The 144,179-nt window shown below is 32.1% G+C and overlaps 6 protein-coding genes across 11 annotated transcripts in view; 3 read left to right on the top strand and 3 right to left on the bottom strand.

Annotated features, from left to right (window-relative positions):
* Positions 1–6,781, top strand: part of LOC143081591 (trypsin-like) — a 12,686-nt gene extending 5,905 nt beyond the window's left edge. The window contains exons 6-8 of the mRNA XM_076257384.1: positions 75–249; positions 1,534–1,673; positions 6,489–6,781. Coding sequence (XP_076113499.1) covers positions 75–249; positions 1,534–1,673; positions 6,489–6,716 — 543 coding nt within the window. The 3' untranslated portion in view covers positions 6,717–6,781. The remainder of the gene's footprint in view (positions 1–74; positions 250–1,533; positions 1,674–6,488) is intronic.
* A 17,169-nt stretch (positions 6,782–23,950) lies between these two features.
* Positions 23,951–36,472, bottom strand: LOC143082632 (vitelline envelope sperm lysin receptor-like). Of its 2 annotated transcripts, none has more exons than XM_076258418.1 (9): positions 36,381–36,472; positions 35,472–35,522; positions 35,161–35,194; positions 30,693–30,877; positions 29,423–29,583; positions 27,953–28,101; positions 26,237–26,324; positions 25,539–25,698; positions 23,951–24,022 (listed from the first exon to the last, which is right to left on the bottom strand). In XM_076258418.1, the coding sequence occupies exons 1-9, from the start codon at positions 36,381–36,383 to the stop codon at positions 23,993–23,995; spliced, it is 861 nt and encodes a 286-aa protein (XP_076114533.1). In that variant the 5' UTR covers positions 36,384–36,472; the 3' UTR covers positions 23,951–23,992. The 2 variants fall into 2 exon arrangements, with proteins under 2 accessions (XP_076114533.1, XP_076114532.1); XM_076258417.1 differs by lacking the exon at positions 36,381–36,472 and adding an exon at positions 36,343–36,376.
* A 7,386-nt stretch (positions 36,473–43,858) lies between these two features.
* LOC143082631 (uncharacterized) lies at positions 43,859–47,829 on the top strand. Its single transcript, XM_076258416.1, has 2 exons — positions 43,859–46,082; positions 47,044–47,829. The coding sequence occupies exons 1-2, from the start codon at positions 44,397–44,399 to the stop codon at positions 47,254–47,256; spliced, it is 1,899 nt and encodes a 632-aa protein (XP_076114531.1). The 5' UTR covers positions 43,859–44,396; the 3' UTR covers positions 47,257–47,829.
* A 6,228-nt stretch (positions 47,830–54,057) lies between these two features.
* Positions 54,058–84,293, bottom strand: LOC143082630 (condensin-2 complex subunit H2-like). The gene is made up of 20 exons (XM_076258415.1): positions 84,213–84,293; positions 76,318–76,454; positions 75,870–75,971; positions 75,162–75,217; positions 74,448–74,523; positions 73,980–74,045; positions 73,656–73,735; positions 73,146–73,285; positions 70,560–70,640; positions 67,926–68,068; positions 67,499–67,585; positions 65,959–66,028; positions 65,610–65,723; positions 64,480–64,604; positions 61,254–61,326; positions 60,518–60,652; positions 59,011–59,078; positions 55,580–55,681; positions 54,974–55,120; positions 54,058–54,482 (listed from the first exon to the last, which is right to left on the bottom strand). The coding sequence occupies exons 2-20, from the start codon at positions 76,447–76,449 to the stop codon at positions 54,342–54,344; spliced, it is 1,938 nt and encodes a 645-aa protein (XP_076114530.1). The 5' UTR covers positions 76,450–76,454; positions 84,213–84,293; the 3' UTR covers positions 54,058–54,341.
* A 281-nt stretch (positions 84,294–84,574) lies between these two features.
* Positions 84,575–137,512, top strand: LOC143082636 (lipase maturation factor 2-like). 3 transcript variants are annotated; one of them, XM_076258424.1, is made up of 16 exons: positions 84,575–84,730; positions 85,526–85,576; positions 86,032–86,234; positions 87,393–87,421; positions 87,832–88,037; positions 90,436–90,461; positions 91,840–91,992; positions 111,329–111,437; positions 112,217–112,357; positions 113,196–113,301; positions 114,492–114,591; positions 115,865–115,983; positions 118,582–118,706; positions 119,960–120,173; positions 120,966–121,068; positions 131,648–137,512. In XM_076258424.1, the coding sequence occupies exons 1-16, from the start codon at positions 84,637–84,639 to the stop codon at positions 131,804–131,806; spliced, it is 1,938 nt and encodes a 645-aa protein (XP_076114539.1). In that variant the 5' UTR covers positions 84,575–84,636; the 3' UTR covers positions 131,807–137,512. The 3 variants fall into 3 exon arrangements, with proteins under 3 accessions (XP_076114539.1, XP_076114538.1, XP_076114537.1); XM_076258423.1 differs by lacking the exon at positions 115,865–115,983 and adding an exon at positions 115,359–115,477; XM_076258422.1 differs by lacking the exons at positions 84,575–84,730; positions 85,526–85,576; positions 86,032–86,234; ... (10 more) ...; positions 119,960–120,173; positions 120,966–121,068 and adding an exon at positions 123,689–125,774 and having other exon boundaries at positions 131,648–131,850.
* LOC143082634 (malignant fibrous histiocytoma-amplified sequence 1-like) lies at positions 95,129–108,032 on the bottom strand. Of its 3 annotated transcripts, none has more exons than XM_076258420.1 (3): positions 107,841–108,032; positions 99,002–99,431; positions 95,129–98,216 (listed from the first exon to the last, which is right to left on the bottom strand). In XM_076258420.1, the coding sequence occupies exons 1-3, from the start codon at positions 107,844–107,846 to the stop codon at positions 95,284–95,286; spliced, it is 3,369 nt and encodes a 1,122-aa protein (XP_076114535.1). In that variant the 5' UTR covers positions 107,847–108,032; the 3' UTR covers positions 95,129–95,283. The 3 variants fall into 3 exon arrangements, with proteins under 3 accessions (XP_076114535.1, XP_076114534.1, XP_076114536.1); XM_076258419.1 differs by lacking the exon at positions 107,841–108,032 and adding an exon at positions 103,200–103,513; XM_076258421.1 differs by lacking the exon at positions 107,841–108,032 and adding an exon at positions 102,629–102,695.
* Positions 137,513–144,179: the final 6,667 nt, after the last annotated feature.

The following is a 144,179-nucleotide window of genomic DNA, read 5'->3' as shown; positions in this document are numbered from 1 at the left end:
TTAATATATTGTAAACAGGTTAATTACATCGTTAATATATACTGATTAGTTGAATTGTATTCAATTACTTTTAGCACGAAAACTGGAATACATACACAGTTGAAAATGACATTATGTTACTACAGCTTCAGAAACCGCTTAAATTCGGGTCTACAATCAATAAAATCGACCTTGACACTGATATAGGCAAAAATTATACAGGAGACTTGTGCACAGTAACAGGATGGGGCGATACAGATTTATTCTACAGTATGTCTTATCAAACATTAAAACTTATTTCTATGTCATTCCCTCCTGCATTGCTAAGATATTGTTCTTCAAAATTCAACTTTAAAATAGTTGCAGTGATTAATCATTTGTAGCTGATTTGGTATTGCTACTCATTTATAGAAATTTATTGTTTTGAACTGTACGCAGGCCTAAACAATAGGACAACTTCTTACTACGAAAATGATCTACATTCATCACGCAATTAGGGAACATTAAATTCTACAATTCAATTGATCGAGAGCACTTGGCTATATTTTAAAAACTGTAAATGAAACAACCTCGCAACAAATAACAACTAAAGGTAATTTAAAATAATGCGTTTTTAAATTATTATGTACAGTAAGTTTAATTGTCGTTTTGAAATGTATTTATGAATAATTACTCAGAATTGGAGTATTTGCATGAAAGTTTAAAAATACAATTTTTGTTTTCTCTAATGCACTGCTGAATTTGTTTTCTAAAATTAATAAATTAATAAAGAGTAAAAGATTGCAAAAAAAAGGCAATTCCATGTTCACCCCTCCCAATGATAATCTTAACAACTGTAAATGGGCATTTCGTTGTGAAGGTTTTAGCCATTCGTCGCTCAAATTGTTGTCATACTATGTAATGCAAAATGACTTCTTCACAATTCTAAAGGGGAGTTAAAAAGAACGACACAAACCGGATTAGTCTATGCATGACAAAACTCTGTTTATACTAAATTTGAATAGATTCCAAACAGGCTATTTAGATTCTTAAAGAACCTCTGGCAGGCAATAACATTGAGAATGGAAATGGTGAATTTGTCAAAGAGACAACATCCCGACCATAGAAAAGACACCATTTATATCAAAAAAAGATGTGGTATGACTGCCAATGTGACAACAATCCACCGTTGTGAGGATGGCGTAAATTGGTCATCTTTTAAACTTAAATAATGAGAAAACAACAATACCTTATAGTCAGCTATAAAAGGCCCGACAGGAAAAATGTGACACAATTCAAACGAGAGAAAAAACCAACGGTATAATTCTTTAACAATTGGAAACAAATCCGACAGACATAAATCAACGACAACCACTGAATTACAGGCTTCTTGAAAGAGGCACATGAAGAATTGGCAAAGTTTCCCATGTATTTCAGCATTCAAATATCAGCTTATCTCGAACATGGGTCTTACAGAACAATCTCTAAATCATTCGTTCAAAAATAAGTAAATGTCACAACCTTTCATTTCTAGGTTATTCATAATTTTGACTATTAAACCTTATCTGGTTACAGGAGGCGATTATCCTGATCGTTTACAAGTTGTGTCTTTGTCTGCTGCCTCTAATGAACACTGTGGAATTAAATATAGTATTGCAAAGACATATTGGAACAACATACTGTGTTTGCAAGAAAAGGATAAGGATTCTTGTGAGGTAACTACATTTCATTTGGCTCATACCTTACACTCATTGTGACCAACGCAAATTTTCAAAATCTAATAATAGATAAATTTCAGGCGAAGAAAATATTTTGATTAATAACATAATCCGCTCATTGATATTTGCCAAAACTTTACTTTAATCTAGTTTAGCCACTTAGAAAATTGTACCCCAATAGAAGGTTTACATGGAGAGAAAAAAAATTCGTTTACACTTTTTTCTAATTTCTGAAAATATCTTTCAATTTGCTAGCATTGATATTAGTTACAGGTCTGATCATTCGCTACTGATCTTTTCTTTCAAGATTATTGAATTTATAATAGGCAGATGCCTTTGAAAATTTAATAATTAACAACTCTAAAAATGAATTTACCATAAATGACTAGTTATTTTATAAAACAAAAGAGGAAGTGTAAAAAAAGAAAATGAGATTATTTTTTAATTAAAACAGTTAGAAAAAAAATCTGGCAGAGATTGACCAGAAAAAGGCAGAACTAAAAATGTATAGACAACAGAAGGTTCAGGAACAATATATCAGGTCTAGAAACCAGTGGAATGAAGAAAAGGAAAACCTATCAATTTTTTTTAAATATAGAGACAAGAAATTACATTAATAAGACTATTTTAATTTTAGAAATTGGGGGTGTAGTGGAAGAAAAAAAAAAGAATTCTTAAGTCAGACAAAAGTGTTTTATGATAAACTTCATAAAAAACAAGATTGTTTGAAAAGGGTTGATTTAGCGCGGGACATTTTTATGATGGTATAACGAATCTGAGCGAGAATGAAAAGCAGTTATTGGAGGGAAATATAAGATTTTCTGAATTAACTGCTGCATTAAAGAGAATTAAAAATAACAAGAGCTCCAGGATCTGATGGTTACACTGCAGAATTTATAAAAAAAAGATTTTTGATTGATATTGGTAAATTTGTTCTTAGATCTATAAATTTGGGATATTTAAGGGTTAAATGTCAGTCACCTAGAGGCAAAGGGTGATTTCTTGTATTTCAAAAGAAGGTAAATTAAAACATTTTCTTAAAAATTGGTGACCTTTTACTCTTCTAAATTCTACATACAAATTGGCATAAAGCTGTATAGCAGAGAGAATAAAATCTGTTTTGTCAAAACTAATAAGTTCTGATCAAACCGGTTTTATTCCAGGTAGATAGGAAAAGCTGTCCATTGATATACGATATTCTTCATTTTACAGAAGAAAATAATAGTCTAGCAATTCTCTTGTTGATTGATTTTGAGAAGGAATTTGATTCCATATCTTGGTCCTTTCTTTTTTATACATTAAGATATTTTCATTTTGGCGATTCAGTTGTATCCAGAGTTTAGAATTTTTATAATAATATAACAGTTGAATTGACACAAAACAGTTTTCTATCAGAATTCTTCACTGTCGAGAGAGGCTGTAGACAAGGGGATACTTTATCCCCTCATATGTTCTTGCTATGTGCAGAAATATTAGGCATTTTAGTAAGAAATATTAAGGAGATAAAGGGCAAACTATAGGTAATAATTTTTTTTTTACTTTCTAAATATGCAGACGATACATCATTGATATTAGATGGCTCGCCAGAACCACTCGATGCATCTCTTCGTGTTCTCCAATTTTACGCTGAAATCTCGGGACTATATATTAATATAAATGTTATTTGGATAGGAAGCATTACACATAGCCAAGATCAAATTTGTGTTAAGTGGGGATTGAAATTGGGCTCCAGTACATTTAACCTCCTTGGAATGACCTTTACAGTTGACCTAGATAAAATGATTAATTTGAATTATAGGTCAGTGTTAAAAAATATAGACAACACTTTGAAAAAGTGGTCAAAACGATATCTCGCCCCTTAGGAAAGATAACCATTTAAAAACACTTTGGTCATATCTAAATGAAATCATCTGTTTCTATCTATCCCTAGTACAGATGACAATATGTTACGTAATTAAACAGATAAAAAGATGCTTTTATCTGGGATAAAAACCATATAAGGTCAAGCGAGATATTTTATGTCAAGATTATTATATTGGTCAATATTATTATATTGGTTGTTTAAACAGATAAGTCCCTATTGATCAAATTACTTTTATTGAACTAAGTCACATTGGTTATATGAAAAGGCCATCAAACTTTTGGAAAGAGGTTTTTGAATGATGCTTGGAAATCCTTAATCAAATTAGAAAACCAAGACGCATTGATGAAGTTCTGTCTGACCCATTAGAGGAAGACATTAAGATTGGTGGTTCAAGTATCTACTATAAAAACTGGACTAAAGCTGGAATTTGGACTGTACATGACTTATTAGATAATCAGGGCAAAATTAAGTCATTTCAAAATTTCCAAAAATAAGATCAATTCAGGCCAATTTTTTTACATTATAATGGAATAGCTCATTCGCTTAAACAGTGGTTAAATTCTATCAATATTGATGTAAAGAATAAACAATTCAAGCAATGCTCCCTTTTAATATAAGTATTTTCTTTGAATCAAAGAAAGGTTCAAAGGACATGTACAAAATATCGAATGAGAATTATATTACTTTTGCTGCAAAGGATAAATGGGAAAACCATCTAAATATGACTGGTCATAACTGGAAAAAAATTAACACTTCATGTACAAAATATATAAGAAGCACTAAGCTTTGCTGGTTCTAATATAGAATTATTCCTTGAATCTTGGAACCAATACACTACTTTGCAAGTTAAAATAAATAGTAGCAACATATGTGAATTTGGCAATAGAACATTTATTTTTGAGCTGTCATATGGTCTCCAGTCTTTGGTTTGAACTCATCTTCGCTAGCCAAGGGTTACGATCCACTTCCGTTCTCTTCACCCTTGGCGGATTGAGCTAACATTTCGGAGACACAAGGTAAGGATTTTTATTGGTTGCAGTAGAAGCTCGCTGCATCCAATCAAAAAGCGCCTATAACATGATCACGTGTAAATGTAGAAAGTGTTTGTAAACAATTGCCACGTGTTTATTGTGCAACAAGTCTTTACCGAACTAAACATAAGACTATATTTAGTGACAACTCGAATATTTTTAATCAACTAATAGCAGTTCCTGTGTATGTTTCATGCACAAATGCATGAATGTTGACGTATATTTTCGTTTCCGGCTTTACCAAGTGTGTAGAATCTAGACGTTACCGTGATTTTACCTCCAAATTGAAGAGTTCAAGTGCTACCATTGGTCAAGAATAATGTATTCGGAATGGGCGTGACTTTAATCTTCCGATAGATGGCGCAACATTGATATCACAAATGTTAGCTCAATCCGCCAAGGGTGAAGAGAACGGGAGTGGATCGTAACCCTTGGCTAGCGAAGATGGTTTGAACTAAACAACTGGATTTTTGAAATGACAAATATTGAAATTCCTTTGAAATGACAAATATTGAAATTCCTTTGAATATTAAAATTATTCTATTTGTTAACTACGAAAATATTAAATTGAACTTTGTTAAAAATAAGATTAATTTGTTAACAAAATACTATATTTACGGAACAAAATTACAAGAAGTACTGCCAAATTTAAATGCTTTAAAAGATTATTTAAAGGAACACATGAACTGAGAGAAATACATTTCTTTTAAAACCTCTCTGGAAAAGAATATAACAAATACCGGAGCCAATGGGTATCTTTTATTTATTAATTAATAAATCTCGAATTTTGGTTAATCAATTTTGATTTAAACACCACAAATAGATATTCCAAGAACGAATTAAGATTCCATTGCAATTAGATAATTATTTATGTTTAACCTTATGTTGCACCATTATATATTCAATTGTTGTTTTGATTTAAAACATCTTTGCTGTGAAAATACCATTATGTATACCTTTGTTTATAAATGTGCTAGTCTATTGTTTACAATAAAGCAAGATCATTATAAAAAATACCATTCTCCGGTTATATTCGCATTTAAAACATGTACAAATGATGCCAAAACTATCAAACGTTTTGTCGTAGAAGCCTGAATATTTATCACATATGTATATCTCAAAAACCTCAATTTTATCATAGCATTTCAATACTTCTCGTCGCATGTTTCCGTACATGAATGGATGTTATTTCAAAGTGATATATTAAAACTCATAAGATGAAACAAATGAAAACGCCATGACAAGAAACGTAACACAATGAAAACTCCATGGCTTCATCAGTAGAAGACCAAAGATAAACAACAGTTGCATAATGCTTCGTTATCTGGAATGGTAATCTACATGGAAATACACGAAATAAGCAATGCAAAATCATTGATCAATTGACACTGGGGATTTTTTAACAACTAATAAAATAATCACATTTCTCATAGCATAACTGGAAGTTTAATCAGGCACATTTTATAACCTATTTTACGCTTACAGGGTAAATCACAATATTAACGCAAACCAAGTTGCTAGTATACTTCTATGAAACAGTTACTAACAATAAAACAAAATTCATTATTACATAAATATTAGATTTGAAAAAAATGAAGAAAATGTGCCCTGTGTCACACTTTAGAATTCCGAAGTTTAGAAGAAAACGAGTGAGTGAGCCTTTTAAGATCTTTTATGAAAAATCCACTAAATTTCGTTAACAAATATGACAAAGATAACGATTAATAAGTTTCTCACCATATACTTAAAAAATGGATTAACATGAATAAACAGTGGTGTGCTCATAACAAATGTATTATATCTGTGCCAAATCATTTACGCAGAGTTTACTTAGAGTCATCGATAAAAGTTAGACTGACCAAATGAGCATAAATTTTTGATTGTGGCTATTATTTAAAGTTACTTTTATTCTTTTAGAATGATAGTGGTGGACCCGCGGTTTGCGGTAAAAAGCTTGTAGGAATAGTTTCATATGGATACATAGGCCCTTGTAATGGAGTTTTTCCAAGTGTGCATACAAGAATTTCTGCTTACCTAGACTGGATTAAAGATAAAATGAATACGAAGAATAAGAAAAATAAGAAAAAAAACAAAGATAAGAAAAAGAAGTCCAATACGAAAAGAAAGGGAAAGAAGAAAAACTAAAAAAATAACAGAAATTAAAATTGTTACTACAATAATGTTAAATAAAGAACGTACGTAATTCATAAGGTTGCTGTTAACTTGTTTATCGGATATTTTTGAATTTCTTTTAATGAGGTGAAAAACTAAAAAGCACTTAAACACAGACAGACACACAAATCAATGAATGTGTATGTAGAGAGATGTGTTTGTGTTCTCTTAAATTGTTCCTTTTAAAATTGTTATACGATGATGCCTGATGTACCCATATTTTGACTATTTTATTTATTGTGTCTGTTTAGTTAACGCATCAATGTAAATATAACGGAATTTGTCATCAAAGTGAGAGGGTTAGCGCTATAAAACCAGGTTTAATCCACCATTTTCTACAATTGAAAATGCCTGTACCAAGTCAGGAATATGACAGTTCTTGTCCATTCGTTTTTGATGCGTTTTGTTATTTGATTTTGCCATGTGATTATGGACTTTCCGAATTGATTTTTCCTCTAAGTTCAGTATTTTTGTGATTTTACTTTTTAAACAACAGAAACTACCCGACTACATTGTGAAGGATGTGCGAAGTTTTGAACATTTATATTATTCGCACCTTAAATATTTTCATATATGGATAAACCTTTAGTTTCTAAACAGATGATATGTTATAAGTAAAAGTCCGTAAACATTTTGGGTGGCTTTTTTATCAGTTTGATCTTTTTGTAAATGTGGGGACAAGTATGATACACATACCAAAGTAATTATACTTTTATATAAAAGAGGGACGAAAGATACCAAAGGGACCGTCAAACTCATAAATCGAAAACAAACCGACAACGACATGGCCTTAAATAAAAAGACAAACAGACAAAATATAGCACACATGACACAACAAAGAAAACTAAAGAATAAACAACACGAACCCCGCAAAAACTAGGGGTGGTTTCAGGTGCTCCGGAAGGGTAGGCAGATCATGCTCCACATGTGGCACCCGTCATGTTGCTTATGTGATAACAAATCCGGTAAATAGTCTAATTTGGTAGGTCACATTCATGAAAAGGATGGGAATTGTAGTTACAACGTAAGGAACATATCCGATATCATTTGTGAAACGGTTATTCCATAACGGTCAACCAACTCGTGATGGCGTCCGTAAAATTTACAAAAGGATGATTTCAACTTAACCATTTGGAACTCTTGGTTTAATAGCTTCCTTGTGAGCAGCAACCCTCTATCAAGAAAAGCATGATAGGAAATGCAAGCATGGGAATATCGTATCAATTGGGAGATATATACCCCGTATGCAGATGCTGCTAGAATGTTGCTACTTAGAAATGGAAAGTTCACAATTGGAAAGCTGAAATCATCTCTTTTGTCGTAAAGTTTTGTTTTCAACCGACCCTCATTGTCAATTTCTAGATGTAAGTCAAGATATGAGGCCGACTTAACTGTAACTGTAGTATCCTTTATCTCTAGTTCGATGGGATAGATGCGTTCCAGATAGTCACCAAATTTTGAATTATTTAGTAAAAGAACATCATCTATGTAGCGGAAAGTATAGTTAAAGGATATCGTTAACTTCTTATCATTCTTCCTGAGAAGTTCCTGCATGAAGTCAGCCTCATAATAAAAAAGAAACAAGTCGGCAAGTAGAGGGGCACAATTTGTTCCCATTGGAATGCCGACAGTCTGTTGAAAAACACGTCCTCCAAACGGAACAAATATGTTGTAACTATGTCTTCTATCAACATATTCATTTTTGTTCATAGTAAAGATCTCGAAATCACAATGTATTTAAAATGTCAGAAATGTTTGTTTACATCTACAACCTGTTAGATTATAAATTTATATTTGTGAATACTTATGGTCAAGATGGAACTTAAATCGTAAGGTAATTCAATATTTTTTATTTCATCAATTATCTTTATTTGTGATAAATACGCGTCTAATAGTTATCAAAGATACCAGGATTATAATTAAGTACGCCAGACGCGCGTTTCGTCTACAAAAGACTCACCAGTGACGCTGATATCAAAATATGTATAAAGCCAAACAAGTACAAAGTTAAAGAGCATTGAGGATCCAAAATTCCAAAAAGTTGTGCCAAATACGGCTAAGGTAATAAAATCTTTAGTTTTTCGAAAAATTCAAAGTTTTGTAACGGGAAATTTATTAAAATGACCCCATTATTGATATTCATGTCAACACCGAAGTTGTCAACACCGAAGTGTTGACTACTGGGCTGGTGATACTAAATAATTCTCTTTAATATACGGAATCAATCCGTGATCTAATTCCTTTGACAAAATTACCATTACAAATTTTATTGTAAGCAACGTTATTTAGTATTTAAAGAAAGGTTAATTATTATTTGGGGACTCTTTGGATATGCCAACAAGAGCACATGAGCTGCGATAAGATTTTCGAATTACTGATTCGTAATACTGTTTCATTTCATATTTTGACTCAACATACGAAAAGAATTTAGACTTTACCAATTCGTTTATTTTTCATTGATTGGACTGCGGACTTGGATGTGAATAAACTGTGATCTAGACTCCAATTCATTAACTAAACCCAATATATCATATTTGGTAACAAATCATCCTACCTGTTGTTACAATTGTTTGATCTTGTCGTATAATACCAGCCGACTACAGAAACAAAAGCTAGTTTCCCCAGCATCTACATCCCCACAGACGGAATCCCACTCAAAGCCGTTATCAAATTGTTTCTTCATATGAGAATTGAAGGGGCTAAACAAATACAATCTTCTTATATGAAACTGAAATGAAAAAGTAAAATCAAAAGCCAATTGAAAAAGTTATAGAAAACATATCCGGGACGTCATGTAAAAGAAAACCAATATCAACATCGTATAGTTAGCTCCAAATTTAGGTTACGCAAAAGTTAAACAATATTTTAATATACAAGGTTAGTAGGAGTGAAAACGAGGCCATCAATCTAATGGTTAATTGATGTCTTTCAAATCTTAAGGGGACAATTATGATATGCAAACTCAATGAGATTACATCTTGATATAAATATGCTGTGTTTCGTTTGATTTGCTTAGTCAGATTTTTGTTTTCATATTAAAATTATTGTTCTAGTTGTCTGAAACTGGTAGTATATTATCAACAACGATATAGGTCAAGGTTCGAACTTATTCTTGTAAGGCAAACACTATCTACACTTAGGATATCAAAGGGTTGATAAAGAGTTGGTCGTTCTTGCTTGCAATTTTGTAAAAATGAAATAATAAAAATACCAAAATCAGAGGTAAATTTATAATGAGGAGGTCAATAAAAACTTACAGAACTATATTAACTAACGATACGACTGCTAAAAAACTCTCTTACTTCTCTAGATACCACCATTTCTAATTTTAACGAATCAAAGTGCATTTGATTGATTATCTCTAGTATAAAATCATACGGCATTACAGTGTTCAGTTAATTGAGAACATCCTGTCCAAAGCCTACAAAATTATAGAAATGGTATTTGCTGTGCAAATGTAAAATAAGTACACATCTTTTTACTTATAAACATATTGAGTATGAAGTATAATTGCCAACGGAACATCTATCCAGCAAATGAAAGTTTAAATGAAATGGATGTTACATGTTAAGGTGGTCGTTATCATTATGAATAGTTTCCTTCTTTTTGGCATGTGTCTAATGTGTAGAGAAACAGAGGGGCATAGAAGCTTGTCTTACGATAAAGGTCAAGTACCGAACTTATTCCTGCAAGGTAAACATTCATACTTGTTGCCTCTTTCCAACTTCCAATCTTATTCAAGTAACTATGTTTTCCAACGTCTGTTTTCGGTTGACCGACTTTATTTGCATTTCGTCCTGAATATGCATGAAATATTTCACGGTGGGTATGGTTGTCCTGCGAGAGAACGTTCTGTGCTGGTGATTCGGTCCTGACGGGTGCTGGTGATCAATGAAAAAATGTAAACAAAGACGAAAATGATGATTTTTGACGTTTTCACTCATAAAAAATGGAAGAAAACAGTTGAGATTTTTCAATTTTGTTTCTTATGGGTTCATATGTAAACCATTAAAAAGTTGACCCTCTAAACTGTTTCAGTAAGCGTAACACAAAAATGCTCATTTTCAGAAAATCTAGAACTGAAAAAATAAAACAAAAATGCTCACAGAGTCCGCTTTTTATACCGCAATCCACACGACAAAACTATTTTGTGAAAAAACATTGCAATTTATTAAAATTTAGCATTTTCTCAATTTATTCATGTCCTGATACTGTGCTGGTGGGTCCTGTCATTGTGCTGGTGGGTTCTGATACGGTGCTGGTGATTTTGGATAAGAATTTGGTCATATTTGAAACAAATGTTACAAAATCAATAAAATTGGGCAGATAATTGTTGTCAATAGGATCTATGACTCCTATTTTAGCTCTTGTGCATCCATTTGGCTGTTAATATGTGTTTTCAAATGATCGTAACTTGTATTACATAATTACATAAAAGGGCAACATCTTTCGTCCAATATCAGATAACAATATATAGTATCTAAAATAAGAATAGTTTTATTAAGATATTAAATGCCCCTTACATTGATGCTTCAACAATTATCAAAGCCCATGCCGCATAGACATGTTTGTTAGCGCTCCGTATACCCCTCCCCACTTCCACCCAACCAATCCTCCTCATTTCCTCCTTCATTGTTACAGTGGTGTACCAACACAACAATTTATCACATAAAATAATAACACAAAGACATACATTATTGACTGACAACGAATGCTCGCAGGTACTGAAAGCTAGTTCAAAGCCGCATTTTCAACTAATAGATAAACCATGTTCTCATATACAAAAAATCCCAATGTGTCGATTAAAAAAGTCTCAAAACTTATGTTGAAAAACTCTTACAGATACAGCAAGTGATTCTTAATAGCTATAAGATACATTTTTCTTTTAAAATACAACTTTCAAATCTAACGGGAAACTATTCCAAGCTTAAAACTTTCTCTGTAACCTCGCTCTAACTTATCCCCCATCCCCCCCCCTCCAAAAAAAAAAGCCCAACAAAAACCAAACAAACAAACCCGCAATACTATTGTCATTCTTATAGTCAGCACTAAATTGTTCACAAACAAATGTGTTTTAGGCTGCTAAAGACATATGATTCAAACGCTCAGAAAGTCCTTTGTTCTATATTTTTGCTCTCCTTTTTTATGCAAAACCTTTTACATTTTTATTTTATGGGTTATTGTTGAAGGTCGTACGATGACGTATGGTTGTTGACACATACTTCCTTTGATTTCTTATGGAAATTTGTCCATTGACAACAAACATACCACATCATCTACTTTATATAGTATTGTATAAATTACTGTAACAACGTATTTTGGTGATCTTGCAAAATGATCGTAATCCCGAAAATCGTAAACATATTTTCTTATCTTAAAAGGGGGCAAGAAGGGTTCCATTAACAGGCCAATGAATCAATAAATAAGATTTCAGTTAATTTTAAAAAAAATAAAAAAAAATAGGGGTATTTTTCTCTCATAATAACAGTAAACAGATTCACAACAATGTCAATTTCAAGATAGCAGACAACAGTTAATTAGTCAATAACAGTACAGCATCAATGATCTTGAATATATGCCACTTTTAACTAAAATATAAAGGCACAGAACCAGGACATAGGAGCACAGAACCAGGACCGTTTTTCTTATCACCAGCACAGCGTCAGGACAATTCCGTTTAACGAACTTGCGCGACTTTTGCAATATAATATTGTTGTAATATACTTTGCATGGTACTTATGACGCATCAGAGAAAAATTAATCAACAAAACAGTCGTTTTATTGCCGTTCTGATACAATGTAAACAAACCCACCAGCACAGAATCAGGACCCACCAGCACAGAATCAGGACCCACCAGCACCTGACAGGACCAAATCACCAGCACAGAACGTTCTCTCGCAGGACAACCATACCCACCGTGTATTTGCAATTATTTGAATCAACTAGATTTCCACTTTTCAGATATTTGATTGGTGAATTTTTAAGCGAAAATTTAAGATGTATGACATGTCTGAGTTTCCTTTACATAGAGAGGTCTTCTATTTCTATTTGAACAATTTGTGTCAACTGTATCAAAATGATTGGCTACTTAACTTTCAGGTTAAGATAACATACAACTTTGTTTCGGATATTAAATTGTTCTTGTACTAAAATACAGCAACATATAATGGGACTTATTTCTTTGCAGGTGGTTGAGGCCTAGTAATGTGGATCATACATGTAATTAAATCGAAGCAGATGCAGACGTTCTATGCGTGAGCAATATAATCTCTTGATTAGAATACAACATGCCACCATAATTTGCATTATACTTTTTGTTACAACTTAAAACACTATTCGAATTTTGTTTATTAGTTCATATATTTCTATTAAAGAGATTATTGTCCTTTTTTGTAATTGTTTTTATGTGTCAATAACGCTTTGAAAGTTTAGTATGACAATTATCGCTTTCAACACTTTTAACATTCACGCAATCTCATCAAGCATTATTTTATTCATTTAGTTAATGGTCCTTCAAAAACTCTGATTGCAAATGTGCTTGCTGCAGATCTTATAAAGCCTTATTGTGTATTGAAAAAGAGGTATATAGTTGATATACTTATTGGAAATATGACGCGATGATTTGAGCTGTATATTTTTCTTTGACAACATCTGCATATGTTTATACACTATCACATTATTGAAAGGTTGTATGCATATCCATGGTCACCAATTGTGCCCCTTAAATAACAGATTTTGTCTTGTGTTGCTATTAGTATTAATCACAGTGTATGGCCAAACTCAGTAAAGATCTATGTAACTTAAATATAATTGATAAATTTTATAAAACACTTACCATTACCTTGAAAATATCATGCTATAAAAATAATAATCAAACGAACTTAGTGCTAAAATAGACAGCAATAATTGTCCTTTTCGAAATTTGTATTATATCAGTTTCAAACAAACTTACGAGGATGCAATTTGTTTGTGGCTGTACTTTTAGAGTTGTTGTTGAAATCGGGATATCACATTTTAATATTCACAATAAAGTTGTTTATAAAACCCGTAAATTCATTGATCATTCGAATTAAACACTGCAGTAAAATCTTTAATACATTATTGGTTTTTTTTAACACTTGAATATAAATTTATTGCACTAAAGCTATTAACAATGACCTTACTGCTACATCTTTAACTGTAAGGTACCCCTGAAATGGTTAGTCATATTAATACATTGTTTTATCGGTACTGATATTGAAAAAGTACATTTCTAACCCTATATTGCTGTTTTAGTAGGTAGGAGTGCTCATGATCATACACTCTGTCGATATAGCTACTTATAATTTGGTATTGTACAAGGTCATGTGTTTCTCGTTGATGTTTTTCGTTGTTGAAGGCCGTGCGGTAATATATAGTTACTGATCTCCACGTCATTTGAACTTTGGTGGATAATTGTCACCTTGACAATCGTATCACATCTCCTTATTTTTATATACTCAGATACACTATTCACTGTTGTCGTATCATTCCCCCCTATATTAGCTTTTTTACATTGAAATCAATATATTTAATTAGAATGAAGCTATGTACACAAAACCCACAGATCAGCTATTCAAAATAATAGAGTTGATAATATATATGATAGACCTCTTGATATGTACGTCTTTTCTATACTCGTGCCGACTAAATGATTGACCTTTTACACATCTCTTTAGTTAAATAACGTATGTTGACGCCCAGGTTTCTTTTTAAAATGTTGATCATTTGATTAATTATAAAGTTTGTCTTCTACAAATAAGTTTAACTATCTCTTTGGTATCTTTTGCATTTATTTTATATATGCTTACATTATATTTTGAACCATATCTTTTTGGGACAGTGTTCTTTACAATCGTTAAGAATTTATGCTATCAAATATTTTAACATCGATAATTATATAATACCTCTATTAACTATTTTCCGGTGCATTTAACTTTTCCTATTATTCTTTAATGTTGATAGCTTATTTTCATTGGCGTCCGTTAAATTCAGTTTTGCACTGGAGACTTATCATTTATTTCTACTCCGTCATATAATTTAACAAATCAATTATCCTATATGTTTTTTAATTGTAAAAGATACCGAGAGTGCAATCTTTAGTCAGAGCAGAAAAAACAATGACAAAGAATGATCCATAAAACATTTCATACATGTAGAAACTATGACAGAGCATTATAAAAAATACAATTCCAGGGGTGATCATATGCACTCCTTGATTTTAAAAGTCCCTGCTTCTCTTATCTCATTCGTCGTTGCTTATAAGAATTATTTCGGTTATGTCGTAAATAAAGAAAACAGTAGTATACTGTTGTTAAAAAATGGCGTTCATTATCACTGAACTAGTATATTTTTGTTTAGGCGCCAGCTGAAGGACGCATCCGGGTGCGGGAATTTCTCGCTACATTGAAGATCTGTTGGTGACCTTCTGCTGTTGTTTTTTCTGTGATCGGGTTGTTGTCTCTTTGACACACTCCCCATTTCCATTCTCAATTTTATTCCATTCTCAATTTTATATAAATTGATTGAGAGAAAACAAATCTGGGTTACAAACTCAACCCGAGGGAAACACATAAACTATAAGGGGAAAACAAAAGAAAATCAAAACAACTGAAGTGCGACAAAAAACAAACGCCAACATACATAGAAACGAAAAATTTGATAACAACTGCCATATTCCTGACTTGGTACAGGCCATTTTGACATGGTTTAATGGCTAGTCAAACCTCCCGCTTTAAATGACAATGGTTAAAATATCGCTACTATGATAACACATCACAGACACGCAAGAACAAAACAACGCACAAACAAATAATTTACTAGTCTACACAACATGCAAACTGCAGAACAACAACGAACATCTTCAATCAATGACAGACACCACAAAAAGTGACGCCCGTACTTACGTAACTAACATGCAATCTCGAGCGTTGTTCAATTATTTTGACAAAACCAGTCAAAACAATGTTCATGTCAAAGATGGGAATGAAAGGCAATTTTATAATTATTAGGACTATAAACGATAAGACATAACACGTTTTCCATCTGAAACCATAAAAGAAACATCGAAAACAAGTTGCTTTTTTTACCAAAAAAAAAAAAAAAGAAGTTAATACGTGAACCTTAGTCCTATTTTATACTAATTATTAATTCAATTGAATTAGAAATTATATCTCAGTGTTTTCATGACCATGCGTGTGAAGGATACCATTTACTTTTTATTGTAAATTGTGACAGTTTATGAATGTTGAGAGCGGTCTTCAATTTAAAGTGATGAGATAGACTATTGTAATTTCAATATTCATTTAAGGCTGGTGTAAGCTTTCATTATTTTTTCCCAGTGTGAAAGGTCAAACTGCTACTACGGATTTTATTGGAACAGTTAGTATATCACTAAGAATTCCTCGGTTATTTTATTTTATTTTATTTCCAAAAAAAATATATCAGACTAAATAAAATATTTTGTTTCATGTAATGTGGTCATTTAGTTTACTTTGCTAAGACTCCACGGCATTCAACGCCATACTGTGACTAAGATGCTTACATACTAGTGTATGACATTTGGCAAGTATACAAAATATCATATAATCATATCAGTTGCAGGATAATTCTGACTACTGGGCTGGTGATACCCTCGGGAACGAAACGTCAACCAGCAGTGTCATCGACCCAGTGGTGTAAATATTTATCAAAGGTACCAGGATTATAATTTAGTACGCCAGTCCATTTTTTGAATATAGTTGGTATAATATGATTTGAAAATGAGAATGTTATGATAGATGTTAAAACGTAAGAGAGAGTTTTCCCACCAAATTTTAAATGTTCACAGGTTACTCTAGAGGCATCAGGTGCCTTTCCATTCTTAAGTGAATTTATAATTTGTACCACCTCCTTTTCTGAGACTTGGGCCAAAGTATCACTATTCTCAGTATAAGTATCGGTCAAGGCTGATATGTCCTGTTCCAAAATATGTTTATATGTATTATCAAAGTCCGGGTTATCGACCGGAGTGGCTAACTTTTCATAATATGTATCTTAAATTTTAAATGTTCACAGGTTACTCTAGGTATCTAAAATTTCTTCCTTAGTATTCTTAATCTATAATTATCTGTATTTAAATTTAAATTGGCAATTGACACGTGATATTAGAACATTTATATTGAACTAACAATAAAAGGTGACTTATTGGTCCATTGGGCCGGGTGTATTATATATGTAATTATAGTTTGTACAAATTTATGCTGATTTACACATGTCACTATAATAAACAATTTACTTACTTACTTACTTATCAATTATTTTATTGTCATATTCTTAAATAGATGTTACAGAAGAGCGCAAGTTTCGCTGGTTGTTTATTAAAGTATAGAATTTTTTATCATTTCTGTCAGATAGCGACATGATATCTGTAAATTTAGACTGTCTCTTAGCAGATTCTATTTTTCTTTGTTCTGATCTAAGTTTCTTTTTAAGTACTCTCATTTGTTGATAATGAATGCTTAATTTATCTGATGTTCCCTCTTGTTTCCACATCCAAAAATGATATTTACTACGATTTAAAATTTCTGTCATATTAGGAGTCCAGTATTTACTATTTTCCCACGTTTTCTACTATTAGGAGGTTGATGCGAATCAGCAGTTTGAGTAATTATCTCACAGGCAGAGATCACAAATTCATCAAAGTTTTCAATTGATAGATTATCTATTTCAGTTATGTTTTACTGTAAATTTAATTCCATTAATCTCTGATATTCACATTTTTCAAGTTTATTCCAGTTAATACGCTGCAAATGTTTGCTTTTTGGAATAGCATTTGGTTTATCTGAAGTTTTTATTAAAACTGATACCATTATCGGATCATGAGTAGAAGTGTTAGCTGATTCACGGCTATTAGAACGGTATGTATTAATAATATCAAAATTCTAAATGAAATAGTCAATTTGTGACTATCATGATTGTTAAAATGATAAAATGTACTACACTCAACACAGTTGTCAGGTATACGTAGATTATTATTACGTAGAAAGTTTTTAAAATCATTATCTCTATGATGGTTCCTGAAAATTGAGGCATTCATATCACCACCAATTAAAATATTAGCGGAGTCTCTATATTTTGTGACAATTTCGATAAGTTCGTCTAATACGGGAAGATAGTCATCACGGCTATAATTATTACTACGAGAAGGTAAATATACAGAAATTATCACCAGAGGTACATCAAAGTTCAAACGTATTGCGGCAATTCTATTACTTCCATCAGACAGTTTCTCCAAATATGGACTATATTTGTCATTAACGCAAATTGCGACCCCAGCATGCGTGCGTTTTCTGTCAACTACATCATCGATAATTCAATCGTCAAAATAATTTATGTGACAGTTAAAATGGGTAAAATTATTACCACTACGCCAGAGAAATAATTTTGTCGTTCAAAGTATTTTCACATTTATAATAGAATAATAACATACTGGCAGGATCTTTAATTTAAAAGTAGAGTCACGTCATATGTACCAAAGAAACACAAAAAGTCACACGTACAAAACACACCAACAAAAAGGAAAAATAATACAAATACATTGACGGGATGTATAATAAGAACCGAGCCACGTCAAACAGATATCACAGAAAACCGAGTGAGCAGTAAAAGTAATATTGATGTGTTGTGCGGTTGTTTTTTTTTTTTTTTTTTTTTTTTTTTAAGCTGGTAATTTCAGTAATGATTTTGTCTGTACTTTGTCCTGACAAACTTCGTATTAACTCGAATTATCATTTTAAAATTATGAAAAAGTTTGATTGATACAGCGTAAGATCCGTTTAACCTATTACGAAAATTTTAAAGCAGTTGTTAATTAAGGTGGTACCTAACACTACAGGGAGATAACTCTGTAAAGTCAGCTAAACGTTTTAATTACGTTGTGTTGTAAAAGGAATATTAAGCTTCTCAATGATCAAAATTGGTGTTTGTCAAACTGCTATATAACCAGTGTAATTTTTCTGACAAAACGGTTGGTTCAAAATTTTTAAAACTTTTATATTTTTGTTAAAGTGTCAAATACTTTGACAAAATTTTATGAAAATTAAACGAGCCAAATTAATTTTAGTGAAAGTGTTGGGTACCACCTTAAGATAATTTTACTGATGATATAATGAAATTATACACGAATGCAGTGTAAGACTATGCTGTAAAGTCGAAAGTCAATAACACAACGTTTAAAGGAGGAGGCTTCTGAAGTTAGTTCTGCAACCCCACTGTTCTACTCATAAATAAACTCATCATAGATACCAGGACTAAAGGAGTATGTTCGATAAGGTCCTAAAATGGCCCCATTTTTTAGCGTAAATTTCAAACTCGGATTTATCGAACAATATCACGATAAATTATAGCTAATACATTGACTAGCTCGGATATAAACCATTTTGTTGAACATTTTACGTTTCTGCGCTTCATTATGACGTTACAAGTTGTACTCATGTTGATTTTACACGAAAAAATCAATGAAAATGGGAAAATTTCCATAGTTTATTGGACAGGAAACATAGAGCGCATGCGTCGACAACAAAGATATTTTAAAATAATGTTTGTGAAGACATTTCACATGTCTTATTTGAATCTTAAGCTTGTCGACGCCTGCGCTCTATGTTTCCTAGTCCTTTATTTGGTTGAAATCTAGCTGATTTTGTCAAATTTCACCAAAATCCCTTATTTTGACCTTTTATGGATGTAAAAATCAACGTGTTAGAGTTAAACTTTGCACAAAAACTGTTCTGTTTAACTTTCTAACATGTCTTAAAGGCAACTTAAAACATGTATTGTCTTGTAACTATGAACTTTATAATTGGGGCCAAATATGGCCCTTACCGAACTTACTCCTTTAGTATATACACCAGACGCGAGTTTTGTCTACAAGACTCATCAGTGACGCTTGAATCCCAAAAAGTTGAAAAAGCTCAAATAAAGTACGAAGTTGAAGAGCATTGAGGACCAAAATTCCCAGAATTTGTAAACAGTAAATTTATAAATATAACCATATCAATGACAAATCATGTCAGCACAAAAAGTGCTGACTACTGGGCTTATGATAATGAGAGAGGATTTAATCTTGAATCTCAAAAGATAATTGCGATGTCGCTGCTAGGTCATAATCATGTTGAAATCGATATTTTTTATAGCCTTATACATGACACAAATGCACAGGGCACAATTCATAATATAATAATGACGACTGCCATGCCTTCTTAACATCTTGGAGCGGTTATTCTTTGGTTTTTTAATTTTTTTTAATTTTTTTAATTTTAAAAGCTAAAAAAGGGATGGAGAGAAGGAAGATACCACACGGATGTTCAAATCATTCAACAACGCCTTGACAAAAAACGACAAATGTACAAAACACAACATCAAAAACTAAAGACTGCGTAAAACGAAACCAACAATATCCTGCTCAACAAGTGTCACATTTCGTTAAGCTTATAGTATAGTTTCCTTTATGAAGAAAAACTGTCTCGCCGTCGAATAATGCAAACCCTCTATCCTCCATAACTTCCGTTATTTGATTTATTGACAAATATCTAGGTGCAAGTTCTTTTATTAGAAACATACATTGACAACGTGAGTCAAAGGGAGGTATAAAAAAGGGACGAAAGATACCAAAGGGACAGTCAAACTCATAAATCTAAAACAAACTGACAACGCCATGGCTAAAAATGAAAAAGACAAACAGAAAAACAATAGCACACATGACACAACATAGAAAACTAAAGAATAAACAACACGAACCCCACCAAAAACTAGGGGTGATCTGAGGTGCTCCGGAAGGGTAAGCAGATCCTGCTCCACATGTGGCACCCGTCGTGTTGCTTATGTGATTACAAATCCGGTAAATAGTCTAATTCGGTAGGTCACATTCATAAAAGGGAAGTGGATTGTAGTTACGACGTAAGGAACATATCCGATATCATTTGTGAAACGGTTCTTCCATAACGGTCAACCAACTCGTGATGGAGTCCGTAAAATTTACGAAGGGATGATTTCAACTTCACCATTTGGAACTCTTGGTTTAATAGCTTCCTTGTGAGCAGTAACCCTCTATCAAGAAAATCATGATAGGAAATGCAAGCACGGGAATATCGTATCAATTGGGAGATATATACCCCGTATGCAGGTGCTGCTGGAATGTTGCTACTTAGAAATGGAAAGTTCACAATTGGAAAGCTGAAATCATCTCTTTTGTCGTAAAGTTTTGTTTTCAACCGACCCTCATTGTCAATTTCTAGATAAATTATAATTTATTAAATAAATTATTAATATGAATCAGTATTCCAAATTCTAAACAACATCGTTAACTTTATTTAACATTAAATATAAGTTCTGAGATTTAGTCCATTTCAAAAAGTTCTTTTAGATAAAAGCCTGTTCCCAAACGGAACCAGTATTCCATAAAAAGAAATTAGCGAGAGGATGATTCAACGTGCACTAATATCTTTGGTTTTGAATCGAAATCCATCTTTGTTAGAACACGTGTATTATAAAATAAAGAGGGTCCGTTTTTAAAGTCTATTATAAGCCATCTGTTACGCTTCAAAAGTTTTTACTGTTCTTCATTAAATGTCGTTTCTTCCCTCAAAAGCTTGTCCTGATATATTTTCCGGAATATTTACTCCAGCTGGCACAAGGACGATTGCTATCGATCATCTTCAGATTCCTTAGACTCGTCCAACCGTTCGTCAAGTTCACTGTACCTTGGTTTATTTAATTGAATTTGCAGATTGGCTTATCTTTTTTCCGTCAGGTCTGTTTAATAGTCCTTGGAGATCTAGTCGTACAAGATCTCCTTTCACTAATGTTCTCAGTCTACTGTTTTATCTATATAAGTTGGTGCTTTCTCTCCAATAATTTTCCAAGCTTTGACCGATTCTTTTTACTTGGCATTGACTATGACCGATGATGCTTCAAACCTTATTTCGTAAACCATAACTGTGCTTGATTTTGAACACATATAAAGGAAGTATTGTGAAACCTCGTCCTTCGTAATAACACATTTATCAAAATGCCCATATTTATATACTTTATATGCACTGTCATGTAGACGTTGTAATGGAAAAGGATCATCTAAACATCTAGAGTATCTCTGTGTAAAGTTATAATTATTTTTTGGTTGATGTAAATATAATAACTCGTTCATTTCTTGAAAATCAGCTGAACTCTATTGTCTTTATGTATACTTCTGAATAGTAAAATTACAAAAATACTGAACTCCGAGGAAAATTCAAAACGGAAAGTCCCTAATCAAATGGCAAAATCAAATGATAAAACACATCAAACGAATGAACAACTCCCATATTCGTAGGTACAGGCATTTCCAAATGTAGAAAAGGGTAGATTGAACCTGGTTGTATAGCGTTAAACTCATTATTGTATGACAGTCGCATCAAATTCCATTATATTTACAACGATGCATGAACAAAATTGACATAACAGATAAAATTGTCAAAATAGAGGTACTGCAGTCATCACCGTGTCACAATCTCAAATGACTTATGAAACTCTGCAAAAGGACTTTTGGTCCTCGATGGTATCACTTTCCCAGTAGCTAATACTAACATCCACATATGATTATTTGTTGAAATTTGCCACTTCTAACTTTTGAAAATAATTTAAATATACATACACTTCTCCATCACTAAGTTAACTACTGCATGCAATTGGACAGTTGGTAAGTTATTGCCTATAGATATGGAATGTTAACAATAGGTAAGCTTTATCGTCACGTTTTTCTTGAATTATTATGTCTGATGGATGTTTGATTGACTTTACAAAGAAGTACAACTGAATTATTTACCTAGAACTTGTTCGATTGTAAAACATGGCTTTAAAACATTAACAAAAATAGTCCAACGTTTCTGACGCCAGACGTTCTTTTCGAGGACGGATTGAAGCTTGGAGACTGTGTAGTACAGTTCATATAGAAAACGTGGAATGAACTTGAGGCACTCGTTTCCACACGCCAAGTAGTCAGGGTTTAAATGATACAGTATTTCTAAAATTGTGTTGATAGATTACGTAAAATTACTTGAAGCAAAAGTTGTGCTTCAATCGGCAATGTTAAGCTTAGACGTTTTTTTATGTTTTGGTATAGAATTTTTAATTCATCACACGCATACATTTTATACTTATTATATTTTTTTCCTCTAAACTTTCAAAATTGGTTGAACAGGAAATCAGGTACGTCTAATTTTATGACTTCTGGGTTGTTGGTACCATTAACAAAAGTTGCACTGATGTCTATGGATAACCAGTACCTGTCTGACATTACGTAAGAAAAACGTTTTGCCAACAAACTTTCAGTGAAAAGATTATGGATTTTAATTTTGAATTTAGTTTTATTCCCTTCCACTAAAAAATCTTTTAATATTTGTATCTAAGATGATAGTCCTTTAGATAGGGCAAACCCAACCCTTTATAGCAGATCATAAGACTGTATCCCCTCGGGAAAAGCATCTGTTTAAACCTTGACATATGGTTAATCCCTCAAGCAGAGTATAATATTTGTTCATGAACGTTGTCAATATAATATATTTGATGCAACTGTCATACAAGTGCAAGGGCTTAGCTGCCGACTTATGCGAGAGGTTGAGCTAGCTATAAAATCCGGTTAATCCACCATTTTCTACGTAAGAGAATGCTTGTCAGGAATATGACAGTTGTTATCCATTCGGTTGATGTGTTTGAGATTTTTTATTTTGCCATTTGATTAGGAACTTTCCGTTTTTAATTTTCCTGGGATTTCAGTATTTTTGTGATTTCAGTGTTTTCTAGTAATAAAGGTTATTCCTGAAACGTGTCATGTAAAGGGAAATCTGCAGTTAACCATTTCCTATTTTTCTGTCTTTTCCAAATTTATAGACAGTTTGAAAACTCTGGGTTGAAAGCTTTTAGGTACAGGAGTTGGTTATACGAACAGATACACACATTTTCGACATAATTTTTTTTTGGAATTGAAATGGGCATTATTGTAAACGGCAATCATAAAACATCTATTTATAAAAAAAAGACCTATGTATGTTAGTCTTACTCCCAATAAAAAATATTTTAAACAAAATAATACATTGATACCTTGCTTCGTATTCCCGGGTTCAATATACATATGGTATAACGGTGGACTAGCTGGACGATTAATATTAAGACAAAATAATTTTCATTACACTTTATTGTTTTCAATCCCATTCACCGATCATCTTTGAACGTCTTTATAGCAGGTACTCTGTAAAAAATAAAAGAAGAAAAAACTGTACATTCTCAAACATTATTTCAATATTCAAACAACCAAGAAGGTGTAATAAAAATATGTTTGTTCTTGTATATTAGATAACTATTTAGAGAAAATATTAAAAGCAGTTACATTGGTTTTTTTATTCTTATTTTGTATTCGAATTTGTAATTTGATTCATAGAAAAATACCTAGGCACAACATTGACCCAAAACATTTCTGTTTAGTTGTTATAATAATTGCAATATATTAAGCTTTCTTTCAAGTGCTTAAAGACGCGCTAGCTGTTCGTGTTCATCGATTCGACCTACGTTGTATCATGTCGTTTTTGTACCTTTAGGTCAAGCCAATTGCTACTGAATTTTTTACAGTTTGTTTTTGAGAGGGTTGATCGCTCATAAACATGTTTAACCCCGCAACATTATGTATGCGTCTGTATCAAATCAGGAGCCTGTAGATTGTATGGACTCTATGACATATTCACGATTTAATTATCTTTGTGTTTAGATTTGTCTGACAGACTTGATCACATTCAGGCGAGGTATTTACTGTTAACATTATAAACTATATACAAATTCGTCTGACAGACTTGATCACATTCAGGCGAGGTATTTACTGTTAACATTATAAACCATATACAAATTCGTCTGACAGACTTGATCACATTCAGGCGAGGTATTTACTGTTAACATTATAAACCATATACAAATTCGATTTCTCTGACAGACTTGATCACATTCAAGAGAGGTATTTACTGTTAACATTATAAACCATATACAAATTCGTCTGACAGACTTGATCACATTCAGGCGAGGTATTTACTGTTAACATTATAAACCATATAAAACTTCGTCTGACAGACTTGATCACATTCAGGCGAGGTATTTACTGTTAACATTATAAACCATATACAAATTCGTCTGACAGACTTGATCACATTCAGGCGAGGTATTTACTGTTAACTTTATAAACCATATACAAATTCGTCTGACAGACTTGATCACATTCAGGCAAGGTATTTACTGTTAACATTATAAACCATATACAAATTCGATTTCTCTGACAGACTTGATCACATTCAGGCGATGTATTTACTGTTAACATTATAAACCATATACAAATTCGATTTCTCTGACAGACTTGATCACATTCAGGCGAGGTATTTACTGTTAACATTATAAACCATATACAAATTCGTCTGACAGTCTTGATCCCATTCAGGCGAGGTATTTACTGTTAACATTATAAACCATATACAAATTCGTCTGACAGACTTGATCACATTCAGGCAAGGTATTTACTGTTAACATTATAAACCGTATACAAATTCGTCTGACAGACTTGATCACATTCAGGCGAGGTATTTACTGTAATCATTATAAACCATATACAAATTCGTCGTGTTTTATTGACTAAAGTATCATTCAGATTGCATTCATTCTAAATTTGCATTCAAATTTTAATTATAACATAAAAATCAGTGTCCCATTGGTTAATTAAGTCTACAAACCCCATTACATCCACCACCTTTCTGACAAGCAGTAAACTGACACTGGAATTTTATATACGGATTTCCTCGCATTCTAAAAGCTTTAAAAAATGGACTGAAAGTAACAGTTCCTGTTGTTGTAAAACCATGAGTTTTCTTGAAAATAAGCCCATCGCCGCATCTACAATTGTAATCAGTTCACAATGTGCATACCATGATTGTCACTGGACATCTACATTCTGTAACGGTTACACGCTATAAAGTTTTATAAAATAATGTGCTAGCTAGTTAAACCCGCACATTCATAGTTCTAGACTCTGGTAATATAGAATTGTCAAATGGGTATTGGATGATCTTGTATAAACAAACTTTTGTCTATGGCAAAAACCCCTCTAGATGGCTTATACTTGATGGCGTTTTTTTTTTTTTTTTTTGTTCAGTACGGTTGTCATGTTGTCCCATATTCGTATTTCAACATCGTGTAATTTTTAAATCATCATGTTATAGGGGATATTTTTGGTGGTGGTGTACCTTTAATTCATTTGTTTGTCAATCTGGTTAAACTTCTGAGCCATGTCAAATCGCGTGGTCGTACATATGTATATATAGATTAGAGTATAACGAAATCAGAGAACTATATTGTTATCAAATTGTTTATTTAACTATTTTGTACTGATTTTTTCCATAAAGGTCAAATGCATTCGTAAGATTTAACTCACCCGCCTATTAAAATGTCGAATGTCTCAATTCCATCGTATGATATAGCTTGGCAGCTGAAAGCTCTAAAGGAAGTCTCGTTACTTGTAGCTGAAATCAAAAATCAAACCAGAGTGTTATTTTAGGATTTAAGTACGAAAACATAGATCGTATAGCACGTACATTCTACTGATCTCAGAGGCGGATCCAGAACTTTTTATAATGGGGAGGGGTCTCTGATTACCATAAGAGGGGGTCCGCTAGTCATGCTTCAATGATTCCCTACATAATGAACAAAATTTCCAACACGAAAACCTATGGATCAAAATTTCCAATTTTAAGGTCGCCATCTCATCGATGGTATTGCCTCGGTGTAATTTTCTGTCCGTTTTTTATTACACAAGATAAAAAACGTAGCATCTTTTTCTTCTATTCAAGCTAAACAAAATGTGTTCAAACGTAAGTTAGCACTTGTGTTTTGGGGTTGATAGAAAACAAACTCCTAATAAGGCTCATATGGCTAAATGACAATGATAAACTAAATACATAAGTTAACAAGATTCGATTCGCCGTCTGTATTACATACCATCGACCCAAATGTATACAAAGCAAGAATGATAAAGAACATGATCTGGATCAATCTATATATAAGGCGATTTTTAGTCATTTGACTTTCTTGTCTCACTCAAACTAACAATCATCTCAATACGCCTAGGGTATCGTTCCTACTTCTAACGAATAGAAAGGAAGGAACTTATTCACCCGCAGATTGCCGAGTAACGAGCTTATTCACGAGCTTAATCATCCGCATATTGCCGATTAATGAGCTTATTCACCCGCAGATTGCAGATTTCCGAGCTTATTCACCCGCAGATTGCCGATTATCGAGCTTATTCACCCACAGATTGCCGATTGTCGAGCTCATTCACCCACAGATGGTCAATTGTCTATAAAAGAGCTTATTCATCCGCATATTGCCGATTAACGAGCTTATTCACCAACAGATTGCCGCTTGTCGAACTCATTCACCCACAGATGGTCAATTGTCTATAAAAGAGCTTATTCATCCGCATATTGCCGATTAACGAGCTTATTCACCAACAGATTGCCGCTTGTCGAGCTTGTTCATCCAAAAATTGTCGATAAATGAGCTTTTTCACCCGCAAATTGCCGACTGTTGAGCTTATTCACCCGCAGATTGCCAGTTGTCGAGCTTATTGACTCGCAGATTGCCGATAAACGAGCTTATTCACCCACAGATTGCCGATTGTCAAGCTCATTCACCCGCAGATTGCCGATTATTGAGCTTATTCACCCGCAGATTGCAGATTATTAAGCTTATTCACCCGCAGATTGCCGATTAACGATCTTATTCACCAACAGATTGTCGATTGTCGAGCAGCTAATTCACACGCAGATGACGGATTGTCGAGCTAATTCACACGCAGATTGGCGATTAACGAGCTTATTCACCCGCAGATTGCCAATTATTGAGCTTATTTACCCACAGATTGGCGATTAACAAGCTTATTCACCCGCAGATTGTCGATTGTTGAGCTTATTCACCCGCAGATTGTCAATTGTTGAGCTTATTATCCCGCAGATTGCCGATAAACGAGTTTATTCACCCGTAGATTGCCTATATACGAGTTTATTCACCCTCAGATTGCCGATAAACGAGTTTATCCACCCGCAGATTGCCGATTGTTAAAGTGATTATAAATATGTTATACACTGACCTAATATTTCAGCTTTTAGTCGGATATTTTTTCCGAGTGGTATCAATTTCCCTGTTAATGAAACTCCACCGTAGTCGACGACATCAAGCGTCAGATTAGTAGTAATGTTTCTAGATTTTATATCAGTTAAAGCTTTAGGAGGAAAGTGACTGAAAAAGAAGTTTGTATGAACTTTATATCATAGGTACATTGTATTGGTTTTGAATTTCTACTTGTGTGAACAATGTTTTGTAGTCAGGGCAAGTTGAAATTTGTCGAGAAAATTGATTGTAAGGATTGTGTGCACTTGTGTTGATTCAATGTTAAACATATGGAAATTTTATAGAAAATCCACAGCATTTCCCCTTGTTCTCTCAATTTTGACAATTCGGTGATTGATAGATAGAGGATAAGTGCATGCCGTGCTAGTAAGAATTTCCTTAAAACAAGTTTATAAACTTAAAATATTGGTTAAAACAAATATAAATATGGACCAAATCATGTACACCTTCTAGGGTGCGCTCGACTTAAAAGGGATTCAGCACAAGTTTTTTGGGAATTCAAATGTTGTTAAACACTTTTGTAAACAATAATGCTAGCACATCATAGAAAAACAAGTGAGTAATCTATATGTTTGAAATTTTATAACAACTAGATGTGTCAAAGCGACACGAATGGTCCCGTCTCAAAAAGTTGAAAAATCGAAACTTAAACTTGATCTGTAACTCATCATGGTAAACTCACAAATCAAAAATCAGCCCAATATCTGAAGGCGTTTAGATTGATTGATTGTTGGTTGCTATACGCCGCATTAGCACAAAAAGGTTATATCGCGGCGATAAGGCGTTTAGAAAAAAAGTTCTTATAACTGTGATTTTCAACAATTTATCAAAATCCAAAGCCCGTAATTTCGGCCAAAATTAGCAGAGCGGAACGAAACTTAAACTTGATCTTTAACTCATCATGGTTAACTCACATACAAAAAATCAGCCCAATATCTGAAGGTGTTTAGAAAAAAAAACTCCGGATAATGGTTTGTTGCGGAATGACGGAATTACGGAATTTCGGACAGGGGTTAAACTATATGGCACCGACAACTTCGTTGCGGGGCCATACAGATCTTTGTAGTAAAGTCTGGATTATCTACAAAAAATCTTGGTTTTTTTTGCCACATTATCGCCCTTTTCTGTTAAATGTAACAAAACAATACATAATAATGCTTTGCACGAAATTTTCCCTTGATATATGTACAAAATGGCCCATCTCTGTTATTCATTATCGTTGCTGTTTTGATACTATTGCAGTTTGAAAATTTTGCAATTCACATGGTTACCTGAGAAGGGCTCATAAACCTTAACTTCGTAGATGATCGGAGGAATACTTTTATGAAACAGTATTGATGACCGAAGAGAGTAGTTTCTGTTTTTGTTTTTGTTTAGATTAGTCATTAATTATATTTTTTTCTGGAGAAAATGTTTAGAAGTATGATACCTGTCATCGATTTTCCTTGCATCAGCATGTCCATCTATTTCATCTCCAAACGAACATGTTAAAGAATATACATCGTCAGCATTTTGTATGAGAGTACCATTTACGTTGTGAGCAACTTCAATGTTCACGCTATAGACATCTATTCCAGGTCCGTAAGTTCTCTAATAAAAAAAAATAGTGCGGTTACTATTGTATGTACAAGAAGAAAATTATTGCATCGATTTAATAACCATGTCAGGGTTGTTTTCAGCTGTGTTTTATTTTTCCAGCCATTTACACCCATATAAAAGAACAGCTTTCCACGTCCCTCGCGTTGCACATATTGATCTGCTGAAATTCAATAACTTAAAAAAACATGTTTTTACTTTTAATAAATGTCTTACAAGAAATGTAGGCATGAGATGGCTAACATTGTTATTTTAAATATATCTTTATTTTCAATGAGCAAATATAAACTTCTGTAATAATAGAAATTGAGGTGTGGGTTTGCATGCAATGCAATATAAAAATTACATTAAATTACATTTCAAAAAGACAAAACTCCTGTCAAAATAATAGCCAACGGTGATTTTTGAACTCGCACAAGACATGGCTGATTTATACTTCTGATCTAGATCCCATAACAATCTTACAAGTAATGTAGATGTGAGTGTGCTTAAAAATGCAATTATCTACATATATAAATTGGTATCTCAGGGGCATAACTCTTTTAAAAATTATCACTTATTTTCGAACATGTGAAAGCATTACTGGTATGCACTTATGATATAAATTTCATAACACTCTACAAATAATGAAGGCATAATCAATAAAATTTTATTTTCTATATAATTAATATTTCCAAGGGGCATAACCCCTTCAAAATAGTTAATCGGTATAGCAGTTTTTGAACATGCCCAATGCATTGCTAATTTTATTCTATTTACGTTTACATAAAAACCAAGTCGACTCAGTTTTAGGGTAACAGATACAGATATAAGATTAGCAAATTCTCCGTCAACCTAGCGGCATTTAGCATGTTTAAGATGTTGCAATTGTATCTGCGTATTGCTACTATATATGTGTCACTGAAGAAGCACGTCAAATAATTCTTCTTTCCGTGTCAGTGTGTTTCTTTAGAAGTTAATTTTGGAAGAAACTGATGAATGACGAACTTGCAACGACGATAAAAGCACACATGATCTTTTAAGTAAGGAGCATATTCAAATAAATTTACAGAGCCTTTTGTATGCCCACATCCCTAAAGATCACTCTGTAGTAAACAATTTACCAAAAATATACATCCGACATCTGATCCTCCTGGGTAGCTGGCATTGATTGTGGATCTAAAATCATCGATAGGGGTCAGTATTACTTCCGTCCCATTACATAAGGCGACAGGTGTAATGTAATCCACGTCGGTTAGAAAGGTAATGTTAGCTGTATCATTTGTGCTTTCTCCGCACTCTATATCAACTGCAATTAGATTATGCAGGAAATGTTATATATTTTCTTCATAACTACACAATCATTTATTATGGAGTAAAGACGATGGGTAACGAAAAATAAAATTTAATAAAAAAACTTGTAAAAATTATACGCTCGTCATGTTAAGTTGACAAAAGCAGAGACATATATAATACATACTATATGTCTCTGATAAAAAAAAAGGACAAGGTGAAATAAAAGCAAGTGGAGACAACCTTCAATATTGCACTGTAGTGGCCCCTTTTCACCAAGTTAGAATGGTTTATGGATAAAATTGGTCCTACAATTTTCAAAAAAGGGTTTTGGACAGACAAAAAAGAAAAAGACGTATCGTATAAGTATATAGTGTGTGATAACATTGTGTGAGGGAATTCGACGTTTGATGTACCACTGTTCACTCCAGTGCAATTTATGACAATACCACTGCATCAATCAGAATTATTTTTTTTGCAGTGTTTTAAGAAATGATTTTGCTTTGTTGTCACGTATTATTTGTGAAACATTCAATGTTTTAAAAAGGCGAATTTTCTTTATAAAGTCAATGATTATGTTGACTTTTGAAGGCCAAACTTTCTACAGCCTTAAATACGCTAATGAAAGATCCAAAAACTATACCTATACATAACGACATGTTTATGAAATTATAACAAATCTATTGGTTAACAAATTTTTACTCGTTATTGCAAAATAATGAACTTAATATATCTGACATTTTCTCCCTACCCAGTTTACCCCTATACATTTTTATGATATGGACTGGTCATTGTTATTGAATCGTAGGCGATTTGATTGGATTAAGTTGTTATTAGTTTACCTTCAAACTTGTTTATGCTTTTCATACATGACTATTGATTAAATAGAACGTGCATGAATTTGTACGGTAACTAAAATGACCTTCAAACTGGACACTGGACGAGTCAATATTATGTTTTATCAATGAAAGTTAAGGTATGAAAGGTAAGAATTGCCACTTATTCGATTTTCACAAAATTTTCGGAATATACAGTTGAAAGGTTATTTTCTAAAAGCCTATTGTGAAGAGGAAAGAGAAAGTTTACAAATAATACGTTTTGTTCCATTAAACAACTCATTTTCGTAAGAGAAATACCGAAATATATTTTACGCACGACTACGGCAGGTAAAATTATTATTTATCATAATAAAAAAAAAACATTTTCAGTCTCATTGGAATATATTGATTACAATTAATCCCAAACTTAAGAAGTAAGTAACTAAAGTCAAAATATGTCCGATCTGCCTATTTCTGCACATCAAAAGTCAATACGATCGTTTTAAAGTCAATTTCGTCTACCTCACAAAATCTTGTTAGGCACTATAGTAGGTTTTAGATTATTTCAGATTCAGATGAATACACAATATTGTCTTATAAATTTTGTCAACTAAAATGATGTGTGAGCTTTTCACTGTGACTTGTAGAAAGAACAGCAATGAAAGTCCTTTCCTTTTTGGTTGTCAAGTGCGTGTATAACTTATGTGCAAAAAATAAAAAATAGATTTTTTTTATAATAGAGTCCATTGTTTATCCCTGGACGATGGATCATTGTAAACACAGGGCCCATTGTGTATACTACCCTGGGTTATACAAGGTACATTATATTCAGGTGAGTTCCAATAAATGTATTTCAAGTCTTAAAAAAAGAAAAAGTGCGTGTAGGACATTGTGTAAGTCTAATGACTTTTAAATTTTCTATTGAAGACCTGTTGGTGACCTTCTGCTGTTGTCTGTTCTATGGTTTGGTTGTTGTCTCTTTGACATATTCCCCATTTCCATTCTCAATTTTATATCCCTCAGTTTGTTTAAAAATTTGCATTATTAAGGAACTTTACCACTAAAATAAACGATATTGTGAATTTTTTATATACAAACCAGACTCCCAACTATTAAAAAAAAACAGCTTTCAACCTTAAAAGGGTATACCACCGAATTGCAACCTATTTGATGCAAAACTGCGAACAAAAATTGTATCATCAGATGTGTAGCTTGCAACTGGTGACCACATGGTATAATTTTATTTTTTTCCAGATTTGTTTAACTTTCATGACTTTTGACCTATTCAGTCGGGAGCCTCTGGCCTTTGTTAGTCTTGTATTATTTTAATTTTAGTTTCTTGTGTACAATTTCGAAATTAGTATGGCGTTCATTATCACTGAACTAGTATATATTTGTTTAGGGGCCAGTTTGAAGGACGCCTCCGGGTGCGGGAATTTCTCGCTACATTGAAGACCTGTTGGTGACCTTCTGCTGTTGTTTTTTTCTATGGTCGGGTTGTTGTCTCTTTCGCACATTCCCCATTTCCATTCTCAATTTTATGAAATGATTTTTTTAAAAACTTGACAAACGTTAGGAGGGTCTTGTTTTTTCAAAAAATTTCTGACATCCGGAATCCTCTCGGTTTATCCACATGTGGTGTCATAAAAAAAATTGCCCGCTATTCCCCACTTATCCTTTCATGATTTTAATTGATAAAGCTTTCAACAAAACTGTTTTGAAAATCTAATAAAATGTTTGTTATTTATTCCTTGTTTTTGACAGAAAACTGAGAAGCCAATATTTACTGTATGGAAAATCTAGACAGAATCATTTCCTAAAAAATTCCAATGGTTTATATCTTTAGTTCCGTTATTTATCTCTATATACTAGCAATTTATCATAGTATTTTACAAAGCTTGTTGTTTAGACACAGAGCATCGATCCTCTTTAAATAAAGCTGGTTTAGTGCAAAACAGATACTACAAGCGAGGTTTTAACGTTTTTAAAAAAAGCGAAGAAGTACATACGGTATCTTCTTTATTCTCAATTGTTTTTCGGTTTCAAAGTTATACAATTTCCCATTTTCCAGAAAGCAGAGTTTTTGATACTTTCTCAAATATATTTGTTTAACTCTAGTATACCAGGCCGTCATTTTTCTCATTTGCCCTTTTCAAACAGTTGGAAAACGCAACTGGAACTTAATATTTGAAAACAGTTGGAAACACGATATTGACTTCCAGTAGATAAACAAAATTTACAGTGAAACCTGGCTAAACCGAATCCTGTATAAACAGAAAACCTGTATAAACCAAACATGTTCTTAAGCACCGTCATATCAGTCAATTTTAATGCGTTGTGAACCTGATAAAACCGAACATAGCCAATACTGAACATTTTTTTTAGTCCCGAAGAGGTTAGGTTTAAACAGGTTTAACTGTATAGGAATAATTGAATATCATGTTAGAAAATTTTGACATATCATAGCGCATAAACTTCCATCAAAAACATAAAGGTTCTTTCAAACATAGCCTGTACAGAGGTTGGTTAAAAGTTAATGCCATCTTATTCATTGAATTCTGAAAGTTTTGTATTGTTGTTATCAGTAAATGTGTTTGTTCATTGATAAATTGATTGTCGCTGATAGATCTTTTGAGTTATAAATACATGTAGACGGTTGTTTGATATTTAACGTATAGTCGATCATTAATTATGTATACTCGAGTTTGACATGTAAAAAGTAAAATAACAAAAATACCGAACTCCGAGGGAAATTCAAAACGGAAAGTCAGTAATCAAAAGGCAAAATCAAAAGCTCAGATACACCAAAACGAATGGATAACAACTGTCATATGCCTCACGTGGTACATGCATTTTCTTATGTAGAAAATGGTGGGTTGAACCTGGTAACGATTTCTATACTCGGCCGGGTCTGACATTTAAGCGATTGTCTACTCATGATACTAGGGTTTGACATTTAGAAATTTTCTATAGACGGGTTTGACATGTAGACGATTGTCTAAACGGGTTTCACATGTAGATGATTTTCTAAACAGATTTGACATGTAAATGATTTTCTAGACGGATTTGACATGTAGATGATTTTCTAAACGGGTTTGACATGTAGATGATTTTCTAGACGGATTTGACATGTAGATGAATTTCTAAACGGGTTTGACATGTAGATGATTTTCTAAACGGGTTTGACATGTAGATGATTTTCTAGACAATTTGACATATTCACGATTGTCAAGTTTGATTTGACATGCAGACGATTGTTTATACTTGGGTTTGACTTGTAGGCGATTGATTTTACTCGGGTTTTACATGGAGACGATTGTGTTTAGATGGGTTTGACATTTAATCGATTCTCTACACATTTGAATTTAACATTTAGCGATTTCGTATAGACGGGGTTAACATGTAAACGATTGTCTAAATGGGTTTGACATGAAAAAAATAGGGAGGTGAGAGGTAAATACATTTGATAAAATCAACTTACAATCGACCACAATGCCCTGGGGTAGACTTTCTATCTGCAATGAATAGAAGATAATTTTGAACAATAAGGAAGATTTGTTGCCGATACATATATAAAGGTTTTGTCTTGAACAATAGGAATAAGTCAGAACTACAATTCAAAATATCAAGATATTATTTAAAATTGATGAATTGTCACATGATTTGATTTCTACTTAACGTTCAGCAGCAAATAACAAATACCATGTATGTCATAAAGTAATATAAATAGGAACCTTTTATTCTGCTATATCCGACGCGATTTTCAACGTGCTTGTTCAGTATTCTACATACCTGTGACTTGATGAAGAAGACAAACAGGACACACATCAAAGTTGCGAAGGGCTGAAATTAAATAATAGAAAAATGTTCAGTTGTCCATTTATAGACCACAAGGGCTGAAATGCAAGATTAAAAAAATTGCCATTTGGTATTTGGTGTATAGGTGTATAATGTAATGCATCTTATATTATCTTAGAAAATTATAATTTAAAGTATAATCCTTTATCATGTTATTTCATGAATGACAACTTTTATCAAATCTATAAGAATCGTTCCATAGTTCTACTGGAGATGAACAACATTTTTACATGCAGTTGCTGTTGTGATTTCTGTGAGTATCTATAGATATAGGAAGATATGGTATGAGTTCCAATGAGACAAATCTCCATCCAAGTAACAGTTTATAAAAGTAAACCATTATAGGTCAAGATACAGCCTTCAACATGGGGCCTCGGCTCACACCGAACAGCAAGCTATAAATGGCCCCAAAAATTACTAGTGTAAAACCATTATCTATATATTTGATAACATTACATGTGGAATAATTATGGTTTTGGTGGGCGTGTTTATTTACGTTAAAGACAGTGCATTATAAATCCCTTTAAAAGTATTATTCTAGTGGTAAACTCGACTGATTTTGTTAGGATTTTCCAATAATCTACTGTTTGATAAATAGTCATTTTGGGGCATTTAATTTATTATAGCTTGCTGTTCAGTGGGAGCTAAGGCTACGTGTTGAAGTGGCATCTATGAATTTGTCGTGTAAGATGACTTGACATGTCCATTATTCATATTAAGTATTGACAAATAATTTCTGCTCATTTATTGACCATTTACAAAATATACAATTTGATTTTATGGTATTTGTAGTTGTAAATATTACACGCATTTATTACTTCATCATAAGCATGATGAACTTACCATCCTGTAACGTCCACCTGTATAATCAAGTACACCTTAGGTGTCAAATCACGTGATTACATGTATATGTGAGGCACTGACGTACAACGGGGAGCTATATTATGAGTGACTAAAGAAATAACTCGGTTGAATTGTATATTAGTAAACACTTAAGATGTTGAAAATTAACAAACTTATAAATTATGTCCACCATTTAGCAAATTTGTACTTAACATCATCTTGCACCAAGGGGCGACGAAAAATAATTATATTTTACTGGATAAAGGTCAATGTACAAGCAGTTATTGATACATTCAGACCAAAATTTTGACAAAAAGATATGTGGTTCACGGTAACTATAATTTATACGTTCCACTTTTACCAAATTTGATTGTAATGGTGATTGTGGTAAATGACTGAAAACATGGTGTTTAACGTCTAACGCCAAATTAAATGTATTTTCAGGACAAGAACATGTTAAGGCAACTAATTATTACTCTAATAATTACGAGACCGACAAACTGAGAAGGACTTGCTTGTTGACAAGGTAACAGTCCGGATGAAGACATGTCACCATACCAGGACAAATTGTGCACCAGTCTTTGCTCTTGCTCCTTAATGTCGTGTGCTTCGCAGAGAAGCAGTAAAGACAAATTTTAAAGTCTTTGGTTTGATCCAACCGAGATTCAAACCCATGACCCCTCACGCTTGGTGCGAACACGCTTTCACGAAACCACCGAATGGTATAATTAAATTCGGAAACGCTCCTTGGTAAGAACCCCCCCCCCTCTTTTGGTGTTGGTATCATTTAAAGTTCAAGGCTGACGTTGCAGTACCAAATAGTAGAATAGGCGCAGATATTTTGTTTTGGTCTTTTGAACCATATGTTTAACCTTCAGTAATCACCAAACACTTAGCTTTAGTGTGGCACTTGGAAGTAAGAGGTCTTATATATTCAAGTCAGTAGGTCAAAAGTCAAGAAATTACAAGTAGACTGAAACTTCAATTTTTCGCCACTTAGGTCAAAGGAAAATGTTACAGTAACAAGTCACCGCCTGAATTTTGGTCAAATCTTTTATTTCTCGCCATTTGAACATTAACTGTCGGTAGTCTTTACATCTTCTTATGTTTCCTCTACTACAAACCCGTTCTGGATCTCGTATTTCACCTCATGTAGGTTATACAGCGAATGGGTGAAAACCCCGAAATAAACATAGTTTGACATCCACTCAACCGGAAACAAATTGTCGTTAAGAAACTGTTTCAAACTTTTTAGAGCAACTATAGATTGGGAATTTACTATATATGGCAATAATATATCTGAAAAAATGTAAAAAGGCAACAAGATAATTAAAACGAATGGTCAAATATTTACAAAGGCTAGGTAGTTTAACAGCATATTATTAATTAATTCTACCGAATTCAGATATGGTCCAGTAATTTGGCACGACAGTAACGAAAAAAATGTTTTGAAATTTGAAAAAAAAATAAGAAAGAGCTCTTATATTCATCTAGGAAGATTAGGATAGTTTATACGAAAAACTGCTAGAAAAAAATCAGATATTTCTACTTTATAAATAAGAAGAATATAGAGCTATTGCAACAGAAACATTTGAAATAATTCATTGATAATTTCCAAGTTATTTTCATGATTTAATTGATATTTAAATTCATAAGTATAATTTTAGTTCACAAGAAACAACAGTACTCCCGAGAGTCATGACTACCAGGTTTGATTCGATGATGCTACACGTCTGGAATGAGCTGCCTTATATAGTATTGTCGCACGAAAACATCTTTTGACCAATTAAACAAATAGTACATAAATGGGATCCAAATAACAGCTCATGCCAATTCAGTGCATGTATATAGTGTTTTTGTTCTGTGGACTTTTATTTTTTGTTTTGTTTGACTACTTGCTTTGTTTAGGTTTTTTTTGTTACTATCATCTGATGTGATTGATATTCTTACTCGTGCAATGTTTTATGATATACTTTATTTTGCATGCAAATTTCAAAAACTTTTCTTTTAACTTTTATATTTCTTCCAAAACAAACATTTGCAAAATGCTGATACATATTATCGAGCGCATACATTGTATATTGTTTATTTTAAACTTTTATGATTTAGATATACGTTTTAGTATTTTATAAATCAAATATGAGATCTTGAGTCAAATCGATGAACATGAATTTGACAGCTAATGTCCCTTTAATAAATTATGTTTGGTGATTTATTACATTAAATTTTGAATTGATAGCTCCATTTTAGTACTTTGCATAATTATTTTATAATATATATAGGAAAAATACACATACAAGAAAGTGATGGAGTACGTTGTTGACTGCAATATTTTCGTATCAATGATTTTTTTTTTTTTATATAAACCTTTAAAGAATCGCGAAGAGCCAACAAATTATCAATATCAAATCATGGTCTTAAGAAATATAAAAGTGAGAAGATGTGGTATGATTGTCAATGGGACAGCAGTTACTTTCCACCAGAGTCCAAATGACGTAAGTGTAAATAATTATAGGGCATCGAATGTGCGGTCTTCTACAACTAGCAAAACCCATACAAAATGATAATCTTTAAAATATACGAAATGAAATAAAAAATTACAGAAGCCAACCAACAAATTGTCAATTATCACTAAACTGCAGATTCTTGTCTTGGAACATGCACATACAGGTTCACATATTTTATAATGTGGCAGGAGTTTTATTTATTTGTTCGGAGTTTAGTATGACGTCCATTATCACTTCAAAGTCTAACTAGTATACATATTTGCTTAGGGGTCAGCTGAAGACACCGCAGGTTGCGGGAGTTTCTCACTACATTGAAGACCTGTTGGTGACCTTATGATGTTGTCTGCTCTATGATCGGGTTGTTGTCTCTTTGACACATTCCCAATTTCCATTCTCAATTTTATTATTTATTTGTGAGTGTCAACACTCCCTTTAAACTGGGACAGTGGCGCAACATATCAACTGTAAAAAATATGTTGGAAATTGCTTAACTCAACAAACTGGTACGAAGAACAAAGAACAAAACTAAACAAAGATATAAAAAAGAGATAGGGTATGATTGCCAATGAGATAACTTTCCACAAGAGACCAAATGACAACTTGAGAAATTGACAGCTATATAGGTCATCGTACGGCCTTCAACAATGAGCAATTATCAGCTATAAAAAGCTCTTAAATCACAAATGCAAACGAGAAATCTAACGGCCAAATTAATACACATACAAATAAAATGAACGAAAACCAAATGTGTAAGACAGCAACAAACGACAACCACTGAATTACAGGCTCCTGACTTGGGACAGGCACATACATGCAGATAGTGGCGGGGTTAAACATGTTAGCGGGATCCCATTCCCTAACATGGGACAGTGGTGTATCAGTACAACATAAGAACGAACTATAAAAATCAGCTGAAAAAAAATCTTAACTCATCAGATGGATACAAACAGAAATACATATAACAAAAACAAAGCCTGTGGACGTGGACGTGTACTTGCTAACCCAACAACAAAAAGACACTAAGTACTGATCTGAGAGTACTCGCAGTTACTGACAGCTAGTTCAAAACCACTAACAACTAATTGAAAAACAAGAGTGCACGCGCTGAAATGTCTCGCCTTCTTTACAAACCGTTGATATTATGTTGATAGTACGGGGCGCCGAATGGGACTCTTGTGGTTTTGTACTCGATATTCAATTTTGTACGGACAAAAGTGAGTTTTGTTCAACAAAAATGAGTTCAGTTTAACAAAATTTGTAACATACTACAAATTTAAATTTTGTCATACAAAATTATCTTTCGGTGGACAAAAATTAGTTTTGTCATGACAAAATTCATTTTTTTGTAACACAGACTTTACTTTTGTTACCTAATTTGAAAATTGGGCGACAAAAGTCAATTTTGTATGCAAATTAGTTTAGTTTGGATTCTGTGAACTAATTACAAGTCTGAGATTTTGTCACAAAATTCAATTTTTTGTTTATTTTTGGGTAGACAAAATTGAGTTTTGTTAAACAGAAGTGAAAATTTAACACAAAAGTGAATTTTGTGTCACAAAATTCATTTTTGTTTCAAAAGTCAATTTTGTATGCAAACAAGTTTATATGAAAAAAAATGAAGTTCTCATAAAACATAGTTTTGTAAGACAAAAATGTACAAAGCCATGCACAAGAGTCCCATTTGGCGCCCCGATAGTGCTAAATATAAAGCTTCACTACAACTATCACATAAACTTAACATGATCCAAGAAAATGAAGTTACGGTCAAATTAACCAAACCAGAAATACATATACACCTTATAATATTTCAATATACTTAATATAGCTGACCTATTGCTTATAGTTTCTAAGATACAGACTTAACCAAGAAAACTATATATTGACCAATGAACTATGAAAATAAGTTCAAGGTCAGATGAACAATGTCAGGCAGACATCTTCACCTTACAATCAATCTTTATGCATTAAATATAGTTGACCTATTGCTTATAGTATCTAAGAAACAAACTTAACCATTAAAACTTCACATTGACCAATGAAACACCAAAATGAAGTCTTAACTTTTTTTCAAGTAGTCACTGAACCATAAAAAATGTGAGAGACGGAAACTTCGTAACATAAGGCATCTATATACAAAGTATACGAAGTATCCAGGTCTTCCACCTTCTAAAATATAAAGCTTTTAAATAGTTTGTTTACGACGTCGCCCCCGCCGCTGGATCACTATCCCTATGTCGAGCTTTCTTCAACAAAAGTCGCAGGCTCGACAAAAATCATGCATCCAAGACTAAATCACTGCGGCAGTCAGTTCACATCCAACATTCAATGGATTTATTGTAAAGACGTTATGGGTCATTATAAAAAAGCGCAAATTTCGACGAGGTAATATTTTGAAAAATGATGTCATTGTTTTAAAACATTTAAATGTGTCCCTGTGTTCTATAGTATGGTAGCAACGATATTCAGAAATGTGCATCATGCAATGGGAAAAACGAAGAATTCCTTCATTTTTAACATTTTTAGGTCATCATTTGATAGAATCGTGTCAATGGTGTTACCAATTCAAAACATACATTTAGGTACTAAATATTATTGTTAAACATCAAACAACTGTTCCAATTTGTTGTTTAGGTTTAAATTACGACTTATTGACATTATTCAAATAGCTGTGCATTCTATTCAAACATAAATTTCAGAATACATTGACGTAAAAAAAAATGGCTGTCCTAATTATGGCCGTTATTTATACCAATTAGGGCGTCCACCGTTTCAAATTCCTGGACCCACACCTGAAAATGTACCATTATTGAAGCCCCTTGGAGAGTCAAATATACAGCCCAATACTATGTATAACCACATTAAGAGCAGTAATCACAAAGTTGACAAATAGTTTCTGCTTCTTGTTCATTTATTTAGAGAATCAAGATGTGTCATAATAGGGTCAAACTTATTTTTCGACTTAAAGAATCCGTTATATCTCATGTTCGTCTTGTAGATCAAACACGTTAGCCATGCACTTGTTTCATAATATATTTAGTTTTTCAGAAAAATATTGTTTTCGTTTTGATTTGGTTTTGTAATTGAAGTGTTTATTATATTGCTATTATTTTGTTGTGTGTGATTCCTGTAGTATTATTTTCGTTTTTTTGTTACATATCTATTGTTTATATATGTATTGCATATGTTCTTGTTTATACTAATATTGTTTGTATCCCAGATAACAAACATGTGTTGGGCCAACGTTGGCATTCTGTTGGCAACATTGTTGGTCCAACGTCATTTTGCTCATGACGCATATTTTTCCAATAAAAAAGGGTATAGGTAGTTTTGAAAAAAAACAGCAATATCACTGATAATGACTACACAGATTTGAAAATATTAGATAAAGAAAATGAAGACCACATTTTTTGGTTCGCACTTTGGGATAATATTTAAAAAAAAAAAAAAAAAATCTGTGGTATAAAACGGAGAGATAAGTACTTAATACGTTGGCATATTGTTGGCATAATGTTGGCTTATATGTCAATATTGTCATGGAATATCAATGATATTTTTTTCATAAATACTGTTTTAAAAACTTTTGAATTATTCAAAATACTAAGAATTTTCTAGCTCTTGGCACAGACGGTTTAACATAGTCCTATTCGGTAAGACTTTATTATTTGATTTTTTACTAAGTCCTCATGCAATGCTCTTCAAACACAATCTATATTCTCTAGATAACCTAAGGATCATTCAAATAAAGTCAGTTTCAGTCAGAAGATCTAACACTGAACCAATGGATAACGGAAGTCGAATATCGTTTGGAAAAACCACTTAAATAACAGTTAGTAAGAAAATGTTGGGGCAACATTTGGCCAACAACACCAAAATGACAGTTGGTGGAAAGTTATTGGGCCAACAATGGGCCAATGGTGTCAAAATAACTGTTGGCTGAGTTTTGTTGGGCCAACGGTAGGTCTCTTGTTGTCCTGCCAACGACAACTATTTACCAACTGTGCCAATCAATCACCAACGTTGGCCCAACATTGGCAACAAAGTATTGTTATATGGGATGCTATATATATATGCCCTCCTGGGCCCGAATTTGGCGAATAGAAATATTCTATTCTATTCTGTTCTTGTCCGTTTCGCTCTTGAAACTGGTATCCGCTTTTTAGTCATCCTCCCCTATGTTTTATTCAAATATCGAAACCGAATAAAAATTTCAATTTCAAAATTAGCAAAACTGTACGTTAAGTTTAGATTTTCAGTTTAGTATTATGTAAGTTTGCGTTAATATCTGAACTATAATTTATTTTTAAACGGAGTCAATAACTCTAAAATTTGAAGGAAAAAAATGGAAATTTGATATTTAAAAACGCAGTTTGATCAAAAATCCAAAAATCTAAAATTTGACTGAAACTTTAACTTGAAATTTTGAATTGATAAGTGTTACACGTACGGACCTACACAGACCTTGGGTGATTTTGCAAATTTAGTGAATACACTATTCTGTTCTATTCTATTATCTTGCGTGCAGATATCTTTTTTAATGATTTAAAAAATAACAAAATATAACTCTTTTAAAGTTCTTTGGGTAGTACCTAGTCAAAATTTTATCCTCGCTTCGGAATACCTGTTTCTAATTATAGAATACATTTTATTAGTCAGAAAGTAAGCATGTGCTTATGACGTCAATTCATAGTGCGTCAATCGTCCCCATTTACTACCAGTCTAATTATAGCACAAAGAAAGATCGGAATCCCTTAATTATCGAATTTGTTTAGGCATTGTATGTCAATCCAGTCGTTTATTCAACAACACAATGTGCATTTTAATTATACTCGTTCAAAATATTACGATTAACGGGCATCTTCCCTTCTTAAGCGAAAGCTGATGCAATAAAGCACTGACCGTCACATTTTATGAATCTAAAAATAAATAATAAATTATTACGCTTTGGGAAAATTTGCTCTTTTGGAATATTTTTTTAATTCTTGCTACAAAAAAAAATGTAACTAGAAATATTTGAAATGATTTTAATCACATTTTAAATTTGTAGTTTGTTTGTTAATTGATATATGGAAATTTAATTTCATGCAAATCGGAGAACTATATTATGCGAACGAACCGGACTGTGGAAATTCTCGAACTTCCGGGAATTATCCATGTCGAAAAATATAAGACAACATGTTTACCGTTACACAGATCATTTTTAAAGCAACACACAAAGAAGATAATAATTAAATAGTTCAAAATGTATGGAACAGTTGAAAACAGTATTTGGAATATATATAAACAATACAATAGTGTGAATTGTGTTTCTGATAACCAAGAACAATCTGGCTGGATATTTTGCGGAGGAAGTCGTAATTTTGATCACAGCACACCAGAAATTGTAAGAAAAGTTATTGACAGTTCTTTACAAGAGTATTACTTTGCCAACAATCCTTTGTCAGACGGTTGTAACCATTATTCAACAAAGATTTCAAGAGAAGCCGCTGGATAAGTAGTTTCATTTAAAATTATGCCATATGGGAAACGAATTGACCCTAATCACGTAACACGGGTACCCTTCATGAGACTCGACAGTACGGGTGAAATTTCGTCAGAAAGTTCGTCCATTGAAACTATGATTGACCATAGTTCCAGGAAGAGTGGTAATAATAAACAATCATTCAATAGTAAAGGAGTTGATCTCAGGAACATGTTTAATAGAAAGTATAGGAACTTAGGTGGGTACAGAAATAATTTGACTGCTGATCATGAGAACAGCTATAATTCATGTAAAATATTGAAGGATATTGTAAACAAAACAATTATAGACGATTCTAAACCAATAATGACTGAATCAAAAGGAAAATCTTATTGTCCGCTCACATCCCAGAACAATATGTGGAACAACAAACCAATGGCAATGTTCCATCCTGCGGTAGTGGCTTCAACGATTGGCATAACAGCGCCATTGAATACAACATCGGAAAGATCATACATTCCAAAAATGACTTATTGTAATTGGAATCAGTGCTATCAAAATAAATTTAAGCAAAACTATTTAGCAAAGATTTCTTGCAAATCTGGTGGTGCTACAGGTAGTGTAAATCAGACAAAGCATTCCAATAATCCTTCCAGAAAAAACTGTGATAAAGACAGAATTTTAAATGATGTAAAAACTAATAATATAGAGTCGGTTTCAAATGCTGCTTCTAGTCTAGATACAGAAAGAGTGCAATCAAATCCAAAGCGTTGTGATGAAGAAAAATGTGAACTGAAAAATGGCAGCAAAAAAACACTTTCAGAGAATCCTAAAGAAAGGGTAAAAAGCAACCCATTGGAACAACAAAAAAAAGATAGTGAAGACAGTTGTGAAATACCTGACAACAGTGGAGAAGTTGTAAACAGTTGGTTAGATTTATGTACAGATGATGAATGTGATGAACTGAAGACTCAGGTTGTACCTGATTCCTCAAATTATGAAGTTGTGGAAGTAGAGCAAAGTGGCAAAAATATAACGGGTGAAGGGAAGTCCAATATTGACAAAATTGGAGGCAATGAAATGAATGACAATTGCAAGAGCTTCAGTTTCAGGAATTTAGATGGAAAATCTTCACAGTTTCAAATTCAAATTAATGCAACCAACTCTCAACAATCTCCTAGTAGCATAAGTAGTGAAACAGATAAAAACAGTGAAGAAAATACATTAGAAGATAAATCTTTTATACTTTATATAAGGAAAGAAAATAAAAAATGTAGACCCTCAGCTAAAAGGCGACGTAGATCCAAAGCTAAAAAGGAAGATGCTACAGAGGAGACAAGTCAATCAGACGATTCTTTCCAAAAGTGCCAAAATCCAGCCGTTGCTTTCATGTTAGGTTTTAGTCCAGACAGTAACACTAGTGAATCACAAAATCAACCTTCACATTCTTTTTTTATGACTTTTGAAGATGATGAAGACTTCAGCGATTGGTCAGATGATGAAGATGATGATGATGATGATCAAATTGATGGAAACTGTTTAGATTCAGATTTTCTTGACTCTGCATTTAGCATGCCTTTAAATTTGAATGTTATTTGCTCTGTGAAACAACCAGAAACAGATGAACATTCCAAAAATTTAAAAGACGTAAACCATGCGTGGGAAGTTCAAATTAGAAGACATCCTTCAACAGCCAAGATTGAGGATACAAAAAAATCTAAGAAAAAGGACAAAAAGGTATATATATTTCTAGATACATGTACAATCATGCATGTTAGATATTGTTGGAATGACAATTTACATGTACATAATAAGAAGTGAATATTATGAATACTTATAGTTAAAAAAAAACCTAACAACACTTAGTTAGGTTACATCAATCCATGTAAAAAACAGTCACCACTAATAAAAAACTGGTTGGTAAAGAAACACTCCCCAATTTTATTTTTTTTTAATTTTTTTTTAATATATATATTTCACACAATTTATCCTTAGGACTGTATGTCCCTTAACATACCCTATATTTATAAAAAGATGTAATACAAATGTATAATTGCCAATGAAACGAGTTTTCACAAGAGACCAAATGACATAGAAATTAACAACAATAGGTCACCTTCAACAATGAGCAATGGCTTTAAGCCCAGGGTTCTCACTAATACGAGTCCATGAGTCCTGGACTCACCATTTTCAAAACTGGTGAGTCCACAGATGCATCAAGATTGAAATATTTTGTATAAACTGAACACAGTTAAACACAAATATAATCATTTTAAAGCAAAAGTTTAAAAGTGATCTGAATTTGATTTGATTTCATTGCTCTGTTAGGAAATGGAGACTAAAATATTACTTTATATTGCAATAAAATATTTTCTTCTTGCTGTTGGACTCATCAAACATACCTAAAAATGAGGAGTCCCTGGACTCGCCTTCAAAAATCCTTAGCGAGAACCCTGACTTAGCCTATTCTGCATAGTCGGCTATAGCATGTAAAGTACTAAATATAATTTCATACATCTTAAACCTTTTGTCTTTGGTGAAATCATGTGACATCTCCTTATGTTTATGATGTTAGCAATTAAAAGACTGATAAGTTGGTGTTAACCAAAATTTACAAATTAATTTTGCTTCAATTTTATGTATTTATATAATTATTAATATGTATAATGTATATTTATGGTGTTTATATATATTCCAGGTACACTTTCCAGAGGATGCAAAGATTGCTAAAGTACACCACATGATTACATGGGCACATGCATATCAGGCAGCAAGAAAAGGCCAGTGGCGAGAAAATGCACTTGATCATGAACGTTTTCAAAGACGCATAGATGACACAGAAAAAATTCTTACTCCAGTATTATTAACAGAACATAGAAATAAAATGTACAAATTACTATCAGAATCTTAGATGTAAACTAAAAACAAATTTGTAACAGATATGTTAAAATAGGAGGTTAAAAAGCAAAATATGAAAAATGGTAAAAATACAGGTAGCCTGAAAATATGAATTCAATTTTTGTTACTAAATTACTTCACAGTCCCAATTATCCATTCTAAAATTTGAACTTTAAATGGTTTTAAAATTTTTTGTAGGCAATTAGTTTCAAATTATAGTTGTGATATTTTTTTCAAGATATTATACATGTATATGACTTGATATTATAATATTTTTTATGATTTATACAACATTTAGACTTGGCAATTGAAAGTGAGATACCTCAAGATTATAGAAATAATTTCAATATATATAACTGTTTACCTTCTTTCTTGAATGTCATGTGTTTTTTTTACAATTTTAGACTGGAATGAATATTCAGAGTATTATCCCCTTATAAAAATGATTTCTCTCACTTGTGCTGGGTATTCATACAGATAAAATAATAAATTGTTTTGAATTTGGTGATGGTTACTTCATCATGCTCATTACTTTTAATTGCAGAATTAAATTTACTATTAATGTTTCCAAACCTTTACTTTAAACTTAGAATGGAGAAAAATGCTAGACAGATTTTTCCAAATAATTAATGGAGAAAAGTCCAAAATATTATTTCAGTCCTCCAAGATAGGATTGTAAAAATATATATTTGATAATTTCTTTTTCTGCATGCATGTTAGATATAAACAGGGTATATTCAAAGTCACACTATGTATATCATTTATATGTAAATAAGTGGCGGCAAAAATCTGTGATAGTAAAGGCTGTGCTGAAATAGCAGTTGAAATTTGTTTTCTTTAACATGTTTAAGGAAGACATTTGTAAAAGTTTCTTCACTATTGAGCAATTTGGAAGTATATAACCAAATTTCTTAAATGTTTAGATACATTAGATATACATGCCTTAGTCCTGTTATGGTTTGAAAAGTGGTTCAGACTCCAGTCTCCAGAGTTATGCAATCATGACAATGTTGTTAGGCTATTTTATATTTTTACTTTCCATCACTATTGCTTCATTGTTTGTTAATGCAATTATCATGATTATGCCATATGCATTATATTTACCAAATTTTACATGTAATGTTTGGGATGAAACTTCACTGCTCATCTGGGTTTTTTTTACATGGAAGTTTTGTCATCATTGAAAAAAAAAATTACACTTACATTTTAAATTGGATAAGATTTGTATTGCATATGTTTGGTAAATTTGAAAATCTTTAAAAATGTCAATCCTTTATTGGATTTAACTTAAGCAGTAAATCAAAAAAAGATACATTTAGATATGCATGTATAGATCTAAAAAAAAAAATCTACCCAAATTCTTAAAATTATGTAAGATCAAAATATGTTTCAAGCCTATCAGCTGTGGCTAACTGCTAACTGTAATGTTCGTCCAATGATATTCATCTGACATCATGCTTATGGGAAAATGGCTTAGAACTTGTCAGTACTTTATATATCCTGTAATTTCTAGTATATATTTTATTTTATTTGTGCAATTGCTTATTTCATGTTAATTTTAGTCGAAACAAATTGTTGTTGCACTCTTACAATGTTTTCATTTATGAATGAATAGTGGTTGATATTTTATTGAAATCCTGTTGAGTGTTGTAGTAATGATTATTTCTGTCAGAAGATGTAATTGACTTTAGGAGCTATCTTGAACTTTAGTGTTGTGTGAGCCTTGTTCTTGAAAGGCTTCACTGTTGAATTTATAATGTATGAAAATTATTATAAATTTAAAAATGACAATTTTTATCAAAAGAAAATTTTTAATCTTTCTTGAATTTTTTATTTGATACTTGATTATGTACATTCTAGGTGAAACATGCTCAATTCAAACACTGAAAATATTACAATCTGTGCAAATTGTTGATTATTTTTAAACTATGAATGATTAAATATATATATATATAAAGATTATAGTGGTTTTATCTTTTAGCATATATTAAAATAATAAGATGTGGTTTGATTGGCAATGAGATTATAATGATCTACCAAAAACAAAGATCATAGATGTATTGTGTAAGCATCTATACGTTTAACTGTAAGACCTTCAAGCATGAGCAAAATCCATACTATAGAATAAGCTACCGTATAAAACCATAAAAATGACAAACCATGACACAAACAACGTTTGTCTTTATCTTGCTGTCAGAAGTGGACTTCAGTAGAATCAATAAACCTGGGTCCTTCTTAATAAAACTTTACTCAGTGCAAAATTTGTGCTCGAAACACCAAATCCAGTATTTGGCCTATAATTTAATTTCATCCATGTTCAAGAAATTTGAGAAACAATATGGAATGAATATGTATTGTTCTGTGTCCCCTAATACAAAGAGGGATTTATCTTTATTTTATATAGGGACTTTAAGTGCTGATACTATAATAAATTTCTGCAATACTAATAGATGTCAGCTGTGCAGTTGTTAGTTCAACATTTAGGCAAAATGATCACTTAAATGCTAAATATATGCATCTAACTGTAAGATAAAGGATCATCTAAACTTCTTGGATTTAATCGAGACACACAGTTCTCAGTTTAAAAGTCCATCAGTGAGAAGATGATTTTTGCTGCTGTATGGTTTATTATTTCAATCCCTATGACAAAAAAAAAGAGCATGGAATAACATTATTTTTATATTTTGTTTAATCATGTCATAAAATGATATTTGTGCTCATCTGATACTACATTTTACAATCTTGATGCATCTTTGGACTCGCCAGTTTTAAAAATGCTGATTGCATGACTCATGGACTTGCCTTATCAAAATCCCGGAGGCAATAGTAGGTGTTTTTTACCAACCTATATAATACTGAATTTGATTCAAGTTTAATGTACATATAAGTTAATTAATCTTGTGTACTTGGATAAACTGGATACAGTACACACAAAGTGATTCTGTTAAACATCCATCACTGTTGAGTGACGTGAAGATTTAGTTTCATTATACTGATTACAACCCTGTCATATGTATCTTATATGAACTTCCTCTTTTACTATTTTGTCATATTTTCTCTGCAGTGTAGGGTCTTCACTCGTAGATTAACATGATGTCAATGACAATCAATATATGCCAAACCAAATCTTCAGAACATGTATCCAGATTGTTTTAAAAATATAAAGCTTTATGCCAAGAGCCAACACAGCATGAAGTCAAAGACCGATGAACCCTGCTGGATGCATACAATGTATGTACACAATATTTCAAATCACTAAATGAAGTTGTTCTTATGTTGTACTGTTATATCGCTGTCTCGGGTTAGGAGGGTTGCCCCCTTCAAACTAGTTTTACCAAGTCGCATTCTGTACATGACTGTCCCAAGTCAGGAGCCTGTAATTCAGCAGTTGTTGTTTGATGCTGTGTAACATATTTGCTTTTCGTTCATTATAATTTTGTACATAAATTAGGCCTTTAGTATTATTGTTTGAATTGTTTTACATTTGTCATTTTGGGCCTTGTATATCCGACTTATTCAGAGTGTGCTTTTCTCGTTGTTGAAGGCTGTATAGTGACCTATAGTTGTTAATTTCTTTTTCAAATGGTCTCTTGTGAAGAGTTTGCAATCGTTCCTCATCTTTTTATATTTACACTGATTACAGTATCTGAGAAACCAACATAGTAACAAACAAGAATGTGTCCAAAGTACACAGATGCCCTATCCACACAATCATTTTCTATGTTCTATGGACCGTGGAAAAATCTCTAATTTGGCATTAAATAGAAAGATCATATCATAAGGAACATGTGTACTAAGTTTCAAGTAGATTGGACTTCAACTTCATCAAAAACTACCTTGCTCAAAAACTTTTAACCTGAAGCGGGAGACAGACAGACTAGAAAACACCATTCCCATAAATTGGGCATAAAAAAAATCACCTTTAATACTGATCCCCGAAAATAGTGTCATGGTCAAATCTCCAAGGTAGACATATTCATTTAACAGTCATTCTAAGACAAACATAATTGTCATTTTGATTATAGTATCTAAAAGAGAGGTGATCTATACCAAAGGAGCATTCAAACTCACAAATCAAAAATAAACTGACAACGCCACGGCAGAAATGGTTCTTATTGTTTACCAATGATCCATAAAAATGAGGTCAAGGACAACAGATATTTGCTAAACAAAATCTACAGAATAAACGGTATCTGTATATACAATATAAAGTATTTTCTTAAATATAACACTTTATGTAGAGAACTAACACTGCCAACAGATAAGTATCCCTATGTCTCTCATTCTGCAACATTTATAGAGACCAGTTAAAAATGTTGGCTGATTTTAAAGATTAAATTTTTGAATGAAAGAAACTATTATTTTTACTTCCTTAATGAAGCACTATTTTTTCACAGAAATTTAGCCTTGGGTTGTCTCTTTGACACATTCCCCATTTTCATTCTTGATTTTATTAGAATCTAATAATTTATAGAAGAAAAAAACCAACACATGCCCCAACACAAAATCAATTGACTAAGCCGGAAATATATATTTTCAACAAACAATGAAAGAAAACCATCCTAAACCTGTTACAGGGTGGATGCACCTAATGGTCACGATTTTGAAGTTTAAGATTATTACCCTGACGTCCAACTGCTGTTTTCATCAGACAAGCTTGGCAGTGGAAATCCCTGGCCCAGCTTGTCTTGTAAAACAGCCGTTGGACGTCAGAGTAATCTCAGACTACTTATTTTGTAGATTGGGCATGAAACAATAGTAACGCAAATTTAATATTTTTTATTTCTCATATATATAAAACTCTTGGCTTATTATTCTGAATTAATCTCAAAGATCTGCATCCATATATTTATATGGTGATAATATCTGACTCTTCATCTTTCTTATGATATATAAACAATCTAATTGAGTTTTCATTGAAAGTCTCATCTATATTGGAAAAAAATTATACAATTTCTCTCCATTAACAATATAATTGAGTTTCCTTTAAAGTCTCATCTCCATTGTAAAAAAAATATATGATTTCTCTACAAATATCTTTGCTGATGGCAGCTAACAATAGATGATCATTACCTTTGTCCATGATGTTGAAGTAACATTATTACAATTGTGACTTTAATAACATGACAAACATAACAATCTAATGTCAAATTGTGTAAGTATCAACTGAATGATGTATATTGTCCATAAAAATTTCACAAATTATTTATTCTTTCATTTTCTCCATTTTGTACATCAATACACCACACAGTAAAGGTTAAATGCTGACTGGGAGTTCATTTTTTAAAAAAAAGTAAAAAATCAAAAATACTTGTACTATTTGTTTCAGGCTTGAATTATTTGATAACTAGATTCTAACTCTAAAACAACCTTTTCAATATTATTCTTGTATCATTCCTTATTACAATGCAAAAGTGCACATAGTGAAATGAATATGTTTAAAAAATATTTTATTTAAAATAATTTGAATTGGATTTGGTCATTTGCCAAGCTTATGAAAGACCTCTCCAAAATATTAATGTTAAAATTCTTTAAAAAAACCCTGTTTTACTACAAGGATCACAAAAACTTTACAGTACCTATGATCTTAGAAATGAGGTCAAGGTCAGATGATTGCTGCCATACAGACATGTACATCATTCAACAAGTATATATTGAAAACATCAGCAAATCAGAAAATCGATGATTAGTGGTATAAAAAGCAGATATTATATGTTATTCAGGTCTCAAACAGGGTATATACTGTGACATTCCCGGCTTAGAGTTTATATCCCCTGAGCCGAAGGCGAAGGGGATATAAGCCCTAAGCCGGGAATGTCACAGTATTATACCCTTTCTGAGACCTGAATTACACATATATTACGGATTACCCCTGACTTAATGTTATTTTCCAGTGCAGGTATTTGTTGACAACACATATATATTGAAAAACCCAACCTGATATGTTCGGCATACGTGAAGGATTTTCTAATTTGCTGTGAACATAATTTTATCGTGTATGTAATAATTTATAATAACACTTTTAACATTAAATTTAAGTATTAAAAGTGTAAAAATGCGTGATTTTGTATCAAAAATGTATAATTGACTGAAGCACGTCATTATTTTCCCTCTGTGAGCCTCTGACAGTCTGATAGCTTTTGACTACGTCACATAGTAACCGGTGTTATTGTGACGTTTTTGAGGTTCCAATTGGGGATAAAAACGTCGTATATACCCCGGCAGTTTCCTGAATATATACTGACATCTCTGTGTTGTTATCCAATCACAAACCTCGACACATTTGTAATCCGTAATATACTGTTATAATGTGTGTTGCATCACTTGAAGTTTTGAAACCTTGCATTAGCTGTGATTTTAATTAACACCTGGCTATTATGTTCACAAGCTCAGAACTAATATTATGAAGAAATTAAAATTCCATAATAACTGTCTTCATTATTTTATTACTTTTCAGCTAAGACTATTGTCATTATGATTTAAAACTTGATTTTTCACTACTAACACACATGTTTTGTTTGCTATGAAATACGCATTCTTGAAATTCTCTTCTGCAGATTAGACACTAAATCGTAAATTTAAAATCATTTTATGCCAAATAAACCAAGTGCAACTACTATCCTTAATATTCAAACACTATAAAATGTAGAAAAGCCGATGATTTCCTGTGAAACTGATAAACAAAACAAATCCCAGAAATGAGTTCGGACTTGTTTGTTTTAGTATTGTCACAAAACATCCAGTTTGAATTTTGACTTGTAAATCAAAAGAAACGTTAGCGATGACTGAAAAAATTATCGTTTTGAGTAATATTTAAACAAGTTTGTTGATGCTACGAGTATGAGCATACTCGTGCAGTAATGTGATTTTGACAATCTATATTTAACATAATATTTTATGTGGCTTACATAAGATAGATTTATATTGAATTATATAACAAAATTTTCCAAATTAATATTATTTTAATTAACAGTAGGAATTCTGTAAAAAGTTGCTTGATAAACGTCTATTACTTTGTGTTAAAAAAGTCATTCATTAAAAATCTGTCTTAATAATTCTTCATAATATTCATGGTAACATCAATAAAAGTAAATTTTATCATGAACTAGCTATAGATGGCGCTTGATATTCTTCTAACTGTTCAAAATGTCTGACAGTAGTTAATAGTTCTAATTCATACTTGTCTATTCCTTCATCAAAATTTCCAACCTGGTGAATCTTTACATTTGATGTATTGGCCTGTAAAAAACAAAAACAAATACAAAAGGAGGCAGATTAAGTACCATAAGAACTAATTCAATCACATGTTAATAAGACTGTCAATGGTGAGAAACATTGTCAGGAGTTGAATTAAGTTTTATCATAGTGTTTTGTCCTCGTAAAAACTTGTCTATTTTTTGGACAATTCCAAGCTTCACATACAGTTTATATTGTTGCCTATTGCTGTCAGATCTATGGAAAATCTTTGGATGTCTTTTCTGTTTTCTTTGTGTTGATTGATTGCTGTCGATATCTCATTGAATATTCATAAAGACATACTGATACAGTAATTTAAAATTAAAAAATTTAAAATGGGTTTGAAAAAATACATTCAAGGGTATCATTTGCCTTTAATTTTATTTATCCATTTATATAGAAAATCTTGCATTTTCATACTTAGGATTGACACAATGACAAAAGGAAAAATGTACATAATATCTAAAATCAGGACTTATTCTTTTTTAACTTACCAGCATCAATGATGCTAAAAATGTCCGACAAACGTCATATGTCTGTTTATGTTTTACTATTTGCGTGAATGGTTTGCTTTTCTTTTTCTCCAAGTTGTCTATAATAAATGTTCCATAGATATTGATATCAAATGGTGGTCTTTCATCCTGAAATATAAAATTAAAATTGTTTATATAAATTACACCATCAATATTGAAATAATAATTGTACTTCTTCTAGTTTGTTGAAGTTGTCTCCCCTTAATTATTCCTTTAAAAGATACAAGATGCAAATCCTCTTTTATAGATGGTAATAGTAATACTTGCAATATTTTTTGGAAACTGCAAAAATACATTTTTGTTAAAAACTAAATTATGAAGCATGTAAGATTTTTGGGGGAATATCATTGAACTAAAATAGGTTTGAACTAAAATAAGTTTTGAGTTTTAAATACATGAAATTTTCACTAAAATACACACTGGTTTAAATAAAAATTGTGAACTAATTATCACAAATTGACACAACAATCAATATATGTCTTTTGATTCGCTAAGCACAATAGCATAATGGTGATATAATTTGGTTGAAACTTTATGATTATTTAAGTTAATACATTAAAATCCTACCTCTTCTGCTAGCTTAGGTAAAACTTTGTCTTCCCACTCAGAAACTCTCTGTGATAATTCTGTTATCTGAGCATATTCCTGGGCACTGGCTAAATACTGATCCTGTAATTATTATGTTATGGCTTTAAAATTAGAAAACATATATTAATATATTTATTTGCAGAGATTTGAAAAGTTTCTTTAATTTTGCTTATACTATATTTGACTGCCATTTGTTTTGGTTACTGTCAAACTATCTACTTTAATATATCCGATGGCTCACAAGCTTAAAATGAATATTTTTCTTTACTGAAATGAGCATTTATTTTATGTAACAACCCAATATATGATTTAAAATAAGTCTTTCTTGTTTACTTTGAATATTTGTAACTACTAGAACACACCCGTGATATCGCGGGTCCGTGACTGAATTAAAATATATAACTATGCGCAAGCCTTATTTTAGTATTATTTTTTATCTGATAAAGTCATGCCGATTATAAGATACACAGTTTTCTCTGCTTTCAAATCTTTCTGATTGAACCCGTCGAACTGGAACTTATCAATTATTGGTAATATTAATTATTTGGATAACAAAAGGTCCTGGAATGGAGTATTTTTTAATCAACAGCATTGTCCTATGTTAGTTATAAATAAAGTTGAATTCTTTGATTCACTGTTTTATGTCATGCCCAATAACAAATTGAAAACGGTTCCTATATACACCTTATTTTTAGTCCAGATTTTTAGTATTCGTATTGTTATCTTAGTAAAACTTACTGATTAAAATACTACAATAGGTAACAATTTGACAATGATTGAATTTAGTAGTGTCAACCCTGTGATTATGATCCCTGTATATAGCATAATCCTAAATACATCATTTGGTGGTGCACCTGTTAGATGTGGAACGTACAGATAAGGTAATAGGTAACAGGTGAATATACTATTGGTATCGGTATCGGACTCGACCCGGAACTTCTTAATTATTGGTAATATTAATTGCGTGGAAAACAAAAGGGCCTGGAGTGGTGTAATTTTTAATCTACACCTTTGTACTATATTAGTTATATATAAAGCTGAATTCTTTGATTCGTCGTTTTTACGTGATGACGGCTGACAAATTGGACCGTATTATACATAAACAATCAAATAACAGTATGTACTAATAGATCATCGTTGGTTATCTCAACAAGATTGATTTTCTAGCTAAGTCCAGGGCTCACACTACTTAAGAATTATAGGGAGAAGTGACTTCTCTTTTTGAAACTGATAGGGAGAAGTGGTGAAATTTGAAAGAGAAGTGCTCATTCGCGCGGTGCGCTACAATGTTTGGATTTTACAATAGTATAAAGGGCCATATGTAAATAATGTTCTTTGTATGTTGTTCAATTCATATGAGTAAAAAATTACAATTAAAATTAAAAGTTGTTTAAGTTTTATTAAGGTATAGTGAGAACCTACCAACTAAATATCTAGCACTAAAAAAAAAAATTATTTTAAAAAATGTAAAGAAATTATAATATATCAATTACAATTTAATTAAAAATTATCTTGTGTATGAAATTCAGTGTTTCTCATAAAGAAAATATAAAAGTTATTAAGCTGGGCCATAATATATTGATATTAGTATAATAGTCTCAGAGTTAAGCAACTTTAATCAATAGTTTGAAACAATCCATAAAAAAATATAGGGAATTATATACACCAATGAATTAGATGTAACCAAAAGTCTCTTAATGCGTGTGGAATGCATAATTTTTCCCTTTGGGATCAATATTCTTCTGTCAGCTGTTCCATCCGTGCGTCCGTAGGAATTATTGTAAAAGTACGGATTTCGGTCATAGCTGGTCCGGTTCAGATCCGTAGTTTAGAAATCGGTCATTGGCAGACGAATGCAAGAAAATTTACAAAAATAAACGATGTTTGACAAGTTATTTGGAAAGGAACATGACGGTTTTAATGCAATAAATGGATTAAACATTTACTGGAGGCAACTTTTATCACGTTTAAATGAAGTAACAAACTTATTTTGCCGCCGAAATTTAGGTTGATGTACGTTTTCGAGTAACAAGCACTGGAACTTGAGCAAGTTGCGGAAATGCACGAAGTGATAAAAAGTTGTATTTTTATCAAATAACCTGCTACACACTGCGAAGACAATGCTTCAACCTCTTTTCTAAAGATAATGAATCGATTATGTCTGAATTTCTTTAATTATCAGTAAAAATTGATGTTTCATCAACTTGGTAAAAATTGAAAATGTCCGACGACGGAAGCGACTGAAAGCGACTATCGTCAAGAACAGGGCGACTTGTTTTCGCTTTTTGGGGTCGGGGAAAGCGAAGTGACGGTCGGGAAGGCGACTTCTTCGCCCAAGTCGCCTGGTAGCGTGAGCCCTGAGCTTGAGTTAGTACAGCAAAAGTGAAAAAAGCAATCGAGTTGAGATGACTAATTTGTAATTATAATCTGTTTATCACTATTTAACCTATTATGACAATGTTAATTTTATTGATGAGGGGCACATGCTGCCTTAGTTTCTAGTGATAATTTTTCATATCACTCAAAACCCCTGAGAAAGGAAATTATTAGTCAGCAAATCAAAGGAAAAGTATGTAAAATAGCGATAAAACATTTTATCAACTAGAGTAATTACTTCCTGGTATATTGTACTACTGCGAATTCATTACTATTCGTTTGATACCAAGTTTTGTTGATTTCATAGTTACCAGGGAAACACAAGTTCTAATGTAAAATAAAATATAAATTTTCTATAAGAATGTATGTAGACTTTGGAAATAAACACGAAAATGCAAGTTTTCCTCAATCCAAGAAAATTGGTACCGTTGAGAATAATTGAACCCACAGTACATGTTAGAAGGACTATGGAACAAGCTACCACTTAGTTGAATACAGTTTCATCTCAACACATAAATAGAAATATGAAATATTTATTTTTTATTAATAGCGAGTTCTTAGGCCAAAATTAAAAATATGTTTGTTTCCCCTCCCCCCACCCGGGTCAAAAATAAGCCCCTGGGTCAAAAAATTATTTTCCACAAAAAAAATTGAAATTATTTTTTTCCTGAAAATAATTTGTTTCCATTTTTGGAAAGTGCTTGAAAGCAGAAGGATTGATAATCTAAATAAATACACTCAAATTGAGCACAAACAACTGATAAGTGGCCTGGACTGGACAAGTCAAACCATTCATGTGACCATGCTATGACAATCACATCCAGTTAAAAAAAAAAAAAAAAAAAAAAAAACCTGCCTTCCTGGTCTGTTTACAAAGGGTAGACCCGGGGGAGGGGAAACAGACATTCTTTTAAATGTGGCCTTACATGTTAACTACTTAACATGACCAATCTTGATAAAAATCTATAAAGTCCAAGCCTTGTGTGTTGAAAGCATTTTTTTGTGGGCCATATACTGTGTAAATATTTTCTTACCACATGTTGTCGGACCAGCTCTTCATAATCACTTATAACTGTGGACTTGTCAATTACTTGGGCCTCACCTGGTTAAAAAAAGTTTATGCAAATGTTATTACAGTTCTTCTATAAAAGCATCCAAAATAAAACATTGATCAACTTGCTTGCTATGTTTGCTTGGTTGTTTGTAAACAATAGGTAGGCGGAGTTTCAGTCTGTTATATACTGGGATTTGATTGGACAATAAGAATTGAAATGAAATGAATTTAATGTTTATTGTCCAATCAAATTCCCGTAAACAGACTGTAATAGACTATCTACCTGTTGTTCACAAACATCCAAACAAATATAGCAAGCAAGTTAATCAATGCTTTTATAGAAGTGCTGTTATATACATCAAAGTTAATGTTTTTTTATTGTTTAAAAATAACACTCCCGCGTCACGCTTTGACCCCAATGAGACCCACTTTCATCCAATTATTTTATTAAAGCTTAGAACTTTTAAGAGTTATGAAAAATTTGTTGATATGTCCCTGAAAGCATTATATATGTTGTGTACATGTTATTACTTGTACAAAAAATTTATACAAGTAATTACTTGTAAGATGCCATCATACAAGTTATTACTTGTACAATATACAATTTTTACTGAGAAAAAGATAATAACTTGTACAAATAATTATTTTACCTTGGCCTGTTTGAAGTTTACAACAAATAGTTTTCCTTTTAACAAATAATTCATTACTTAGCCTAAAGTTTTAAACTCTCTATATGTAAGTACATTTTATCTATCAAATATATGAGCAAAACTGTTCAGTTAAGTAGTCAAGACTAAAGTGTAAAGATAGAAAACAGTATTGAAAAGATACAAAACACTGAAATTAATGTTGCAACTAATACGAGCACTGAAACTGGTGTGGACACACATTCAAATTTCAAAATAGTATGTGTGAGAAAACAAGCCCTGTCAGGTCAACAAATTCAGGTCGATGAGATGTTTTCTTCTACAAAAAGAAGATTAAAAGATTTAGAAATAGGAAACAATGTTATAATAACAGTGCAAAGAGTAAATTGAAGTCTGATGGCCTGTAAAATTACTTGTATTAAGTTTTTGTACAAGTAATAACCTGTACAAAATAATAAAATGTACACAACATATATATTGAAATATAAAAATAATAATGCATGATTACAAGTGTAACAGATAGCACAAATCAAACTGGCCACTGCAAGCAGAGATTTTCTTTAATGATTTTGAAAGAAAATTGAAAAAAAGAATAAGTTTGAAACCCAAATTGAACCCTTACAGCTTGGTTATCTTGTAAGTTATGGGTAATCTGTCCAAATCTTTCAAAAGCTCTAGTCATATATGAAAAAGAAGATGTGGTATGATTGCCAATGAGAAAACTCTCCACAAGAGACCAAATGACACAGAAATTAGCAGCTATAGTTCATTGTACAGCCTTCAGCAATGAGCAAAGCCTATACCACATAGTCAGCTTTAGTCAGAAATATACAAACTTACTCATTCTTCTTGAAACTTCAAATCCCCCATGGTGTGACTCCATAGCTAATTCCATGGCTTGGAATAATTTATCATCTATCAATGGTGACTCATCTAAGTCTACATTATCTCCAGCATCAAATCCTAACCCTTCATCTGGAATACAAAATATAATAAATTTTCAAGTGACTATTAGTAGATTTAAGATCTTTCAAGAACCATAACACCGGATGAGTGAAAGTTAAAATCGTCAATATCAAACTTGACCTCCATTTTTTCACAAGCAACAACATATTAACACAAATTATCTGTCAAAAAATTTGAAAAGCTTTGGTTGAAAGGTTTACGAGTTAATTCATGGCCACTGTTTACCGCTGTACATCCTCTAATCAATATCCCATTTTCTTTTGGAAATCCAGTTAAAATGCACTTACATGTAAATCTGTTTGAATGACAGGAAAAAAATAAGAATGAGGGTCACAATTCAATTTATTTCTTTTATGCTCTTAATTATAACATTACTGACAAATTCTCTTGATTCAGGTTCAGTTACAATATTAGTGTAGTGTTTTAAACATTAGAATTGAATTAAAAAAAATATCAAAATCAAACAACTTGCTTTAGGTAACTTTCTCAGATAAGTTACAAATGTCACAGGAACAATTTTTATTTCAACACCTGGCATATTTTCAAACAGCTCTTGATAAAAACAAATTGAATGTAGCCCCCCCCCCCCCATCAATTTTCAACTTTATACCTATAGGGTCATCTATCATATTCTCAACATCATCCTCTTCCTCCTCTTCTTCAATATCTTCTTGTATAAATGTCTGTGGAAAATAAAGTTTGTTAATAAAAAAATTTAGTTAATTCAACATTTTATTGGACACGACACCAGAACATTTAGTATAAGATTTACCACTGTTATTTCTGACAGACGTTGCAACTTATTTATACACCATCCACAGCAAGACAGAAGCCTTCAAAGCATTTCCTTACTACCAAACAGAAGTCAAGGTAACATTACTTCAATACCACAGTCACCTTTAAGATTAGTTTAATAGAATCTGGTCAGTATTTAGTCAATAGTGTTTATTCTTTAAAGGGGCACTAGCTGTCAAATTCATGGTCACCGATTTGACTCAAATTCTCATATTTGATTTATAACAATGTAAAACATTTATCCAAACTATTAAAAGTCTAAACTAAACAGGGTAAAGAGCATGGGGTAGATAATGTGTAGGTTTGTTTCGTGTGTATTTTAGTCCAGATGCCATCCAATTAACTATCAATTTGACCTTAGATGACCATATAAGCAATGTAAACATAAACAAGTGAAACTGCGAGCTACTGCTCACTGATGATACCCCCGCCGCAAGTGGATAATATTATTGCGAACCCTATCATAGTTTTCCATAGATTCACCTGCAAGTTACCTGTCCATTTAAACTTTTGTAACTACAATTGTCCCATTTAACAAATACAACAGGTATTGTTCTCTGTATAGTTTATTTGATGGGACCTTTAAATTTCTTCCAAGAGAAATCTATCACTCATTGATTAATTTACCTGAGTAAAAAAAAAATCTTCCGAATAAATGAAAATACACTTGTAATTGTTCAATATACCCTGGTTGTTGTTTTTGATTCTTCATTCAAAACTGAGATTTTGTTATGTTTTCATGAAAGGATGTCAATAGTGTATTTATTAGGACAGAAATCAATATATTAGATGCCCAAGGTGTATGAATGTGTGTTTTTTGTTTATTTTTCAAATTCTGTAAACCAACTTATTTTCACAAATAGTTATTCATCTCAACTTATTCCTTTTATGTTGATTTCTCAGTTATGTATCTGAATAGATTAATAATTTTCTTGCTGTTTTTATGTAAGGGAAGACCAAAAAGTAACATTTGTACAATGATTTATTTGTCCTCTTTTAATAAGACTCAACACCACAAAATTGCTTGCAAAAATTAGTTTGTTTACATATTTGCATATTTTTTTTCTAATTGTATTTCTTTCAGCTGGATTGCAATAAATAAATAGGAGTAAACCGAGTGTAAAATTAGGAATCTTTTGTTAATAAGTGATTTCAAATTGATTAAAAATAACGCTTTTAATTTTGCATCTTGAATAATTTTGAAATCTTGAAAATGACTTTGAAATTTATTTTGCAAACTAACTTAACTAAATAATAGCAATGCACACTTGGCTGAGATTCATTTTACTATCATAAATACTGAAGTATGAACAAACTAATCCCCCCTTAGATAAGCTAACCCTCCTATAGGTAGGTTAATTATACAAAAGTTTGATCAGAAATCAGCTTTTAATTTTTGAATCAGTGTTTATATTGAAACAATTAAAAATGTATTATTGATATTGAATAAATACAATGCCACATGCAGTTTTGCAGGAGTTCTTATTTATTATTTGTACATGTATTTTTATCATTGACAGTTCAATTTTTTGTTCAGGCAAATTAATCAATGAGTGATAGATTTCTCTTGGAAGAAATTTAAAGGTCCCATCAAATAAACTATACAGAGAACAATACCTGTTGTATTTGTTCAATGGGACAATAGAACTTACAAAAGTTTAAATGGACAGGTAACTTGCAGGTGAATCTATGGAAAACTATGATAGGGTTCGCAATAATAGTGTAAAAATATGGAAGTGTTCGGTAAACAGGATGTGATGAATCTGAAAACGCATCACACGGTATAGCTGACTTATAAAAATCCTGAAACCAAATTTCAGAAATCCTTGTATTGTAGTTCCTGAGAAAAATGTGACGAAAATTTTTAACTTGGTTATCATGTGTAAAGTCATACAAGTGTTCGGTAAACAGGAAGTTGTCGAGTGATGAATCTGAAAATACATCACACGGTATACCTGACTTATATAAATCCTGAAACCAAATTTCAGAAATCCTTGTATTGTAGTTCCTGAGAAAAATGTGACGAAAATTTTCAACTTGGCTATCATGTGTAAAATCATACAAGTGTTCGGTAAACAGGAAGTTGTCGAGTGATGAATCTGAAAACGCATCACACGGTATACCTGACTTATATAAATCCTGAAACCAAATTTCAGAAATCCTTGTATTGTAGTTCCTGAGAAAAATGTGACGAAAATTTTCAACTTGGCTATCATGTGTAAAATCAGACAAGTGTTCGGTAAACAGGAAGTTGTCAAGTGATGAATCTGAAAACGCATCACACGGTATGGCTGACATATATAAATGTTGATACCAAATTACAGAAAGGGTGGATGTGTAGTTCCTGAGTAAAATGTGACGAAAGTTTCATGGGACGGACTGACTGACGGACGGACGGACGGACAGACAGAGGTAAAACAGTATACCCCCCCTTTTTTAAAGCGGGGGTATAATAAAGATATGAATAGATTAAATCAACACTTGCAATTGGATTTTTATAGGTCTGTTTGAATTTATTTCATAGATTAAAAATATAAGTTTCTCATTGTTTTTAACTGTATAAGAATGATTTTATGTGGATCCAATCAGTAATCAAATGATTTACCGTAGTTTCACTTTTTATTGTTGACATTCTTTTTCTTTAAATAACCAGTACACATACAATGCATGTGTCGTCAACCTCTAGCTAGGGGGTTAAATTGAAGTTCACATGAATACCGATTTAATGAAGTCGAGTTATTCACTTGCAAGTGAATAATTAATTTTTAATATTTCTTAGCTTAATTTGACCAAATTGAACCATTTTGGTTGCTAAAAGGGAATTATTATTTCATTTCACTATTTCACTTTCATCAATGATTGAACATAAAAATTCTTACTTTAGATTTTTTATATATCTCGTAGCTAGTGCACCTTTAAAAGAAGATTACAGGTCTGGTAAAAACCTTATCATTATTCATGAGATAAATAACCAGTTTTTAGACAGAGGCACATTTTCGGCACACACAATTGAGGATTTAAGAAACCCATTAGTATTTTACCCGCAATTTTCTTTCATTTTTATGTATTGATAATCTCCTCTTGTACTCTTCATAATATTTCTGTTCAAACTCTGGAAATGTTGGACATTTCAGCTTGTTCTTTGGAAACTTTGATCTTTGTGAATCTATTTGATAAACAATAAAACAGTTCATTATATATCTGTCAGAGGAAACTTCACATAACAATACCAGTGATAAATTTCCCTTTTCATGAAAAACAAACCAGAACATCATCCCTTGTTCTTCAGATCACAAAACTAAACACTTATCATAATAAGGTAAAAACAAACAAGAAACACATTGCCCAAGTCTGACGCATTAAACACTTATCCTAATAAAGTAAAAACAAACCAGAAACATCATCCCTTGTTTTTCAGAACTAAACACTTATCCTAATAAAGTAAAAACAAACCAGAAACATCATCCCTTGTTCTTCAGAACTAAACACTTATCCTAATAAAGTAAAAACAAACCAGAAACATCATCCCTTGTTCTTCAGAACTAAACACTTATCCTAATAAAGTAAAAACAAACCAGAAACATCATCCCTTGTTCTTCAGAACTAAACACTTATCCTAATAAAATAAAAACAAACCAGAAACACCACCCCTTGTTCTTCAGATCACAAAACTAAACACTTATCATAATAAGGTAAAAACAAACAAGAAACGCATTGCCCAAGTCTGAAGCATTAATACAGTTTCACATCAACTTAAGCTGCATTACTTAGTAAATAAAATGATTTGGAAAAAGTTTTTCCTTTATTTTAGTACTAATACAGTTCTTGGATCATTAATGATAAGTGATTAAATACAAACATCTCTAAATTAATCAGTACTGCATACATGTTGGGTGACTGTCTCATTTCTGATATGGTCTAATCCATTAGATTAATGTGAGAGGGTAGAAAAGGAAACTTTATGTTTGGACATTGGTCATTTATGATTGTTGATCTACATGATGTATGTAAGTTTATTATTAGAAAGAATCAAAAAGCCAAGTCAAAGGATAAAAAGGTATATTTCCATTAAAGAAGAACTAATCAATAGTCTATCACCTGCTCTGTACATGTTAAACTAAATCTCATTAATGTATGAACAACTAAATTAAGTTTATAAAATCAATCTTACTCTGTTGCATAATAAACTCTGTTAGAGGTAGTTGTTTAGGAGGAGCAGGACGACGTTTCCTCTTCTTACTTGTAGGATCTTCCAAACAGGCGGGTATTCTTAAAAAAGATGTACCTGGAAAAATATTATTTATTTCCTTTAATAAAACATGTTTTCATTGGCAAGCAGCATTTGCTGTATCTTTGCTGCTCTTTTATATAATAGATAATATTGATGGTTTATCATTCAATCATTCATTACAGTATAAAACTAATAGTAAATTTTAAAAAAAACTACAAAACAATTTTCTTAAAATCAATAAACAATTACCAAGATAAATATTGCAGAATTATTGAAGAATGATAAATACCTTTTTTGAAAGGTCTTTCTACTATTTTACCAGCATCATGAGGATCTATTGGTTCCCACAAGTTAACAATCTGTAAAACATAACATACACAACTTCCTTGCACATAAATAGAATAACCAAAAAAAAATCATATGAATGCTGAGGTTTTGATACACTTATTACTATTGTTGTATATAAAAATCACCACATCATCCAATTGAATATCAAAATATCTTTTAACCATTATTTAGGTTGAAAAAAACTATGCAAAGTCTGTAACTGTTTGAATAAACTGTTATCACAGAGATATATATCGCTTTTTGTAATTTCGATAATGCAAATGTGGAAATTAAAATTGCAAAACTTTAACATGTAAGTTTTGCAAATATTGAAAGTCAATGAACCATGACTGAAAGTACATGGCTAAACAAACTCCATTGAAATAAGATGCTAATACAACTGTATACCAAATACCATTGACTTACCATAAGTAGTTCCCTTAAAACAGACCTAAACACAATTAAACTAATACATGTAAACTAAGGAAAATTTCAAAGTCAATAAACAATAACTGAGGTGGTGTGGTCAAATAATCTCCATGTTTATAAGATATGCCAATGCTTATTCAACTGCATACCAAATATCATTGACCTACCACTAGTGGTTCCCCATAAACTGACCTAATCACAAACTAATACATGAAAACTAAGCAAAAATTTCAAAGTCAATAGACCATAACTGAAGGGACAGAGCCAAATAATCTCCATGGAAATGAGATAAGTCAATTCTTATACAACTGCATACCAATTATCATTAACTTACAACTAGTGGTTCCCCATAAACTGACCTAATCACAAACTAATACATAATAACTAAGCAAAAATTTCAAAGTCAATAGACCATAATTGAGGGGGCAGGGCCAAATAATCTCCATGGTAATGAGATTTGTCAATGCTAATACCACTGCATACCAAATATCTTTGACTTACCACTAGTGGTTCACCATAAACTAGACCTAATTGCAAACTGATACATTGTTGACGCCACCGACACCGCCGCCAACGCCAGAAACAGCATACCTAATTTCTTGCTTTTTGACTCTGTCAGGCGAGACAAAAGTGAGTACATTTAAGAACTCAACAAAACAGACCAAAAACTTTTTTATAAATTAGTATTTTTAATGTTCCAAAACAAGTCTAGGTCTTACAATGTATATGTATATGTGCACATGCAAATATATGGTTGATTTCTACTAGCACAAATAATATTGAGTAACTGCTTTCTAATGATAACCATATACTTTTACAATTTATTCTTTTGATAACTACTCTGATGTGTACTACTTCCTACAGATGTCACAGGTATACTTTTGTAGGTTTTACTGTCAGATCTTCAATTTTGACATTCATAAATGAATCCTTCTTCCTTAATTTTAAACAGTTTTATGATCATAAAGCTATGTTTTGTCTTGCAAGTTGTATATATATTCTATTGTAAAATACTGAATGGACAAAATAATTTACATGTATGTTTAAAGAACCTTCATTTAACTTTGACTTACCTGTTTAGGAGGTATTAACTTGACCTGTTTATTTCTACTCGATCTTTTCAACTCAACAATATCCTCTGTAGCAGCATCCCCAGTTTCCTGTAGAAATTGATTATAACAAACATAATTACGATTTTCCTTTTTAAGTCTGTTAAATAAATAAAACAACAATTTATAATTTCATGTGTCATGTTAAATTTCTTTTCTAATCTTAAACAAAAAAAGAATATACACTAATTTTAATTTCACAATACACAATACAGGAATAAACACTTCCACCCCATCAATTAATCTATTTGATGTTTGAGTCTTACAGAAATTCAAAGATATGGAGTAAAGTTGGTCACATCATGGATGGACAAACAGATATACATCATGAATTTAACTTTCCCTTTTGCTGTTTATATCTGGGAGTAAAATTGTAGAATGGATCACTAACCATAGCATTTTGGTGAACTTCTTCAACATGTGGTCCACCATCCACTTCATCTGTTGGTGGCATATTGATATCATCTGACTGTGGCATATCCATAAGATCTTCAAGGGGTGGTTCAAATGCATTATCATTATCATCATGATCAACTACAATGACAGATAACAGGATTCTTTACAGATGTCACTCCGGGATCCATAAAGTAGGATTAAATCACAAGCTAAGATTAGTCCTTAATGTTCCTTTTTTTTTTTTTTTTTCAATAACTATGGTTCAATTTCCATTAAGAACTGTTAAAATATAAATGAATGTAAACAAAAAGAGAGATTGCTGAATTTGCTGTATTTTACAACTTTGACCAAAAAGTTAAATATTCAAAATTTTTCATAGTTGGTGTAATTGTTGTCATAATTAGTTTTCAATGTATTACTTGCACTTCACAGCATTTTATCTTAGGTTAGGTTACTATATACATCACTGTAAATTTTCAGATAGGAAAAAATTCATTTTAAAATATTTGTTGTGTAGTAAATGACAGTAAATGGGATTTAAATTGCTCTGACTATCAATATCATAACAAAATACAATTAAAACAGGATTACAGTGTATGAAATTGTTTCAATAATCATGATAAATCAAACTTAACAATTTTTGTGTAATTAAAAAGATATCCCTTGAAGTGCCATCAAAACACTTTTTTGTAACTAGAGGCTCTCAAGAGCCTGTGTCGCTCACCTGTTACTGTATTTACTGATGTCGGCCATCTTGGTTGGTAGGCAGGGTCATTTGACACTTTTTTTTAAATATATACCCTAGTAATGATTGTGGTCAAGTTTGCTTAAATTTGGCCCATAGTTTTAGAAAAGAAGATTTTTGTACAAGTTACAAAAATGAAGAAAAGTTATTTAATATTGACTATAAAGGGCAATAACTCCTTAAGGGGTTGACTGACAATCTTAATCATTTATTTGTAGGTCTTACTTTGCTGAACATTATTGCTGTTTACAGTTTATCTCTATCGATAATAGTATTCAAGATAATAACCAAAAACTGCAAAATTTCCTTAAAATTACCAATTCATGGGCAGCAACCCAACAACAGGTTGTCTCATCCGTCTGAAAATTTCAGAGCAGATAGATCTTGACCTGATCAACAATTTTACCCCATGTCATATTTGCTCTAAATGCTTTGGTTTCAAAGATATAAGCCAAAATATACATTTTACCCCTGTGTTCTATTTTTAGCCATGGTGGCCATCTTGGTTGGATGGCCAGGTCATCAGACACATTTTTTAAACAAGATACCCCAAGGATGATTGTGGCCAAGTTAGGTTAAATTTGGCCCAGCAGTTTCAGAGGAGAAGATTTTTGTAAAAGTTTACGGACGATGGACGCCAAGTGATGAGAAAAGCTCACTTGACCTTTCAGGTCAGGTGAGCTAAAAATGTATTCCTGCAACTATTAGTTTCTAAAATATATGAAGTTGACAAACTGTTGGTTGCCTGACTGCAATAAATGCAGGAGTCTTTGTGATATGTTAACCCTTAGACTGCTGCATTCATTTCTATTGTACTTTTGTGTATTGCTGAATAAAATTTTAATCACTGATGAAGTAAACATGTTCTCTTACAATTGCTGTATCTTTGTAAATATTAAATATTCATCAATAAAAGTTATATAAAAAAGTATTGTTAGATTCTGTATTTTTTATTTTATTTTTGTGTGAGTCTCTGGTCATTTTTTACCTGTACAGGTGCAAATAGAGGTAAACAAAGGTAACTTATTTTTTTCGTGTTTTATTAAGGAATCCATCACTGTAAAAGTATCCATGACTTCAAAATTGAACCAATATAGTTAAAAATCTCTTTAAAGAACTAGTTCCATTGTGATTATCAGAAAAAAAAGTTTCTTCTCGGACCAACAGCCTTTTTTATGCAAATATTTTCCGGTATTTTCCTCCGACTTTCACTGCGTCGACTTTTACTTCCCTGTACAAATATATGTATACGACAAGTTCATTGTTATAGCTTTCATCAATAAATGATCTTGACAAACTTAAAGTTTAGATCTATCGATGTCAGTCAATATTGATTCACATTTGAAAGGCGAAATGATAAATATCGCAAATCCTGTTTCATGTCATCCATTTTGAACAAGGTCTGGGAATCCCCGTGGTTCTCGCTTTAAAAGTCTTCTGTTCGCAGTTTTGATAGAATGTTTCTATTTCCATCCATTATATCTTCTGTTCTCGTCCAAATCCTTTTAATCGGCCGCCGCTGTTAAATCGTCATCATTGAAATACTTCTGAACATGTTGGCCATTTCTCCAAATAATATCCGCCATTTTGTCACTTTTTTCATCAAAAATTTTCACTTTCGGTTTTATCGCTTATACCTGATTTAAAGTCAAGAGACACTCCAAAGAATGCAGATTTTTAACCTATCAGAATCCATACAAGTAAAAACTGCCGCAATCTCATGAATATTGACTCCGCCCATTCCATGGTAACTGTGTAAACAAACGAGTTACGGGAAACGACTATAGTCGCACGTAGCAGTAGCGGACTGCTTTATCTGAACGACAATAGTCGCGCGTAGCAGTCTAAGGGTTAACAGATACAGAAATATCAACAGTTTAATACCTGACATGTTGGCTTGGTCTACATTGTTTGGTATAGAATTTGGTTCTGAGTCTGTAAGATGTGGATCAATGTGCATTGATTCTGAAAAAAAAAAAAAAACATATATCCGTTATATCAATATGTTGTAATATTGCAAATGCATACAATTACAGAATTAAATTTTTGGAATAAAGGGAAATGTAGTGTATGTCAATCAGATTGAAACTCAACCCCAAAAAATAACCAGATTAAATATAGAGATCATATGGTAGAACTTGAACCATGAGCCATCTTTACAATCTAGAAGTCATTTAAATGTATAAAACATTTCAACTTATTTTGATGCTTACAGAGAATTACTATTAAATTTTTACAGTTTTAATTTTTTTAAATTTAGTTCAGAATACACCAGGTGTTTAATATGCCAGATTGAGATTTTCAAGTGTTTGATTTTTCTCGTTTTTGCATAGGTTTGTCTTGTGAGCAATAATTTGACCTATTTGAGTATGAATTATGGCAAATGACCGTGAATGAGACTTTATAATTTTAGATGAGAAGGTATTTTATGGATCTTTGAAGAAATGGCATCCATGTTTTTTCCATTAATGAAAAATAGATGTACAAGTTTAAAACACAGTGATCAAGTATAGTTCAATTGGTGAAAGAACAAAGACCAGGGATGCACAATAAAAGCAAAAGTTCAGCAACATATACTGAGCCAAAAAAGTTTAGCAACACTTTTTTTTTCATTTAATTTTTTTTTTCGTTTCAACAATTTTTTTTTAAATATCATTGATATAATGTTCAGTTTTACCTGTAATTTTAAACAATCGTCCTTTTTTCCAGTTGATTGATTTCGCGCCATTTAAGCTTTGCACGTGAAATCGATGTTTTACCTTTTTTACCTGTACCTTTAAAACGAAATTTAAAATTTATTTTTCACTGACTTTCAGAAACACAACAATTTTCAGAAAAACACACGTAATTTTAAAAAAAATGCATGGGGCGTCGACCAGGCCTCCCCGAAAATGACCGCCACAGAGCTATTGGGATGGTTGATGCCGGAATGAGTGTTGCCGATGTAGCAGCTCAATTTCACGTGCATAGGGCAACAGTTTGGCGACTAATAAACAGATTTTGACAAACTGGAACTTCAAAGGATAGACCGCGATCTGGTAGACCCAAAAAACTAACACCAAGGGAGAAGCGCTACGTTAGATTAATGTCAACGTGTGACAAGTTTATTCCCGCCACACGAGTAGTCCATAGACTCAGGGCAGCTACTGGAGTACTTGTTTCAGCTCAGACTGTTAGAAATCGCCTTCACAGACTAGGGATACATGCACGAAGACCACATCAAGGAATGGAGCTAACACCTAACCATCAACACCAAAGGCTAGTCTGGACAAACCGCCATTTACGCTGGCTTAACAGGGACTGGAGAACAGTGATGTTTACAGATGAATCCCTCTTTACATTGAAGTTCGCCGATGGTCGCATACGGGTATGACGTCGTAACAATGAACGATACCATGCAAGCACTGTGATGCAGAAGGATCGGTTCGGTGGTGGCAGTTTGATGGTTTGGGGAGGAATTCATTATGGTGGTAAAACAAATTTAGTGATCGTTCGTGGGACATTGAATGCCAGGAGATATTGTGATAACATCTTGACACCTGTTGTTCTCCCCTTCTTTGCCCAGCGTAATCATAATGGATTCCATTTTCAACATGACAATGCAAGACCACATACTGCTCGCCTGACAATGAATCTGTTGCAGACGAACAACATTAACGTTCTTGATTGGCCAAGTCGATCCCCAGACCTCAATCCAATCGAACCTGTTTGGGATCTGTTGAACCAACGCATTCGCGAAAATCACGGTGATTTCCAAAATTTACAAGAACTTGAAAATGCACTGATTAGAGAATGGAATGCGATTCCACAACGACAAATTCGAAAGATACTCAATGGAATGTGAAAACGCTGCCAATCCGTCATCGATGCACGTTGAGCATGGACCAGATATTGACTTTTGATAACTTTTTACCCATTTACACGTTTTGAACCTTCTCACTCCACCCCGAGAAATTCTTAGTGAATTTGAGTGAAAAACATCCATAGTGCTTCTGACTTCATAAAATTTTATTTTATTTTCATAAAATCATATTTTGTTAAGTTTTTGTTATCAAATAAAATTTCATAATTTTGTTGCTAAACTTTTTTGGCTCAGTATATAATACTAGGCCATTTGTAGGCTTACCAACTACAGAAATAACAATATACTTTAAATGTTTTTTATTAAATTTTCCTTTTGGCTAATCTAACATAATCATAGATGCAAATCAAAAAGGTATGGTGGAAAACAATCTGTTTATTTTGGAATGAATCAACCTGGAAATTTTAATGGAAAAAGATATCAAATATTGCTGAAAGACACAAGTTCACATATTTCAGATTACAAATTTAATCTAGAATCTCAGAAATGCATCAACTTGGACTATTTTGCATGGACAAAATTCTAGAAAAAAAAATGAAAACAACACTTTAAATTATTTCAGAAATTAATTATAAGTTTGATTAAACATAGATTTTTCGTTATGTTACCATGTGTACTGAAAGACATCTGTAATGATTTTTTCAGGAGTGCCAGGTGTGTCATATCTAGGAGCAAGGTTCCCGTGGTGTGAACAGAACATGTATTCATCTTGAAATCATTTCTACTGGCCAACACTTCTCCTGATTTACTGAAATGAAACAAAAAAGTTTGTTAGATGTTGGACCAAATCATGATGATACACTATGTGCAGGCCATTATATAGATTCCCTAGTTTGTTCAGGATAATCCTATAGTGGTTTTATGATACAGTGCAAGAGATTATAAAAATGGATTTTTTAAATTGTTAGAATGATACACTGTTATTTATGCTAAATTGTCCCTTATGAAGTAACAGATTATAAACTTATGATTTGACAGTAGGATGAAAACAACACTAAGGCTTCATCTGTTTTCATTACATTACACAAAGTTTAAACAAATTTTGCTGCTTAAAATGACAACAGACCTTTTTTGTGGTGTAGAAGTTGCTAAGTTTACAAATTCATGTCTAACTTTACCTCAAAAGTGGTTTATCTCCCTTGTCACAGTCGTCAAATGGAATTAAGGATAGGGGCATCTGTGGTATAGGTGGTATACACTATTAAAAGAGAGAAAAAGAAAATGTCATAAAAAATACAAGAAAAATGAAATAGTTCTCTTCATACATTAGAAACTTGAAAAATTATTAAAATTTTACATTGCATTTCATCAAAATCCAGAAATATATATATCATTTCAGTTCTGTAGAATGTCTGTTAATATTATTATTTGTCAATATGAAAACATTTAACAGTAATTTCCCAAATATCAACGTGACTTTTTGTACTTTACTATAATTTTACCTTATCATCACTTTCTTCTTTCAAAACAATATTCTTGTGTTCTTGTATGTCATCCAGTGTGAGAAACTGAAAGTAAACAAAATATTAAACATTACAAACCACTAAAGTCAATATAAATTCATTCATAATTTTCTCATGTCAATTTTTCACTTTATTTTTGCTGATACTATTCTATTATTAATATTTAAGTACTCCCCCCCCCCCCCCCCCTCCTACCCCCAAAATAAATCCTTAGATATAATAGATATAAGAAGATGTGGTATGAGTTCCAATGAAACAACTCTCCATCATAGTCGCATTATAGGTCAAAGTACATGAAGACTTGGCTCCCAGTGAACAGCAAGCTATAAAGTGTCCAAATAATGACTAGTTTAAACCATTCTATCAGGAAAACGAATCGTCTTATCTATACAAAAATGAGAAACAAGAAACACTTATGAACCACAAAATAACATTGTAGGTAAATACCTCTTCATCTTCACCATCATTGTCCCCCTGGTCATCCTCATTGTTATTACCATCTTCATTTCCTGTTTTCTGTTTTCTACAAAAAAAATAAGTTGTATTTCCATTAAAATAAACATTGTTAATAGCTGGTAGAAGACAATAAAGAGTAAACAGTGATTTAATAATACAAATTTGATGGCAATACAAGTACAAAATTTCAATCACTCATACTTGTAAACAAACATGAAAAGATATTATGTACTCAATTAGAGTAACGATACTGTTTCCCATGGAAAACTCATCAGACTCAAAGGACAAATTCTGTAAAAGTCAACATAAGCAAATGGTGATGAAGTATGTTTTGAAATGGGTATATACCTTTATAGCTTGTTGTTCGGTGTGAGTCAAGGCTCCGTGTTGAAGGCCGTACATTGACCTATAATGGTTTACTTTTTTAAATTGTTATTTGGATGGAGAGTTGTCTCATTGGCACTCACACCACATCTTCCTATATCTATATGTATATATAATGACACCTGAAAAAAATGTTCATATCTCTTTATGTTTTCATGGCAATGAAACATCATATAAATTTGCCTGTGATATTATGTAGTAAGCTAGTTTACATCTTGTTCCAAACTTTTTGTTTTTCTTGAATGTGATACAATTTTCTTCCACCTTTAATTTGCAAAGAATCAGTAAAAAAATTCAACTTTCTATACATAAAACACTTACTTTTTATTTGCAAGAAGGTCTAAAGTCTGATATACTAAGGTATATAAATATTCAACCTGAAAAATACCAAGTTAAACACATTGGACAAGAATATTCATGTTACATATATGCCCCTAATAATGATGCTGTCCTCATCAGTTAATTTTCAAAATTTCAAAATCAAGTAAAACATGAAAGTGTGTTTCTTATATTTGAGTATATATTTGTGTTTAGGGGTCAGCTGAAGCATGCCTTCTGGTGCATGATTTTCTCGCTATGTTGAAGACCCTTTGGTGGCTGTCAGTCATATTTTGCTCTTTGGTCTGCTTGTTGTCTCTTTGACACTTCCCCATTTTCATACTTAATTTTATATTTAACTAAACACTATCATACTCATACCAAATCATAAATCATTTTGTTTTGTACAAGCATAGAATTCTTAATGAAGACCCCTATGTCTAACGGGTAAAGTATCAAGTTAATGTATTAACTAACAGTAAGTGTATCTATAAATCATTCACATTTGACAATTATATTGAATGCACTTTAGAAAAATACCACATTGAAACTTCACTAAAACAAAATAATTAAGCAGTATTAAAAATAACAAATTTGTACTTTGTATCCTATATATTTCCAATATGCATGATATACAGATAGATGAGATTTCCCTGAACGTTTCCACTTTTTTTAAATATCAAGTTTATCATTGAATATTAAATTAAGTACCTTTTTACTGTAAACACAGGCTGAACCTTGAATTACCATAGCTGCTTCAGCAAAGTTCATTGTTGTCAACCCTCCATCAAAGGTAATCGTAACCTTCTCTAGCTAAAAAGGAAACATATTTCTTGTATTCAACATCGAAATACCCAAATTGCCCAGAAAACCCATTTTGAATAAAAAGGATATCATTGAATTATAGGGTTTCTTAGATACTAAACTGTTCATACTTTTGTCATTTGATTTTATTTTTAAGAATATCTTTCTTAACACAGCTTGATATTCTTAAGAGGTATTTTCCGGCAGTTTTGATAAAATTGACTGTCAAATGGTGTGCTTGTATGTTTTGAGTTTTGCCATTTAAAGGAAATTTACTCTTGTCATCTGCCTTCAAAACACATCTTTTAAACAGTTAAAGCTGATCTGCTAACATCTTATGTTTTGTTATTTTTACCTCAGACAAATAATCTTCTAATTGTTCAGCTATATTTACATCCCAGTTTTTGGTCAGATCTCTAATGGGTTGTATTAACTGGGAAAACCTGGTCTCCAAATCACCTTGAGTCTGAGAAGCTGAAATTGTCATCTTATCTGGAATGATAATTCAATACATCAAATCAAATTTATAATACATGTATTAAGATTAGTATATCTATACATTTGTACATGTATTAAGATTAGTATATCTAACATAAATATTTTCATTCGGATTTCATAGTATGAACCTTCCTACATGTTGTACATGTTTAGAGAAGGCATCAGGTTAAGATGTTGTAATTATTTAATTTTCAAATGTGTTATTCCAAAATCACCCATATTCTTACATTTATACAAAGAAGAAACTTGGAATGTTATCTCAAATTTCTCATGCACATGTAAACATCCACCAATTCCTTAAACAGAATGAAAGAGCACCTTTATTGTCTGGCAACACTCTTTAGTTTAAACATATTTATTTATAGTGGATTGGGAAACAAGTTTTGCAACTTATTTGAATGTCATTTTCAATGATTGCCAAAATTCTGTCCTTTTTTCAGAATGTTTGTAAAAACCTCCCTATGTGAAGGTCCCCTGTACTAGCATGGCCATAGAAATCATATTGACGTTTTGTCTCGCTGTCACATGCTGATTAGTGTTCCAGCTAAAATTTCAAATGGAAATGAACATATTCAAACTAAAACTAACCAATAACTGCAAAATTTCCTAAACATTACAAATTTAGTGGCAGCAACCCAACAATGGGTTGTTTAGTTCGTCTCAAAATTTCAGGAATGTCCCAGGTTAGGGGAGGGTTGGAATCCTGCTAACAGGTATAACAGTCAGGGGACTTATTGAAATAAGTGATTTTTAAATCACTTATTTAAGAAGCAAATTTGAAGTTTTGTCACAGATTTTGTAGTTTTATCAAAATTTTAAACACATAGTTTAAGATAATATCTTTTCAATGTAAAATTGAAAAAAAAAAACTTTTTGCTTCTTTTCAGTAGCAAGGTTTATGCCTTTGATGCAATCATACAGCTGCAAATTCTATTTTAGTTGAAAAAATGCTTTAATAGTGGCTTTACATATTGAACTGATACTTTTTTTAAAGAATTTTCCAAGCATTGAGACTATTAAGGTTTCATCTTACAGATTATGTAATAAAATTCTACTGTTCACGATAAAAAAATTCAGTGTTATGTGTGTTGAAATTTGTGGGAATTATTAAAATAATGATACTTAAAGAAGTGATTTCATCCTATCAACCAGTGTTCTCCCCAGGCCGTTTTAGCGTCACTATATTTTCCTCCCGTGATGCTATAATAATTTCCGCAACGCTATAATTATTTTTAGGATGTTATTTTTTCCTGTTTCTATATCCAAATCCATGTCCTAAATTTTGAACTTTCATCTAATTACCGCTTATGATCATAACAAGAGGCTGTCACAACAACAGCAAACCGGATTTACTAACATTTATTTGTGTCCTGGCAATATCACAAGAACCATAACTGATGAATGCTGAAAGTGAAAATCATCAATATCAATTTTGACCTCCATTTTGGAGTCAGTATCAACATATTAAAATTTGAAAAGCTTAGATTGAATGGTTCATTAGTAAATGCAACAACGTGAATGGAAACACCATTTTACGATCTTTCAAGAACCATAACTCCTGAACGGTAAAAGTCAAAATCGTCATTATTGAACTTGACCTCTATTTTGTCATCAGTAACAACATATAAAAATTTCAAAAGCTTTGGTTGAATGGTTTATGAGAAAATGCACGGACACAACTGGAAACACCATTTTTCAATCTTTCAAGAACCATAACTCCTGAACGGTAAAAGTCAAAATCGTCATTATTGAACTTGACCTCCATTTTGTCATCAGTAACAATATATTAAAATTTGGCACTTACTTTTAAAAATAAAGAAGATATATGTCCTGGAATATAAAAAAAATCTTGGATACCTGAAAGATGTACAGTTCTTTTGGAAAGTTTCTTCAAAAATAAAAACATGTGCCCTTTTGTACTAAGAAGTGGTTTTTACAACAAAACAAAAGTTTTTTATCACTTGAAATTGATCCCTCATGTAAGGTGTAGTCATTTCATTGAAGGTTACTCTCATTCGAGGGATTGTTCCCAACCTTTTGAATAGATTTCTTCATAACCACAGTTTTCTTTTCTAGACCATCGAAAATATGTAAAACTATGCTTGAAACATGCGTGTCACTGAAACAACTTTAAAGTACCCACTCAAATAATTATCGATATCAAAGTCAAATGATAAAGTTTTAAATCAGAGACCTTTCTTGCTTTTGTACATTTTTCGTCATAACAACAGTTTTCTTTTCTGGACTATCATTAAAAGAAGTAGTGGAGTCGTCAAAATTTTGCTTCAAACACGTGCGTTGCAAAGGGGTGAATAAATCCTTTATGTGACATGTGACAGGCGCCATTTAACAATATCAATTTGTCATATAATACAATCAACACCTTTATTAATTAGTCCTTTGAAATCGATAGCTATAAAATGCAATCAGCTGATCATGCTGATTATTTATTTTCTGTCAAAATCTTAACGAGGTCAAGGTGAATTCCAAGTATTGTCTGATCAGGTAAAGTCCGAGAAACCCAAAAAAGTAAATAAACAAGATGGTTGAAAATAAATTGTTATATATATTTCTTTGGCCAATGACAAATTTTAATCGCCAAAATTATTATTTTTTCGCAAATTGCGAAAATGGCGACCACCAGCGGAAACCCTGGATATATGATACTTTCTCTTCCCTTTCTTTTCTTTTGATAAGAACCATTTTTTTCCTAGATATTTAGTGTAATTGTATCTATACAGGTTCCACTATAATGGAAGCAAGTTAACTCGTACCACCGAAAACTCGTACCACGTTAACTCGTACCAAAAAAGTTAACTTGTACCACTGGGAAGTCGTACCATTCAGAACTCGTACCACTGTAAACTCGTACCATTAAAAATATATTAAACAAGAATGTGTCCTCAGTACACGAATGCCCCCCTTCACTATCATTTTCCATGTTCAGTGGACCGTGAAATTGGGGTAAAAACTCTAATTTGGCATTAAAAAAATTAGAAAGATCATATCATAGGGGACATGTGTACTAAGTTTGAAGTCGATTGGACTTAAACTTCATCAAAAACTACCTTGACCAAAAACTTTAACCTGAAGCGGGACAGAGGGACGGACGAACGGACAGACAGACGGACGAACGGACAGACGAACGAACAGACGGACGGACGGACGCACAGACCAGAAAACATAATGCCCCTCTACTATCGTAGGTGGGGCATAAAAATGAAAACTCAGACAACAAGAATGTGTCCAAAGTACACTGATGCCCCACTGGCACTATCATTTTCCATGTTTTATGGACTTTGAAATTGGGTAAAATATCTAATTTGGCATTAAAATTAGAAAGATTATACTATAGGGAACATGTGTACTAAGTTTCAAGTTGATTGGACTTCAATTTCATCAAAAACTACCTTGACCAAAAACTTTAACCTGAAGCGGGACGAACGAACGAACGGACGGACGAACGAACGAACGGAGCCACAGACCAGAAAACATAATGCCCCTCTACTATCGTAGGTGGGGCATAAAAATAGAGAATGTTTTTTAAGCTTTATTGTTTAAATTGATCTTTCAAACTAGAACTTAATGCAGAAGAAAGTTAAAACATTGCTTTAACTGTACCTTATGTTGAATATATACAGCTAACTCTCGTTGTCTCGAACTCGGTTGACTCGAAATTTCGGATGAGTCGAAGTTTTCACGTGGTCCCGAACTTTATTCCATACAAAAGTATGTAATTCGACTCCTGATGAGTCGAAATTGGATGAGTCGAAATTTCGGTTGAGTCGAACTAAATTTACGGTCCCAAGGTTAACAAAAGCATTCAACATTCATTTTTTATCTCGAACTAATACACATATGTCAAAACATGACCTCCGGGATTTTTAAAAATGGATTGAAGAGTTAATCTGACAATACACGTGTAAATAAATTTCCGGTCACTGAACACTATATTGATTTATGACATGCTATTTCCATGAGTGTTTACCTAAGATTATCTTTTATAGAATTTTTATAAATAATTAGTGATACATTGTTAATGTTCATGAACAAGTATTTAAAATGTTTACAAAACAATTAATTTGTGATTTACACTAATGAGCTTGGGTGTGTATACAGTGAGGATTATGGCTTCCGTTGATGATCACATAAAAACTACTCAAACGGCGTCTTTAATCTTGTTATATTTTCTTTTGAAAAGAAAGAGTGAGATAAAACAAAATGAATAGAAATCAAAATTTTCTTAAATCTCTTGTTTCCGAGAATAAACAATTTTGTCAGCTATAACCGACCTGAATAACGAAACTATCGATTGGAAATTACGCTCTTGGAAAAGTCATAGGATTTTTTTTTTAATTGAATAAGTAAAAAAAATGTCATTACAATAATAAAAGACTGTGACATACAAATACATCGATCTGATACTAGAATATCGATCCCCTTGCCATATTCACCCGGATTTATTTTAGCTTTACCAAGCTAAGCAAGAGTTGTGTCCCTTAGATTGTCGAACTTCCGGTGTTTGTTTGAGTCGAACTACGTGTATCTCGAAATATTTTTCTGGTCCGGCTGACTTCGACATAACGAGAGTCGACTGTATATCCAAATTAAATTAATTAAAGCTGTAATCCATGATCACAAATTGAATGTTATATATGTTACATTTCATTGTTATTTATAGACAGTAAGAATTTAATTTTGGAAATCATTTTGATTAACTGCTAAGATTTATTCATGAAAAATTAATATTTTCTTGGGGTAAAACTGATAATACTTTAATAATCTACATCTGCCACAGTATTTTCTATCCAATAGACAAGGAACATTAGCTACAAATTGGTCATTGTACTTTCAAATTATATACATTTAACAGACTTAAGAGGTATTGAGTGAAAGTAACGTATATCATGTATATAAAAAATTATATTCATCATTAAACACCATTTAAATGCATTTAAATAAGTTGGTACGAGTTAGCAGTGGTACGAGTTTGCATTGGTACAAGTTTTTTTTTAGTGGTACGAGTTGACGTTGGTACGAGTTTACAATGGTACGGGATAACTATAATTCCACTATAATAACCCATTCATTCATTTAGTTGGGTAGGTAGGGTAACTGGAACCACACATATATTTTTATTTGGCCCAAGAGGTGAAAAATAATTGAGTAACTATAAATGAATATAGAAAACATAAATTGAAAATACTGTTATTATGGTTATAGTTTAATTGTATTCTCAGTAAGGAATTCAACAATATAAACACACAGAATAGGATGAAATAGAATATCTTATTCACCAAATGAGAGCCTATAGCATATAAACAATATAACACATTTTGTAATTAACAATAACATATATAACGTAAAGGAAATAGAGCATCGCCACGACGCGATAAATGACAAATTGAAAAAAATAGTTTTTTTTTTTTACGCCAAATGCAGGCCATTCATTAAGAGGCGGTACCCGGTACTTTTACCCTCCTATGCTACTGATAAGTACCGCCTGAATTCAGGAATTTTTATATAAGATGTTCATTGAATACATTGTAAAGTACCACCTACAAATAGGAATGTACCGGTCAACACGAAAGATAATGAAACCCCTGCAAATGTGATGCTATCTAAAATTTCTGGGGAGAACACTAATTTACTAATCAACACAGATGTTGTTTCTGATAATTTTAGCAACATAATAAGTCCCTGGATCATTAGTATACTATATCTAAAGCTGCAATAAAATTAAATCACTTAGACTAGTGATTAATTTGTACTACTTAAATAGGTGATTGTAAAAGAAGACAACTCTTACTTCCAACCTTAATGGACATACATTGTAATGTTACTTGAATCAGTGATTAGAAAATCACTCATTTAAGTAAGTCCCCTGACTGGTTTAACCTCGCCACATTCTGTATGTAAGTGCCTGTCCCAAGTCAGGAGCCTGTTATTCAGTAGTTATTGTTTTTTGTACATAAATTAAGCCGTTTGTTTTCTCGTATGAATTGTATTACATTTGTGAGGGGGGCAAGACCTTTTTCAGGACATGGACGTCGGGATCGGGTGTTTTTAAGCTTGGGATTTCTGGATTGATCCTTTCGGGATCTAGGAATACTTTTTTTGAATTTCAGGATGTCAAGATTTAAATTTCTTTAAATTCGGGACCTCAGGAATTCATATTTTAAAGCCCAGGATTTTGGGATCAGGAACCCTCCTCATTTGTTATTTGCCTTTTATAAAAGTAAGTAAAACTTTATTTGGATTCGGCATATTGACAAACAATACAAACATACGCTCTAATGAGCTTTTCACCAAAAAAAATTATAGCTTAGCTGACCAGCTGACTGTAGTATGGGCTTTGTTCATTTTTGAAGGCTGTGCAGCGACATTTAGTTGTAAATTTCTGTGTCATTTGGTCTCTTGTGGAGAGTTGTCTCATTTGCAATCATACCACATCTTCTTTTTTTATATCATATATATGTGATATACATGTAATGATGTAGTAATAGTAGCCTTACAGGACCCAATTACGACTGGACACAATTACGAACGATTTTTAATGTTTGCCCCCTTATATTATATTCATGCATGATAATTAATAAATGTTTCTATTAATTAAAAACCCACTAAATTACTTGTGTTTTCACGAAAAAAAAGTTCATGCGCACTTTGTTAATGTTGCAGACGACGAAAAATTAAGTTTCGTAAATGTCAAAATAATGACTCCCTCTCTTGGAAATTACATGAATAAAGCACACAAGCTAGTGCAAATTGCCTTCTTTTGTCATTATATAGATAGAAAAATATCTCCTGAATCTGTTCATATGTGTGATACCCTTTATCTTGGCCAAATAATCCAAAAATGAACATTTTCTCAGACACGGGTGACCCTGAGCATTGTCAGAAGAAAAAAGTATTTTTATTGAAAAATCCCAAGAACTCCGAAAGTAAAGGTTAAATATAAATTAAAATCATAGGTTCACTAACTAAAACGACAATTCAGTGCTTCTTAGGTGAAAGAACTTGCATAAAAACAAAAAATCTGAATTATTTCCTTTTCAAAGAAATTTTTTTCACTAATTTCGTCCTCAACTACTGCTGAGGAATTTGAAGTAAAATACCATATTACACTTCTTATTTTCTTAGGAAATGTGTTTAAGATAAGATTAATGTATGTTTCATAAATTTAGATTGTTGTCATTGATTTTTTTCTGCCAGATATATAAATATAGTGCCGTTCGTAATTGCGTCCATATTGGGCTTAATTGCTTGACCCATAAAACCAGGTCATGAAAATCTTACCAAAGTATCCAAACGTAAATAGAAAATTATGTGTGTTATGATTCAAAATGAAAAGCATTCATACATCTTTAATTCTATGGTACAAACAATTCAAGAAAAGTATTCTACAAAGAAAAAAAATAATTAAAGTTCAAAAATCGTTCGTAATTGTGTCCAGTGAGGCTAATACCACAGGAGGTTGAAATCCTATCAATGAGGGTCTATAAATATGTCAACTCGACTATCACAGTAGAGCTTCTTCTCCGAGAGAAGCTCTACTGTGATAGTCGAGTTGACATATTTATAGACCCTCATTGATAGGATTTCAACCTCCTGTGCTAATACTCAAACTGTGACTTCTCTTCCTTCCATGAACTAGAGAGGACGGGTTTTGGTGTGAATAACTTGAGCCTTCTTGCTCGTAATGAACAACTGATGAAAGCTTTCATAAACACCTACTTTTTTACTATTTACCTGGTAGTTTTTATATTTATATTTTGATTTTGGATATCCCGCTTCCGCTAATACATAAAATGGTAAATATTGAAGGAACAATTTGATTGGATATAATGGGGCACCTTGCAATATTTTATCCAATCAAATATTGTTTAACATCAAAAACGAAAGTAGAATATTTTAATCCGCCACTTACAAAATGAAAGTACAATTATGACAATTTGTTTTAGCATTAAGATTTATAGGATCATAGCTAAACCAAGAAAATAATTGAACCTTTTGTAGTGTGAATTATTGTAATTATGATCAGATAAACGATTTATGAAGTAGTTGAAATCTATTGAACAGGGAACTATTTTTCAGTGCAACTGTGTCCGAAAGTGTTGTTAGGTCCGTTGCAGCGACTGTTATTGTGATTTGGTTATTAATATTATACATTAAGATGTCATCTTACAAAGTAACGAAAAATGCCTTTTTATGGGGCATGGCAGCAATATATTTGCTTGCATTTTCATCACTATATGTACAAATTCCTGGTAACTATCCGTTTATTTACTCTTATTCAGATTTTAACATTTATAACACCATAAAGGGATTTCCAATATAGCTATACATAAATAACCCATTACTTATCTTTTAAATGCTATTTATTTCAATTTGATTTATAAAAGTCCATCTTGAGTTCTATGTTCAGATTCTGTTGACCAATTCAAGCACATCATTTTAAAGACATTTATAGAAATGAAATTGAAAGAGTTATAAATATAAAAAAAAACTTATTGAAACATATATTATATAATGTATTAAATATAGTTGGAAAGCAAGATTTATATTATGAATAACTTGTTTAATTTTAATCAGTTTCTACACCGAAATCTAAAGCATTTTATACTTACAGAACAATGACCTTCAGCAATGTTCACCATCCTAATGAATACCTACTCTAGCTGTAATATCTTATAAATACTGAATGGTGACACATACAATAAATGATTGACTTCATTACTCCCTGCCTCTGTCATAAACTATTGAATCCAAACATTCCCCTGCTCAAATAATATTTACAACTTTTCTGACTTCTGATCAATTGAAAGACTATATATCTAATATTTTTATTAATATGCCATGTATGCCTACTGCAATTACTTAGTTGAGTCTGAGTACCATTTACTTTTCTAATATTGGAAAGAAATTATACTCTGTTCTAGGTGTTTACCTAAAGTTGTAGTTACTATTTGCTTTACTCTGAAATAATTGAGATAAATGTTATAAATTTTGATTTTGATTCCAGAAATATTAAAACCTTTTTAACCAAATTTCTTTCATTCCAGGTTTATATGGTGACAATGGAATATTGCCAGCTAGATTAGCGGTTGGGAAAGGTAATTAAGTTCTATTTTTATGATTTTAAAATTAGACTAAGGTTGTAGCATACATGTACTATTTATTACCAAACTATTGTAAAAGTACAACAGGATTCTTCATCCAAACTATTGTAAAAGTACAGCAGGATTCTTCTTTCATGCACTACTGTGATTCTTAAATTAAATTCTCTAATTAAAGGGTAAAGAATGAATTGAAAGTTGTATATATGTCACTGTATGTCATTGAGACAGCACCCCCCCTCCCCCCCTTAAAAAAACAAAAAACAAAAAAACACCAACAAACAAAACAAGCATTTGTCCCCAATAGAAAAAAGTCATATCATACATCATGCTCTAAATCTGAGTCAAGACATTGTGAATTATTATCACTCTACCAACACTACTTATGCCATTGCCAGTTCATTTAGTTACTCTATCAAATCTGACCATTATTAACAATCTTATATTTTTAGCTGCAAAGTCATTTGCTGATTTGCTAGATGGACATCCAACTTTGCTGAGATTAATGCCAATGATTGGATTAGATATCGAGACTGGCCTTGATCTCCTTTGTATACTGGGTATACTGATCTCCTTTGCAGCACTACTTTTCCAGGCAGCTAGAGATGTTTTTGCCTTTACTCTTTTGTGGATGTTATATTTGTCTATATACCAGGTAGGTGTACTTAGGATATCCCTTGATGTTATATTTGTCTATATACCAGGTAGGTGTACTTAGGATATCCCTTGATGTTATATTTGTCTATATACCAGGTAGGTGTACTTAGGATATCCTTTGATGTTATATTTGTCTATATACCAGGTAGGTGTACTTAGGATATTCCTTGATGTTATATTTGTCTATATATACCAGGTAGGTGTACTTAGGATATCCCTTGATGTTATATTTGTCTATATACCAGGTAGGTGTACTTAGGATATCCCTTGATGTTATATTTGTCTATATACCAGGTAGGTGTACTGAGGATATTCCTTGATGTTATATTTGTCTATATACTAGGAAGGTGTACTTAGGATATCCCTTGATGTTATATTTGTCTATATACCAGGTAGGTGTACTTAGGATATCCCTTGATGTTATATTTGTCTATATACCAGGTAGGTGTACTTAGGATATTCCTTGATGTTATATTTGTCTATATATACCAGGTAGGTGTACTTAGGATATCCCTTGATGTTATATTTGTCTATATACCAGGTAGGTGTACTTAAGATATCCCTTGATGTTATATTTGTCTATATACTAGGAAGGTGTACTTAGGATATCCCTTGATGTTATATTTGTCTATATACCAGGTAGGTGTACTTAGGATATCCCTTGATGTTATATTTGTCTATATACCAGGTAGGTATACTTAGGATATCCCTTGATGTTATATTTGTCTATATACCAGGTAGGTGTACTTAGGATATCCCTTGATGTTATATTTGTCTATATACCAGGTAGGTGTACTTAGGATATCCCTTGATGTTATATTTGTCTATATACCAGGTAGGTGTACTTAGGATATCCCTTGATGTACACATTATGTCTGTCTTCATGTGTACAATAAAAGTGTGTAATGAAAATTATTCTGTTGTTGATCTTATATCTGTAAACATAAGGGACGATGTCAAAAGTTCAAGGTAGGATAAAAAACTTAATTCACATAGTTTTTTCACTGACCCCTGACAAGAAACACACACATACACCAAAATAACAACAACAGTATTGAAAGGATTGTACATTAAAATAACTTTGAGTTATTTTCAGTACAGATCTGATCTGCATTTAATATTCTCAATTAATAAATATATATCTTTATAATTTTAGGTTGGACAAACATTTATGTGGTTTCAGTGGTAAGTTAATGACATAAAATGAAATAAGACTTAAAGATTGCATACATCTGGAAATATTTTGAAAGAAACAGTTTTTATAGAAATTACCAAACTCCTGAGAGTACTAAGCAAAATTCTGTCATCTGTGATGCACAAATATTATAATATTAAGGAGAAAGACCCAACTAAGATGTATTAGATAATTAAAAACCCAGAAACAAACAATTTAGAAGTAAGAGTTACATGTATAAACATTTAAAAGTAAGAAGTTGTGGTATTATTGCCAATGGGACAACTCTCTACAAAAGACCAAAGGACACAGACATTATCAACTATAGGTCACATGTATTTCATTAATTGTCATTAAAATATGATAGTGCATTTTGTGTATATAATGTATAAATTGAAAGAAAAAAAAAATTATTTTGCAGGGATATTTTACTGTTGGAAGCAGGTTTTCTAACAATTTTGGTGGCACCATTAAATATTCAGCTACCAAAGAAGTACAGAATGTCTATACACCATGAGCATGACTCTATAACTCTATGGTTGGTTAAATGGCTGCTGTTTAGACTGATGTTTGCATCAGGTGTTGTTAAACTAACCAGTGGTTGTCCTACATGGTGGGGTCTTACAGGTAAATTATTATTAACTCTTGCTCAATAACTCTATGGTTGTTTAAATGGCTGCTGTTCAGACTGATGTTTGCATCTGGTATTGTTAAACTAACCAGTGATTGTCCTACATGGTGGGGTCTTACAGGTAAATTATTATAACCTCTTGCCCAATAACTCCATGGTTGGTTAAATGGCTACTGTTCAGACTGATGTTTGCATCTGGTATTGTTAAACTAACTAGTGGTTGTCCTACATGGTGGGGTCTTACAGGTAAATTATTATAACCTCTTGCCCAATAACTCCATGGTTGGTTAAATGGCTACTGTTCAGACTGATGTTTGCATCTGGTATTGTTAAACTAACCAGTGATTGTCCTACATGGTGGGGTCTTACAGGTAAATTATTATAGCTCAATAACTCCATGGTTGGTTAAATGGCTACTGTTCAGACTGATGTTTGCATCAGGTGTTGTTAAACTAACCAGTGGTTGTCCTACATGGTGGGGTCTTACAGGTAAACTATTATAACTTCTTTCTCAATATCTCTATGGTTGTTTAAATGGCTACTGTTTAGACTGATGTTTGCATCAGGTGTTGTTAAACTAACCAGTGGTTGTCCTACATGGTGGGGTCTTACAGGTAAATTATTATAGCTCAATAACTCCATGGTTGGTTAAATGGCTACTGTTCAGACTCATGTTTGCATCAGGTGTTGTTAAACTAACCAGTGGTTGTCCTACATGGTGGGGTCTTACAGGTAAATTATTATTAACTCTTGCTCAATAACTCTATGGTTGTTTAAATGGCTACTGTTTAGACTGATGTTTGCATCAGGTGTTGTTAAACTAACCAGTGGTTGTCCTACATGGTGGGGTCTTACAGGTAAATTATTATTAACTCTTGCTCAATAACTCTATAGTTGGTTAAATGGCTGCTGTTTAGACTGATGTTTGCATCTGGTATTGTTAAACTAACCAGTGGTTGTCCTACATGGTGGGGTCTTACAGGTAAATTATTATAACCTCTTGCTCAATACCTCCATGGTTGGTTAAATGGCTACTGTTCAGACTGATGTTTGCATCAGGTATTGTTAAACTAACTAGTGGTTGTCCTACATGGTGGGGTCTTACAGGTAAATTATTATAACCTCTTGCTCAATAACTCCATGGTTGGTTAAATGGCTGCTGTTCAGACTGATGTTTGCATCAGGTGTTGTTAAACTAACTAGTGGTTGTCCTACATGGTGGGGTCTTACAGGTAGATTATTATAACCTCTTGCTCAATAACTCCATGGTTGGTTAAATGGCTACTGTTTAGACTGATGTTTGCATCTGGTATTGTTAAACTAACCAGTGGTTGTCCTACATGGTGGGGACTTACAGGTAAATTATTATAACCTCTTGCCCAATAACTCCATGGTTGGTTAAATGGCTACTGTTCAGACTGATGTTTGCATCAGGTATTGTTAAACTAACCAGTGGTTGTCCTACATGGTGGGGTCTTACAGGTAAATTATTATAACCTCTTGCTCAATAACTCCATGGTTGGTTAAATGGCTGCTGTTCAGACTGATGTTTGCATCAGGTGTTGTTAAACTAACTAGTGGTTGTCCTACATGGTGGGGTCTTACAGGTAGATTATTATAACCTCTTGCTCAATAACTCCATGGTTGGTTAAATGGCTACTGTTTAGACTGATGTTTGCATCAGGTGTTGTTAAACTAACCAGTGGTTGTCCTACATGGTGGGGACTTACAGGTAAATTATTATAGCTCAATAACTCCATGGTTGGTTAAATGGCTACTGTTTAGACTGATGTTTGCATCTGGTATTGTTAAACTAACCAGTGGTTGTCCTACATGGTGGGGTCTTACAGGTAAATTATTATAACCTCTTGCTCAATAACTCTATGGTTGGTTACATGACTACTGTTTAGACTGATGTTTGCATCAGGTGTTGTTAAATTAACCAGTGGTTGGCTTACATGGTGGGGTCTTAGTGGTTTTAAAATTAGATGCAATATAGAACAAAATCCAAAACAAATGACTGAATATGATTTTATCATTTTTTTTAAATTTAAATGAATGACATCATAAAATATGCTTTATTATTTAAATATGTATCATAACAGAACAAATACAAAGGACAAGTAGCCTTATCTGAATCTGCACCCTATAACAGTGTTACATATTGATATTTTCTGTCCTAAATCAGTGGTAAAAAAGGGTTTACTGACTATTAAAACACACATAGTGTGACCATCATATCCAAGATTCCAATATACATGTATATTGAAATGCAAGACATGTGGCATTAGAATTGTAGTATTTCCTTACTGACAGCTGTTTCCATCTGTTGAATATCAATCAGTCATTGTTAATTGTTCACTCATTTCAACTATGATATTATTTATTTTTCAGCATTATCAGTGCACTTTGAATCTCAGGTTTGTACATTCCTAGAAGTAGTCAAGCATATTTCATTTTTATGCCTTACAGTAGTTATAGGGGTTGGGGTCATTAAATTTTCTGATCCTAGCCTGTTAGTCCATACTCCATCATGTTTAAGTGTTGGTTTAATAAAAGAGAGGCAAAATATACCAAGGGACATTTATACTCATAAGTCAAAAACAAATTGACAACACAATAGCAAAACATGAAAAATAACTTATTGACAAATAACTGTATACAAAACACATTATATTATTTGACAAAGACTCCAAAAATATTAGCACGTGACTGGTAATATCTATGCAACACTTTTATTTTCAAATTTCTAGTCATGTGATTCTGAAATCAGCATCATGCTGCATGAAAATACAACCTGGAAAAATGGGACATTGCATTTTCATTATGGCATAAAGTTACCTTTCTTGAAACAGAGTTTCTAGGGCATCATATTTAGAATATTTCTTTTAATTCTGACAATGGAAACAAATAGCAGTAATTTACAGTCTCTTGAAAATTTTAGTAATTATAGATAACTGTTTAATATTTTCATGATGTTTTAGGTTGCACTTGATAATAAGAGCTGATTCACAAACAATGCTTCTTTTGTGTAGATCTATATAAAAATTAAAAGATATGGTATGATTGCCAATGTCGAATGAGACAACTCTTCACAAGACACCAAAATGACATACAAGTTTACAACTAAAGGTCACAGACTGCCTTCAATAATGAGAAATACCCATACCTCATATTCAGCTATAAAAGGCCCTGAAATGATGATGTAAATAAATTCAAACAAAACAACTTAATGGGATGATTGATGTACAAAACAAATTAACCAAATATGATATACAGCAACAAATGACAACCACTGAATTACTGGCTACGGGCTTGGGGCAGGTGCTTGCAGAATGTTGCAGAATGTTGGAGGGATAAACTAGTTTGTTGGTGCCAAACCCTCCACCTAACCTAGGACAGTAGTGTAACAGTACAGCATAAGAACACACTATTAAACCTGTTGAAAAGGACTTAACTCATCAGGTCGATACAAAGTAGAAACACATCTAACAAAATCACAGACCTATGCTATTCAGATACTTCAATTTTTGTAAGATGTTATCTTTGGTATATCTACTGGTTACCAGATTTGATCCACATGTTTTTAGGCTGAGACACAACCTGGATAGAGATTAAAATAATTTTTCCAAAAGACTTGAAAGTATAGAGAAGTACAAAATTAAAGTATTAATTTTAATTTTGAAAAAAATGCTCAAATACTAATACATGTAGTATTAACTTATATTAAACAAGTGCAACCTTAAAAAATATAATTTGAAATGAGTTATCTCCCCTACCATATATTTGTGATTTCAGTGTATTCCTACACCATTAGCCTGGTATTGGCACCAGTTCCCAGAGTGGTTTCTGAAACTGAGTTGTGTTGCTACATATGTGATAGAGATGGCCATACCATTCCTGTTCTTTGCACCTGTTAGAGGCTTAAAGATATTTGCCTTTTATGTGCAGGTGAGTAATATTTGACATAACCAAAAGAAAATTGATTAAACCATGCATTTGCAGTTGATATATATATATATGTGTTGAAAATTTTAGACGAATTTTTAAAGGCCCCACCACAAAGTGGTTGGAGCCATATAGTTTCACACTTATCCAGCATTCTGTCATTCCTCAACAAAAAGTAATACAAAATTTTTACTAAACACTTATTAGTATAATTTTGCCAAAATATCAGGCTTTGGACTTCGACAATTTTTTTACAATAGTAGGGTTGTCCTTACCAGGGCTACCAAAAAATATTTTAGCCAGCCGGACATTTCATATCTGATCCCGATTTTAATCCCTTAAGACTTAGTCACAAAAGGCAATAGTATGGTAATCAGACGGCCATTTCAATGATTGACATTACATAAAAAAAAAAAACGATTTTAAACTTAACTTTGATATGATATGAATTTGATGTTCGGATGTTACTGTTAAATTGGCAATGCATCATTCAAAGTGTGCACATCGGCGTGCTCCTATCTGCCTTAGACTTTTTATTTGTGCAAAATGACATTGTCAAAAAATTATTACTTTCGTTTTCAACCGGATGTTGACTTGACAATGGTAAAACATGGACCATAAACGGATAGGTAAAATCCGTGTACGTTTCAAAGCACGACTGAGAGAAGAAGCTCTTTCCACGTTATTTCTTCAACAAAATACTTGAATTGAACGTTAGATACAGGCATCAATGATAATTTTAGCATTTTTAAAGAAATGTAGGATGCATTATTGAATTTCCCACCTGTGCACATGTGCACACGTGTTCTAGTTCATACAACGTAGTTCTGACGATTTTTTATTTAAAACCTTTTCATAAAATTTTCATCAAATCATGTGGATAAACTAATTTCTAATAATTTTAATCTTTTGGACTAAATCAATTAGATACAAACCGCTGAAATGTAAGAAATTAATTGTGAATAAACTGATCAATTAATACGATGTCCAGTACTGAACATAGTTCACAGCTGTCACCTGAACAGGTAGATTTCAGCTGTCCTACTACTAATTAGCCTTGATTAAAATTAGAAAGTATTGAAGTAGGTGTTGTTTTGATAGTAGTTAATCATCATGTCATATTTAAGACCGGAAATGTGTTGATGTTAAAGGCAAAAGGTTGGGTCAAAAAGATCGTGAATAATGTAAAAATGACCGAAAAAGCCTTGAAAACTAAAAAGTATATGACCGTTTCATGCTTTGCCCAGCCGGACTTTTACCGGACATTATACAAATGGTCCTTACACATTTACTTTTAACTTTTATTGTTAATAGTACTACAATATTTCTATATGTATGCCCTCACTACAAAATGACTACCGGTATGACATATAGTTCTTACTATGTAGGTCATTTAAAAGTAGTTCTGTGAAATGTTTGGTCATGCCATGTATTAACTCCGAATTTTTGTGTGTTGTTGCATACTTCTAATTGATGAGTTACTAAGTGATAATTTTGTTTTATTCTGATTGACCATTTTTGGTTTAAGGAATAACAGACATTCTATAGCCATACAAAATACCATAAACATCCTACTTCTTCATCTTGTATACACAGTGTCACTTTAAATTCATGTATTTTTATTTATATTGGTAACTAATGTACAGATGAATTACAGAACAAATGTTGAGTTCTGTCCCTTCTTTAGATCTTTTTTTTTTAGATAGTGAAGTCATTTGCTTCATTTTGACACATTTTGTTGGTGGTGTGTAAATAAAGTTATTTGATTGGTACCTAATGTTTAGCAGCAAATAGAACATGCATGATAACAATGAGCTATGAGTATATATTGTATCTGACTAGATATTTAGTGAACAATCTACTTTTGGTTTGCACAAGACATTTATCAGTATGCGTTTTATTGCTTTAATTATACTTTGTCTAGATTGTTATAGAGGTGTTATATTTACATGTTTGGTTGTATGAATAAGGGTCATTAACTGTTCTGATTCATAACTTCAGTTTGGCCCAGTTTCGCTGTTTAAATCAGGCATCTGGGCCACCAAAGACTAGATTAAATGTTTAACTGCCACAAGTTTGTTTTGTAAGTTCTTTTTCCATAGGTGTCATACAAGTTCTAGGTCAACTTTACTATCGTATAAGGATCCATAATCAACTCAGGACCATGATGGTAATTTGATAATCTGTCCATGAATGTATTTTTTTTTTCTCCAAAAGATCGCAGTATAATTACCTATGAATGCTGTGTAATAAATTACATTTGCAATTCTCTTTATTTTGGTAAAACAATTTTTTGTTAGTTATCGCATAAATTGGCATATTGCAAAGTGTTGAGAATTTAACTGCCTGTTGTCACACTTTACGCACTACAATTGCCTAAATGTTAAAGAGAAAAATGTACGAGTGTATGATTTCAAATCGGCCAGTTAAGCTTGAATTCATCAACTCCTAGCATCCTTTTGATATGGTATTGTTTGTAATTGTTTTGCTTGTTATAGTCTTTTAGTTGTCTATATTTTGGAATTGTCATAGAATTAAATTGTATTCCTGTACTGTATTTTTATTGTATCTTTCTTATGTACAATTTGACTTCATTTGTCTAGACAGAAAAGGGAAGATGAGATTTTGAGAAATTAGTGAAACCTGCCATATGTCAATATCATGTACTTGTCCAAATTCAGGAACCTTGTTAGTGCTTGTGTTTTGTCATATCTTGTTTCTAGTCTCTGTTATATTCACTCTCAACTTGTTAAGTCATGGTTATTTACACCGTACATGATTTGCCAACAAATGTCTATTGTTGAAGATGGCATGTTGAACAGAAGATGATTTTCTGTGTTTTTTTTGGTTTCTGTTTCATTCACATACCTCCTTTTGTTTATTATACTCTTTAAATTTGCTTGAAAGTATAGAAATGTCGGGGTGTTTAATGATGTTGATTTCCAATATGAGTTGCAGCTATATAAGAATGTTGTTAGAATACTTATAAGAATATGTTCTTTCAGAGTACCTATTGAAGTACCTCAATATTTATGGTTGAACAAAATCCAAGTTTTTATACCAGTAGTTGTATATCAAACAACGTCCTTCACACTACATGCTACACATGGCACAAATAAATAAAAGATTAATAGAAGACTTTTTAAAAATGGTGAATTTTATATGTTATCAAATAACTCATAATTTTCACTGAAAACTGATTCTGAACAGATTTGTTGCTATGATACATGTTATGTCTGTGTTAGTAGTTTATGATATATTTCATTCATTTTGTCCCCTAAACTATCTGTCACTTCATTCCTTATGTCCACTGAAAATGAAATGATTTTGCCAGAGTGACACAGGAGCATTAATTCTCCATACAAGTCCCTTCACTTTACTGAGTACTTCAGTAACTATTTCAGATAATTGTCTCACAGATTTTTCAACACTTCCTTTATCTGGACCTCCTAAGAGGATAGTCACATGTTCACTCTCAGATCTATTGTCATGGTAACGAGTTATCAAAATTTGACCCGTTTCTAAATCGGCATATACAGCATTTTTCCAGTCAGTCCTAGTTTTGACAATGTCTTGTAGAACACATACAAGCTTTTCAAAAGTTCCATCCGGTATTGTGAGTGGAAATTCATATTCAAACGCCAAAGTTTCATTGTTTGTTGATGTCAAGGTTGATTGCATTTCTACAAGATCTGTGCCAATTTCACCCTTATTGTACCATGGGAGCACCATTAACGGACGAATATAGTAACAGCCATCTGGCACTTCAGGTTCCACCAATGAGAAGCACATCTCGAACAAGGGTAGCAAGGTCAAAAGGTCATCGTATTCAGCTGATGAGAAATTATGGTAGAACCAAAGGCAGTTCAGCAATGGTCTTGGAATTTGACCTTGACTTTGAAACAAACTAACCACTTCTTTGTATTTTTCTAAAGAAAAATTTCCTTTGCAGACAAACAGGTTCCCAATTTTTGAATCTTCTCCAAGCTCGAAGAATTTATCAAAATCATGACGAAAAAGAGATGTTATGATATCATTGAAACGCCTTGGCAGATGAAAAATTATATTTTTCAGCTTTGGATTTTCTTTTAACCACAAAATTTCTCCAATGTCATGCAAATGTTTCATGCATTCCTCCACAGCTGTTCCCATGACATCACACTTTTGGCAGATTTTGGTGACCTCTTCCCATGTTAGGTAGATGTGTTTCGTTTGTTGTTTGATCCTTTTGCTGACTTTGGTCCAAGAATCTGATACATATCTTTTTGCGTTTGGGAAATATGTTGAATTGAGAACTAAAAGTTCAAGGCTATTTACAAGTGATTTGAATCCAACTAACCAATCCATACTGCTGACAGTTGAAACATCTTGAATAACATTAACTGGATTGGTCAGTAATTTTTCCACTAGGTGGCGCTTGTCTTCCAGATGTGATAAATAATCACTTGCATAGTCCTTAGCTCCTCTTGCCTCGTTTATTTTCTGACCCAGCAGTTGGAGTTCCAGCAGTAGTTTGTCTTTTGCTCTTGTTTGGTGATTTGTCACCTGTTCAAGTAAGATTTGCTTTGTTTGTTCTATTACTTCATGTTTCTTCTGTTGGTTTTCTTCCTCATCTTCTTCATCCTTTTCTGTCTCTTCGTTTTCTTCTTCAGCCTCTTTTTGGCCTGGATATCTGCAGAGGTCACTTTTCAAACCAACAAGTTTGATTACTGCCCCTGGAACATGTAAACTGAGATAGTCAAGCCATTTGCCAATCATTTCTTGATGTCTTTCGATACTATAGGTACTGTGGTCATATGCCAGTATAAACAAAGCTTTTTGATCCAAAAATAAAGCAGATGGGGCTTTGTATGTTGGATCTCCACTGAAATCATAAATGATGAAGTCAACCATGTTTTCTGATTTCCAAATTGTTTGTTCTACAAGTTTTGTTTTCTCTGATTCACTATTTGTCAGCATTGACTTGCTGTGTACTAGGCCATTTACAAAGCTGGTTTTCCCACATTGAGATTCTCCAATAATAGCTAATTTTTGTCGTTGTAGATGCTCTGTTTTCATGATAGCCAGTTTCTTTAAGTAGTCAAAGATTTTTGTTGGTTCAGACGTCCTCCAGATTTCTTTAGGTGGATATTTGAGTGGATTCCCATTCAACCACAATCCATATTTCTGCAATTTGTCATAGCTGTGAGCCACGGTCAAGTTTTCAAGGTTATGTAGATGCATTGGGAGTGAATGAATCTGATTCTTTGCAATGTTTAATGTAGATAATTTTGTTAAGTCACAAATTTCATCAGGCAGTTTCTTGATTTCATTTTTTTCCACATCTAAAGTAATTAGATTTTTTAGACCTTTGATTGTGATTGGTAGATGTTTAAGGTTGTTGTCTGCTATGAAAAATTCACGTAAACTTTGCAAGTTTGATATTGTTGTTGGTATGGCAACAAGGGAGTTGTGACTTAGTTTAAGACTGACTAAACTCCTAACGTTTCCGAGTTCATCTGGTAAAGTGCTGAATTGATTCTTAGATAAATCCAAAACTGTCAGTCTTGTTAAGTTGTAAGTATTTTTGGGCAGTACACTTAAAAAGTTACAACTGAGATTCATCTCCCGTAAACCATAGTTTTCAGTTTTTGGTATATTGTTTATTTTGGTTGCTTCTAAATCAAGCACTTCTAGTGCAGGGAGTTCAAAAACAAATTCTGGAATAGAATCTGATGGAACCTGGCCTTTATGTAGAAATTCCTCCAAAACATCTCCAACTTTGCGGCAGAAACTTCTGTAATTTAAAGCGAGGGTTTTTAACTTGTGAAGAACAGGCAGCGTTTCTGGGAGTGTTTCAATCGTATTACCCCACAATAGTACTTCTTCTAGTTCCTGACACAATGCTATCTCTGGTGGTAGACCAGTAATATTTGTATGTTTTAAGTTGAGTTTTTGTAAGTTTATAAGTTGTCCTACTTCTGGTGGTAGGAAATCAATTTTGTTTCGACTAATATCCAGAACCAGTAGACTTGTAACTTGCCAGACTACAGGTGGAATTCTCGGCATATTACATTCAGCTAGTATTAGTTCTTGTAGGTTGACCATTTGTTCCATTTCTTTTGGCAGACCATATTTTAGACCATTTTTACCGATATCTAATTTCCTCACTGTTGTCCATCGTTTTATGTCTGCAGGTAGCGAACTTAGATTATTGGCTGATAGGTTTACAATACCAATGTTTTTCTCTGAAAAAGAGGAAAATACTTTTAATTGTCTAGAATTAAAAACTAATACATATTCAGTGTTTCTGCTATAGAGTGACTTAGTTTGGAATGGTTTTTTTTTCAATGGACTTCATTTTTTACACAGAAGAATGTATCTATTTTTTGAAGCCTCTTGAATTTATGAAAATCAAAAACTATTACAACTCTTCAAAAATATCTTCTTTGACATGTTTGTAAAACATCACTTAGAAAAATATCAAGAATGATGACGTAAGGACTTATCTTTGGCTGCAGTTCTTAAACATGTATTGATTGTTAGCAGATAATTTATTGTTTTCTGCTAATTGGTTTCTTTTGAAAGAAAAGTAATTTCTTTTTTATGTTTTGAATTTTACTTTAGTTTGAAAAGCACCATTAATGTTAAATTGTTTCTAAACTTATAAGGTCTTTTTTTCTGTCTTCTTTCAAAAATAGTATTTGATGTTTCTATTTTTGACAGAAAATTGGATAGATTGTAAAGATTTCAAATGATAGTTTGTTACGTTGATAATAAGACAGAAAAGTTATAAATAAAGACTAATTTGTTCCTACTGGTTACTGTAGTTAGGTTTTGTCTTGTCTGAGTAACAAGTTAAAGTTTTAACATTTAGATTTCAAACTTTACATAAAACTATCAAAATAGCATACAGGCAATAAATATCTCTGTGTATTAAGTCCCCCCCCCCCTTAATTTAATGTTGTATAACATATACAAGTATCAATGAGATGTATGTTCTTCAAGTAAAGTATGTAAATTATGTTTGTACCTGTTAGAAGAGGTCCAGGTACCCTCGTCAATCCTTGATTTGACAAGTTTTTAATTTTCAAGCCATCCTCTGTCTCATTAGGTTCCTTAATTTCTACTGTCTTTTTCTTCTTAATTGCAGCTTCTTTTGTTCCTTTCCCTTCTAAATCAGATTTTTTATCCTTTGGTGTAGAGGTCTTGATAGTCTTTGGACTAGCAGATTTGTTACTTTTTGTGTCTGATTTTCCCGATTCTGGTCTTTTTAGTAATTTTCCTGATTCTGGTCTTTTTGGTGATTTTCCAGATTCTGGTCTTTTTGGTGATTTACCAGACCTGGGTCTTGTAGGAGATCCCTTAGCAGATCCCTTTCTTGTTGGAGAAGGAGATTGTTTCCGTGGTGATCTTGCCTTAGGGGATCCAGGCTTACTACCTGACTGACTTCTTGTTGGACTCTGAAAAATAAAAAAAGGGTATTTTGATTTTTTTTAGTGTAAGAATTTTAATAAGTGCTTGAACATCTGATCTTTGTGGCTAACATTCTTCTAAATAGGACACATTCATTTTGTATTCGGTAATTATTGAATGGTTTTCCATTGATAGTTAATAAGGTTAATTCTTATTTTTGATAAAAGAAAAATTGTAAGTTAACGAAAAGAAGGTTTCTCCATTTCCATGAGTCCTTCATAGTTCAAACAAGATAAAATCCTCATCTATATAAATTCAAATAATCATTGAATTTTTGTCCGTTCCATATATTTATCTAATAAGTACTAATCTATTAAAACCTTGATAATTCATTGATTGTGTTTGAAGTTTATTTTACTAAAGGGCTTAAATTTTCTGTCTGTCAAATGAAAATTAAATATTCATAGCTAGGTGCTTTATAAGTAGAAACTCAATATATATGTTAATGAATGTTTTATAAGGGTAACTTATATCTTGGCAGTTTGTTACACATTTATTTATATTTAATAGGTTTTTGTTAGAGATTTATATTGGGTTGTAAATTGTTTCTGAACTTGTCTAGGCAAATAAAATTTATATTTTATTAAAAGGACATGTTTATGCATTTTCGTAATTTATCAAATGAATTTTGAGGTAGACTCAATCTATGTTTATATTTGTGACACTGTGTAAATAGTAAATTGAAATAACGTTCAGAAATTTAGAAATAAAGGAATTAAAAGGCTTTGAGTTTTTTTTAATTAAATCTAAAATATTCTTATTGAAAACATACATGTATAAAAAGAATTTTCAAAACAAACTTTAAATGAGAAACTTTATAGTACATTTAATTTTTATAATTCAAATGCTTCCTTTTACATGTTTCATGTCAATGTACTCCATTCAGAAATGGAAGAAATTAACACCAACAAATACTTAAAACTTATAAAGTTAAAAAAAAAAGAATTTCCCCCCAAATGACCCTCAATAAATTATTGATCAAATGATTTAAATATCTTATTGTTGACAACTTTACAAACAAATATTAACAACATACCATTTAAATTATCATTTTCATGCTCCTTTAAACCCCTTCAAAGGCAAAAATAAGAGCAAATATAATGCATTTATTAATTGCTATTTGGTTTCTAAGTAGAACTGCAGGGAAGCTTTTCATACCAGTAATATTTCTGTAGAGTAGTCCTATTTATGTGATGCAAGTTAAATAGTACTTAATGATTTGTGGATAGATTTGAAAGGTCTTTGTATAATTACTTTCAAGAATGCTTGAAATGTCTTCATATATGAAAATATGATTGCCAATGGGACAACTCTCCACAAGCGACCAAATGACACAAGTTAGCAACTATAGGTCATGCTATGTATGTATGTCTGTATGTGTGTGTGTATCATGAACTACTCTGACAACATTATGTAAAGAAAGAGAGAGAGATAAAATTGTTCCAAACAGAGGAAAAAATGGTGATTACTTGACCCTGATCAAAGAATAACTGAAAGCATTTGGTCTTGGAAAAACATAACCATATGTTTTATTTGACAGACAGGGCGATAACTTTTACTGAGAGTTTTTTTTAAATTTCAGACATACTACTTGACTTATTTGACTACCATCACAAGACCAGGTTTAATAATAAGTTTAATGAAACTTTCCCTAAATGTGGCTTTGATGGATGGGTTATGGTGCTTGATATTATATAAAATCTTGAGATAAAATTTGGTATCAGGATATATTACATAATCTGATTTGCAGAGTTAAAACCTCCTATTGACGGCCTATATTTATTTTGTCTGATTGTAAGGTGGTATTTATATTTTGTACTTGTATGGACAAAACATTGATCAACGATAAATTAAATATATATTTAAATGTCTTTAACTCTATAAATTAATTGATTGAATAGTTACTGACATATTAGATTGAAGTATGGACAATGATGGATAGGAATATAAATGAATTCCCACACTGTCATGAATAGGGCGACATTTTTTAAATATTAACCATATTATTTACTATTGTTTACACACCTCTGTTTTTGCTGTCTATTATGCTGGTGTTATGGGGGTCATTTTGTTTGTAAAAATATGTTTAATATTACCTTTATTTTTATCATCTATTTTCAAAAGGGGTTGAATGCTCAAAAACCTATAATGTATCAAGATTGAAACCTTATCAGTGGTTTTGATTATATCTAAATACCTTTTAGTCTTTTAATAATTAAGCGTTTATGGTAAATCTTTGATGGTCTTTATAAGTATATATGATTTATTCACAACTTTTCTAAATTTTCAATCCCTGCTTTGGGGAGAAAATTTCAGGAACTGAATTTTTGACTCTCCCTTGACACCATTTGTGAGTATGGTCTTGAGGAAACAATGATAGTCTTTTGTCAGGGGATGATAAATGGCTGACCCCTGTTAAGGGAGAGTCATATTTCTTGCATGTAAAAGACACCCTTGTAGATTTTGAAAAAGAGCAGGCTAATGCTGCTACAAGGCAGCACTCGCACCCTCAAAGTGGAAAGTGATTAATATAAGTTGTAATAACTTGTTTCCCAATCCACTATAAATGCATATGTTTAAATTAACTTTTCTAAGCATTAGTTGATTTAAAGTCATTTTATGGGAGCCTTTCTATTGCTGAAAAATGTTTTACATCTAGACAAGTTGATTTTTTTTTTGCCACTTGAAAGACAGTAAATGTTGTATTAGGGAGAAAATTTTGCCATGAAATAGACCACCTTCTAACCCCACAGACAGATGTTGTGATTCTTTCACATGTACAAAGCTTAGCACTCACTAAACATGGAGTTTCTAGGTTTAATGCTCTTTCCAACTGTACAATTTTGAAAGTAGCTTCATGATTTTTTATCCTAAAAAAGGGTTGCCTATTTCTGTGAAATATTGTCAATAGAACATGCTTTATTCCATCAGAAACTTATACTGAATGTTTTAATTTATATTCTAATGTATTTTAGTTGTTTTTGGTATTCGTGATGTTTTGTAGTATTTACAAATTAATTAAATAGATAATTCAGTTTGAATAATGTGTATGTGTAATAGATATACACTACAAGGGTAAACCAAAAATATATATAAATGGCATCCTGATGAACATTATACATGTACCCCCAATTGAAGAAATGTGCTGTTTCAAAAACAAATTACAAAATTTTAGATTTGTTACCTTCATATCTTGAAGCCAGACTTCCCTCTGTGTAATATGGTGAAATTATTATTGTGTACTGACTTAGTTACTTAATATATGTAAATAAATACAATTTTATACATTCAAAATTAATCTGCGAATTTAAGTATTTAAGCTTCTTTAATAAATTGTGTGTTTAAAGATCTAATTATTGTATTCAAAAAAGTTATAACCAGAGGCATAAAGTTTTTAACTTTGTTTAATCATGTACTTGTTATTAAAATATCTTACATATGAAACAATGCTTTACAAGACTAGTGTTCCTGGTTGAAAGAGGAGTTTCTGTTGATTAAACTTCTAAACTTTCAATTTTCTTTAGTAATTTTCATTAAAAGAATTTTGTTGTGCTCTATATAGTCTGCTTTCAACTTATACATGTACAAACATTTGGTTCCTAAAACAAACCCTTATTTATTTGTTAAGGAGTTATATACACTTTGCTGATTAAATGTGTTTATCTTAATGATTGAAAAAAGAAATTTTACATGTTATATTGAAAGTCACAATAAAACTTACGGTATGCTATAAATAATATTTTTTTGTCTCTTACCTTAAAATTGCTACTCTTTTCATTGTTTTCAACTAAAGTTCTCTTAAATCTAGCCTTCTTAATCATGTTTTCCACACTTTGGTAAAGTTGTTTTCAAATATTTACAACTAGTAACATTTCTATCTAGATTTTACACAAGCCTCATGTTTCCAGTTGAAACGTTGTCAAAATGTATTTGATTTTAGGATTTAACTTGAGTAAAACCGATTATCAATGCCTCGATCTGTCAAACCAGGCTTTCGTTATTGATCTTTTTATGGTATTTTAATATCCCAGTGAGTGCTAACAATTTCGTCAATATATTTTATCTCAATTTTTCACTTGAACCAATTTTATCAGTCCAACACAGGTAGATATAGAAATCCATTTCTACTTATGTCAGAATTACAGGGGTACTTTTATTTCACCTGACAATGCACATTTGGGGAGGTCTCATGGGGGAGATTTTCTTGGTTAATGAAAATAGTAATTATAATAAATCTAAATATTTATTTTGTGGTAGGGTTCAAAATTTTCTTTAAGTACAAACTGTTTATCATTTGTGAATTTACCTATGTGTTTTTGAAACAGTGTTGGATACAGTGACAGTGCTATGATAATAGTATAAAATGTTATTTTTTAAATTTTAGTCCTGTCAAAGGATTAAGAATGATACTCAGTGCTTCTTTCCTTCTTTTCCAGAAATTTTGATTCCAATCCAGTTTGATGTAATGTTCTTCTACATGTTTAATTGATTTAGTAATTAAAAAAAACCCTTCCAGTAACCCTTGTAGGGTTAATTGGGGTAATTTTAAATCAATTGTTTAAGCATTTAATGCAGATAACAATCAAGGTTATAATTGATTGGCTTTCAATCATGTTAATTATAATAAATGGTTAATTGTTTTGGACAAGATTTACAATCAGTTTATAGCAAATCAAATCAAATCAAATATTTTATTATAGTCTCACCTCTCTACATGTACAATACAAACATGAACACAATATATATATACAACATGTTTTAATTAAAAGTACAAAACAATCTTAAAAACATTCGAGAGCCACTCTCAAAAGAGTTATGAGAGACTTTTACATAAAAAAGGACAGCTCGATAAAAATATAAAACATTTTTTATCTATATAAAACATTCTTCCTTTGAATTAAAATATCATGGCAGATTTTGGCCGAATAAAAGCATAAATTTTTATTTGTAAATAAAAATATAAATTTTTCATCATCATTTAAGTCTAAAAAATCAATATTAAAAGAAACTGCTCTAGTAAAAACCTCTTGTCTTGCCTGTGAATATAAAGGGCATTTGAGTAAAACATGTTTCTCATCTTCAATGAGTTTCTGTTGTATACATGAATCATTAAAACAAAATCTATTTTCACTTAAAACCCCTTCATATCTGCCTGTTTCAATTCTAATCGGCGCCACACCACATCGAAATTTAGCAAAGGCGCTTTTATATATTCCTGGCATATGAACACTTAAATAATGTTCTTTATAATATTCTTGTTTAAATAATCTATATGTACGCAGTTTACTGCGATCATTTGTGTTTAAATCATTACACCATTTTCTCTTGTACATATCAAAAACATTACTTTCAATATTCTTAATATCATTTTTACTAAAAGTACAGTTTATATTACAAAAATTTTCAATATTAAGTTCTCTAAATTTACTATGAACTCTAAAATTCCAGTTTTTAATTTTACTGTTACATATTCTATTTGCCCATAAAAATACTTTTTTATTAAGTCTGGTATCATTCATTTTCAAAAATCTTGACCAATTTCTAAAAATACATGACCATTGTTTAATTATACATGGCATCCAGCCTGTATCTCCATATAATGATAAATTTGGGGTATATTTTCCAACACCCATAAAAAATCTCATGGCTCTATTTTTAATTGCATTAATACATGTAAACTCCCTAGCTCCCCAGATTGAGGCACCATATTCAATAACTGACATAACCAGTGTATCAAAAAGTTTTGTAAAAATTGAAAACTCAAAACCACCATTAGCTTTACTTTTGGCAATTAACAAACCTAATGCTCTACTGGCAGACTTAGCAACAGCTTTTGCCATATCTATATAATTCAAATATTCATTTAACACTAGTCCCAGATATGTATATTTTTCTACAATATCTATGCTATTATCATTAAACATAAATTGAAACTTTGTTCTTTGTACTGACTGGGGTCTAAAATGAACAATTTTTGACTTGCTTAAATTTACAACAAGATCATTAGTGTTACACCATTGACTTAAAATGTCTAATATTTTAGCATGTTAGATGTTAACTGTAACAATTTCTCGATTGACCGTATTTAGGAAATCAAAAAAGAGTGATTGATTATTTCCAAGCTAAGGGTTTTTTCTTTCTTTGATGTTCCGTTGACATTTAGGAGTAATACCACCATTGTTTTTTTACTTTCAGTTTTTGTTAAATTGGCACTTTTCAAATAAAGAAATATTGCACCAGTAAAGTTTCATCCTGTCCAGTAGTACAGACAAAATTTCACATATCATTTAATTGCATTTAAGATGTTAACCATCACTGGAAATAGATGGTGATAGTTATAAGAAGATGTGGTATGAGTGCCAATGAGACAACTCTCCATCCATTTTTTTATTGAGAAATATTAAGACTGGATATATAGGTTTTGCAAAATTTTGATATCAATTTTGTGTATGTAGCATCTCATGAAATCGTAATAATTATCGCATATTTTTGTCCTTCCTTTAATAACTGAAATAATAGATTCACACAGAAATTTCATAATCTTAGTAACATTCAATTTACTTGATTGACATTTCGTCAATAACATGATTTATATTGATGTGTTGAGAAAGGAAATTCTATTATTATCTCTTTACGTTTAATTGGAAATTAAGATTATGACAACTGATTATGATTCTATTTCAAGAAGAAGAAATTGTAGAAATCAGTATACTTAATTTTAAAGAAATGGTTTGTGTAACATTAACAAGCTAGAAAACATGTGGATATACCCTGCCTACTAAAAAGTATAACAAAAATACTGAATTATGTGGTAAATTCAAAAATTCAACCAACAGAACAAGTGACAAATAACTACAATATACCTGACTTGGTACAGACATTTCTAAAGAAAATTGTGGGTTAAACCTGGTTGTATAGCTAGCTCAACCTTCCACTTATATGACATTTGTTTCTAGTTCCTTAATAATTAACAAAATTGGGTGAGTAATCCAAACAGAAAGTATTGGTGAATGTGACAGCAGTAAAAAATAATGCAAAATCTTGCTGTATTTTATGCCAGATGTGATATTGGAATATCATAAGTATATCACAAAAAAGATCATGCTTAAAAAAAAATTGGACGCTAAATTAAGCTGAAGTCATAGAAACAGTAATTGTTCCTCTATATTTCAGTTTGAAGCTTATATTCCAATTCTAAAATATATATTAGATAAAGGATATTGAAAGTATATTGGATATTTAAACTGGGACACGTTAGTCATGAAAAGTATTGGAAAATACCCTAGTATTATGCTAGTGTTTAGACTTAATCATTGTAACCCAGGTTTTAATACCCAGACAAAGTCAAAACCAAATTGTGTATAGTGATATTGTAAATCGTAATCAAATCGTAATCTGCGGTATATAATAGCACTTAATTAAAATCTAAATAATCTTCAGAACAGCCAAGAAATTTTAATTGAATTAAAAATGAAAATGTACCTGGTTGTGAGGATAAAATGAAGAGGTATTAGACTTTAAGCATTTAATTTAATTTTGTGCATATCTATAACAACATAACAGTACAGTCTGAGAGTTTTCATGTTTGATTTGTTAGGATTGACTAGTTTATGCTTCGTAAAAGAAATCCCCCTTTTTTATGATGTCTCCTGTACCATTAGTGTGATCCCTTTTTGCAATAAATACTTAATTATTAATAGGATGTTTGTTCATGTTTGAAATAAGTGCTCACCATAAATTGTGCCCTTTTAAATTAAAAAACGGTAACACACAGTTTCCAAATGATAACTAAATTTGGCTTTCTTAAAGCAGAAAATCCTTGTAACAAGTTGTGGATTCAGATCTTTCAAATTTAATAGGATCTGGTCAATATTTGTAGAAAGGAAAGTAATTGTTAATAGGAAACTGCAGTTACTGTAATTGTATAGTTACTACTTGTAAGTGGTCAAACCATGTTGAATTCCTGAGCTTTCATTTATATACGAAAGTGCATGGGGAAAAATGTGATTATCTTCTTGATTGTTGATTAAAAAACGGCTACTTAATGTCCATTTGCAAATATTACATTCATTTTGACAAGGATTTGTATATATTAGATCTTACTATACAAATCCTTGATATTCATGACAAATGTATGTTAATGTGAAATGACTTTAATCTATATATACAGGACAAGCAAACTGAGTTTAATTTTTAGTTTTTATTTAACGTTTTTTTAACCTAAAAGGTATAATAGAGCAATTTCAATTTGTACAATAGAACTTTTTAAAAAAAAGTGAGCAGTCTTGTCCTTCTTTAAAGTACATTGTTTTGAATTGGTGGGTACATGTAAATATATGAAATAACATATATCTTTTTACACATTCTATTACCTGTACCAAAAATTAATTAGTTACCTCCATAGTTGAGAAAATGTAAATATATCCCAGCAAATAAATGAACAAATAGTCTCCAAAAACTGATCTAAGTTAATTCCATCTTTACAATTGGAAGTTCCTAATCACCTCAGTCATAACAATAACGAGTTGGGTATAGGTAACCATGCAATTGACAACTAATCAAAGGATATGCTAATTTCTAAAGTGAAAGGCAAATCTGCCCTGTGTATTTAAATTGGTGGTAGATAAACAGAGATTTTTATTTGTAAAATGTATTTCATTTAAAGAAATTGTTCAAGCAAGTGTGACATTTAATCTGGTCTATGATTGACTTGTATATATAGATATATTACACCAGTGCTTGCATTGACCAGACATTTTATTTGTACATTTAAATTTCTCTTTAAAGTTTTCATTTCATATCATGTTTGTGTGGTTAGATTTAGAAATTTATTGATAAAAAATGAAGGAGTTATAAATTATTGATTTCATAAAAGGTTTATATGTATATACATGATATATGTATTGATATAATATAAAACGTAATAAAATTTCTTAAATTTATTGACATGAAAGCATTTGTTTGAAGTCATATACAAACTTTTTTTAAATAGTAATATTTCTCATCAAATTAGGAAATAATTTGATCAGCTTGTGCAAAATTAATGAGTTTTCGTGAATACGTGATGAGCTTTCATATGTATCATTTAGCGGAAAGGATTCAAATTACATGAAACTATTAATCGATTTTTGCCCTATGACTCTTATAAATAAGTTTGAACTAGTTCTTTTGATTATGCAGAAAGATGATATAACGAAACAATAGGCATCTGTATGTACATGAATATGATAGAGCATTGGTGATCTTAATGATTATGCTTATAATTTGAACATGAAAAAAAAGTTGTGGTTTGAGTGCCAATGAGACAACTTTCCAATTTCTCATCACAATTTGTAAAAAGTAAACCATTATAGGTCAAAGTACAGCCTTCAAAACCAAACAGCAAGCTATAATTAGCGCCAAAAAATGAATAGTGTAAAACAATTCAAACAGGAAAACCAATGGTCTAATCTATATAAAAAACGAGAAACAAGAAACACCTATTAAATACACCAGCAAACAAACTGCTGAACAACAGGGTCCTGAGTCCAGACTTATGACAAGTGCAAAACAATATCTTCTGCAGGTTTAAAAGTTTTAACAAGCACCAACCTTCATCCTATCCTGAGACAGTAGTGTAACATTACAACATAAAAATACTCACTACATAATATCAATTGAAATGGCTTATAACTAAATGCCTGTATTGAACAATGAGCAGGTTCAAACCTTACACTTGAAAATTTGTTTTTGGTTTGTTTCTATGTTAAAGAGTATAAGACCAAGGATTAAATGACTTAGATGCATGATTTTTTTATTAGTTGTTAGTGGCTTTGAACTAGCTGTCAGTTAACTGCGTGTACTCTCAGATCTGTTGGGATGTACAAGTACCCGGCCACGTCCACTTGTATTATTGTCCATCTGATTGGTTAAGCATTTTTCAACTAATTCTTATAGTTCTTTCTTATGTTGTACTGTTAAACCACTGTCCCAAGTTAGAGGGAGGGTTGGGATCCCGCTAACATGTTAAACCGCCACATTATGTATGTATGTACCTGTCCCAAGTCAGGAGCCTGTAGTTCAGTGGTTGTCATTTGTTTATGTGTTACATATATATTTGTTTTTCATTCATTTTTAGCTCACCTAGGGCCAAGTGAGCTTTTCTCATCACTTGGCGTCCGTCGTCCATCATCGTCGTCGTTAACTTTTTACATTTTGAACTTCTTCTAGAGAACCACTGAATGGAATGAAACCAAACATGGCATGAATGTTCCTTATGAAGTGCTGACCAAGAGTTGTTACTTTGTAGCCAATCCATCATCCAAGATGGCCACCAGCGGGGGACTTAGTTTAACATAGGACCCTATGGGAAATGCATACAAATGACTTCTTTTAGAGAACCACTGAATGGAATGAAACCAAACATGGCATGAATGTTCCTTATGAGGTGCTGACCAAGTGTTGTTACTTTGTAGCCGATCCATCATCCAAGATGGCCACCAGCGGGGGACTTAGTTTAACATAGGACCCTATTGGAAATAAATACAAATGTCTTCTTTAAGAAAACCACTGAATGGAATGAAACCAAACATGGCATGAATGTTCTTAATGACATACTGACCAAGTGGTGTTACTTTGTTGCCATTGCAACATCCAAGATGGCCGCCAGTGGGGGGACTTAGTTTAACATAGGACCCTATGGGAAATGCATACAAAAGTCTTCTTCTAAAAAACCACTGAATTGAATGAAATCAAACATAGCATGAATGTTCCTTTCCTTATGAGGTGCTGGCCAAGTATTGTTACTTTTAGCCAAATTTTATATTTTTTTATATGATTTCAAAAACCCAAGTAGAATCAGGTGAGTGATACAGGCTCTTGAGAGCCTATAGTTTTATATAAATAAGGCCGTTAGTTTTCTCGTTTGAATTGTTTTACATTGTCATTTCAAGGCCTTTTATAGCTGACTATGCGGTATGGGCTTTGCCCATTGTTGAAGGCCATACGGTGATCTATAGTTGTTGATTTCTGTGTCATTTTGATCTCTTGTGGAGAGTTGTCTCATTAGCAGTCATACCACATCTTCTTTTTTTATATTAGAATAGTTAGTCAATGCGGGACAATATTATTTCCAGGGTACTGTAGCTATCTGAGGCTCTGAGCTATTAGTTTTACTTTTCCTAAACAAAGTTGATGGATACAATTGGAGTACCTTGGTGTCCCCAGCCATATGCATAACTATTTCTCAGAAATTGATAAATCATCAATCATTTCTGAAATTATAGTATCTTGATAACTCTAATAGAAAGGCAGAAACAATGAACAACAAAAATGATTAGCAATATACAAGATCTACAAATAAGCTCAGAAAAATGTATTTGACTATTTATTGGAGTTATTGCCCTTTGAACAAGGATTTCTGTAAATAAAAATGCATCTGAATTGTAAATTTAATATTTTTTTCACTTCTCAATGGAGAGCAATAAATGTTGACTTGACTACCTGATTGGTACCGGTACATTTAATTTAGGTTGGACAATGAAGAAACCTGATTGCTCCAAAGAACAAATTCATATGGTCATAAATTGTGGCTGATTTAGCGTAGCTGAACATTTTACCATATTTACCACAATTCTAATAATTCTTAAATGCATTTTGAATATAAAAAACATATACACTGATTCAGCTTCTTAAATGTATATTAAAATCATAAAGTGACAACAGAAAATGTCAAAAATACTGCACAGTACACTATACCAAACCAACTATCAACACCCAACTACTTCGAATAAAAGTATACATACAAACACATGACCCAGATAGAATGGCTCCTTACAGGTTCAAAATGCATGTCTTCTTCGTACAACAATTATAAATGTTTTTTTTCAACATTGTCTAATTGCAGCTAATGCTACAGATCTTGATCATACTGACAGGGAACTATAACTTCTTCAACCTTTTGACCATAGTGCTATGTATTCCATTACTAGATGACCAGACATTTGGAAAGAAAGGTAAAACAGATTAGATGGTTTAAGATTTTTGTCAAAATTATCTGTTTTTTTTTTTAGAAAGTTCGATACATGTAGTTCTCCTCACTAAAAAAACTAATTGGAAAATAAAAACTGGCTATGGGCATCTTTTAAATGGAGAAGAAAAAAAAACCTTAAGTTTTTGATTGTTCAAGTTTATGAACATAAAGTAAATTAGCAGATAAATGACTGAATCTTTTTCAACTTTAAAGGTCTAATTACCAATGATCAAAGTCAATATAAAGTCTATATAAGTTTGGAGAGATCGATAAAGCTGAAAATTTCCCTATATTCTTATATGATTCCAATCCTATATACCAATAAATGTTTCCAAAGCATACATTGAATTTTATTCATTATCAAGATTATAAGAATAGAAACTTTTATTAAAATAGTTCAGTTTTCTGAAACAACAAATTATCTTGACCAAATATAAACTTGTTGAAAAGTCAACAAACACTTGTTTTCAGGTTTAATAACACTTAATACCATAACTGCCCACTCCTGGTAAACAAACAGTTTATATACAGATCTTAATAGTACTGGCAGCCTTCTACTGTAAATCACATATTACAATGTATATTACACACACTTGACATTGTACAATTTGACTACAAGTGTAGCCATTCATATTATTGTATATTACACACACTTGACATTGTACAATTTGACTACAAGTGTAGCCATTCATATTGTATATTTGACCTGATAAAGGTCAACATATTATAGTACCATTGACTTTTGTTCCTTTTTTATTTCAGGAAGGAAGAGAACAAGATCTACTGGACTTTTATCTAACCTTTTTGAGATAGTAACAGTATGTTACATAGGTTACCAGACTTGGAAGCTGTTTTCTTTACAAGTGGTAACCAGTCCAAGTTTTTCTATAAAGTCTGAAATAGGTAAAATAGCTATAGTCTACAAATTACTGTTGAGGTAACATTTTATTTGAACTTTTATTTTTAAATTTAAAGAGAAAAAACACTTTGAAAAATAGAACAATACAGAATTCTGAGGAAAATTTTAAACGAAAGTCCATAAGCAAATGGCAAAATCAAAAGCTCAAACACATCAAACGAATGGATAACAACTGTCATATTCCTGACTTGGTACAGGCATTTCATGTAGAAAATGGTGTATTTAACCTGGTTTTATAGCTAGCTAAACCTCTCGCTTGTATGACAGTCAAGGGACAGGAATTTTAAAAGTAATATAAAATTTCCTGATAAACAATCTCAACAACAAATTTGACAAAGTATGAAATCCTGGCCATTATACTGTGAGGATCTATCCTACACATCTGAGGCCATGGTAAATGTAAAAATAAGCAGATGTGGTATGATTGCCAATGATACACCTGTCCATCATCGGAATACAAATGATGTACTTTTGAGCATATTAATAAAAAGTAAAATACATACTGTATGGTATGGTTTTAATGGCCCAGATATGACAATATGTGAAACAATCCAAACAAGAAAACCGAAGGCATGATTTATGACAAAACAAAAAAGAAAATCAAATATAACAGACAGCAACCAACAACAACCACTGAATTACTAAATGATTAAACACATGTTCCCGTTGATATGATCTTATGCCAAATTAGACTTTTGACCTCAATTTTACGGTCCACTGAACATAGAAAATGATAATGTCTATTGGGCCTCTGTGTACTATGTGCACATTCTTTGTTCTGAATATATATTTATGTTCATTGTCTGTTTTATTATTTTATAGCTTTTAGTTCTAAAGAATTTGATCATTGGTTAGAACAAATAGTTCCATGGACAATAGTAATAGGTTGTGTATCTCTGGGATATGAAGTTCTTCTTTCTGTATTAAGGTCAGTATGTCAGTATATGTTAAATAACCCTTCATATGTTTTGCTCTTAACTAAATTATCATGAATACTGTATACTTGCCAAGTTGAGATACAGCAATTCATTTCACCAAAAACTTACAAAAAGAAATTCTAAAAAGTTATAAACATTTCCGTATAACTCACAACCCCACCAGGTAGACATATTTGACAAACAAAATAATAAGTTTTTGTCTTGGTGTTTAGTTAATATTTTGAGACTACTATATATTAGATGTGGCCCTTGGACATAGAAAATTACTTGAAATGACATGTTATCAAGAACGTCTTTTTTACAATATGAATTGAAAACACAAAACATTCTCACTACAAAGCTTGTCTATCATATTTGTGAACTCATCCAATGTTCCTGTAATTAGTTGACATTGAAAAGCATATGCAATACTCTCTGATTCCAGTACTGTATGGAAAGTTTGATCAACCATTTTCTTATGTCATGATTTAGAGCTTTATATAATTACAATAATTTGACTACAGTATTGTATTGACTGTCTGGTCGTCAGTATTAAGTTTTGTGTTTTAGTGTTCAAAACTTTATTATACAGACGTTTTATTATGCACCCACGACAAAATGTCAGGGATGGGGGCATATTAATTTTCCCCTGTCCGTCCGTCCATTGTACCGTCCGTCCATCCATTCATGGGACTGTCCATCTGTCTGTCCATCTAGATTAGGATATATTATTTGTTAGGCTATCTCCTCCTACAGTTTTAGAGATACAGCTTTGATATTTCGTAGGCTGTTCATACACATAATGGAAGTGTACATTGCCACAGGATTTTGATTTATTTCAAATATTCTGAAAATGACAGGTAGTTTGATTTAGTCCTTTTTTTGGTACTAGCTACATAAAGAGATCATGGTTTGTCAGGCTATCTCATCCGACAGTTACATCATCATACATGGTGTTAAACTCATAACTTTCTATAGTCAGGCATCATTTGTGTCTTGCGGACAACGTAACAATGTCCAGTTGTATGCCAACATCACTGTTTGTCAAATCTAAAATATTTGGAACAATACTCATGCATATGGCAGAGCAGAAAAGAAGGAGGGACATTGTCCATATCTAGTTATCTAATGACTTCAGTAATGTTTTGAAAATTTGGGGAGTAGCGTTATATATGTTTGTGATCTAAATTTTATTTTCTAGATGTTTCATAACCGATTCAAGTATTGTATGGAAAGTATGGTCAGCTGTTTTATGTTTAGTGTTCGGTGTGCTTGCTGTAGCAATGTTCTGTTTAAGTCTGGTAAGTAATGTTACATGTAAAGTGTTTCACAACCAAGGTGACACTTCATATTATGTGACAGATTATTGACTTTCAAGATGAAATGGAATAAGACAAGCTGAGATTTTTTCCCCTGTTTGATACATATCAATAACAGAGGTTGTTTTATTAGAACCTCTAACTGACCTTATTTACATCTTCAGCTGACCTCATTTTATGGCGTTCACCATATCCTCTTGTTCATGTTTGTCTAATTTTATACCTATTGTATAACAATATCTTGGCAAAGATTACTATGGGACATTTTTTTAAGGCTTACACTTGCATATAAAAACATACAAAAAACTGCAGCTGCTGTGAATTGCAATATGAAGCTTGTTGACACTGTTAGCTTTTCTGTAAAAAAATGGTTTGACAGTATGCATCTGCTTTTAAAATCACTAAAGCAGGTGTATCTTCAGTGACTAGTATGTGATATTAAAGCTTGAAAACTAGTTGATTATTTGACAGTAAGCTAGTACACTGAAAAAAGGTTAAGTATCAATAAACAAATAAAAAAAAAGGACAAATGAATGTGCTCTGGAAGTGTAAGCAGTTACTGGACTATTATTTTAGAATTCATTTAAAAATTATTTAGTTTTAGATAGGAAATGATAATACATGTATAAAGTACTTTTGACACTCAAAATGTTAAAAATAGTTTTGTTTTAATGAAATGATATTTAATCATGTTTATATAATTTGATAGGTCCTTTTGTATGAAATGAAGAAAATATTCAATATTTTAGGTACCGTTTACAACAGGTATCCATCGTCCATCACAGAAACTACTCCCAACAGATATTACAAGAATGCATGAAAAAACTAAAGAATTTCACATAGCAAGTTCATATGGATTATTTAGAAGGTACAGGGAATTGTAAACATGGGACATGGCAGACTTTGATGTCTTATATTTACGTGTGTTACTTCATTGTTGTTTTCTTATCCTGTATATGCATGAAATACTTGCCACTGGACATTAAGCAAACAACAACCAACCAATCAAACCGAACCTTTGATACATTTCTAGTTTACAGATGTTTGCTAGTCTATAGTGCTATAGTCAAATGAAACCATGGATCTGATTGGTCAGGATCAATATCAGCTTTTCTGAAAAAGATCTGAATTGGTTATAACCTATTTAAACTTGGTTCCCTTTGTCAATAGCTCAATTCAATAGTGCATGTTTAAAAAGTACATAATGCATGAAAGACTGAAATGAGATAAAGTCTTAAAACATTTCTGATTGCAGGTTCCTTATACTAATGAATTAGATTGGAAGTCAAACCAAAAAATTCCACCAGTAGTTCGTAATGTCAATGAAAAAGTTGACCCCTTCCAAATTACCAGTTCATATGGACTGTTTAGAACGTAAGACTTAACATCACTTTTTTCATAGTCTCTGTCCATGTTTACTGCTTTGGGTCATTTTTCTGTCTGTGTGTCCCAGTAAGTCTTTTATGTTAGTTCTTAATATTTTAGTAGCTTTGCATCCTGGAAACACGTATATATTTGTTGGATTTATTTTCATGTTTTAATTATACAATTATGTGGCTGTTTTTGATCATATTTTTAACATTTATAAACTATAGTTTGGCTATCATTATATTTCCAAGATCATTATCAATATTGTAATGATTGACTTTGGTTCTGTTTGTGTTTAAGGCTCTTTTTTGTAATGTTAAGCTAAATCTAATAAACTTGGATTCATTTTGTACAAGTTAATAGATACATAATGTGTTAGTACCCCAAATTTGCACCAGTTTTGACAGTTTTGTCACCTATGTTTATTTATGATCGAGACAAAAGTTTCCATACTGTGTTTATTTTGTAAATGTGTTGTTATTTATATATATATATAATTACCATATGGTTCCACTAATTTAAATTTGAATCCACATTGAATCATAGAAAAATGGGTTTGAACCCCTCCAAATAGTCCATGATTCTGTAATGGCAAGTACCCAAATTGCATCCATACTAAATTTCACAGCTTTAAAAATCAAATAACAGATGTTTTATTTTATTCTATAAATATTTTAGAAACAATTTGCCATGAGTCCATGCTAACTTTTAATTTTTTTATAGAAATGGATACTTGTAACATATTTAATTTGCTCATTATTAAAAACTGACTTTTTGTCAACGTCGCATGGGGACGCTTTTGTAGATGTACTTTTTCCAGCGAATGCTTCATCTGCTGATATAAACTGTGAACGTTTTTGCGTATATTTAAATAAATAAAATATTCTGGAATTAGGGGTAAAAAAAAGGTGAAAAACTAGGTTTTCCAAACAATAACTTTAGATTTAGTGAATTGATCTCTATAAAATTTTACCTGAAGGTTCAATACCACTAAAGGAAGGTTGGGATTAATTTTGGGGGTCATAGTCCGAATAGTTTAGGAATTAGGGACCAAAATGGGGGCAAAATATAAGCATTTTTGTATTTTTCAAACAATAACTTGTGTTAAAGTGGATGAATTTCTCTAAAATTATACCACAAGTTTCCATACCATTAAGGGATGGTTAGTAATGACTTTGGGGGGTTATGGCTTAAAATGTTTTGGAATTAGGGGGCCAAAAAAGGGGAATCAGGGGCAAAAAAAGGAGGGAAACTAGGTTTTTCTAGTCAATGGACAATTAAGACAATTTAAAAGCAATGTAAGGGAGGTATCAGTAGTTCAAAAACAGTACCTTCCTTACACTACTTGTAAATAATGTATAAAGAAATGGACATTTTGCAAAAAAAGGGGGTAGGTAGTAGTTTTCAATTTTTTTTCCCTAATTTCGCAAATTCCAAATTTTTGAAAACTTTGAAGAAGAAATCTTTAATTGCACAATATTGCATAATAGTTTTGTAAGATCTTGACATTTGTTTTGTGTCAGAAACTCGTATGTCAAGAATTTGATCACAATCCAAATTCAGAGCTGAATTCACAAGCTTGAATATTGTGTCCATACTTGTTCCAACTGTTCAGAGTTTGACCTCTGCGGTCGTACAAATCTGTGCCCTGCAGAGCACCTGGTTGTGTTTTGGTCTGTTTTCATATACTGTATGCAATAGGTCTACTATATTTGGTGTATGGGATGATTGTAATGTGTATATGTCTAGCTGGCAGGTGTCATCTGACCTTGACCCCATTCTCATGGTTCAGTGGTCAAAGTTAAGATTTTGATTTTTTGTCTTTTTTTCTAATACTATATGCAATAGGTCAACTACCGTATATTTGCTGTATTGAAATATTTTATGATCTATATGTCAGTCACACAGTTTTTTTTTACCTTGACCTCATTTTCACGGTTCATTTGCTCTGTTAACTTTTTGTGTTTTGGTCTGTTTTTCTTAAACTATTAGCAATGGGTCAACTATATTTGTTGTATGGAAGAATTGTTAGCTGTACATGCCTGCCTGGCATGGTTCATCTGACCTTGACCTCATTTTCATGGTTAATTGTTCAATGTTTGATTTTCTTGGTTAAGTTTATGTGACAGTTTTAATAAAGCTTTATATTTAGGGACTATCAACATAATATCAATGATTAGTAAAGAAGGGAGACATTTCAGCATGTGCACTCTTGTGTTGAATAGGTGCAATTTGGGTTGTCAATGCAATTTGGGAACTTTGTCTTTATGTCCTTGGCAAATTAGAAAATTGGCCTAAAAGTATGATTTAATTTTGTGTTACTGTCATTCATATTCAGATAGATAGGGCAACAACTTATATCTTTGATTTTTTGGGTCAGATGAGCCAAAAGTTGTAATGACAAGAAGACCAGAAATTGTTTTGTACAAAAGTGATTTATTGCTTAAAATTACTGTGATTGAAAATAAAGGATATTATGTATAGATTTATGTCACAAATCATAGCAAAGAAAGAGTACTTCTACTGCTTGTCATACTGACTTCTAATGAAAAAAAATAGAAAAAAAAATCAAACCAAATTTATATCTAATTTGTTTTTGTGTAGAATGACTGGTGTCGGTGGGAGACCAGAAGTCATTGTAGAAGGCAGTAACAGTATGCAGACAGGTTGGAAAGAGTATGAGTTCCTGTATAAACCTGGTAACCTGTCTAGGAAACTACCTATTGTTGGTGAGTATAGGGATAACAGTATTGATAAAGAGATGTGGTTAATCTGACCTTGACACCATTCCTTATAAACAGTTAATTTGAATAGATTGTTGATATGTGGAAAGACATTTTTATGAATAGAAAATCGCAATAAAATCACATACTGATTCATTCCATTTCAAGGGTACCAATTTTCATAAATAAGTTAGAAATTATATTTTCATGGATATTTGAGTTCATGATTTTTCTAAAATTAGCATAGTTTCCTTGATCAACTTTTAAGTTGTTGTAACTTGATAAGATTTGCAGATACTTTATTATAGGTTAGCTATATTTTCTGTTTACAATTATTGTAAGGTTCATATGTCTTTATGACAGTATTTATCAGACTTTGATATGATCATCATTGATGATTCAATGATCCAATGATAAGTTTTTGTTATACCTGTAGTAACCTCTTGACCAGAAGGTTGGTCAACATAAAATTCAATCATAATCTGGTGAGATATTTCAACATGTCAATCTTGTTTTACTATTAACAAATGCAAAATAATTTCTCATTGAATTATTCATAGTAAAAATTCTCAGGCATTTTGGAAACACCACTTTGGATTCATTGTTGATACATGAAAAGACATTTTTATGAATAGGAAAATACAACAATATAATATACTATTCATTCATTTATCTTCCAGGGTACCAATTTTCTTAAATAGGGGAAAAATTGTATTTTTATGAATATTTAATTTCAGGGTTTTGCCAAAGCAGCAGAGTAAACTATAGAAAATTTGCACATTTTGAAAACTTAAATTCAGGTTCACTTAAACCCACTAAATCAACAAAAATTTGTATCCTACGAACAATAATGAATGCACAGTAATCAACTTTTTCTCAAACAAGTCTTTGTGAAGGAATTATATGCATCAAGTTATCTTATTTACTGTCGATTCATTATCATTGGTTGAATACTAACTAAATATTGATTTCATGGGTATTGTTGAACCACAATTTTAAATGTTCACTGAAGTACACATTTTCTATAGGCTTGAATGCTGACTTTGGCTATTAAGAAAAAATTCAAATAATCATAAAAAGAGTTTTTCTCAATTCACATAAAATGGTACCCATGAAAATTAATGAATTTCATCACTTCTATTCTGGTCATGTTTTGTGGTGTGTTTCAAGCATTCCATTGGCTGAAGATGTCCATGTGTAGAGTCTTCTAATGTTATGAGAATAAATCCAAAGAGAATATATTTTGTGTATAATTTCAGCACCTCATCAACCAAGATTGGATTGGCAGATGTGGTTTGCTGCCCTTGGTAACTACCAACATAATCCTTGGTTTGTTACAATGGTGTATCGTTTGCTTACTGGGCAGGAGGAGGTTCTAGAGTTGATCGCCAACAATCCATTCCCAGATGCTCCGCCAAAATATATTAGAGCCAAATTGTACCATTACCACTACACAAGTTCCAGCCAAACAAGGTAGATAATTTGTTAGCTATCAGTAATTAGATGGTTACATGGAATAAAGAGGTCATTTAAAAGTTATTTGGAATAAAGAGGTCATTTGAAGGATACTTTGAATAAAGAGGTCATTTGAATGTTACATGGAATAAAGAGGTCATTTGAAGGTTACTTGAAATAAAGAAGTCATTTAAAGGTTTTATGGAATAAAAAGGTCGTTTGAAGGTGACTTGGAATAATGATGTCATATATAGCTTTTATGGAATACTGAAGTCATTTAAAGGTCACATAGAATAAAGAGGTAATTTAAATCAAGTGTGTTCATGTATCACTTATAATTCTTTTATTAAAAAGATAGGGAGTTAGAGCAAATTTGCATAGAATAAGTCATAAGTGCTCAATATACTCACTTTATATAGTTCCAAATGATGACTGTTGACAGATTGCCTTGCCTTATATATACTAAACAATCTTGCATCTAATATAAGATTGTAGAATCTTGGAACCATTTATTATACTCAACAACAACTTAAATCATTAGATTTTTTTGTGAAAAGCTGGCATGAACCTTTATCAGAAACCCTTATATCCAACAGTTTGGAAAGCTAAATGAAAACAAATGCTTACAGATCAAGAAAATCTGAAACTTTAGCCCAGAACTAACCTATGAAGATACATATTACATTAGATCAAAATTATCTTATTAAAGCAAATCATAAAAATCCTTGAAACTCAAGTTGTTTTATTGGTTTAAATGGCTACAGCAAAAAAAATTGTTTTATGCTTCATACAAATGGTTTTCAATTGTAGATCTCCAAAAAATTGGTGGACAAGGAAAGAAAAGTCTGAGTATTTACCTACTCTTAGTAAAGATACCTCAAGTTTAATGGATATTATAAAACATTATAAAGTGGTGAGTAGCTATACTAAGTAAAGTTACTTCTAGTTTATTGGATATTATAAAACATTATAAAGTGGTGAGTAGCTATACTGAGTAAAGATACCTCAAGTTTAATAGATATTATAAAACATTATAAAGTGGTGAGTAACTATACTGAGTAAAGTTACTTCTAGTTTATTGGATATTATAAAACATTATAAAGTGGTGAGTAGCTATACTGAGTAAAGATACCTCAAGTTTAATAGATATTATAAAACATTATAAAGTGGTGAGTAACTATACTGAGTAAAGATACTTCTAGTTTATTGGATATTATAAAAAATTATAAAATGGTGATTAACTATACTGAGTAAAGATACCTCTAGTTTATTGGATATTATAAAACATTATAAAGTGGTGAGTAACTATACTGAGTAAAGATACCTCTAGTTAATTGGATATTATAAAACATTATAAAGTGGTGAGTAACTATACTGAGTAAAGATACCTCTAGTTAATTGGATATTATAAAACATTATAAAGTGGTGAGTAACTATACTGAGTAAAGATACTTCTAGTTAATTGGATATTATAAAACATTATAAAGTGGTGAGTAACTATACTGAGTTAAGATATCTCTAGTTTATTGGATATTATAAAACATTATAAAGTGGTGAGTAGCTCTACTGAGTAAAGATACTTCTAGTCTATTGGGTATTATAAAGTGGTGAGTAACTATACTGAGTACAGATATCTCTAGTTTATTGGATATTATAAAACATTATAAAGTGGTGAGTAGCTATACTGAGTTAAGAATTTAAGATATCTCTAGTTTATTGTCAGTTCGTTCATCTGTCTGTTCGTTCGTCCGTCTGTCCCGCTTCAGGTTAAAGTTTATGGTCGAGGTAGTTTTTGATGAAGCTGAAGTCCAATCAATTTGAAACAGTACACATGTTCTTTATGATATGATCTTTCTAATTTTAATGCCAAATTAGAGATTTTACCTCATTTTCACGGTCCACTGAACATAGAAAATGATAGTGCGGATGGGGCATCCGTGTACTGGGGACACATTCTTGTTCTGAAATGCTTTCAATTATTATCATAGTAGTTTTAAACAGGTTCTAGGCATTTCATGTCAGTAAACATGCAAGTAGGGTGAGCTGACAATAATTAAAATCTTTCAATTTCTTTAAAAATTAAGAGTTGGGGTATTCATTGTACTGTAAAAGAAAGTTGAGAGTACATGAAGTGGTTCCCTTTAGGCTATGATTTGAATGGATAAATAATGTTGAGAGAAAAAGGGATTTTAAAGATTTTTCTATTTAAATAAATGTAAATATTGGTTGCACTTTGTAAATACAGCTGTTTCATGGACCACTTTTTGGGGAGATATATAATATTCTTGTGGTTTTTATTTTGTTTACATTCTGGTTCCCAGATATGATCTATAGGCTACATCTCATAGACAATTGGAAAATTACTAGTAAAAATACACATTGATAGCTGCCAAATTGAATTCTAAGGAAGACCCATTTGAAGGGAGGGGTAGTACAGAACTTTAGTATATAAGTTTAAACTTTATAGCCCGGAAGTTATCACACACCTGTATTTTAAGAAATAAAAAAATACCCTTTGAATAGGTCTAGTAATTTTTCATTTATCAGAAATAAAAAGACATATTTACAGCTTACGTTTAAATTGGTTCATATTTTTTATTATAAACAAACAGGATATAGAATTATTTAGTTATATACATCCCTGGTTAGTTGGTTAAACTGGAACAAGTATCTTTGTGTCGTATCAGGTACACGGTGGCGGAGACTAAAAAACACATCCAGTGTAAATTTGTGGATACATTGCATATATGAAAAAAGGACATATTTCCAACCATAAAATGTCTCAAACTAAGGATTTAGAAGACAAATCTTGTGAATATTCAGACAAAAATGTTTATTTTAAGAAAATTAGATGCAATCAACATTTGGATCATATGTGCTGCAATTTGTAAAGAAAACATTTGTCTGAAATGTCTTACTGATATTCATAAAGGGCATGATGTTATAGAAAAGGAAAATTATATTGATGAAGATGAATTTGTTGAGGGAATTCAAAGAGAGAAAGAAAACCAAGAGACTAGAATAATGTCAGAAGTTGGAATTCAAAGAGAGAAAGAAAACCAAGAGACTAGAATAATGTAAGAAGTTGGAATTCAAAGAGAGAAAGAAAACCAAGAGACTAGATCAATGTCAGAAGTTGGAATTCAAAGAGAGAAAGAAAACCAAGAGACTAGAATAATGTGAGAAGTTGGAATTCAAAGAGAGAAAGAAAACCAAGAGACTAGAATAATGTCAGAAGTTGGAATTCAAAGAGAGAAAGAAAACCAAGAGACTAGATCAATGTCAGAAGTTGGAATTCAAAGAGAGAAAGAAAACCAAGTGACTAGAATAATGTCAGAAGTTGGATTTCAAAGAGAGAAAGAAAACCAAGAGACTAGAATAATGTCAGAAGTTGGAATTCAAAGAGAGAAAGAAAACCAAGAGACTAGATCAATGTCAGAAGTTGGAATTCAAAAAGAGAAAGAAAACCATGTGACTAGATCAATGTCATAAAATGGGATTCAAGGAGAGAAAGAAAACCAAGTGACTAGATCAATGTCAGAAGTTGGAATTCAAAGAGAGAAAGAAAACCAAGAGACTAGATCAATGTCAGAAGTTGGAATTCAAAGAGAGAAAGAAAACCAAGAGACTAGAATAATGTCAGAAGTTGGAATTCACAGAGAGAAAGAAAACCAAGAGACTAGATCAATGTCAGAAGTTGGAATTCAAAGAGAGAAAGAAAACCATGTGACTAGATCAATGTCAGAAAATGGGATTCAAGGAGAGAAAGAAAACCAAGTGACTAGATCAATGTCAGAAGTTGGAATTCAAATGGAGAAAGAAAACCAAGTGACTAGAATAATATCAGAAGTTGGAATTCAAGGAGAGAAAGAAAACCAAGTGACTACAATAATATCAGAAGTTGGAATTCAAAGTGAGAAAGAAAACGAAGTGACTAGAATAATGTCAGAAGTTGGAATTCAAAGTGAGAAAGAAAACCAAGTGACTAGAATAATATCAGAAGTTGGAATTCAAAGTGAGAAAGAAAACCAAGTGACTAGAATAATATCAGAAGTTGGAATTCAAGGAGAGAAAGAAATTGAAGTGACTAGAAGACTGTCAGAAGTTGGAATTCAAAATGAGAAAGAAAATGAAGTGACTAGAATAATATCAGAAGTTGGAATTCAAGGAGAGAAAGAAAACGAAGTGACTAGAATAATATCAGAAGTTGGAATTCAAAGTGAGAAAGAAAACGAAGTGACTAGAATACTGTCAGAAGTTGGAATTCAAAATGAGAAAGAAAATGAAGTGACTAGTTCAATGTCAGAAGTTGGAATTCAAAGAGAGAAAGAAAACGAAGTGACTAGAATAATATCAGAAGTTGGAATTCAAAGAGAGAAAGAAAACCAAGTGACTAGAATAATATCAGAAGTTGGAATTCAAAATGAGAAAGAAAACGAAGTGACTAGTTCAATGTCAGAAGTTGGAATTCAAGGAGAGAAAGAAAACGAAATGACTAGAATAATATCAGAAGTTGGAATTCAAAGAGAGAAAGAAAACGAAGTGACTAGAATACTGTCAGAAGTTGGAATTCAAAGTGAGAAAGAAAATCAAGTGACTAAAACAATGTTAGAAGTTGCACTAGGAAATTCCTTAAACTCAACATTAGATTCTGAACAGGGAGAAATGAGAGAAGAACAAACAGAGATTGAAGTTACCAGACAATTTACAACTGATATAAATAACATTTTTTGTATGTCACCCTGCCATGACAGTTCCATATGGATATCGGATGGTACTCATGACACTGTTATGCATTTAAATTTGAAAAAAGAAAAGCCGCAAATAATTTCACAGTTTAATATAGTTGTACATGACATGACAATTACCCCATCTGGAGATCTGATTTTAGCAGTAGATGGTAACAAAACGCTACAGGCGGTTGGCCAAAGAACAGGGAAGTTGTCTAACTCTAAGTATACATTATCATGGCGTTATTCAAGAGTTATGCCATTGTGTATCCATGTAACAAGGGATAAAGTCATTACAGGTGTCGTAGATCGGTACCAGTTTTTATCCTTTCTTAAAGGAATGTTAAAATTTTTAGGTGCTACCGGTTACAGTTCAGTGCTAGTAAGGGATCATGCAGGAAATTATTTGAATTTATATGAAGTAGATAAAAACAGGAAACCATTATTTACAGTTCCAGAGAGAATTACAAGTACCAGTAATGGAAACATTTGTGTGGTAGATGGATTAGATATAAAGACTGGTAGAATTGTAATACTTGGACAGGCTGGAAATGTGGTAGGGACATATGAAGGCAATCCCAATATTAACTCTAAGCGGCGACCTTTTCACCCAGCTGACATCATGACCACACCATTAGATAATATTGTTATAGCTGATAGGAACAATCATACAATTCATATTTTAGATATGAATGGACAAATTATTGCTAACAAAAGGCTGTCTGAAGTTGGAATCAGATTTCCCTATTCTCTTGGAACATCAGTACAGGGATACTTCTTTATTGGATGTCATTCTCCAGAAACTGACAAAGCTAAACTTTATGAAGTAAAGTTTTCTGGATTTTAATGTGAAATAGAATTCTGTTCCATTTTATAGATGAAAATTCAGGTTAGAATGTCTTAAATATCACAGTATTAGTGCTGGCACTGCTAAATTTAAATGAAAATGTTTAATTGAGTAATTAAAATTATCTTCCTCTGCCAACTATCATGGCCATTTATAAATTGAAAGAGAAAATCACTTCTGCTATCTGATGTAAAATTTTCAATTTAATTTTCATTCATTTTTCAAGGGTTGTCCTGTCTCTGTTACACTGTTTGACTCATTAAGTGAGACAAGGTATGCATACTATTTCAGCAGTTGGTGCCAACTTGGTTTACAATCATTAAAGTTTGTTATATTGTCAGCTTAAGGGGAAACAGTACTGAAGCATGTAATCTTTATATTGATTATCTAGTTCTACATATTTCTATTATCTAAGACATGTTTAGATGGAGTTTTAAACTTTTGCATCAACATTTCAAATGGCTCAGCTACAAGTGTATGATATACAGCTGTTGCCAAGAGATGTAATATACAATCTATGCAACATCTTTGTTGATTAAAAAAAACATAGGTTTTTGCAGATATGAGAAGTTTATTGTGATACCCGACATTTTCTACCTTTTTTTTATATAATGAACTTGAAATGTGATTGCTGTTTTTTGGAGTTCTCTCTTAATACGGTTCATGAACAAAAGACATAACTGATATATATATATATCAAATCGGCTCAACAGAGTAGTGATGTCCCCATTCAAATGCATTGATCATCCAAAAAAAGGAGGGTTCCAAAACCCTGTGAATGAGTTTATGAGTTTATTTAACTATATGAAAAGCTATTTATTATTCTGAAGACACTTTTAACGATTAATACCTTAGTGGTGCTTTAAAAAAATAGAGGAGTTTGTCTCATTTTCTGATGTTTAAGCATTGCTTTAAACAGCAGCATGATGCATTTAAACAGTTACTATCTTTGTGTTGACATATTACTTGTTTTATTTGCTGGCATGTTTGATTATTAATAAATTCCACACTTAAAAACTAGTGTTGTCAAAGGTTAACTGTTTGAACAACCAAATACCAAAAACGCTAACCAGTTAACCAGACTTTTTTTCAATTTTAATAGATTTGATATAAATTTGTATTGAATTCATTTATCAATTATGTTTTATTTAAAAATTGTCGTTGTGGTAATTAATTTGTCAGATCAATTGTCCAGTATATTGATTGCTATTGTTAATTTAAAAAACATAAAGTTAATTAGAACTTGTCTCTCAGCTCGGGGCAAGATCTTTTAAAAGGAAACATAATTAGTATACATGTTTTTTAACAGCAACTTTAAATCACTAATACGATTAAATTTTACGATTTGCTTAATTATTTCATTTTTGATCTAATATTGTGTAGACCTACATCTGAATGTGCAAGCCCCGTCGTGCAAGGCTTTGTCATACTTTAAACGAAATGCTAACTCAAAAATTGCGAAATGCAAACCAATGTAAATGTATTGAATGTATTACTTGATAGTACGAGTAACATGCTTAATCATTTCAAATTGAAACACTCCACATTATTTTTGGAGACAAGAGAAAATGAAAGAATCATCAGTTTCATATATATTCTATCCTACTAGATCAAGAAGTTTTTTTTTTTTATTTTTTAATCTGAAGTTAGTTGATGCGGTGTATTTGATTATTAAAAGTCAAACTTCGCCAGGAATCCCCACAGACCAGCCTTGTAATGGCAAAGGACAAACTTCAATTCATTGTATCATAATAAGAATAAATTTATGATTTTGATGGAAGAATGTCACATTTACCCTCAAACCACATCTTCTTATATCTATGTGTAAGGTACTATAGATAAGTCCTTCAAACATCAACTTAAACTACCAGTTAACCGGTTAATCGGTCGAACGATTATCCGAGTAACCGGTAAGCCAAAAGTTTACGATTTGACAACACTATTAAAAACACAAGACAATATAAACATTAAATGCATCCATCAAAGGACACTTGACAAGAAGTCAACCTACTTCCTGCTTGAAATTTCTGTCTCTTTCCTCCCCACCCACCAAAAAAATTTTTTTTTTAAAAATCATTACATGTTATAATGATTTTTGATTTGAATCATACATTTTATGCTTTATTTTAATTTTGCAAATCAAATGATTGGAATTATTTTTGCAATTATTATGAAATGGATTGTTGTTCTATAAAAATAAAGGAGATATGTGGTATATGATTGCCAATGAGACAACTATTCACCAAAGTTTTATTAAAGTGAATTTTATCAATTATAGGCAACTGTACAGCTTTTATAAAAAAACCCATACCGTATGGTCGACTATAAAAAACCCATACTGTATGGTCGACTATAAAAAAAAAACATACCGTATGGTCGACTATAAAAAACCCAGACCGTATGGTCGACTATAAAAAATACCATACCGTATGGTCTACTATAAAAAAAAAAACCATACCGTATGGTCGACTATAAAAAAAAAACATACCGTATGGTCAACTATTAAAAAAACCATACCGTATGGTCAACTATAAAAAACCCATACTGTATGGTCGACTATAAAAGGACCCAACATGAAAAATATGACACAATTCAATTGAGAAAACTAATGTCCTTATTTATTACAAAACAGTTTATGAAAAACAAATATGGCAGACATGAACCTATGACAACCACTAAAATCTCCAATCACCTTTGAATTGTTTTGTATGATGTTTTTTGTTGGGGTTTTTTTTACAGTCAAACATGTATAACACGTGCACAGATACAACATAAGTAATGATCTTATTTCCAATATAACAATGAACCTTTAATACTTAGTGTCTTGTAGTTATGCAAATGTAGACAGGCATATAACCCCTGGATCTGCCAATGCTTGAAATAATGGTCATTTTTATGCAGTTAAGCTGCATTATGCGAGCACCCTAGATTTGTGTTCTACCCAATAAATGCTGAAATACTTGCCATTGTTATTATCTAGCTTGCTACTATGTTATATATAACTAATTGAACACTTTTTTAATACTTTTTATTCTAGATTACAAAAAATATGACCAGAAAAACCATAAATGATTGTCGATTTATCTAAAAGTTTTGAAGTTACACATAGGAAGTAGTGCTTATTAAGAATCCTTGTGTAGTTCATTATGACTTGTGCTTTTAGCTAAAGATTTCAAAGAACAATTGTATGAAATATTTAATCGCCGAAAATCTCTTAAGACAAGTAGTTAAGATTTCCCAAATGGCAAAAGTCGTAGGAATATTGTTTGTCATCAATACGTAGTACAACTACGTCAGTAGTCTATTATATAATAAGTTCAACTGTTCATGCTGTTGGCGGCAATTTCAAATTAGAAAAAGTAATTTTCATATCTTTTCAATTTGGAGGCAGGTGTGCAAATTAGCGGTGGTCCGAGGTCCGCAACCTTCCACTTTTACAAGCGGAATTTCGACTAGGATAGTTGGTTTCTAGCTACGCCCGACGTAGTCACCTTCCACTTGAAAGAAAATAAGAATTAATTTTGCAAACCTTTTCACCATGTTCTCCAAAGTCTCCAATTGAACGAGCTAAAAACTTATTTTTATCATTATTTTTCATAACAGCGATGTTCATTTTGTTCAGCCGCTAGCTTTATACAGAAAATCGCCGACAAATAATGTATAAATTCGAGTAAAATCGTATCTGATTGACAAAAACAACATTGTAAACACATAACAATGGCGGCCGTGAAGACAAAATTTAAACAATATCGGTTCCGATTCCGGAAGCGGATAAGGGTAATTCCGGGTTTGGCGATCAATTACCAAATAAATCCAAACAGGTGAAAAAATACATCTATGCATGGTAAATGAATATAAACACTAGAATTGTAAACCAAAAGATATATGTTAAAGAAAGAAAAAGCAGAAAAATATTTTATACAGAAACTCAAAATTCTTTTTGACAAATTTTAATTTAAAAATCCAATACAACGTTACAGCTGGGAATAGTATATCTAATAAAATTGAGAATGAAAATGGGGAATGTACCAAAGAGACAACAACCCGACCATAGAAAAAAACAACAGCAGAAGGTCACCAACAGGTCTTCAATGTAACGAGAAATTCCTGCACCCGGAGGCGTCTTTCAGCTGGCCCCTAAACAAATATATACATGTTCATGGTCACAGTCTAAATTTTCTTAATCAGTGATGAATGATGATAATGCATGTGAGATGCTTTTAAAGTGTAAACATATTACTGCAATTTCAAAGGGTTATTTTTTATCTCAATTTTGAAGGGTCAATTAAAGTAGCTGAAAGTTTCTTTCTTTATTTTCACAAATAATGCAACTATATTATATATACCTGAATGTAAGTAAATCATAAGATATATAGGTGGCATCCTTTGGGCCACTCTACCCCCTCCTGTTTAATAACTTGGAAACGGTCTAGCTCCCAACCCCTAAACCATATGAGGGGCAGATCCAGGATTTTAGGTTAGGAGGGGCGCAAACTTAAATTTTCTCCAAGCAGAGCGAGGCTAAAAAAAATTTGAGGTAAAATTATCGGAATATTCTTTATTAAGCTGAGAACAACCCATGCTTTGCAAATTTAAGGGGGTGCACGCCCGCCCCCCTCCGACTGAATCCGCCCCTGCAAATATTCAAGTAAGGACAATATAATAAATAAAATGAAATATAGGGGGAGTCCCTGGAGTTACCCCACCCCTCCTGTTTGAGAACTTGGAAACGGTCGAGATCCACACCCCTTAACCATATATATTCATGTTTGTGACAATATGAAAAATCAATGAAATATAGGCAAAAATGATATAGGAAGAGTCGCTGGGGGTCACCCAAACCCTCCTGTTTTAGAATTTAAAAATTGTTGAGATCCCCATCCCTAAACCATATATATTCATGTATGGGACACTATAACAAATCAGATGAAAAATAGTGGGAGTCCTTTGGGTCACCCCACCCCCTCCTGTTTGAGAATTTGAAACCCGTAGAGATCCCCACCACTTAACCATATATATTCATGTACGGGACAATATAACAATTCAAATGAAAGATAGGGGAGTCCCTTGGGTCACTGTACACCCTCCTGTTTGAGAACTTGGAAATGGTCAAGATCCTCACCCTTAAACCATATATACTCATGTATGGGACAATATAACAAATCAAATGGAATATAAGGAAAGTCCCTGTGGTCACCCCAACCCTCCTGTTTGAGAACTTCGAAACGGTCGAGATCCCACACCAAAACAATATATATTCATATATGGGCCAATATAACTAATTAAAGGAAATATAGGGGGAGTCCCTGGGGTCACCCTGCCCCTCCTAAATCCTCTGCCTACCCCTACCTGTTTGAGAACTTGAAAACCGTTGAGATCCCCAGCCCTAAATTATATATATTCATATGTATGGGACAAAGTAACAAATCATTTACATTTACTATGGACAAGTCAGTCAGACCTCACCTTTGATCCCTGTTGTAGTGAACATTTGTCTGATTCGTGTCTCATAACTTTTGTACTATAGAAAACAAATTCAGTTTTCTTTCCAGGGAAACCAGTCCATTCATACTATTACATGTTCATACTAAGTCAACTTGAACTTCTAGCATTCAAATAAAACCAAGGTTAACTACCAAGTAGAACAACTGCAATCATTGGGAACTTGTACCACTGCAGACTCACCATAAAAATATACATTGCTATATGCATTGCTTTTGAAACCTTGATAACATATAAATTATTTGCCTTAATAAATAAATCATTAGATAAACATAAATGTACTATATATGAATGTTGAGGCAACTTTGCCACAGTTTTCATAATAACGGTTGCCTTGGTTTTTGGTTAACTGCCTTCAGCGCTTACAGCGCTTTGATTACTGGGTATTAACTGCATATTATTATAAATTTCAGGAACCTGTAAAAAAGAAACCGAGCAGTTTGACATTTGTTGGTAATTCTGTAAAGTGGCTGAGAGAGAAGATAGGACAACCAGAAGGATTCATATTTACCATGTCGACATTCACAGCAGCCTTAGTTATAAACTTTCTAAGCTGGATACAGATCTTTTAGTTTATAAACCATGGCTGAGTATGGCTGAAAAAAGAGTCAATTAAGGGTTCATGGTACTGGTCAACAATTTCACCCAGAAAATATTAATACAAATTAAAATAAGTAATTTTAACAAAAGAATTTTCAAAATCATCGCTTTAAAGAAAAACTGTACTTGCTGAACAATTCCAGTCCAGTGTCTAAATTTTTATTTAGAAAGCCGCTTTTAAAGTTTGAAAATCCTAATTTCAAAAATAATTTACTAATTAAAAACTATTAGATAAATCAGGGGCAGATCCAGCTATTCTTAAAAGGGGTTCATAAACTTGGAGAAAGGGGTCCCAACTACTAGTTTATGTCCCCATTCAAATGCATTAATTGTCAAAAAAAAAGGGGGGTTCCAATCCCTGAAACCTTCCCCCTGAATCTGCCACTGTAAATGATAATTGTTAGCTTGTTCTAGAATGTAGATTAACATTTTAATTGTGCTGTTAATCTTTGATGATGAAAGTTCTTTCAGCCAAATTTACAGATATCAAAGATTCTGTGTAAATCATATCATGTTTTAGCCCACTTTGTCCATATGGCCAGTATAAGCTTGTGCCATCACTGGGCTTCTGTCAACTCTACTTCACTCTGTTCATTACCTTTTCATAATTTAAACTTTCCTTCTGAACTTACAAAAGCCAATTTAAAATGAAAATTCCTCAGAAAAAATGTTTATAACGACCTTGCTAAAGATTCTAATACAACAACAAAAAATGGTTTTTACTGGAAATTGTTGGTTCTGGATGGTCAGTTTCATAATTTCTTCTAAGTCCAGAATAAAGCAGAATCATTTCAAACTTCATATACAGGCAAGATGATTAAGAATTCAGCCGTTTAATCCCCCTCGTAAAAATACAAGCCAAATCTTGATAAAGCTGATGAGAATCATGATAAAGGTACAGTATCCTTTAAACAGATTTATCATATAATGCAAATTGGAAGGCATTTAAGATAGCAATGATTACAAAATGATTCCCATTGAAATTATGGTAAAATTTAACCAAAAGTACATGACTGATCAGCAACAACTTGCCATAGATAATATATATAAGACCCTTTGCTAAAAATATCATTTCTTCAATTCAGTCAAAAATTTGCCTGGTAAAGACAATGGTACTTTTAGTTGAATACTCAGGCTAATTAATTACTGCCAAAGTTAAGGTGTTGGAGATGTAGATTCCTACACTACAACAAGTGTATTTCTATTTTTTCCACTCGAGACAGTTAAATTTTATTATTTAAAGCACAAGGCTTGCCGAGCTTTTTATGCCCCACCTACTATAGTAGAGGGGCATTATGTTTTCTGATCTGTGGCTCCGTTGTCCGTCCGTCTGTGGTTCCGTTCGTCCGTCCAGGTTTAAAGTTTTTGGTCAAGGTAGTTTTTGATGAAGCTGAAGTCCAATCAACTTGAAACTTAGTACACTTGTTGCTTATGAGATGATCTTTCTAATTTTTAAGCCAAATTAGACTTTTGACCCCAATTTCACGGTCCATTGAACATAGAAAATGAAAGTGGGAGTTTCAGGTTAAAGTTTTTGGTCAAGGTAGTTTTTGATGAAGCTGAAGTCCAATCAACTTGAAACTTAGTACACTTGTTGCTTATGATATGATCTTTCTAATTTTAATGCCAAATTAGATAATTACCCAATTTCACGGTCCATGGAACATGGAAAAGGATAGTGTGAGTGGGGCATCCGTGCACTTTGGACACATTCTTGTTAAATAATTAAAATTTAACTGTCGAGAGTGGAGAAATATCGTAATACACGAGTTATAGTGTCAGAATCTGTTTCTCTGATGATTTTTATCATTCTTTTTCAAAGATTTTCAGAAACTTGTGTTCTTTATATGCAACGTCATCAGACAAGGTCACCTTTTTTTCATGACGTCACAATAGCAAAATTCAGAAGAAAACTAAACATTTTGACGTCATAATTAAATTTCGACTAATCATTTGCTTTTTCACTAGTAAGGAGAAATATTTTTCTCACACCGGTCAGGAAATGTGAAAATAGCACAAAAATTAGAGAATAGGTTTTATATGGTAAAAAAGTTCACATTGATGACAGTTAGCATAGATTTAGGCAATACAACCACTACAGAGCCTCTCTTGTTATTTTTAATTTTTTGTATGTAGTGTTGTTTATTATAAGAAGCCCTTGAACTGTACATGATTATATCTGTCAATATATATGTATAGACACCCAGATATTAACATTTATTAGACACCCAGATATTAACATTTATGTGCCATTTTGTAAATAGCTCTGGAAATCCAAATACAGTAGGTCTCTTCATAAAACAGAGAATAACATCAATTATTTATTATAATTATTACTTTATGGACACATATCTTTTATTTTTTCTTAGTAGAAATATATGGATTAAAGTAATTTTAGTTATATATTTTTTGTGAAGAGTATCACTGTTAATTTATTCATGGTCAAAAGTGCAGCATATTTTTTTGTTTTAGATGGATTATTTTTTTTGTTTTTTTTTGTTTTTCAGTTCCTACAACTATATATACAAACTAGGTACAACATCAAATTTTATATGTTTATACAAATAATTATACTATAATAATGTTTACTGTCATTATAACAGCTTGATGGTGTTAGATATATTTGTTTCTTTTTATAAATTATAAGACTATTTTTAAAGAAAGAGGAGATTGATGATTTTTTTTTGTATTTTCTCCCTTTTTGTTTTTATTTTAAGATTTCAGTAAATTAGAGAACTCGTTTATTTACAATGATTTCTGTTGGCATAAAACATGTATATGATATGATATAATATTTACACTTTTGAATTTGATAACAATTTTTAGTTCTAAAATGTTGTAAGAGTTTAAAAGTGAAATAAAGGAATATGATTTACCTATTACATTTTAGATATCCCCTTTATGATCTTTAATTCAGAATTTTGTTAAGTTATATTTTTCATGTTAACTTTGTTTTTGCAATTTAAAAAACAAAAAATTGCACAGAAAATTCCAAAGTCCATATGTAGTTAAGTTTTATTACTTGTCTCTCTTAGCAATAAACATATGTGCATAATACATTGCCTTTTTATATGTGTATTTGTCTCATTATACAATTCCCATTTTATTGAAAATTCTTTTTGAACCCTAAAATATAACCTTATGTAAAAACATAGGAAATGATATTTTTGCCTGGAGTTTGGTATTTTATTTGATGTTCAGATTCCAAGAGACTTACTCTCATATAGCTTAGTGTAAGTGTGCATCTAGGGAAAGTATAATATTTGCACAAAGGGAGGTAACTCTTAACATTTAATTTTCACTTCAGATTAAAATAAACAATTAATTTTCCCATAGGCGACAATGATAGCCTTTTTTGAGATACAGACTTTAGAAAGGTGATTTTTTTTTAACGAAACCTTGCTAGAATTACAGAAAAGTTATTTGGACAGTACTTTTTGGTCCAAAAAATATAGGTTCACGTTGCTTTTCTTAGCGTATTTTGTACTTATCTCCCATGCCTATCAATTTTGTACCTTAAAATATGTGTCTCGGCCTAACGTTGAAAAGACGTCTCATTTCCGTTAGGGCTAAGGAAAATATTTTCTTTGGCCTATCATATCATGCAGAATGCACAAAGTCTCTATTAATAAAAAATTACGGGCGCACTTATCAACCAATGAGGATTAGCCATACTCTTAATTCTGAATACCATGTTATGCTCATAAAATGGCTGTGCCCATACAATCTAATGGTGTATTGTAACCTATAAGGTATTCAATACTTTCTAGAATCGTGCAATTCATAGTGCGTTAGATGCAAAAATATATATGCCTCACATAAATCAACTTCAAACCGTCCTTGCATTACTCTCTGAATTTTCATAAAAAATTTCAGAGGTGACCCCAGTCATAAATGTAAAAAAAAAAATCTGATTTTTGTAGTAAATGTGCCCGCCTTGTAACCTTCATTGACTCGTATCTTGTTTTGTGTTTTGAGTTTATTTCCCCTATACATGAAGTAAGAGATGTAGAACCATCTGTCTTTACGTAAGGATGTATCTAACCAAGTAGTACACATGTTTGTTATGTTTGAATACTTTTTTTTCAAGTTTGTACTTTTAATTATTCCTTTTATAGCATCTGGAGACAATATATTGAATGTCTTGTTTTATTTGTGATGTTAGGTTGTTGTTAAATTGACATATATACCACATCTGTTATTTACATATATATGATAAGTTCATCCCGTTTGAATTATGCAATGTATGTAATCTTATGTATTATAGTTGTTTTACAGTATATTGCTTAGTAACAGAAAGGAATTTTGATACAATTGTGTGAAAAAAAGTTAAAAAAGCAATTATATAATCAAGCTTATAGTTGTGTGTGTTGTATTTGTAATAAGGATTACATTTTCAACTTTTGAATGTTTTCACTCCTGGTTTTTGTTTGGCAATGCATTAAAAAAATTATTTTTTATGTGCACAGCAACTTCTGTAACTTTTATGGGGAACTAAGTTTAATATTTGAATCAGAGTATTTCATCCATCCACAAAGATGGCCACTGATGCTAAGAATATACAATGTAACAAAAGGTTAAAATACATTTTTTGGCTTTTATGTTTAAAACTAAAGAAGTACAAGCTAAATTAATGACCTAGTAAAAATTACCAGCAGGTCAAGGTCTATTTGGCAAATTTCTAAGTTTTGGGTAATTTTCTTGCAAACTTAAATAGATTAAGAGAAATTTTAAAAGTTAATATAACGGTTAACCACAACAACAAGATCTTCAAAATGTTAACTTAGTAGAAATTGCCAATTGACCCATTAGGTGTTATTGCCTTTGAAAACATGCTTTTTACCCTTTTTGCATTTTATCTAGAAACTATAGTAGATTAAGAGTCTCTCAATGATACAAATATTCAGCAAAATAAAATCTAGAAATAAGTCACATGTACGACATTGTCAATTGACCCTTTATAGAAGTTACTGCCCTTGAAAGATGATTTTTTACCTATTTTGAGTATTTGTGATCATCCGACATTACCAGATCTTAAAAAAAAGCCACATAATAAGATTTACAAATAAGCAAACATAACTGATTGCAATAAAATTTTAAATCTCAAAATGGCATATTATTATCAGGTGAACAATTCAAGCTCTTGGGAGCCATCTTGTTTAAATCCTTGTTATTTCTACAACTTTTTTTGTACAGTTTGAAATTACTTTCTGTCCATAATTTTATTTTTTGTTTTTTGTATCTGAAAAAAAAAACCAAGCGCTGTACACAGAACTCCCTTCTTTGACATGTACATTATTCTCAAGTCAGAAAGACTTTACTTTTTTGTAAATGTTATATTTTAATTTTAGCTGTATACATAAATGGTTACTTAAAACTACATAAGAAGTGCTGTTAAATTTTGTTATTCATAGAATAACAAAAAATAATATATAAATATCGTGTTCAGGATGTAGGAATAATTTATTCAGGTAAAACTTTATTATACATGTAATAGTAATTATATGGCTGTTTTGTTGTGAAAATGACATATATAAAATGTATGTTTAGAGGGAAAAGATTATACATTTACATTATTAATGTGCATTGTGTGCATGTGTGTTAGTTATATATAGCATGTTATTGATTATATGTGTATACTTCTGTCTCAATACTAAATAAAGGATTGATCCGCTTGATGCAAAGAATTGTGTTGTGCTTGGAACAAACAAAAAGGAGTGATTGGGAGGGCAGAGGTAAAATATGCAAATACCTTAACACATGTGTATGTCAGTTTTGATGATTTTTCCTTCTAAGAGGGGGGGGGGGGGCAGGACATTTTTCGAGACATTGGGATCGGGTGTTTTTAAGCTTGTGATTTCTGGATTGATCTTTTCGGAATCCGGGAATTCCTTTTTGGAATTTCGAGATGTCGGGATTTTAATTTCTTTAACATCGGGATGTCTGGATTTCTGGAAGTCTAGGTTTTCAGGATCAGGACACCCCCCCACCCCCCTTCTAAGCCTAATCAAGTTTTCCTGAATTCTCTTTCATTTACTAAGACATCAGTGTACCAATCATTTGCTCTTTTCACTAAAATAACGACTAAAATCTATCATCAAGTATTTTTTATCAAGAATTTTTCTGAAATTAGTTGCTGATCTCTAGTAACAATATTCAGCTACTTACAGTTATTGTAATGATTATATGTCCCTCTGATCTTGACATCATTTCTAAACTCTAGTGGTTCATTGGCTAGGTTGGTTCTTTAGAAACATGACTGGTCAACAATACATATGTACTAGCACATATATTTGTTGTGAAGGGTATATATATTGAAATTTGACATATGACCTTGACTGTCCTCATCTGCACTCTCAGATAGACTAATGATAATTAATGTTTTTGGATTAGGTATATAGATTAATATACAACAGAAGAATGATGTGGTATGATTGCCAATGAGACAACTCTACACAATAAGTAAATTTTGTATGTGCATTCAATGTAACAAGTATATGTACATCTTATGGTTTAATCTGACCTTTAACCGATTTTACAAAGTTGGTTGACTTTCAGCTCATTCAAATATTTCAACTTTTCCATAACTAACTTACCTTTGTTAGAAGTCAATGCATCTTTTGATGCATCCTATGGCATGTTAATTTCACAGTGACATGTTCTAACAAAGCTGACTAGAATGAACTTTTTTAAAAAGCTATCAGTTCACAGACTTATGAAGCATCATGATCTTACATGTTTCTCGTTAAAAAAAAAACCACTCTTCTTTCTGTTGTAATGTTATGAATAGAACTAACACAATGAAAAGTTATTTCTCTTACTTCAGGAATCTTCTAACATCTTTCAGTAGCAAGAGCAGGCATGCTATACTAATGCATTCAGTTTAAATGGTTCTTTCTTTTGATGGTGTTGACACAATTCTCAGAATTTGAGACAAATGGATAACTATACTATATTTGTATATATATTTCTGGCTGTGGTGTAAACTATAAATATACAGCTTTACTGTATATTTCAGAAGGGAGAAATCCTGGATGCTTCATGTCTTGTTTGCAGATACCGTATGTTGCAAAGTTTCTGTCAGTCATGTGTCCATTGTCCTAGATCTTATTTACATTATTCATCAGTAACTGTTTGATAAAAAAATAAGTACTTTGTTGTTCATGTGAAATACTCACTTATTATGCATTTTAAGATAACTTTATCCAGTATATGGGATCCATGCAAGGTCTACATGTTTTTCAAACAGGGTTCACCTGACCTTAACCTCATTTCATGGATCAGTGAACTAGGTTGAATTAATAAGGCAACTCTAGTTAGTGTATGCAATGATTCTAAGGTGTGAAAATTTTTTGGTCGTATATTGGTATCACGTTGGCGTCGTGGTCTGCGTCATCGTCCGAATACTTTTTCACACTCTAACTTTAGTAAAAGTGAATAGAAATCTATGAAATTTTAACACAAGGTTTATGACCACAAAAGGAAGGTTGTGATTGATTTTGGGAGTTTTGGTTCCAACATTTTAGGAATTAGGGGCCAAAAAGGGCCCAAATAAGCATTTTCTTGGTTTTCACACTATAACTTTAGTTTAAGAAAATAGAAATCTATGAAATTTAGACACAATGTTTATGACCACAAAAGAAAGGTTGGGATTGATTTTGGGAGTTTTGGTTCCAACAGTTTAGGAATTAGGGGCCAAAAAAGGGACCAAATAAGCATTATTCTTGGTTTTCGCACAATAACTTTAGTATAAGTAAATAGAAATCTATGAAATTTAAACACAAGGTTTATGACCACAAAAGGAAGGTTGGGATTGATTTTGGGAGTTTTTGTCCCAACAGTTTAGGAATTTGGGGTCAAGAAAAGGTCCCAAATAAGTATTTTTCTTGGTTTTTGCACACTAAATTTAGTATATTAAAGTAAATAGAAATCTATGAAATTTTAACACAAGGTTTATGACCACAAAAAAAGGTTGGGATTGATTTTGGGAGTTTTGGTCCCAACAATTAAGGAATTAGATTCTTAGTTTTTGGTCCGGTTTTCAAATTGGTCTACATTAAGGTCCAAAGGGTCCAAACTTAAACTAATTTTGATTTTAACAAAAATTGAATTCTTGGGCTTTTTTGATATGCTGAATCTAAACATGTACTTAGATTTTTGATTATGGGCCCAGTTTTCAAGTTGGTTCAAATCAGGATCCAAGATTATTATACTAAGTATTGTGCAATAGCAAGAAATTTTCAATTGCACAGTATTCAGCAATAGCAAGAAATCTTCAAGTGCACAGTATTGTACAATAGCAAGAAATTTTCAATTGCACAGTATTGGGCAATAGCAAGAAATCTTCAATTGCACAGTATTGTGCAATAGCAAGAAATCTTCAATTGCACAGTATTGTGCAATAGCAAATATTTTCAATTGCTCAGTATTGCGCAATAGCAAGAAATATCTAATTGCACAATATTGTGCAATAGCAAGAAATTTTCAATTGGAGTTATCTTTCTTTGTCCAGAATAGTAGTTGAATCAACTTAAATCATTGTTTTAGACAATATACAATGTATATTCACTTTAACTACCAACTGATAAATTAAAACAATCTTTACCATTCAGTGATAACAAGCACTTTATTTTACTTTTTAATATTTTATGATGTATTTAAATGAGTAGTTATTGTTGCAAACTCCATTAGAAATTGAGATCAGTTTTGGAAAAAAGGAAAGGGTGATGTGAAAAAAAAATGGGGGGGGGGGGGGGTAAATTTTCTCATTTCAGATTTCATAAATAAAAATAAAAAAAAAATTCTTCAAACATTTTTGGGAGGATTAATATTCAACAGCATAGTGAATTGCTCAAAGGCAAAAAAGATATTCTAAGTTCATTAGACCACATTCATTCTGTGTCAGAAACCTATGCTGTGTCAACTATTTAATCACAATCCAAATTTAGAGCTGAATCCAGCTTGCATGTTGTGTCCATAGTTGCCCCAACCGTTCAGTGTTCAACCTCTGCGGTCGTATAAAGCTGCGCCCTGCGGAGCATCTGGTTGTCATTTGGTCTCTTGTGAAATATTATCTCATTGGCACTCATACCACATCTTATTTATATATAGATCTCATATACACAACGCATTGGTCAATGTAAAGTCTTCATGTTTTATAGTTTATCTATACTATGAGCAATAGGTCAACTACATTTGTGCATTGAACAATTGCTAAGTGTAAGTCCCTGTCCAGTAGAGTCTAACTAGCCTTAGTCTCATTTTTGTCGAGTCTTCGACTTTAGTCGAAAAAGCGAGACTAAGCGATCCTTCATTCTGTCATCGTCGGTGGTGTCGGCGGCGTCCACAAATATTCACTCTGTGGTTAAAGTTTTTGAAATTTCAATAACTTTCTTAAACTATCCTAGTTTTTCTTCCGGGAAATATTACGTTCACTCTGTGGTTAAAGTTTTTAAAATTTTTATAACTTTCTTAAACTATCCTGGGTTGGTACCAAACTTGGACAGAAGCTTGTTAATGATCATAAGATACAATCAAGGACGTATATTAAGTATGGATCAGTATGTTAGTCATACGTCCTTGATAGAATCCAGAAGTAAATTTTGTAAAAAAAATTAATCCATTTTTCCATATTTTACTTTTAAATGGACTTAGATTGTGTGCCAGGAAACAACACATTCACTCTGTGGTTAAACTTTTTAAAATTTTAATAACTTTCTTATACTATTTGGATTTGTACCAAACTTGAACATAAGTTTGTTTATGATCAAAAGCTAGTATCTAGAGGGAAATTTTGTAAAAAAAGAAATCTATTTTTTCGTATTTTACTTTTAAATGGACTTGGATTTTCTGCCAGGAAACAACACATTCACTCTGTGGTTAAAGTTTTAAAATTTTTTATAACTTTCTTAAACTATCCTGGGTTGTTACCGTACCACACTTGGACAGAAGCTTGTTTATGATCAAAAGCTAGTATCACGGAGGAAATTTTGTTTTCTTCCAGTTAACATTACATTCAGTCTGCAGTTAAAGTTTTTAAACATTTATTAGATTCATAAACTATCCTGGATTTTTACCAAACTTGGACAGAAGCTTCTTACAATCAAAAGATTGTATCAACAGGAATATTTTATTGATTTATTTCCTCATTTTTGTTGAGCCTGTGATTAACAGAAAGAGTAGGCGAGACACTGGGTTCCGTGGTATTCAATGTTTTGGTGTTATTGGTATGATTGTATTGTATACATGTCTGTCTGGTAGTAAACTATACAAAAGTCTGTCTGCCTGTCCTGTCCTGTCCTGTCCTGTCCTGTCCTGTCCTGTCCTGTCTGTCTGTCTGTAGCTCACATGGGGCCCTTTTAAATCAGTCCTGTCCTGTCCTGTCCGTCTGTCTGTCTGTAGCTCACATGGGGCCCTTTTAAATCAGTTGATAATGGCCCAACTCATCAGATCGACACAAAGCAATCCACACTGACAAATTGAAAAACAATTTAGGTTCATACAAATAATGGAATCTTTGGTTAGCTTGCTTGCTAGCTGAACTGTGAAGTCATTACTATAGGTTAGGTAAACTACCCTCCTTTAAGAGTAGACTAGTCCGACAGATAACCAATCTACCTCTGCCTGTAGGACTAGACTACTCCAAAATGAGGGTAGTTTACCTAACCTTATAATGACTTCACGGTTTAGCTAGCAAGCAAGCTTACCAAAGATATTACCTACTGCCATGGCTGAAAATAGAACATATAAGGGTCAAATGCCGTTTTGGGTTTATATCTAAAAAATAAAGCATTTAGACCAAATCTGTCAATGGGTTAAAAGTTCAATAGGTCAAGATCTATCAGCTCTGAAATGTTCAATTTCAGACGAACCAAACGACCCATTGTTTGGGTTACTGCCACTATTTTTTTTTTAATTATACAGAAATTTTGCTGTTTTTGGTCCTTATCTTGAATATCATTATATAGATAAAGATAAACTGTAAACAGCAAAGACTTTGAGTGGTCAGTAAACGTAAAATCTACAAATCAGTTTATACGATCAAAATTGTCAATTGACTTCTTTAAGGATTTATTGCATGCCCTTTAAAGACAATTTTTCACAATGTGTTCATCTAGTTTGCCTACTTAAAAAAATATTCTCCTTTTAAATTGCTGAGTCTATTTCAGCCAAACTTGGGCTGAATGAGTTTCCGCAGAGTATTGAAAATTTTGTATGTCATGTCCTTGTACGTCAAGAAACATATCTACTATGGCTAAAAATGTAACATAGGGGTACAATGCATTATTTTGCTTTTGACGAAAATATGACAGATACAAAGAACATTTAAATGGAATTTGAGCCACTGATAATATGATCATAATATATATTGAAAAGCAAAATTAATCATTGATGAAATATATATGCAAAAAAATACAGGTGAGCGATTCGGGCTTTATTTTGTAATATAGTGTCTCATTTCGTTTTAAAATGAATTTCTTGCAGTTTTATTGTTTGTTACGTTTAAACAGGAACATATATGTTAGATATACTGTTCCCAGGTTTAAACAAACATTTAAAAAAATGAAATGCCGTGACATTGATTTGAATATTTAATAACACAATTATTATGTATTAATTTTTTTAATTTGCATCATATATATATATTTACACTCAGTGTCGGATCTAGAAAGGGAGTCCAGGGGTTGGAATCCCATTTTTACGACCAATGCATTTTAATGGGTATATAATCATGATGGAAGTGTTTGGCGATCTTGACTGGCTATACAGCCCTAGTACGGTCGGTTGGGTACATAGAGTTGGATCCCTCTGTTAAAAATGGCTGGATCCGCCCCGTACACTTGAACAATTGCGTTGGAATGTTTTTATCAATTCTGTGGTATGATGTCCGAAGGTCCAACTTGAAAATCTAAAAAGGAATGTCCCTGTGCTTATCTTACGCAATTTGGTTGGTGATTGGAAGGTTGGAGCGGTGTTTAACGTCCAGTGGCAAATATCAAACGGATATCAGGTGGCCGAGAACATAATAATGTGATATGAAATTGGCCCTGTTTTGGACTAGACCAATTTGCAGGTGCGTATCCAGGAGTTTGAAAAGGGGGCCCCTAGTTAGCAAGCGTGTAGACAGATGCTTGTAAAAAGTATATTATAGAGAATACTACATTGATAAATCCGTATATATATCAACAGTAGGCTATTTTTCAAATATATTCAAAACTACTGTATTTACTACTAAATATATGATACTAGTAAATGCATGTATCATCATGGCATTGCACGGCTACGGTTACATATCAACGTAAAAGCCATTGCAGTCAAGTCCCTATGATGTAACTGATTGACGTC

The sequence above is a fragment of the Mytilus galloprovincialis genome, chromosome 7 (genome assembly GCF_965363235.1).
Source record: "Mytilus galloprovincialis chromosome 7, xbMytGall1.hap1.1, whole genome shotgun sequence".
Lineage (NCBI taxonomy): Eukaryota > Metazoa > Mollusca > Bivalvia > Mytilida > Mytilidae > Mytilus > Mytilus galloprovincialis.
Note: the sequence above shows the minus strand (reverse complement) of the source record. Positions and strands in the feature narration are given on the sequence as shown.

Coding starts and splice junctions, on each gene's coding strand:
- LOC143082632 (XM_076258417.1), bottom strand. Junction 30,878..35,160: donor CCAGGGCATTGTGGTCGATT/GTAAGTTGATTT, acceptor ATCTAATTGCAG/TTGATATAGAGTGCGGAGAA. Junction 28,102..29,422: donor GCAAGGAAAATCGATGACAG/GTATCATACTTC, acceptor CTTCTTTTTCAG/TCACTTTCCTCCTAAAGCTT.
- LOC143082631 (XM_076258416.1), top strand. CDS start 44,397: ATGCCATATGGGAAACGAATTGACCCTAATCACGTAACACGGGTACCC. Junction 46,083..47,043: donor CTAAGAAAAAGGACAAAAAG/GTATATATATTT, acceptor TATATATTCCAG/GTACACTTTCCAGAGGATGC.
- LOC143082630 (XM_076258415.1), bottom strand. CDS start 76,449: ATGACAATTTCAGCTTCTCAGACTCAAGGTGATTTGGAGACCAGGTTT. Junction 75,972..76,317: donor TAGAAGATTATTTGTCTGAG/GTAAAAATAACA, acceptor TTTCCTTTTTAG/CTAGAGAAGGTTACGATTAC. Junction 75,218..75,869: donor CCTGTGTTTACAGTAAAAAG/GTACTTAATTTA, acceptor GGTATTTTTCAG/GTTGAATATTTATATACCTT.
- LOC143082634 (XM_076258419.1), bottom strand. CDS start 103,265: ATGATTAAGAAGGCTAGATTTAAGAGAACTTTAGTTGAAAACAATGAA. Junction 99,432..103,199: donor AAAAGAGTAGCAATTTTAAG/GTAAGAGACAAA, acceptor TTTATTTTTCAG/AGTCCAACAAGAAGTCAGTC. Junction 98,217..99,001: donor ACCTGGACCTCTTCTAACAG/GTACAAACATAA, acceptor CCTCTTTTTCAG/AGAAAAACATTGGTATTGTA.
- LOC143082636 (XM_076258422.1), top strand. CDS start 123,690: ATGTCAGAAGTTGGAATTCAAAGAGAGAAAGAAAACCAAGAGACTAGA.